This window comes from Rhamphochromis longiceps, linkage group LG3, assembly GCF_057381845.1.
Source record: "Rhamphochromis longiceps isolate RC_006_pf linkage group LG3, R_longiceps_female_GT1.1, whole genome shotgun sequence".
In the NCBI taxonomy this organism is placed as follows: domain Eukaryota; kingdom Metazoa; phylum Chordata; class Actinopteri; order Cichliformes; family Cichlidae; genus Rhamphochromis; species Rhamphochromis longiceps.
Window position 1 is genome coordinate 67,594,113 of NC_140559.1, and position 120,984 is coordinate 67,715,096.

A 120,984-nucleotide genomic window follows, 5' to 3' on the forward strand; every position below is an offset into this window, starting at 1 on the left:
GACATGAAAACCTAAACCTACAGCAGCAGTGCTGCTCGTCACCAACAGCTCCACGTTTCGGCGTCTGTGGCACCAAAGGACTCCACCGTCTCCTCCTCAGTTCACCTCATCATCATAATCTGTGTAATGATTTACTTTTGTTTGTGTTTGACGAGGTCGGTGGTCTCGTCACGTGTCACAAACCGTGTTGACACCCTTTAGGATTAGCCGTCGTCATCAACTGACTGAGCGTGAGCAGTGATGCCTTTAGAGCCGTATTTCACTATGACAGGCGAAAGAAGCAGTTTCTACCAATCATTAGACCGGGGGTGTCACATTAAATGAGCTGTGGGCCACTGCTGGCCCGGTCTACTCATGTGACGGTCACTTTAGTGTTCATGTAGTACAAAACAAAAACTAACAAGAAAACACCCACAAATATTTCCAAAAATGTTTTGTTTTGTTTCCAAATATTGTATAAGAAGACAAAGCTGCAAAAGTGAACGCAATCTTTTTCCTCCCTGTTAACTAACTGAAGCCTTTGAACCACCAAATAAACATATTGGCCGTCTCTGGTCAGACGTGGCAGCACTGCTGCTGCCATTGTGTTCATATTTAACCAAATCAAACCACAGACATAAGTGTTGACATTAGTTTGTGACTCTGTCACTGAACTAACACAGCCGATCCCTCAGCATATCTCTGTCACCTTCATATTAAACCACTTTTTAAAGAACTTATTTGAACATTGCGCTCAACAACAAACAAATCCTCAAACAAAAAAGTCACTTCAGAGTAGAGCTGGGCGATATGAGATTTTTTCATATCACGATATGTTTTTTTCATTTCAGGCGATAACGATATCTATCACGATATAAGCCAAATAACTATATTTGTAAGATTTAAATGTGCCGTTGCTCACAAGTAAAATGTGAAATAATCAGCAGCTTGTTTTTATTTAAATATTTATTTCCCATAATAAGTTCAACAGGGTAGATGTACTTAAGGAACATGAGACTTTTTCAGATAAATAAAGGCAAATATTGCAAACTACACAAAAGGCAGCCGCTAAAGCGTTTAAGATTCAAAATAGAACAAACGAAACAGACTAACAGACTTAGAAACAAAATATTAATTCTAAAAATAAATCTTAGTTTGTTTTACAGAAGAACAGACAAAACTGACTAACTTTTGTCAATATCAAATAAACTGAGAACTAAAAGGAAATTCTCAATCTCTCCTTGTTGTATAGCTGAGCTTTTCAAACAGTTTTAACAGTTACTTTAGTCTGACAAAAGCCGAATGACGAATTAGCGCTTCCAGTCAGAGACTGAGGCTACGTCCACACGTACACGGGTATTTTTGAAAACGGAGATTTTCCGTTTTCGTTTTAAAAAATAATCCCGTCCACACATAAAGGCAGAAATGAAGGAAAACGCTGCTATGAACATGCCAAAGCAGCAGGTGGCGCTAGATTCCTAACCGTGCAGAAATGTTGGCCAATCAGAAGTCTAGAAGCCTCGGTGGGAAAAAGTAAACAAAGCTGGGGCATAGAAGCAGAACCGAGTCGTATGTGTGGACGGACAGTAACTGTGTGTATATGTAAGCATTTAAACACTGCAGAGAGTAGAATTAACAGTAACAGTATTGTAGAAATTCATTTCACCGAAACAATAACGTGGCGCACAGTGTGACGCATGCACCAGTTTATTGTATTTCCAGACTTGCTTTCGGCACAATTTACAGTGCATGCTACTCTGTTTTTTGTCAGACTTGAAATAGCCGAAATACCTTCACACTACGGAACTTCTATGGCTCTTCTGTTCGACAATCTCTCCGGCATTGCAACCATCATCTGTTTTCTCTTCGGTCACACTCGGTTGATTTTTCTAGTCGGCACACTCATTTCCTCCATTACCCGCTTCCTCCATTACCCGCTGGCTCCATTACCCGCTGGCTGCTTCCCAAACAAACACACGTGCGGCTTGGCACTTGTGCTGTACGTAACAAGTCACGCGACGTGACGCTGCGGCTGTGATTGGTTCGGCTCTGCGCTACTTAATTTGGATTGGCTGACCTTTTTTTTTTTTTTTTTTTTTTTTGAGGACAAGAGCGGCGAGGTCTATCGCGATAGCTTAATTTCTCTATCGAGTAAAAGTTATATCGCGATACATATCGTTATCGTTCTATCGCCCAGCTCTACTTCAGAGACAAATTGCATTCGATTTCTTCAGGTCAATGTGCAAGCAGGGGGTGACGTGGGCCACAAGTGGACCCCGGGCCACGAGTTTGAGAGCCCTGATTTAGACAATCCTAATGATATACTTACTTCCCACTGTGTTTGAAATGATTAAAATCATTAAAATATCAGTATATTTATATTTATTGTAGGACATAAACATCTGGGTTTGGTTTATGACAAAGCGGAACTGGAGATGGGCAGTTGAGTGGAAGCTCTCGAGCGACGTCCCGACCCTGACCTGTGCTCACGGGTTTTGAGCAGCGACCAAAAGAACAACACGGTACTTATACTGAATATGTTTTACTTTATACATTCATTGAACTCTTCATGACCACCCAGGAGATTATTTACTAAACGTTAATATTCACAACTCTGATAACTTTCAAATGACTGACCGTGTCTCCTGTTTGTATGATTCAATATTCAAAACTATAATTAGTGGGAGAGGTTTCAATCATAACACATCCTAATAAAGAAAAGAAACAGAGGTACAAGGTGTAAATTTGATTTGGTTGAGATTAAATGTGTTTTTCAGCCCTGAATTGAGCTGTTGAACGGCCAAGGTTACGAGAAAAACTGGAAACAATGATTTGAGAATCAGAATACTTTATTCATCCCAGAGGAAAATGTAATCTGATTAAAAAACACCAGATGTCGTGCATGCTTGTACGTTGGACAGTATTAATAATAATATGATGGTGAAATGCTTCACGCCTTCATTAAATCTAAAACTATTATACAAACAATGAGCTGATTGTGAGGGAACTTGTGTGCTGGTCCAAAGCTGGACTCTTTCAGCTCATTTTTGATGCTTCTGGTGTTTCAAACCACATTTCAAGTGTCCGTTATTTGAGCTTAACTGTGCACAGATATAGAGTAGTACAGACACCCCACAGACAGACTCGTGGTAATGAGTATTTATTCAAAGACCACAGAGGAGAGAATGCATATGTTGATCATTTACAGATGAAAGGTGATGAGAACATAAAGGAGGAGGAGCTCCTCCCCCCACAAACACAGTAAACACACATCCAATCAAGTGCATCATGTCTCACTTAAATGAGTTTCACTGCAACTCACCTCATTTTAAAATATAAGTGCTGTGTCAAAACGTTATTAGAGCCATGGTTAGACCTGCTCTAATGCAAACGAATGAAATCATTTGTAGAAAGTGAGTCAGGAATGGAGCCGCTGACCACAGACGCTGCAGCGTGTAAAGGGGAAACGCAGAATATCGTCATGGTTTCACAAGTTGTTTTTGAGAATGAAGTCATATTCTCTGCTTTAGGTGTAGAATATGTCAGAATAAACATACACTCGCTGACCACTTCATTTGGTACACCTGTTTGACTGCTCATTTACAGCCAATCATAAGACTTTTTCCTCCACGACCGTGTCTACGTTTACAGAGAACGGTCTGAAAAAGGAGAAAACACAGGACACGTTAGCAGCAGCAGCAGCAGACTAGACCAGGGGCTGCTCAGCAAGTACAGCAGGCTACAGTTCACTCGGACTCACCAAAACCGGACGACAGAAGTTTGCCAAAACACCCTGATGAGTCATTTCTACTACAATATTCAGATGATAGTGTCCGAATTTCAACACATGGACCCGCCGTGGCCTGCAGCAGTGGTCCAGGCTCTGTGTGCCGGTGTTAAAGTGTAGGTGTTCTCTTCCCTAAGTACCAACTGAGCATCGTTTACACACCACAGCCTTCCTGGGTACTGCTGCTGACCTGGTTTAATCGTCTTCTGATGGTGCAGGTTATCACACCGTGCCACAAAGCTCAAATCACCTCAGACTGCTTTCTTGAGTTCACTCCACAGCGTCCACTGTGGGGCAGCAGTCGAATCTGCAAACCGTGCAAATCTCTGAAGACTGTTTGCAGCGGCTGGATGATGTAAGAGTGCAACCCAGCACTAGCAGAGTGTACCTAATAAACTGATCATATATGCTCTTTGCTCACAATTGTAAAATTCTATGACATTCTATTGTGACTATTTCTTAAAACATGACTTTTCCCCCTTAAAATCCAACTTTTTGTGAAAGCACAACTTCTTAAAAATACAATAAAAAAGTAACATTTTTAGACTTCTGTTTTCAGTGGCCCAGGTTCTCATATTTCTCCCACCTGTACAACCAATCCTGACTCTTCCATCAGTACATCGACAGCCTACAAGGTGAGAACGATTATGTGAAAGGGCTGTCGATGAAAACAAAATCCCTGAGGTACAATTTCCAGGTGAAGAACTGGTTATGGCAGACTTTTCTTTTCCAAATAATTAATCTTCAGTTTTCTTCGTTGCATAAACTTTGTACAGTGAACGAAAAATATGAAGCGGTACCAGAGCTGAAGCGAGGGATTCAAAGTGAAGGCAGAAGTTCAACGAGCTTCGCTCCAAGTGTTGAAAAATGACGCTGTTTGGAATAAGGTAGAAAAACTGGATATAATTACAAACAGAGACTGTAGAAACCAGGCTGCATCAAAGTGCTCATATAAAGAAATAATCATTCATATTTACATATTTTTGTACAGCTTTTAGCTAACAAAACGATTCAGGCTGATGTTGATGCCAAATGCTGAGGATAAGTGAGAAGAGGGCCTCCTCTGTAAACAAGAGATTAAATAGACTGGAGTGATGTGAACCCAGTGACTGCACGCTGCCATTCATTGTCTTCAGCAATAACACCAAACATAGTTTAATTCTATTGGATGCACACAAGGACATTTGGGGTTTAGTACATTTTAGGGGACAAAGTGCTGAGTTGTCTTAAATTTTACTCAGTTTTCTTGTTCGCCTCACTGAGCACTCTGTTTCTTACTTCCTGAGAGAAGACTCAGGCCCCCACAATGCCACATTTCCAGGAGTTCACTGTGCCATAAGTGCTAAAGTCCAGATACTCGTTGGGTATCAAAGGAACAAACATTTTGACTTGCAGCAGGGAAACCAATGGCTCATTTCCACTCACTCAGTCAGCAACTTGCTCACCCCTTTTGTCTGTTAGCGAGCACTTCCGAGCATCATGAAACTTTGTGGCGAGATCAAGCGTAGGATCGATAAGTTATTATATTTTATTGCATAACTGAATGCCTTTCTTTAGAAATGCAAAATAGGGCATCGGTACTAGAAGTCCTCTCCGAGCTTGCCTGACCTTTTCCTCCTCTGACAAACCAAACATGTCTCCTGTGAACGAGTATCCGTGTTTAAATCTTCCACATTTACATTGATTCAGACCAGAAAGTTACTTCTGTTTTTCCTGAACCAGCCCGCATGAGACGCACAACATGAACTGCTAATTCTGTCTGCGTGCTAGCTAGCCCAGGAAGAGGGTGGCCCTGGTGACCTCAAAGTGGAATTTGAGGAGTTTGTTGCCATTTTGGGATGTTTACACTGGAAATCTTTGTTGTGTTTACACTAAGATCAAAGCATTCAGCGTTCAGTAAAGCTTTCCTTTTTGGAGGACAGGAATCAGAACATCAAACGTAACAGTGCCGCTACGTTAGCTGGTAGGAAACTGCTACCTGCCAGTTAGCAAGCTAAATAATTAGGCAAAAGGTTATCAAAGACATAACTGTCCCATTACTTTCAGTTCTTTTGTGGGGCACTTTATTCTCCAGAGGAGCAGTTGCAGCTGAAAGCTGCAGGTGCAACACGGCTAATATCTTGCCTTGGTCAAACTTCACAAAATATTAAGTCCATGCATTGATATGATTCTGACATAAACATAACTAGTAGGCTTGGCTGTTAAATGTCGCCATCATAAATGCTGCTCTGTATGCGCCTGTACCTGGGGACCCCATCTACTTTGAACAAAACAGGCTTATTAGCACATTAGCAGCTAGTTTGGTACGCCCAAAAAGGCTAAGGAGCAGAATAAATTCACATGCAGCTAGCTGCTAGCAGCTAGCTAGAAGCAAAGCAGAAATGTTTTGTTGTTGGCTGCCAAAGAGAACACTGCATCAATTCTTGGGATGTGAAAAGCGAATGTCCCCCCAACAAAAAGAAGATCCATCTATGTTCAATGTTAGCCACATTAGCAGTGAATGTGACTGGACCGATAGCATGAGCCCCATCTCATTTTTCTATAAATTACTTTTTAAAAGTATCTTAGCGTTACTCTACAGTTTGTGTCCGCAGATTCAGAGATATTATCCGATTGCGCCAGAGGACCACCCACTTGGGTTCATGTTGATTTATATTTAAAGTACCAACAGATACAAAGCTAGGAAATAAATACATAAGCAAAACATACATTTTGTACATCTAAAGCAATAATTTCCCCAAATCTTGTGAGGTCCTCAGGTAAAACAGGCGATGTGCAAAAAAGCTTTAGTTTCAAATGAGAGGCTGCACTTTGATTTTGTTTTAGGCTGCGCGATATTTGTATTGTTGTCAATTCCCATGTGGCACCCGTTATTGTCCTTTAGCCACAGCAGTACTCCCAGATGCCGACTTAAAGGGAAATTGCAGTCTTTTACAAATTACAAATACCTGAATTTCCCTTCAAGAGAACAAGGAGGGCTGTTTCTGAAGTCATGTAAGGAGCAACAGACAGAAGCCCTTCTTAAGTGTCCAAGTGTGCTGAAGTGGGGGCCAGCTCAGTATGTCCGTGGTCCCGGGGTGAAAAGCAGTCATCAGAATGGATGAAATGCAGGGCAGTCTGGTTGTAGCTCTGCAGGGCCTGCTGCTTTTCCACTGCGCTGAAATACAGCGAGTGAGGGTGGACCTGCTGAACATGCCTTTTAATAGTGCTGACCTTCAGTGTGGCCAGAGTGGCTCCACACACCATGCAGATCAGCCCGTGCCTCCTACAGTCGTAATCCATCAAGTAATCCGTCCGCCAGCGCACCTGGTAGTTCCTCCTCTGGTCCTTGCCGGGGTAATGACCATGACGGGGTGTGTTTGCAGCGCTGCTATCCTTTGATTTGCCCTTGGCTTCGCCCACAGCTTCCTCCTTTATCACCAGTTTGCTGGGTATTTTGACATCAGGGGAGGCGTCTTCATTTGTCTCTCCTGCGGTACTGAGGACATCAACTTCACTGGGGTTGATTTCTGTGGGAAAAAAATAAGGGGGAGGGGATGCCAGATTCTTGCCTAGTTCCACCACAAAATCAAGTCACACGCTAGTGTCTTTGCTTGTTGCACCTGATAGCACTTTTCCAGCCTTTCTAACCACCCACAGTGCTGACTCAAGTGGCGTCTTCACGGTAAGTTGCAAACAAGCTATGTTAATACACGCTATGCGATTAGCACTCCCACCTGGATTGACCGAGCCAGGACCCCATAAATTCTCCCTGTGCCTGCATGTGAATCAGATTAATTTGTACACTTTAAACTGAATGAATGTATGGTTAAACTGTGACTTGTAGTCTAAAGTGCTTTGAGTGGTCAGTAAGGTTAGAAATAGTTAATAAGCAAGCAAACTATCATCTTCATTTTTCAATAAAACCCAAACAGAACAATGTTCCTGACAAAGCTTCCGTTGTTTAACAGATTTATCTGCTACATTAGCTAACTTACTCGCTACACTACCATTCTTGTGGAATCTTTTACTGACTGTATCAGCTGTGAAATGTCAGTTTCGGCTGGACTCTATAGAGAATTGCAAATGCTGAGATTTACGTATTTTTCGGATTATAAAGCGCACCAGATTATAAGGCACACTAAGCGAAACAAAACAGTTAGATAAGTCAAACTTTACTCAACTCATTCTTCTTGCTTTCATATCATTGATTCATTAATGCTGAATTCTCTGGCAGCTGCTCTATTCCCATGTTGTTGCAGTATATTAATGACTAACCTCGTATTGTGGATGGATTATCTCAGTTGTTCTCCTGCTGAAGTTTGGTGCGTTTACAGCATCCTGCCATGCGATTGCATTTGTCCCTAACCTCACGTTAACTTTTATCGAGTGGAAAAGTGTTAGCGTTCATCCTCCAGCTTCACTGTGTTTGTCTTATGGTAGCATAGCTGTGTCGCTGGTGATCACGTAGCACATCATTATATACCAGCTAGCCCAACTTCAGTAACCCTGCAAACATCACTGCTGTTTAGTTTTCTGTCTTCATTTATGTTGGAGGTGATAGCAGAGCTGTACGTTTTAATTCTTTCAGAAATCTCTCAGTCAGAACTGAGAGATTTCTGAATTTATTAAATGAACTCCGTTACATTTAATAAATTGTGTTTTCATGGATGCCTGGATGTTAAACTTAATTGATACACCTGGTAAAGCAGCAACGCTGATCATTTTATTAAAGATGAAAAAATTTAGACAGTTTTTAACTCTCAGTGATGCTGCAGTGTTCGTTTGACTTTGGGACCTGAAGTGGACGGAGTTTAGGACCCAGATTACTCCAAGAGGCTCCTGACTAGCAAAGTCGCACTAAAACATTTTTGACAGATTTTTGAGCACCGTGTACCACATAAAATCGGTTCGAGGTCAGTAAGCACACCCAGAATTCATACGTAAGGCGCACTGTCGATATTTGAGAAAATTAAAGGAGTGCGCTTAAAGTGCGCCTTATAGTGCGGAAAATACGGTATATGTACAAATGTCTGTTTTCTCAGGCTAAGTGAGGATGCTAAAAAGACCAGCCAAACACAAACAACTCTTAACACAGCAGTCAGGTGCTTTAGAGCCTCTGTGAGTGGGAATGTGTTGTGTTCCACTGACTGTGGATGTCAGCAGCAGCTGACAAAGCTGACTTATAAAACATGAAAAGTACAAAACCACCAAACTTTCTAAAAAGGCCTAATATTGTTGAAAACTACTACTAACAAGTTTACAGCTTTACAGAGATGTGTATCAGTGCTGAAAGCTTCTCACCATCTTGGATCTGCATGCCTTCACTGGGGTAATCTTTGGTCCAGGCTGCAGCCATGGCTTCCCTTTCCTGTCGGCTCAGGGTTGTGGTCTCCGGGTGACATTCCTGGATGTGGCGGCGGAAGCTGCTAACCTTGGTTTCATGCAGGACCTGAGAACACACCATACAGAACATGCCGTGGCCTTGAGGCCCGTAGGCCACCAGATAGTCCAGACGCAGCCGCCACGGGTCGCCCCCGTGTAGCCTCCTCTTCTTAGGCTGCCGGAAGGGCTGCAGACCCTGCTGGGGAACTCCGACACCGCCGTCCTCACCAATAAGACAAGTGTCCTGAGTGAAAGTGCCGTCGCCCTCCGTGTACACGTCAGTGTTGATCTGGATGGTTTCCACGTCCTCAGAGAAGAGTCCCACAGCGCCATCTTTGGTGTTGGTCTCTGATTTGTTTGAGTGCTCCGCTTCTTCTGCTACAGGGCACAGAAACATACAACATTTCTAATATTAATCCGTTTGTTTCAGTCCCACTGTGGCTACATCAGTGTTCAAATGATAGCTGTGAGTCATTCAGACATTCAGAACAACCCAATTTTCCAGTTTTTTTAATAGCAAATTGTGCAGTTTAATGTCTCATTGCACTGAAATCAAAGCATAGCACAAATAAGTAATTGGAGTTAAAAAAGAAATCATTGAATCATCTTACAGACCAAAATGTTTTCTAAACCTTTGACTCATCAAAGTTCCCTCCTTTTGCCGGTAAAACAGCTGAACACAGTCGTGGCTTCTGTCTACAACAGAAATCAAATCTTCTCCCATATCTGTAGCAGAAGTTCCCATAAATGTGGACCATGTAGGCTGCTTTGCTTTCACTCTTCTGTCCAGTTCATCCCAAACCAGCTCGATGGGGTTTAAGTCTGGAGGCTGTGCTGTGTTTTCAAGCTCACCATCTTGTTCTTTGTTCCTTTTTTTTTTTTTTTTTACTAGCCTACGTCTATTGCAGCATAACTAAGGGAGGATTCAGGGTCACCTGGTCCAGCCCTAACTATATGCTTTAGCAAAAAGGAAAGTTTGAAGCCTAATCTTGAAAGTAGAGATAGTGTCTGTCTCCTGAATCCAAACTGGAAGCTGGTTCCACAGAAGAGGGGCCTGAAAACTGAAGGCTCTGCCTCCCATTCTACTTTTAAATACTCGAGGAACAACAAGTAGGCCTGCAGAGCGAGAGCGAAGTGCTCTAATAGGGTGATATGGTACTACAAGGTCATTAAGATAAGATGGGGCCTGATTATTTAACACCTTGTATGTGAGGAGCAGGATTTTGAATTCAATTCTGGATTTAACAGGAAGCCAATGAAGGGAAGCCAAAACAGGAGAAATCTGCTCTCTCTTTCTAGTCCCTGTCAGGACTCTTGCTGCAGCATTTTGGATTAGCTGAAGGCTTTTCAGCGAGTTTTTTGGACTTCCTGATAATAATGAATTACAGTCGTCCAGCCTGGAAGTAATAAATGCATGAACTAGTTTTTCAGCGTCACTCTGAGACAGGATATTTCTAATTTTAGAGATGTTGCGCAAATGGAAGAAAGCAGTCTTACATATTTGTTTAATATGTGCGTTGAAGGACATGTCCTGGTCAAAAATGACTCCAAGGTTCCTCACAGTGTAACTGGAGGCCAAGGTAATGCCATCCAGAGTAAGAATCTGGTTAGATACCATATTTCTAAGATTTTCAGGGCCGAGTACAATAACCTCAGTTTGATCTGAATTAAGAAGCAGAAAGTTAGCGGCCATCCAGGTCTTTATGTCTTTAAGACATTCCTGCAGTTTAACTAATTGGTGTGTGTTATCTGGCTTCATGGACAGATAGAGCTGGGTGTCATCTGCATAGCAGTGAAAATGTATGCTATGTCTTCTAATGATGCTGCCTAAGGGAAGCATGTATAATGTAAACAGAATTGGTCCTAGCACTGAACCCTGTGGAACTCCATAATTAACCTCAGTGTGTGAAGAGGACTCTCCATTTACATGCACAGATAGATATATTTAGATAGATATGATACAAACCACTGGAGTGCAGTACCTGTAATACCTACAGCATGTTCTAATCGCTCTAATAGGATATTATGGTCAACAGTATCGAACGCTGCACTGAGGTCTAGCAGGACAAGCACAGAGATGAGTCCACTGTCAGAGGCCATAAGAAGATCATTTGTAACCTTCACTAAAGCTGTTTCTGTGCTGTGATGAGCTCTGAAACCTGACTGAAACTCTTCAAATAAACCATTCCTCTGCAGATGATCTGTTAGCTGTTTGACAACTACTCTTTCTTTTTTTTTTTTCTTGTTCTTTGTTCCTAAGGTAGTTCTGGCATGTTTGACAGTTGATGCCACACACTGTGGAGCTTTCACCCACTCGACAGTGTACAAAGCTCCTGCGTGACGAACCGAAGATTTCAAGCTTTGATTATTTAGTCCATAATACCTCTTTGTCTTATTCTGACGTCTGGCGTTCTACCTGCAGCTCGAAGTCTTCTCTTCACAGTTCAAGCTGAGACTTGCTCACTATAACCACTGTTATGCTTGAAAGCAGCTTCTGCACTGCTGCAGAGCAGCTTTAAACTGTTAGCCCATGTTGTCCCTGAAAAAGGCCTTTTTGTACCAGTCTGAAATGTACATTATTTTACTGGTTTTGGTAACGTTACCTTTTTTAACCTCTGGCAGTTCAACACTTTGTACCATTTCAAGCTGTTCACTGGACCTGAATGACTTGAATTGCAATAACTGGAAAAATTAGTGTAGGTCACATCCCCACAGCTTCATTCAGAGAGGAAGGACAGAGAGCCACACAGTGTCACGGTCTGTGAGAAATCAAGTGACATACCGTGCCATCATCTTTAGAGAGGTCACGTCCGATGTGTCGTTGTTGTGCATGAGATAGATATAAGGCCAGAAAAGGTGGAGAGCTGGGTCTCTGACTCTGGCCTCCATCAGCACCATCGCTGCACTTTTATCATTAGTTTTGATGGGAGTTATTCCTGTTTCAGTTTAAATTGTTTAGTTTCTTGATAGTAGTGTGACATGTGACAGGTTAAAGTGTCCATACTGATGCTGCTGTGAGAAGTAACTGATGAAGTCACTGCTGCTCTTCCTCCTGCACATTTAAATGCATCTCTCTCACTGTAGAGAAACATCCATTCACTCTCACACATCCAGCTGCTCTGTGAGAACGACTGAAGCAACAAACAGACTCCGGTTCCTGTTAACCTCTCATCAAAACTCTGACAGCAGCTGTTGTTAATCTGACCTGGCACAGCCTCCATCACAGTAAAGAGTTCAGCAGGTAACAGGTGTGTCAGGTTAAGTTACATAAATGTCTACATAAAAGTGTAGATGGTGCCAGACTAAATCATGTCTAACATGTTGGCCTTTTGTCTTTGTCACTGTCTCATCGAACTTCTGTTCAATGATCACCGCAGACTACTGACAGGGGTCAAAGGTGAATTTGGAAGGAAGATCTGGTTTGAGAATATTCATCAAACAATCGTTTCTGTTGCTGATCCCAGTTGTGTTCAGGCTGACTCGGACATTCGTGGTCTCTGTGGATGTCACCAAAGCTATCATGACTGATTTTGAGCTCCTAGATCAGGGGTGTCCAACTCCAGGCCTCGAGTGTCCTGCAGCTTTTAGATCTCACCCTGGGTCAAACACACCTGAATCACATGATTGGTTCATTATCAGGCCTCTGGAGAACTTCAAGACATGTTGAGGAGGTCATTTAGCCATTTAAATCATCTGTGTTTAATCAAGGACACACATAAAACCTGCAGGACACCGGCCCCCGAGGCCAGGAGTTGGACACCCCTGTCTTAGACAGTATAGGACCTTATGAAAGGTGGAACCTGGTGTTTGAATCCAACCACCATGATAATCTCTGGTAACCTTTTACTGACCATGACGATCCCAGCCTGCTCTGCACCAGCGCAACCATCTGACTCAAACAAGTTAGGCTTGAATCTGAAAATTACATATAAAATTTCAAATTTCCAGTTTGTGTCCATCTCTCTCCACCAACACTAAAGAATGAGTCATCTTACCCTCCCGACCTGTCTTTCTAATGTCAGTGCTGTGGAGTCTGAAGATGAACTGAGCTGGGGTATTGCTGATTCACACGCTCTGAGAGCCAAACACATTACAGGGTTTATCCACTGCTAAATACAGTGAACACTGTACACTTAGCTAACAGACACACTGGATCCAAACTGCAGCTTTATGGATGTGAACCATGAACACATCACAGCACAGAGACGGAAAAGAGAAGATGATGAACGTGTAAAAGGACCACAGGGTGACATTACGATCTTATGTTAATCTGTGGCTACAGTACCTCCTACTGGTTTCACTTGCACAAACCATTTCCTTAATACCAACACTGCGTTTTGCTGGTGGGCGTGTGAGGTGTCGCACTTCTTACCGTGAGTCTGAGTCCAGGCCTGAAGGATGCAGTGTTTCTCCTCAGAGCTGTACACCAGTGAGTTAGGGTGGGTGTCCAGCAGGTGGCTCTTTATGTGGTCCAGGTGAAGCGAGGGCAGCACCGCTCCACACACCATGCACAGCAGCCGACCGGCATGAGACTCGTACTCCATCAAGAACTCCTGACGGAACCAGGCATGCAGCGAGTCGTTCAGATAGCGTTCCAAGATCTGCGCTGACGGCTCGGGCAGGTACTGCTCCTCTTCTTTAGGCTGCGGGGCTTCACCCTCCACAGAGCAGGGAGTCAGGCTGATGGGCTGCTGCGTTTGCTCCTGGGCTGTCACAGGGTCTGCAGTTTCTGCTTATAGTAGAGACAAAACAGCATGACGACAAATCAACTTTTTAGCTTTATGGCTCTGTACTAGCTTTGCTTCCAGCAGACAGGTAACGTCAGGTGTTTACATCTTCATTCCAATTTATGTGATTACACCATGGTTATTATAGATGTCTTCAAATTGCCTTTTTGTTTGTTTGTTTTTTAAACTCTTTTTCTGAATCTGGGAGAGTTTTACATTTGGGAAACTTCCCTATCATCACAATGTTAAATCCATTGTTTTTACATAAAGTAATATCTGCCACAATCTGCACTTTTCTGCCACCTACTGTGAGCACACGGGGCGGCTGCAGCTCAGGAGGTGGAGGAGGTCATCTGCTAATCAGAAGGTCGGTCGTTCCATCCCTGGTCTCCATGCCAAATATGCTTTGGCACTAACCCAGAGTTGTGTGTGAATGTGTGTGAGTGTGAGATAAAAGGCACTAATGTAGAAAAAGTGCTTGAGCGAGTGGGTGAAAACTGCATGCTGTATGAAGTGCTTGATCCCAGCTTTCACTTTGTCCACCATGCACGTCACAGGCTCAGTGCTTCAGCTTCTCCTGTTTGCTTTTCCAAGCATTATGGGATAGCAGCTCCATTTTCACTGGTGTGTGTGAGTGATTATTCATGTTATTTTTGTCAGGCAAGAAAGAGTGCTACCTCTCTGTAATATTAAATAAGCAACATGGACTACCTTCAAACAGTCCAATCCAATCAAACATTACATCATCGGTTCCTCCTCACAGTATGAGTTCATACTGAGTGTGAGAAAATCGTCTACTTAAACCAACCCACCTCCAGTCTGGTGACCTGAGTGCCTAGTGTCCTCTTCGCCCTGGAGTGAGGGTGCCGAAGCAGGGCTGTATAACTTCTGCCCTCCCCCCAAACTCAGGTGGCTCTCCCACCCCGAGCGGATCACCTCTTTGTCAGCAGCGCTCCACAGCAGGGAGTCTGGGTGCTTCTGTCTGATGTGCCTCTTGATAGTGCTGAGCTTCAGAGTGGCCAATGAACTACCGCACACCATGCAGATCATGCCGTGCCTCTGGGGGTCAAAGTCCATCAGGTACTCGCTGCGCCAGTACTCGTGGTAGTACCGGCGGTGGTCACGGCCTGGAATCCGGCTCAGGCCTGGACGCGAGGCTCTCTGCACCCTGGGTTTGGCTCCAGAGGGCCCCGGGGCCAGGGAGAGGAGGAGGGGGTGATCTGGGCTCTCTGTGATGCTCCAGTAGCTGGTGCTTGGTGACCTGACAGGCGTGACCACACCGCTCTCTGATTCCACCTCTCCATGGCCATTGGCAAGACCGTCTTCTTCAGACAAGAACAAGACAGAGTACAGATCAGAGCAGCAGGTTTCAAACTGAAGCAGTGTCTTCATGTTGCTAAAGCAGAGATCTCAGACTTAAGCTGTGGGCCACTGCTGCCACTGTCATCTCATGTGAGGCCACAAAACAAGCACAAAACAAGAAAACACCCACAAATATTTCAAAAAATGTCGTGTTTTGTTTGTTTTTTGAAATTTAAAATATTGTATAACAAGACAAAACTTGACATAAACGCAATTTTGTTCGTATTTAACAAAATCAAAGTGACACATCAGCCAATCCGACATGCTCTCTGCTCATGTGGCCTTCATATTAAATCAGTTTTTGCTTTTTAAAGAACGTATTTGAACATTGCACTTAGCAACAAACAAATCCTCCCTAACAAAAAAGTCACTTCGAGGGCCAAATTGCCTTCGATTTCTTCACGTCCATGTAGAAGTAGGGGTGATGTGGGCCGCAAGTGGCTAACGCATGAAAAATACAGTTCAGTTTACAGATGAGCATCATCTGTAAAAGCAGAAGTGTTTGGCAGGCTGCTGATTCAGGTGTGTGTTAACACAATGCTACAATCTTTGCAGGATGTCCCAGTAAATTCAGCTCAGGTTCAGATCATGCAGCCCTTCGGGCCTCAGTTAGCAGGAGAGAGGCTCTTCTTGCGTAAAGAACATGGTGCCATTGGGTTTGTAAAGCTGCATCTGAACAAACCAAGACTTCTGAAATAATGTTGATTAGTCAGATAAGCTCAAAGTGGAGATGTTTCCCCATAATGTGAAGAACAAACCAAACACAGCAGCGCAGCAAAAAGACTTCACACCAGCTGTCAGTGCGGGGGGGGCTGATCACTTGTGCTTGTTCTGCAGCTACCTGAGCATCTTACAGTGTGTACAGCTCCTGTGTACCAAAGCATCGTGAGGCCACCTATCTGATACCCATGGCATCAATTTGAAGCTCCCACACCACTTTGTTCTTGAGTTACTGCACGCACAAACTTGGGTGTCTACATGGCCCGCCTGCCCGTCAGAGTGAATACCCCATCAAATTGTTGAAGCTGCTGCTAAATTTAATTTCAATTTTCATTTATATTCAAAATTAAATTGAGGAGCACACTTCTCTATTCCTCAAGTCAACTAATATAGCACCAACTCACAACACCAGCCGTCTCAGTCCTCAGGCATCATCCTCTCATTCTCCAAGATTGTGTTAAATCATCTGGTCAAAAATCTTCTTTTAGACTTCTTCACCTCCCACCATTCAATCCTTGGCTCTACGTTCACTGGCTTCCTCCTCTTCATTTTTTCCCTTGCATTGCCTTTTAGTGTCTCACTGGATTTTTGCCGATTGTTAAGCACTTTGATCAACCCTGTTGTTTTAAAATGTGCTATATAAATAAATAAACCTTAAAGTCACCCTATAGACTAGCATATGATGCTGCCTAGTTACGTTCTCCCATAGCACGACTTTGCAGTCTCTCTTTCAGACTGCACACTCAATAATAATCACACGTCCAACAAATAATCAGTAGTCTGACTCCATGCGTTGCACTGGCTCACTCAAAAACAAATCCCTGTAGCTGACAGAGACCAATAAAAACTATATACACCTGAACATCAGCAGGCTTGGAGCAAAACACTCTAGTTCCCAGTTATATGAAGTTATGAAGGTAAAGGCTGTCCACACAGGTCTATTTCTATCTCACTGAGGATGGGTAACATTTAAATAGTGTGTTTAAATGATCCAATTTTTACAAAAACCCAAACGAGTACATGAGAGAAAGCAGCAGAGATATCATGTTAGGCCTAACATTGGTAGGCATGTCTTTCAGGCTAGCCTTTCAGTTCCTCACAGCTTGAGCTTTAAACTTCCAGAGAAAGTCACGCTGCTGTCATTTGGTAATCAAGCACAACTTGCTTACGGAGATTCCTGCGGTCAGCTCGCACCTCACGTGAAAGGATAACCCTGCCTTTTTATCTGATCAGCGTTTATTCCGCTCGATGACAGGTCTGAGACGGCCTGTACCTCCGCTGTCCACTAGGTGTCAGCAGTGTGCGCTTCGCCTGGCTGCCTGCGTGCAGTTGAGCCTTTGTTTATAGGAGCCACAGAGACGGAGGGGCCATGCTGCTCCATGGCTTTGTCCCTGACACGGATTAACTGGCTGCCTGATAATGGCTGTATATCTGACAGCCACGCAGACCCACTTAGCGTTGGAACAAAAACAAGAAAATTAACACTAGATGTGTTTTTTTGCTCTTTACCTACTAACTCGCTCTCCTCCTGCGTGGTTTCCTCCCGCCCGCTTGTCATTAATGAGAGCAGCTCCGGCTGATAGGCACAGCGGAGCTTCACGGGCTGCCCCTGCCCCGCTCCTTTCTCTTCCATCACTGGATCGCTGCTCTCGCTTTAGTCGTGGTTGGCGGTGCTTCGTTCAGTGGGTCGTGTCGCCGTCGTGGGGCATGTCACCCTGACAACAACAACACGTTCTCGCCGCTCCGCAGCGTTCGACACGCATCTGCCAGGCGCTCTATAACGAGCCCACCGCCGAGGAGCCCGTGCTCTCCGCGGTCCCCCCACGCGCCCCGCACGGGAGCCAAGTTAACTTTTCATGCAAGCACACAATCATAAATCCACCGGCGAAAAGGGCCGCTGCTCCGCGGTGCTCGGTGGAGGCGCCTCGGCTCAGGCCTCTACTCATGAATTTTTAGGCTCTTGCTTGTCTTCAGGGTGGGGAGCCGGACTAGGGGCCCCTGGGGCTCCTTAAGGGGCTCCTGGGTAAATTTAAAGAGACAGTAGCAGCTACGACGATGCACACCCACCCCGGGGGGCAGAGGGAGCAGCAGGCGCTAATACCGGTAAGCTGCTGCTGCTGCTGCTGCTGTCCCACAGCCGCGACATGAAGGCAGAGCGCCGGTTAACCACGAGGCGGTGAGTCGGGGCCCCTCAGCAGCTCCTGCTTTGTACCGGGGCAGCACGCGCTGTTTTCATGTGTCACACACATCTGTGCAGATGTTCAGCGGCGCAGAGACCGAAACGCACATGTGTTCATGACTTCCTTCTCGATTAGTAAACTTGTCTGAGTTGACATAGTCGGACTGAAACCTCTGATACACTAACTTTGATGGCCTCAGTCGTAAACAGTCTTAAACTCATGTTAATGCTATTAAAATGAAGAATGTTTCAGCTACTGAACTCACACCTTTGGATCGCAAAGATTTACACACGTTTAATTCATGTATCCAGTCCCTAGCTATAGTCTTGCTGTGACGTCAATGTAGTTTTTTCAAACCGGATCCACGTTAAAGGAACCGGGCCGTGGCCCCCAGCGCCCTAACGTTGTTTGTCCGTCAGCCCCTCCCTCATGCTCATTTGGTCGTTGTGTAGAAAAGTGGATCCCTGCTTGAAGCGTGTGCACATGAATTCGGGTCATGTGTAGAAAAAGACAATAAATCAATGGACCTTTGTGCAGCTATTCCAGTAGGGAACAGCTGTGCGGGGCCTCCGTGTCCCGGCACCACTCGGCTCTCTTTGGAAGAGACAGACAGACAGACAGGGGGACTCGTGACAGGTTTGTAAAATCCTTTTAATGCGACCCAGTGAATGGATGTGGCGTAGAAAGGAGGGGGCGTTGCACACTACTGTCTCTATGTACACAGACACACACACACACAGCGAGCATCCCACATCCTGGTACTTTTCAGCGTTGTCAAGGCAGCCTGAGCACGACTGGCGGAAAGTAGCTGCAGTGTCCTGGCAGAATATCTGTGCAAAACCGCCCCCAAAGTGTCCCGGAAAGTTAAGTGCCGCTAAAAGGTAACGGACGTGCATGTTTTCTGTCGCTCGTGCTTCCGGGCGCGCGGCTTTGCGGCTCGAATCTGCGCCTGTCCTCGCGGCTTTCACGCGCAGACAGGCGCCAGTCCGCGAGGACCAGAGCAGGAAAATGTTGTCCATTGTGCCGCTGAGAGACACAACGATCCAGGCACCATTTCCGCTCTAGTGCGACCGCTTTTCCACGGCCGCCCTGCGTGTTTTGCTGTAGGTTGTTCGGCTGAGTGGCCTGGTGGCGTTTGACTGAAACACACTGAGAATAAAGAAAAATGGCAGATAGACTTTGTGATAGAGAGAGACAGCTTTAAAGGGACAGCGACTCGCTGTTTTCTTCCTGCTTTCTGGAGCCGAAGCACTCCCACACACGACGACAATTTCATTTATTTCATAGTTATCTCTCAATCTTACACTGAAACTCGCGTTTCACGCGGGATTCTGCACAGATGTTGTGACAGATGAGGTGGGCGTCGTGCACGTATTTATTGTCTCCTGACTGGTGCACGAAATCCTGCTGGAGTGAGTGCTACAGATCTTAGAGTACGTCAGTGCTCCACTGAGACCACCTTACTCCGTGTACTCCGTGTACTTTCATTTCATCATGAGGCACACACATGTGAGTTAAACAGATAAAATGACTTTGGTTGAACTTATTTGGTGGAAATAAAACGTATAAATTGTTACATTTTTGTAAATAACTATTTGACTCTTCAATCCTCGCTAATATTATCATTACTTTGTGCAATTGAAGGGGATTATTGTGTTTTATATACAGCACTTGTTAATGTTGTTGTGCTTGTTGTTGCATTACTGATCAGTGAGCATGTTGTAATTCCCATGGCTCCAATCACTGCTACGAGCAGAGATCCTGAAGCAGGACCTCAGTGTGCAGCACTGCTGTTTCCGGGAGTTATTTCCAAACCTAACTATGGCCACCACACCTGCCTGCTTATATACTCTTTAAAACGGCAATTGCAAACCTCAGTTTGAAATGTAGAGCAACAGTAGGTGCTACACATTGTGTTTTAAAAAGTGGAAAAATATTGTCTTGATGCATGCTCGATCATCCAGGTAAGGAAATCCCATAAAGGTCTTCATTCTGTTCATCGGAAACGTTTCGTCACTCATCCAAGTGACTTCAACTTGTGTTCGTTTTGCTGTTGCTTAATGTTTATTACAAAGTATTAACTAGTCTTTAGCTTATTTTCATCACATTTTAATGCAAAGACTGTTTTCTGTTCCTCAGGATATCTGCACACCAATGTGATGTCGGAGAGCATAAGAGGTGCTCAGAAACATGATGATGCTGATAATGACAGTTAGGATCCTGGACTGAGGGGCTACCAAGGCCAATCACTGCTGTTGGATGAGAACCGATGGGCTGTCTAGCCTGGCAACAGGATGCCAACTGCAAAAGGTAAAGGTGGCTCAACGTCCCACCGTTACCGGCCGGCCTCGGAGTATGATGATGCCACGCTCGCCCTAAAGCGAGAGTACTGGAGAAACAAGAAGCGAGAGCAGCGGGCCCGTGTGTCAGAGGAGAGGGAAAGGCACAAACACAGCAGCAGCAGCCAGGGAGGGAAGCAGCTAAATGCCCCAGCAGAAGAGGCTTCCACTCTGGCCCAGTCATCAGGTGCTTCGTCACCTCCTCTGCAGAGTAATGATAATTCATACAATTCTGTGTCAAAGCACGGAAATGCTCTGGGGGAGGGGTCACGTGAAACCACTGACAGCCAAAAGGAGAAGTGGCTCCAGACAGTAAAGCTCAACAAGCGTCTGCCTCAGTTGCCAGCGTCGTGTTCTATCTCTGCCAAATCAGCCAGCGGCAACGCAGCCGCAGGTAAACGTCAGACAGCAAGGGACGCAACCGTTTCCTCACCCGTGTCCAGTGGAACTCAGCTGAACACCGTATCCTCAGTGCCTCCAGTCAGAGTGACCAGAATAACCAATGGCAGCTCCAGTAAAACAGCACCTCAGCCACGTGTGTCTATGCAGGGTGCATCAGTCCCCAGAAACCAACATAAGGCACCGGTTGTATTACCCACTCAGCCCAAAGTCTTACCCACAGGTCTCGTTCTGGTGTCCTCTCCATGCGGCCCCACTTCCACTAAAGCAGAGAGCAAAAGAGCCATCTCAACACCTCAGAGTGGAACAAAGCGTGCCTTGGTCACCACACAGAGGGCTAAAGGTGTTGGCAATGCACGAGCTTCTCTGGAGTCCGACGAGGAAAGAGCAGCCAAGCGTCGGGAACAGTGGCGGATCAAAAAGCGAGAGCAGCGAGCAAAGCTTGCAGCTAGGTTAGCTAAAGCCAGAGAGAGGACACAGGGTGCAGAGATGACGTTTCAGAGGCTAACGGCGCCAAAAACCAGACACGTGGGAAGCATAGTTCTTCCATCAGAGTCACTTTTGAGAGGAGCAAGCCAGAAGCAGTGTCATACACGGGTCAAAACATCACTTACATCAGCCAAAAGTGAAAACAATAAACTGCAAAGTGGGACAGCAACTGTAGTTGTAACTGCTCTGCAAACATCTGATGTTCCATCTGTGAAAAAACCAGTAGACTCTCAGGGAAAGGTTCCAAGTTACGGTCATCTTGGCGGTGTTACCCGGGGTATCGCGAGATATAAAACGCCTAGACAAAGGTTCATCGAAGCACAGAGAAACTTAATGAACCACAGAAGTCTACGGTGTAAATCCCCAATGCTGCCCTCAGCTTTTGGTACCAGAAATATGCCCAAAATCAACCCCGACGACACGCCCGAGCAGATAATAGCTAAACGGAGAGAGTACTGGCGGATCAAAAAGCGCGAACAGCGAGCTAAGCTGTCCATGGAGGTAAAGGTTCGGTTGAAAGAGAGAGATTCTTTGATGAGGAGGGTGAAACGTTACCAGAAGATCCTCGAGGAGATGAGGAAGACTAGAGTGCTGGCGCAGTCAACCGGAAGTGCCCTCACTCACAGCCCAGAGACCATCGGAGGATTCATCAAAGAGGACGGGACGCTGACTGCTAACATCCCTCACAGTTCTGCATGTCACAGCATAGCAGAAGACAAAAGCCAAGTAGAGCTTTGTGTAGTTTCTACAAACACTCCTTTGGCACAACAACAGCGTCAGCCTGACGCTAAACTGAGAAGTGTTGCTCCCATCAGGATAAACCCGGCTCCCCCTCCTCTTTGCTCAGCTCAGGTGAAAGTCTCTGCTCCTGGACAGCTAGCCAACAAACTGCCGCGACTGCTCGCAGTTAGACCACAGACTCACCTCAAAAGCACAACCGTTCCTAATTTGCACTCATCAGCTATCCAAACTGTGGGTCAGCTCACACTTACTCATCCACAGAGCCCTCAAAATTCAGCAGGTTCAAACGTTAGCAGTTGTGTTATGAAAATGACCATCTCGAGCAGAGCGCCGTCGCTGTCAGCCCTGTCTCTGGATGCGGGGCTGACGGAGGAGGAGAGGATGGCAAAGAAGAGGGAGTACTGGAGGATAAAGAAGCGTGAGCAGAGAGCAGCTCGAGCTGTCCGACTGAGACAGGGTGTTTTACATGCTAGGGCCGGTGCAGCCTCACAAAGGAGGAAGCCTCAGAAGCAGGGGACGCTGATCACTGTGCCTCAGATTAGAAATCTCACCGACACTACAGCAACTGCACCTCCTCTTTCCAACAACAGCGTGCTTTTTCTGCCTCGTGCAAATGAAATGAAACAGGAGAGTGACTCCATGCCAGCAGCTGACCTCAATTCTCCACCAGAACAAGCCATCTGTCCAGATATCAAACCCCCTATTTCCCCACCTCCAGCACCCCAGCTGGAGTCTGACCCATGTCTGAGCGCAGACAGCCAAACTGCCACTCTGCTAGCTGTGGCCTCCATGAAGAAGCTCCTGGAAGAATCTCTTAGCACAGTGACAGAATGTAAAAGTGAGCAGAACTCTATTAAAATGGAGACGATAGAAGAGGTTTCACAGCAAGACATGAAGCCAAATTTATCTCAGCTGTCCTTTGAAAGGGATGACACGGCTCCTATTGCTGCTGACCTCACTCTGCAGATAAAAAGCTGGGAGCTAGACAGCAAGGTCTCTGCAAAGGCCAGTTTACAAAGCCCTCAACTCAAGAACCCATCGCAGGTGAGTGAGACAGTTCCACCTCTTCCTGCTTCCAGTGAGCTAGGTGTGCATCATACCAGTGAGCACTCATCCCAGACCCCTTTGAACTACATAGTAAACACCTCCATGGAAGCACCACGCAGAACCCAGAGACTTTGCGCTAAAAAAGCCGGCTATAAAACCTGCTGCTCTCCAGAGCCACCAAAGCTGCATCACATCACAGCCGTGACGCTGGATAACCTGCAACCACAGCAGGAACAGCAGGAACAGCATCAGGCACAAGAGCAGAACATCTGCCCCGAATCAAAGCGGAGGTACAACAGCGTGGTGACGGAGCAGAGCGGCTTGACCAGCTTGCAGAGGAAGAGGGAGTACTGGAAGCTGATGAAGAGGCAGCAGAGGGCCAAGTTAAAGGCCAGGCAGAAAGACGGCGAGGGGGAGTGCAGCAGCGGGCTCTTCCCCAGAAGCATTCAGGTAACACGAGCAGCACTCGAGCTCTTTTTCTGCAAGAGGTGAAGTTTCAGTGCTTTGGTGTGTAGCTAATAGCTAATATTGATCATATTTGATAGTATGTTGTGTCCCGCTGGTTGCCCCTGATGTCAGCTGTGCATCATCATCAGATTCATCTTCACATGTGACTGTTTTTGAAAAATGAGTGCTAGCTCTGACCCATGTAGCATTTCTACCTTTTGAAGCCTAGATTTTCGTGTTGTGTTCAGGATCTGAGCGTGGCAGAAATTCAACACTCAAAGTAAAGAAGACTGCATTTGATTTTCTTCCTCCTTTTATCTGCATACAGAGTTCCATTTGATGATTGCAAAGGTGACAAGCTTGACTAAGGCCACTGAAATCTGCCGCGTGCTACCAGATGAACCATTTCCGACTAGTGCAGCCTAACTTTGTATTTAGCTCGTGCAATGGGCAGAAAACCCAAGCATCACTTAAATGAATGAAAGCTATTGAGTATTTAGCAGCATGTGCACATAGTGTCTATGTAAAAGAGGGGCCCTCCATGTAAAGAGTGCATTTTTCACATACCTAAATTTCTCTATGTATATAAAAGTGGTTTCTGCAGTCGACTCAGTTCAGACTTGACTCAGTCCAGCTGAAGCTTGAATCGCTGCAATTCTCAGGCATATGGTATTTGAACAGGAAAAACAAAGTGGAGTTCATCTGAAGGGGGCCCATTAAAGCTAGGAGCAAACTCTGCCTCAGTTTCTGAAAAGCCGTTTGTTCATGTCATATTTTCTTCTTTCAGACCCCGGGGCTCGTTATTATCAACAGTCTTAAAGGGGCGAGTCCTCCAGCAAAACGAGCCCTGCAGCCCAAACCACCTGTCTCTCCTCTGGACTCAGTGACCAGCATCCCCACCGTTCTGGTTGTTAGCCAAACAACATCTAATGCTCAACAGTCAGCGTGCACGCTCCAGGTCAGACTGCCTATCACCAGCAATGAGTACAGCAGCGTCAAACTTGGGCCTTCACATGCTGTATCCAGCTGTGCAGGAGTTTCTGAATCTCTACAGCTTTCACAAGCATCTAGAAGCACTGATGTAGACTCAGCTCCCGCCCTCACCGCTGCGAAGCCACCAGACAAACCACTGTCCAGTACTGACATGCACCTCATTGAACCCCTTGGTCAAAGTCCGTTAAAAATCCCCTCTGCTCACCTTCAGAGTCCCCCACACAAGAAACAATCCTCCATCCAGCTGGCACCAGTGAGCACCATGGTTCCTCCAAAGCCCATCCCAGGGGAAAGTGAGCAGGACTTTCTGAGGAGGAAGCGGGAGTACTGGAGGATAAAAAAGAAGGAGCAGAGAGCCAGGAAGGCAGTTCGGGAGAAGGGAATCACCCAAAGCTTCAACAGCTGGAAGACTAGGCTGCCTCCCCTGGGTCTACAGACAGAGGTGAGAGTTGCACAGTTACATAAACAGCTTGTTTTTTTAGCTTACTGGCATGTAATGATTATTGTATTCATATTACATACTACTGACATTTATATTATACTTAATAGGCTCAAGGTTTAGCTGGCATTTCTGGTTTTCTTCTTATTTATCTGGAAGGACTTTCTTGGTTAGCGTGTGCTAGTTCTCCTCTTACACTGCTTGATTAACTCGAGGGGTTCCACAAGGTTCAATCCTGGGTCCACTGATGTTTCCCTTTTATCATTCTGTCTTTTTTTGGCATTTCTTATCCTTTTTATGCCATCTTTTAAGCCTCACCAGCCAAATAGGCTGCCCACCCTGGTTGGCTGTTTATCCCGGATTAGTGACTGAGGCCATGATTACAGCTCCACTTGAAATACATTTAACATTCAGTCACGTGATTGATTTCTTTTGTTCGTCTTCAAAGACCAGCGTTCGTAATCTCGGTGAAGTATTTGATTCCTCGCTGAACTTTGACTCACATATAAAGTGTACCTCACGTTCCTTTTACTTTCTTTTAAGGAACATTTCTAAAATGCGAGCCTCGTTCTTTGAACTAGAGCAAATTGTTCTTGTGTTAGTGTCGTTGCACATGTTGTGATGCCCTTTTACCAGTTTAGACAAATCATCTTTGTCATGCCTCCAAACAATTACAAAATGCTGCAGTCAGACTCGTAGCAGGCTCTAGCAAGCAAGCTCACAGCCTCGAGAACAAAACGACATAGAACTTTCAAATTGATTTGATAGGTGTGTCTGCTAAAACCCTTCAATGAGTTCAAATCTCATGACCTCAACCTCACCGTCAGACATCAGAGGTCAAGTTTTCTGAAAATCTTCTGAAGTCACATTGGATTTTGAAATTCGTATCATAGTTGTATCTACCAGGAGAGTGAGGGGTACCACTGTCCACCACCAGTATCTTTCTCTTTACGTTGGTTCCCAGTAGATTTTAAAATTCTCACACTTATAATTAATTAATTTAAAAATTGAAGCGGGTCCTTTCAGCAACAACAAGTATGTTCCCCACATAAATAAGGCTTAAAAAAATCGGTCAGACACTAACGCAGGTTTTCTGTCACAACCCTGATACCCTCATTCCCAGGACTGATCTCTCAGTGATACAGAAACAGAGGAGTACTTTAGTACTCCAGTAGAAAAGGAACAGATTACTAAATGGTGCACTCGTGCCCCTGTTCTTTGCCAAAGCCTTTGTTTGTAAGTAAATCAGGTGACCTAAAAGACACAAAAGCACCAGAAAGAAACTACAAAATACACAAAATAATGTCAAAGTGACAAAACTACAGGACCTCTGTTTAAGCATCTCTCCAGTCTGACTTGTGTCTAGGTTCACCTTGTTTCAGGGAGCTCATGAAAGCACGTAAAAACACTGCACGTGGCCTGTGCTTTAGTTTTTCACTCTTTGTCTAATATCTTTAGGAACCTGGTCAGTGGGTGAACTCTTCTGAGGAGTCAGAACATCTAATGAGGTGAGAGATTTCTTTGCTCGCTTTCTTTTGATATCAGCATCATCAGCATTCAGGATAACACACAAAAATCTCCCTTCACAGCTCTTCAGTGGACTCGGCATCCTTCACATACTCGGATTACACAGCCCCAATCGAAGGTAAAGTATGTCACTGTGAACTTGAACGAATGCACATAAAATGGTGAAAGTAGCCAAAAACAAACTCTGCCTTCTCAGATGAGTCAGAGCTGCTGTTCGCTGAAAGTGAGGACGATTCTGTTTCCGATGCTGTCTGGAGGAGCCGCTACCTCATGGACTATGACCCACTCAACCAGCTGCTGGTGTGCATGGTGTGTGGGGAACTGCAATATTCCCACAGCCTAGAGGGAGTGAAGGCCCACATTGACGAGGCCCACCCGCACACCCTAACCTTGGAGCCCGGCGAGAAAGAGCAAATACGGGAGGCCTGGGATGAGCAGGTGTCGCGGCGGGAACGCTTCTTCAGCAGCCAGCTGCAGCAGCACAGCAGACCTGTGGCAGGTACAGTATGAGCTCGGATCACGTAGTTAAGTCACCTGACTTTGCAACACAGCAGAGTTAAAAGTAGCTGCAGAAGAGCATCTGTTAGCCTCATCTGTACGACTGATCCCCAATGAGGTTTATCCTTTAATCGGCTCATATATTCATATAATGTAATGGTAGCAACACTGGCTCAGCAGTTATATACAATGATGGTGCAAACTCGCCTGACTGCACCGATCAGTGTGAAACAATTCAATCAAAGGCTAAGCCATTTCTCTGCAGATAACAACGCTGTCTGACTTCTTTTGCAGAACCACACAAGAACTGAAGAGCTGAAGAGACGGCTGCAGGAGGCAGCTGAAGACCATGGACCAGGAGAAACAAACCCCACCCCCTTTCTCTCGTGTATTTTATTTCTTATCAGTGTGTTTACCTCTGCAGGAAGACACCTTGGAAAAGAAGGCCCTAAAGCAGCTTTACCTCATTTCCTACCAGGGTTGTGTATGTTTATCAAAGGCAGTGAGGACATTTTTATACTGAAGCTGCTTCATCCGAGATTTGCTGTCAGTCCTTCTCCTGTTGTGTTTGTTTTTTGTGCTCCTTTTTTCTCTCACCACCAATCAGCTGCAGCAAACGGTTGCTCCTGCTTCTCCCAGAAGTTTCCTCCTGTTCAAAAGGAGCTCTTCCTCCCCACTCTTGCTGCTCAGAGGGGATCATTGCACTTCTCTATAATATTGTTGCTTCTTACAACACAGCACCTTGAGATGAGTGTTGGAGTGAAACATTACTACATTTGGGAAATCTTCACTCCGGGAAGGCTAAGCTAATGGCATTCTGGACATATCAGTTTATTAGGCCACTGAGCTTTTTGGTCTTAATTTATTGATCCAATCACAGACTTGCACAAATATCTTCTTTGATCACATGACCTCTGTGGGCGCCATAATAAAATATAACCTGTGTTTTCCAGCTGGAGCATACTCATGGCCAGTTTGTACATTCCTCTCTGCTCTGCCTTGGTGGATTTTCTGCAGGGGTGAACATTTCAGCATTCTGGGAAAACACTTTAGGTATTCCAAGGAAAAACGGGATAATAGGTGGTATGGGGGTAAAAGAATGAGTAGCTCAGAAGAAGCTCAGCTCAGTCATGAAACTAGCACCAGTGTCCAGGCTGTGAATTCCACAGTGGGAAGTGTTTTAGCACCAAATCTAAAGAATATTATTGATTGTTTAAAGTTCCTGAAAACTCCTGGAAAGTAAAAGGTGCAACCTGCTGGCTGAGCTGCTGAGAGCACAAACTGGGGCTGAATGCACCGGACTGAGGAACACTTGCTGAATACGTTTGTATTGGAGGACTGGGTCACTGCAGTTGTGCAGAGACACACTACCTGTTCACTGATAGCAGCCGTGGGATACAATCCATGGCTTTTGTCAATGTGACATTTATAGTTAATTATACAATACGTTAATATTTAACCCTGGGATCAGTCAGCTGTAGAAAAACAGCATCAGCACAACATTTTCTACTATTTGGAAGCTGACAGAATCTGCTAGTGTGCAGATTTTCCTGCAGGCTTGTATTCAGGTTAGTCTGCTCTAGAGCCTTGATAGTTTCTCAAGCACTGAATGGGGCATCTGGAACTGAGCTGCAATTTGCTACTGCATCACATCCTTACGTGTTCCTCCGGGGGCAACTTTTTGTACCGAGACAACTTTCTTAGGGACAGTTTGTCACCTCTGCGAAAATCTCCTGCAGCACTGTAAATAGACTAATATATGACATGCCAAATGTGACTTTTTCTGTGCCGTTCCACAATATTTGGAGCAGCCTTGTTATTTATTGAATCTCCTCTTACGCAAGTGATCGTTGATAATGCATTATTCATATCTGTAGAAAGCTCCGTGTTAGAAAAGAATTTCATTTGTGAATGTTATCAATCCAAGGCTTTCCTACTTAAGTAGTAAATGGATGAAGTGCTCTGGAATGCTTTTCAATGATTTTTCTATGGTTTTCATGAAGACTACAACACTGAAATATTCTTGTATTTGAGCACAAAGCTGAGGTGAATACTGTCTGTGCAGCCACAACGCAGTGGAAAGAGCTTGTGGTGATCAGATCACTCATGAAAATCAGACGCGATTGTCTGCCAGTTTAAAAAGGGAATGTTTAAATGCCTTTTCAGTAATAAACTTTTTCTACTGTCATTCGAATCCTTTGTCTTTTTTGTTAAACTCGGTTTTCTCCAGTGCAGTTGTGTCACTTGTGTGGTATTATGATCAGAAATATTAAGAATTTCACATTAATAAGCACAGAAATTCCTGCTTTGCACATTGACCGTATCGTTTTTATTGAATCCACTGAAGCTGCACTTGCACCAGTAGGGCAGCTTACACCCGAAGTGTGCACTGTGGCTCCAGCCTGGGTCTGTGATGGGCAGCTGTGGGTGAATTTTGTGTGTGCAGTGCAAACTCAAAGTTGCCAATGCACTGCAGTAAGGCAATGGAGCTCTAAAACAAAGTAGAAACCGTGTCAGTTGGATGTAGAGCATGATGATGCACCTCATCAGGAGCTTGTTTTACTAAGAGATGCAATAACAGTTTCACAAACACATTTTGCTAATTAACAAAACTACAACCAAAAACTGTTTTAGTGAAACTCTACCAGACACTCCACAGCTGAAAGACCACAGACGATGAGGCCAGTCTGTTTTCTCCACAGTCTGACCTCAACTCCAACTTCACAACAACTGTAAAGCCAAACACTCCTGACAGCGTGAGCTCACTGAAGTCTGCGCGGCGAGCTGTTGTCATTGGAGCAAAAACCAAGTTCACCAAAATCAAGTCGAGCTTCGATGGCAGTGAAAAACAGTTAAACAGAGTCCAACTGTAAATGGAAGTCAACATTTATTGTGTTACTTTAACAACTCGACTTCATCGTTGTTTATTTCCACAGCTACAATGACTTCATTTGAACACATACAGACTTAGTACTTCCGTAGATAGTCTGCTGTATTTTAAAGGTGTGAGACATTTGTGACTGAATAAATACGTTTGTAATTATTTTGTACGGCTTTATTAAATATGCTAAAAAGAATTTACAAAAGCCTCCCGGCTGGTTCGGAGGGAGTCAGGAGGAAACTTTTTTCCTGTTCACTGCTTCACACCCTGACTTCTCCTGGGCTCCTCTTCCACTACAGCCTCGGCGTCTTCCCCAGGGTCTGCTTCTTCTTTATGGGCGTGTGAAGAAAACCAGGTTCCACTGGCCGAGTCGGTGTCGCCCACCCCTTGCAGCTCCCGGGGTCCAGCGCCCAGTCGGAACAGCGTGGGGATCTGACCTAGGATGGGGTTACTCTGTTGGAGGCCAGAGATCCACTGATTGAGGGTAGCCTGGTCCCCCTGACTGGTCATGCACATGGCAAAGACTGGACCGTCATCCACTGGATAGACACACAGACACACATCATCTATGTTACACCCTGGAAGTGAGGGGTTGTGGTCAACAGCAGTGATGCCATATCTTACAGTCTTCCACATCGAAGCTCTCATCGTCCCCCAGGTCGCGGTCCAAATCCAGGTCTAGCTGCAGAGGATACATGAAACACCTCTCTGGGTCATACGGCTCTTCTATCTGAGGGGAGGGAGGAGGATTTGTTTGTAATTTAATTCACAAAGTTTCACATATTCTACATTCATTATACAGAGTCTACAACGAGGGGAACACACAGACGGTCACTGCAGAAAATGCCGGCTGTTTGCAAATGACAGCCAGCTGAAGAAGCTGGGAGAGCTTCACAGGGAGTGGAGTGAGGGTGGTGTCAGTTCCCCCAACACCAGCATGCACAGATGTCTACAGGAAAGCAGCTGCAACGGCTGCATTCCTAACATCTGAGTGTATTAATGAACACACCAAGCTGGACATTTCTGTACTAGAAATCCTGTTTTTAATGGATCTTAGGAAATATTCTATAATCTGAGATTCTGGTTTTGTGACTTTCCTGAGCTATAAGCCACAATCATTAGAATTCAAACACTCTGTTATATGATCATCACACAGCACTTATTATTTGTAATGGTTAACAGTAATGTTTGCCCACCTTCTCTTCAGGTGGGGCAGGGTCGGCTCTGAGGACGTAGTAGTAAACACACGTCTTCCTCATCCACAGAGGGAACGGGCCCTCCACGAACACGGGCCTGCACGGGTTGTGCTTAGCGAGTGCTTCCATCTGGCTGGGGCTCTGGATGCCTGGTGCAAACACAGGAAAGAAAGAAAACAAACAACAAATATGGAAATGATGCCATTATTAGTATTTTTAACAATATATTTCTGACTAAGACACAGAATGTAGTTTCAAGTCATCCATACCTACTATATGTGGAAGTGTGACTTCAGCACCGCTGTCTGTGATGTCTGTGCAGGGCAGCTTGTGAGGAGAGCACACACAGTTTGGTAAATACAAGATTTACATCTGATGACAAAACACAAAGTCAGTCAAACGATTTTTACACACAAGTTTGTCTTAGTTAGACCTGAGAAACTAAATGACTGTAACACAAAAACTTGTACTCGCAATCATGTGGAGTTTTTTCTCCACTTTCTATAAGCTCAGTTTAAAAGCTTAAGAAATGTGGAACACGAGTCTGTGGTTGACAGCTGTGGAAAAGGGGTTTCCAGACTCGGGTCTGAAACATTCAGCGTATTAGCTTTAAAGATTTTAGAGTTACTTTTGTTATTCTTTTAAAGAACAAAGCCAGGCTAGCTGTTCCCCCCTGTTTCCAGTCTTCATGCTAAGCTAGGCTAATCCATGCATATACCTGGTAGACGGTCACTTTTGCGTCCCAGTCGTTTGCCATGCGTGTGAGGCTGAAGCGTGCCAGGTCTACTGGGTCTTCAGGGAGTTGCTTGGGAATAGGAAAGGGGTTTGCGTGCATGAACTTGGGGAACCAGTACATGATACGCTGGTACTTTCTCATAGGGTGGGTCTTTTCTCCAAAGATCTGGACCAGCAGCACTTTGGTCTCAGTGTTGGGCATGATACCTGAAGCACAGACACTGACACTTAGACACAAAAACAGTGTACAGAACACCTCAAGATTCTCAACAACTACCACCCACCATAATTCTCCATCTGCTCCAGGAGCTGCACTCCACACTCCTGCTGACGGGGATAGTGGTTGAACATTCTCTGGATAAAGTTTTGCGGCACGAATACCTCTTTAGGAAAAACATCCAGCAGCTTGTTGTAGACAGTGAGGTCTTTCTCCACCCCGAATTCGGGCATCTTCTTCAGAGCAGCATAGATGAACTCCACATGACCTCGACGCCTTATGTCTCTCTTGGTGTAGACGTCTATCACTTTGTTAAACGTGGCCTTGGTTTTGGTTTCTTTGGCGACCTGCTCAAACAGATCATCGTGGGCGACCAGAGACTTGTCCCTCGTCTTGTCCTCTTCCTGAACGAACCGTGCAGGCTGACTCTTGGTGCGCGCTGGGCTGCTGTGGAAATGCCTCAACACCTAAAAGCAACATGTTTTTGTTATGAACGCATATAAAAGATTCATTCATATGATCTGATTAGTTATTGATTAACACCAAACAAAGAGTCGACTGCCAGCTGCCTTTCGCTGCGATTATATCAGTGCTGTATATGAGCTTAAGTCTGGTCGCTGCTAAAGCTCACCTCGCGCTGTGGGCACTGCGAGCCGCCGAGCAGACTCGAGGAGTGTAACCGGAATAGAGCGCCGTTGTCTCCAGCAGCAGCAGCAGGAGGCAGCCGCCTCCCTGCGTGGCTGAGCAGCCGCAGAGACTTGAGCTGATGCAGGCAGCGGCTGCCCTTCATAGTCGAGCCATCACGGCGAGTGTCAGAGAACAGAAGTGCACACGGACGTGAAGCTCACACGTTCACTCTTCGGTGTACCTCATCCAGCTGTGAATATTTGTACAGAACGATCAAACTTTACATTTCACATTTTTGTGAAGTTTAGTTCGTCAACTGCTCAAACGTTGTAGTAATGATAGTTATTATTATTACCCCAACATGTATAACCATGTTAATACTGACCTTTAATGCCGACAATCGGACAAGAAGGCGCTGTCAATGGACGCTACCATGTTCAAAGGCCAGTACAGCATTCCGGTCCGACACGCGTTTGCTTCCCCCAAACAATAGAAACAGTGACAGAAATGATAGTTCCGTAAAACCGCAAATAAGCGCAGTAAATATTCTCCATTAAAATGCAGGAAAATGATTTCTAAATCAATGCCATTCTTCGCGCTGTAGCTATGATTCTTCAAACTATTAAACAAAAGTTGAGAAAAGAGAAAGCTAACTATTTTTTTATCCTTTGTCGTGCAGTATAATTTAGGGTGACCATATTTTGATTTCCAACAAAGAGGACACTTGTGCCAGCCATGAAGAACTTTAATAATACTGTTCTCTTAACTGTAAACTTTAACATATTTAAACGATGCCTTCTCCGTGCGGTTAATGAATGGTGAAATAAAAAAAGTTGTAGAGGCTTTTACAAGTCAACAAGAGACACTTCTTAAGGCAAGGGTCGCCACTTTGCAGCCATCGTCGAGCTTATGTTGGCTGACAATAATGCAACACTAAAATTCAAATACAGTCACAGTGACATAACGTTGCATTTATAGAATCGCTGGTCAAATGCAATATAAGCAAAACAACAACAACAAACAAACAAAATCAAAACTAAAAGGTCTTACCCTTAAAATAAGATTTAAAAAGATCCCCGGTGACGTTTCTGGCACCATCCTTTCTGTTGCCACTTCCAGTGTTTCCGTGTGTGTGTGTGCGTGTTTTAATGTGTGATGTCTTTACCTTTAAGGTGTTCTATATAAAATAAATAAATTACCTGTCTTGCAGGTATCTTTATGACGTCAGATCACTCTAAAAATGACATTTTTTAACGTCAATTAGACTTTCATACTGGGTCAATAAAGGATATATAAAAGTCACTTTACCAAAAACTAATTGCAGCTTCTACCTTGTGACAGGAATATTGTGCGTGGTCAGGATGACTGGATATCATTCGTGAGGGATGCATTTGATATACGTTTCATTTCTTATAGGCCAACAAGTTATTTATAGCAGTTTGAATGCAGGCAGTCACTTTCTGGCACAGGTTTCAGGGCTTGTAGTGCGCACCGCCACCACGAGATGGAAACAAATGCTCGTCCTGTAGCTGCCAGGCTGCAGAGGTGCAGCCGTAAGAAGCTGCTTTAAGAGTTCCGTGAGATGTTCTGGTTTACGGACACTGAAATCCTCCTTCCTGACGCAGTCTGACTGAGGCGAATATCTGGCAGCACTTTTACCCGTACCTGGTGCCTTCCCGCCAATAGTGTCAAGCTAGCTATAACGAGGGGCTACACTTCCGGAAGCGGTTTTCAGTCTGTGGTGTGATTGTTTTTAGTTTTTCATTTTATATAAAGTAATTTCGAACTATATTTTATATTTAAGCTTGATTTCCTTATAAGTACTCCCCCCTCACACACACACACACTCACCCACGCACCCGCGCGTTTAATAAACTATTGCGCTTTATGTTGCGGAAAATTCCGCGTTTCCGGTATTCTTAGACCTGTCATCGACTCAAGTCTCCAGAGTGTGGGCTGTGATTCTCCTCTGTCAGCATGGAAAACACACCTTAGTGCACGCTGCTCCTCTAAAAACAGGAGCCGCCGTCTAAACCTGGGATTATGGATTCCTCTACCAACAGTCTGGGTGAGTGCAGCAGCGACAGTGGTCCTTTGTGTTTTTACTGACAGCATTAGCCGTGGAAACTTCACTGTCCGTGCTCGGATCAGATAATCGCATCGCTCTCAAACAGCTTCAAAGATGGCAATCTTTGGACAAAACTAGCATACACCGCACCACACACGCTTTACACAGTTTAACAAACGCGTTAAACCCTCGAGCTTTGTTCGGAGGCTTTCAGTCACACCAAAACTTCGTAACTGAACACTTAGATGCAGTTTTTCTTGGCAGCGCTCGTCGCCGCATTCTTTGCTGTCTTTTATTGCAAGCGGATGGTCGGCGGAACATCCGCTCTGACTTTCAAAGGATTTTTGCTGCTTAATTCTGGGCTTTTCAACATTTCTCCATGTTTTGTTCAGTCACACGTTAGCGCAGACAGACAGTAGTCTCAAACGTCGATGGAGAAACAGGACGTTACAGCAGCGCTGTGACTGTGTAGGTGCGTGGGACGGCTGCACGTCGTTTACATTATTTCTGTGGCATTCAAATAGTTGCCTCAAGTCTGGCCCGAGTGATCAGGACACCCTGGAGGCGTGCCTGCAACCACTTTGTGTCGCAAACTGAGTTGTGTGCTGCTGATTCCATGTTGTCACGCGTGGGTAGTTTGAGCATCAACATTGAGACCACCGGCAGAGCGAAGACCGCAGCAGCCTGTGTCCATGCACAACAGTTCATCCATATATTAGACGAAGCACCAGCTGAACATCCTTCTCTCCAAGTCACTGTGGGTTGGGTGAAAAAGCTCCACCCTGTCTGTCCCCACAATACTTACTATTATGCTGAAACTGGAACTTTGATAGCTGCCCAGTACTGCTTTTGATTCACATGTGTATACAAACATCCACACCCAAGCCTATCTTACATACTCTGGCTTCTTGAAAGCTGGTGGGCCGCCAAAGCGCTGGGGAACAGCAAATATATTAATATCACATGGGGAAGCTTGAGCAAGGCAGCTGTGACTCAGTGCTGCAGGAAGCTTCAACACACAGCCATTTCTCTTAATGAAGACCTGCGTTACGTTGGTAATTATGTTTCATAAACGAAGATGGTGACACGTTACCTGCCTCGGAAAGCTGCATGAGGTGTGCTGGAGCTCTGGAGAGTTGCTTGTGCCTCGGTGTCAGCTGGCCGGCTTATGTAATATGAGTTTGTAGGGATCAAATAACTGCTGTGTTTAGCAGTAACATGCAGATACTGATACACAAGATTTCCTCCACTGAATACAGCCCAGTGTGGTGGACTGTATGCCAGCCTTAAAGTTGAAGCACATCTGACATCGGGTTAAAGGACTGGCTGATATCTTTGCAAACTAGTCATAGTAATGTTTTAGGGAAGAGCGAGCAAATGTGCAGTGTGTGCAGATTCCAGTGCCACACAAAGAGGCTTTACTGCTTTTCCAACAGTTTACTTCTGTTAATGGCTATTTGAGACTTAGCAAAACAAGACTTTAAAGATACTGCCCTCAGTTTTAATACTGATACCATTTGTTAGATGTTAAAAATAAAGTAATATAATATATCCATATTGAAAATACAAAGTAAGCCTGCTATCTTACTGCCTTTCTGCTGGTTCATAACACCAGTCTTGTGTTTTGTAATTGTTGTGTCCATGACTTGTATCAGTAATGATAACTGCACAAGTTCAATCTGTGCAGAAATGTGGAAAAGCATGAAAAACTCCTCAGATTTTCAAACTGCGTTTACTGAGTCACTGAATGAACTTAGACACATGCATGCTGTGTGTGTGTGTGAGCACAATGCAACCAGTGAAGTATCACGCTCTCTTAAGTAACTGCATAACTTTAGACGTTACAAGAAACTCCCCAGCTCAGAGTAAGGAATGGAAGACCTTTGTTTCAAAGGACAGATGTGCTGAAGTCTGTAGTTTACGGCTCAGGAGGTAAAGTTTACTAGTTTTCACATTCTCCTGACTAGTCTGAACTTCCATAAAAGGTCACAGCTTATGCTAACAGGGTCAAATAGACCAGATCAGAAGAACTGTATAGAAATTCAGTGAATGTGGGATTTATGTCCGGACGTAACGCAGCGTTACCTTGCTTACATTTGCAGTTATCCTAGTAAAGGTGCGGCGTCGTACCATTAACCCCGACTGACTAACACTTCTTTCTGACCCACACAGACCATGTACAGTCGCACACTTAAAGGAGCTAAAGTGCATAAAGTGCTAAGCTCTTCACTATAGATGAGGACAGTATCAGTGAAACGCTTCGTGCTCTGTTGTGGTAATTGTCAGCCTCCATCTGTGATGAGCTGTATTTCTTTGTCATGGTTTGCTTTGGTGTAAAAGCAGCTGCTGCTAATGCTGGAATAGCAACTTTTCCTACAGGAAGTGACATCACTCAGTGTTTCAAGCGTCTGAAGAGGCATGCCTTCTTCTGTTTGATTTGTATTTGTATAACTTGAGAAGAGAAATTGAATTACTGCTTACGGATTACTGTATAAATGTGTGCATACCCCACTTACACAGCTGGAAGTTAAACAGCTGGAAGATGTGAATGTGGTCACATTGCTGTAGTGCATAAGACAAGAAATACACACCTTCACACTCAAACAAGCATTATAAGAGCCGTCAGAGGACTAACACCAGTTACTGTTACTGTTAAACCCAAATACTGTTTATACTGCAGCACTTAGACACGTGCTTTAATAGAGAGGTTTAGAATTAGAGCCGCAGAATCGAGTCTATTCATACAGCACTTAGCACTTAGTCAGCGGAGCTCATTATCTTTGTCAGCTTGCTGCTGTAAACACCCTGAGAACAGGAGTTATATTTGGTGTATATACGGTAAGGGCTCAATTAGTGGAACCAGAGTGGATTCATCATTTCAGCGTGTTGTGGTTTTGGCTCGAACAGCTGTCTAGGAGTACTGTGAGGATTTGGGACGTGTTGCAGTTGTGCAGAGATCAGCAGGAAGTTGCATCAGCAAATGGCAGCCTTTTCAGTGTTTTTCCCAGAATGTCGTAATAGTGCTTCTTTTCAGAAGAACACACGTGCTGTTCTGCTGGAGCCTGGAGGTAAACACTCTTTCTTCTGTCTCAGGGCTGGAAGTTAAAGCTCACTGCTTTCTAACAGACACTGAAATGTGTCTGTAGCATTGAGTGAATGCTGAATTCTGTCTGGTCAGTTTAAAGATTGAAGTCGGGGGAATCAGAGTGTTTTCACTGGCGCCTTGTTTTGATCGCACCTGTAAATCAGAAGGAAACCAAAGCGGCTCAAACTTCAGTCTGTGCAGTTAAAGCAGTGCTGATAATAAATCAGTCAGTCTCACTCAGTGAGATCATCATGTGGCAGAGATTTATGCTCCATGGCCGTCAGTGGCTTACAGTGTTGTTATCTGTATGTAGAGCGAGCACGGACTTGCACTGTATTTGTGTCTGCTTCAGCGAGGCCTGACGGTTAAGATTGTGGCAACGTGTTGTGAGCTGCATCATCTCCTCTGGCTTATTGACAATTACTTTTTCCATGGTTTTATCCTTTAAGATAGCAAGGCTGGCTTAACTGGTTTTGGGGCCCCTGCACAGTGTAAACCAATGAATCCACCCATGCAACAGTAATCAAACCACCATGAGTTGTCTCCTGTTAAATCATCGTCCTTTGGATCTTTATGCTGTGCTTATACCGTTTAATGGTGGCACAGTGTTACTGAACTGGATGTGCAGGCGTGCATAAAGACTGTATAATGTGTATGTGCTGTTAGTGGGGTGGGCTGGGAGACTTTCCCGATTTTATATGAACTTTGTACTTTTAACTTGGATATTGTTTGTATTAGTTTCTTTTACTAGGAGCTAAATTTGGTACGAGGTGTCTCGTATCTGCTGAGATCCGCGCTCTCGTTTGTGGTTCATGACAAATAAAAAGTAAAAATGAAATGAAATGAAACGGGGGTGTCAGGCTCAGTTTCACTAAGGACCACATGGGGAACTGAGAGTCGTCTACACGTCAGTCCCGCCGACATGCTCCAGGATCATCTAAATGCCGTCTCAACCGCTTGTTTCATGTCCCTGAACCAAACGGAGTGTCGCCGTCTCAGTGACGGGAGGCTCGGAGAAATATTTAGGTGAAATATAAATATTTTTGCCCTCCTTTGTCTTCTGTGCACTCAGTGCTGGAAACTATTCCTTGAAAACGTGTTCTCACACCCCCACCTGTGAACGTATCTGCCTGCAGCATCAACTTCCCCTTGTATGCCACCTTTTTTTCCACCAGCTTGTTGGCTTCCAGCTGCAGTGTAGAAGCGCCTGTCGTTTCGGTGCATTGTGTGCACGAGGCACAGTTTTGTGTGAAGGCTACAATCGGTTAGTTTTAATTCTAGTCCTTTCATAAATTCTCTTACTACAACCGCAGCAGAGTAGAGAGTACTCATTCAGGTGCAGGGCGAACATGCAAATGCCACACAAAGGCACCAGCCTACAGAATCAAACCCACAACCTTGTTTCTGTGACGTGACAGCGCTAACCACTGCATCACGGCGTCATCGGGTGTGTTTTTGAGATGCTCCCTGGAGATAAACACAGGAGTGAGAGTCAAAGTGAAGGACTGTAAAGGAGGTCAGCTCGTCTCATGTGCAGTCCTGGTGAGCCGTTTGCAGCCACATGAGCTGTGCAGTCAGTCACATGTGTGCAGCGTGGTGGTGGTGGGGTGGGGGGAGTGTTTCTCACAGATGGTGCAGCTCTCTGTTTCACTTCTCAGATGGGACCTCGGCACTTGTGCAGGGGCGTACAGGATGTTGAGCAGCGGCAAAGCATCTAAATCAAAGTAGAGAACTACAGACTGAGCGCTGTGTGTCTGTAGGTGGCTGAGGTCATGATGCAGCATCCTTGGGTGACAGGTAGAAAGAGTGGGCGGGCGCTGTGAGAATATGTGTTAGTCAAACGGATGCAGGACGCACGTACTCTTTTTAACTTTAAGCACATGCATGCAGATAAGCAGCTAAGACGTTTATGGGCTTATTAAGGACTAAAGCAACGTCTGGAGAAGAGCAGTAATCTAGATTTATAGTAACATGTTTCATGTAGATAAAAGTAAAACCAGAGCTTTAGTGGCTAATTATAGTTGCTGGGTCCTTAAATGACCCTGAGCCTTTTACGAAAGACGTCATCAGTGGAGCAAATTCTCTCTTTTCTAACAGTGGTGGATACGGCTGAAAGAGGCTCGTGGTGTGTTTCACCAACTATTTTTCTTTTCTTAAATTGATTCCCTTCTTTTTCTCTCAAAACCTGAATCATAGGTTAATTAGAACCTGCCAAGCAGGGTTCACATCCTCCTCTTTTGCTCCTACTGAACGCTGCTGCTGGACTAGAGCTGCTATCACGTCCAGTAACTACTGTGTCACTGGGCTCTGTTCCCAAACGTTCCCATGTTGAGAAACCCTGTGACGTGTATGAAGAGACACGTGAAAAAGGCTTTTGTCCAGCATTGCCGTGTCATTTCCTGTCAGTCGTTCTGTCTGCTGGCACATGTTGAGCAGTAACGAGATGTCAGCAAATATCCTCACCTTGATATAATAATGATATTCAGCCCTGAAATGTGTGGCATGTGGAAAAACGTTTGTTTGTTCACATAACGCACATTCAGATTACTCAGTGGACATCTCCAGCCATAACTCAGAAACTGAGAAGTCCACGCAGAGATAAAAGAAATTCCAAAAGTGGTGACATAACCTGCTTTTGCACTTCCACGCTACGACAGACGGACTGTGAATAGTAACCAGAATTCCAGTATAGCTACACGAATCTAATGTGGATCAAATTCCAGCTTCCCCTGAGCTGCTGCCAAACAGCTATGAGTCATCCCGTCTTGGCTTCCATGGGAAAAATGAAAAGAAGAAAACCAGAGTGGAAGTGGAGTACGATCATTTATGCAGATGTGTAATTATGTTGTGGTGAGACCTCTACAGTAGCAAGGCTTGTATCTGTTTTCTGATGCAGTTGTACGTTGTGAGATTTTCTGTGATGACCAATAGGAGCACTGATTATTCTGTTTTATCCTGTCAGTCCAGCCTCCTGACTGGTTCAGATCACGATTGTCGTGTTTTGTTTTGGGGGCTTTGCTTTGAGTAAAGCAGTGCTGATGTTTGCCTCTCACAAGGACGTGTGGTCTCATGTGCTCTCACCAATAATTTAAATCTGTAGTAATGACATCAAAAATCTGCCTATAACTTCTTACATTTATAACAAAAAAAAGATGGCAGACAGTGAAACGACTGTGGATGGTGAGTCATATATAGAGACTGTATATTAATGGCTGTCACACTCTGTGGCCGTCCAAACATGCACAGAAATAGCACAAAGTTTAAAGAGTTTAGAATGTTTTCACTTTTAGTTTTGTTTAGTTTAGCTTTTCAGAAATTCTTTTAACCTCCACACTTTACTTCCGCAACCAGTAAAACCACTCAATAAAACACCCCATCTATAAAACCAGCCTACTGAGTACAGGATCCCACTGCCAAAAACAGATCCTGGGAAGAAGCCACAGTGGGTGTGGCACCACCAAACTGCAAGTCATGGTCTCACCAGAAATCCAACTAGCAATTTCCCCCCAGATAGGATCGACATGTCTAGCATTATAGGCAGCACTAGTGTCTCATTTGCAATCGCTTTAAGGAAGCACTGGTATAAAAACACCGTGTGTGCTTTCGATTTTTCAGCGGTGAAGAATTTGTTTGTACAGACTGGTTTAAGGTTGGTTTCATGCTTGTCTTTGGACGGTGGGAGCCACACAGAAAGAAAAGAAAGGACCCATCGGGCTCATTGATTTGAACCCAGCACCTTCTTGTTTTGAAATACAACATTTCATCAGACCGGCGGTCACGCAGAGCTGAAATTCATCATTCAGAGTGGCACCGGCGCTCTGCTGTGACCGAGCGCTTGCTTTTAATCTACATCCGCTGAATCTAAAAACTAGACTAGTTAGTTTAATCTAGACCTGCAGATGCTAGCAGGCAGGGCATGCATGGAACGCTATAACCAAGGGGCCGGCATAGTGTACAGAATCCTCTGTGCCGAGTATGGCCTGGAAGTCCTGAGGTCAAAATGGGAGACGCCCCCGAGCGTGGTCGAGACTGAGTAAGAGTGACAGCAAACGAAATGGGTGAAGCGCTTTGAGTGGTCAGAAGAGTAGAAAAGCGTTATATAAGAACCAGTCCACTTACTATTTTACGGTGTCTGGACTCAGTGAAGCCCTTCAAAAAGCAGCTAAAGACCTTTTTATTTCAAAAAGCTTGTATTTAGACCAGGGTTGATTTATTTAGAACTGCATTGTGATTTGTTGTCTGTGAAAAGTGCTGTATAAACACATGTTACTTACTGAAACCTCTGGAGCGATCAGGCTATATTTTTACATCTCAGCTTTCTCATACAGTGAAAAGAGAAAAGCCTCAGTGCTGTGCAGCCTACTGAGAGCGAGCATTTTTCTATGTCAGCTGTGACTCTTCTACTCTTCGTAGCCACGTTCATGGTTTAGAGCTTGACTGCTACCCTCTGCTAAAATCGTTTCACAATACTTTAAAAACATTGTCCAGAAAGAGTTTGCCTCTTATTAGAGAGGGAGGACCTCCTATTTATGACAGGATGCTTCCTGTGATGAGAGATGTTTTATGAGAGGTTTAACTGATGTCTATTTTTTAATTTCACTGGACAAGCTATGCTTGCCATTGCACATTCACGGGCCTTTAAACCCAACCACCGAAACCTTAAAACCACATCTTTACCTTCAGACAGCAGTACCAGAAAAATGTCCTCACAGTGATGTTGTAATCTTCACAAAGATAAGTTGCCAAAAGGAAGGCAGGTAGTTGGATCCCTGACAGCTCCAGTTTGTATGCCAGAGTATCCTCGAGCAGTATCCTGAACCCTGAATTACTCCCGGTGTGTTCATCTGAGAGTGAAAGATGTTAACGGTGGAAAGTATGTAGAAAGCCTGTCACCGGAGTCTCTCACCTAAAAGTAAAGGCAGACTATCGGCTGAGAGCATAAACTGAGAAAAGCATTTCTGAAGAATATGCTAAACTTGAGTGTCACATGGGCTCAATCCCAGCATCGCAGCAACAGGCTCTGCAGGCAAAGAGCTTTTATTTCTTTTGACATTCAGGAACATGTGATACTAAATGTTACATTCTGCTCTGTCTCACAATCATAACGAATTTTTCCAAAGATTCCTGGATTCAGACGTGGGTCCAGATTGGTGCAAAGCCCCACCTCTGATGAGATAAACCTGTTGTAAAGAAAATAACTACATTGTAGCGCTAAGTGTTACCTGATGTTGAAGCCATGGAAGAACAAGCGACAGGCTGAGATTATTTGGTAGTGCAGCTCTTCTCTAACCCTCGTCCTGCTGCTTCCTTTGTAGATGATGTGTCTGCTGACAGCAGTGCTGAATTTCCAGACCGGGCATCCATGATGGAGGTGCGTCTGCAGGCACAGGAGGACGAGATCACACTCCTGAAATCCTCTCTGGCTGACGCCCTGCGCAGGCTCCGCATCCACGATCAGGTCCTACAGTTACTGAAGCAGCAGGTCATAGCAGGTGGGTGATGTTAACTGAAAACTGAAACTAGTGTGGCTCGTCTGTCTCCGTTCATATAAAAGTGATTAGACTTGCAGAGTGCAGCTGCACACGCAGAAGAAACTAATAATCCACTTTGATCTACTCAGTGAACCCGAGTGCTGCACGGCTGCTAAGCCAAGCATGCTGCTCAGATTGTTCCAGCAGCAGCAGAAAGTTGTCCTCCAGCTCAGCCAGCGATGGGATCCGGCACCCTGCTACGAGGTACTACACCTTCCAGCCAAGGGCTTAAACGCTCAGGACGAACGACGAGGGGTCGTTGTGTTGTATTAGACAACACGCTTGTCTATTCAAACTGTCGTTGTGCTCATATGTCTGTGTGAACTGCCTGTATGACTGCTTTGTGTTGTTCTCAACCTTTGAACTCTCCAGCCAACTGTCAGACACCACTGTGACCAATGCAAACAGCCAAAGAGGAAGCTCGGCATCCACGGACATCCAAACCGTTCCAGCAACAGTGGACAAGTCGACCCAGACAGAGTCGACCCCGTCAGGCCAGGACTCGGCCCAGGACAGGGTCCCTCTCCACGGACGAGTCCAGAGCCTGCAATTGGAAGATGCACTCGTGGAAGGTCCTTCTGTATCTGAGGGAAACCGGGCCAAACTCCACCGTGTCCCTGGTATGGAAGAGGAGGATGAGGAGCCAGAAGAAGATGAAGGAGGAGGAAGAGGGGAGCAGGAAAAGGACCTAACATGGGCATCATCAGTTGAAGAGCCCATTCAGCCCACCACCATCAGAGGCCTCCAGAGGGAGGACCTCCTGGATGGCAGCTGCTCTCCGGAGGATCCAGGCTCAGCCTCGGCCTCATTCAAATCTTCAGACCAGAACCTCAGCTGCCGCTCTGGACCGCTGTCTCCCATCCACGAAAGAGAGAAGGCTCTGTGCGTGGTCCTGCCTCATTGCCGCGTTCTTTACAACCTCAATCATCTTTCCTTAATCGTTGATTGATTGCATGACTTTTAAGAACGAATCAACACTAACACTGACTTTCCAGATTCTGGCTCTGCAAACCCCAGTTGTGCTGCAGCCCGCTTTATGAACCAGACATCCTCAGGTTTGCAGGGTGTGTCATGCTGCGTTAGAATATGTCACCACCCGGGTGTCCTGTTCTGCTGTCTCGGTCACTAAAGTCCACACGTGCTTTCTTTTCAGTGTGTTTGAACTGGAGAAACACAAAGCTAAAGTCTAACTCATATATCCATATTAAGCTTCAAAGCACCCAGAGATTTGAATCCACTGGAAAATAGAATGAGAAGTAAACAAAAGGCATGTCTGCAAGCTGCACGGTGTATACTCCTGCTGCGTAGCTGCAGAGCGCCTCAAAATGACTCAGTGTCATGATTCTGTATGTGACACGGCGCCAGTAAGGATCTGTTTTTTTCAACTGGGTTTTGCAGATTTGCCCAAACTGTTTCAACAATGTTTCACTATAATTAAGCTTGTAATCGCTCCTAATATCTTTGTGATTAAAACATATTCTCTTACAGCAAAGCATGTCTTCCATAAAGGACTACCTTACTAATAGGTGGGGACCACAGGGCAGGGCTCTGCTTTTGTTTACTGCTTTGGTTTACTTTGTTTACTTGTGCATGTGCTCTGTGTTTTGCCCTCCCTCCTTGTTATTCCTTTGAAAGGGTTTCCCAGAACATCAGTTTGACTTTTGCCTCTGACAAAAGCTCATGTGGGCCTCCAGGATCAAACTAGCACAAATTAGTATTCACTGCTTTAGACACATTAAGACTTTCAATATGAACTCAGAAGCTATTTTCACCATTGCAATCCCCTGCAAGCTGTCCAAACGGCATTAAACCTTTAGAATACAGAATAAAGAGTAATTATATTTTCAAATTTCAAATTTTAAATGATTTTGTTTCTGGTTACATTTTGAGAAATTTGGTATGTTGCTGAGATTTCAAACTCAGATGACATTACTACAAATAAATTTCATCTAATCGAATAAATTAGTCAAACTGTTTCATCAGGTCAGCTTCTTCCTCTTGTGTGATTGTTTGCATGGCCTTAACATTGTGTGTGTGTGTGTGTGTGTGTGTGTGTGTGTGTGTTTTAATCTCAATATTAAATGTTACTATTGTGCTTACAAAACTATTTAAACGTAACACTGGATACTTTCAGTTTGTATTTTATGATGTGTTTGTGTTGTAGAGCTCAAAGCAAACACAAGCCGACCTGTTTTCAAAGTGTCTGTTTAGGCAACAAATTGTTCCTTGTAGGTTTAAAAAATTTTAAATCCACACACAAATATTGTTTTTGTGAAGCTACAGAGCTTCTACTAGTTCTGACTGATTGTTTCCAGAATGTCCAGAATCAGAGTTCAAATAATTTGCAGATCAGTGGCAAAAAGCACGTTTGTCTCTGAAGTTAGCATAAATTTTCAGTAGCACTGTTTTTACACCTATAAGGAGGTCTTTCACACAATTGGCACAGTGACAGGTGTAGTAGGCGGGGCTTGGCAAAAGTTATTTATCCTTTGATGGAGAATGTAGGTGCAGCGGGGATTTGTGGGTGCTTCGCATGCAGAGGGATAGGTGCATTAAACTGTCTTGAGTCTGTTAAAGCTGACTCGGTGTTTCTGTGACGCTTTAGGGTTCGTAGAAACAGCGAGAAACTAGGGAACCCTGAAAGGCAGAGGAAACGTCTAGACAAGAAGGCAGCATCTTCAGCAAACCTCCTCGCCCGCTCCCCAAGCCTGGAGAAGTGAGCCATCCTGCCATCACTCACAGATGTCACCACACCGCTCGCTTTGTCCCACGGCTGCAGCAGCCTCGCATTAAAGGGACACTTGTTGGAAGTCACCCTGTGAAACACTCATAAATACACATAATGCGATTGTGAAGCAACAGTCTGTGAAATGGCTTCTAATGTCTTGATTTTTCTCTCCGCAGCCGAGCTAAAGAGCTTATCGCCAGTGCAGGTGAGGTCATTGACAGCATCTTCATCAACAGAGGCCTCTGAGCCAAACTCCATACAGGCCCCAGGGTTCAATCAGGAGTCAGCCCACCACCGTTTCACTGAAACGCACTTTGCTGAATTCAAAAACAGCTTCTACGATCATCGTTGCATGTTGTTGTGTTTAATTTAGGTACTTTTCCAACATGATGGTCTGGCCTGGCTCCAGTGTTGGCAGGCCTGAGCTGTGCTGTGCTTCTGTACTTGTGACACAGAAACCCCGTTGGTTCACACATGTAGTCATTTGTGTAAAAATGAGTGGATTTCCCAACCAACCACACTTTTGTTTTGCATAGCTTTTATGAGCATTGGCCTTCAGTCTGGTTCTGGTGGTTTAGGCTTCATTCCCTTCACCAATCAGGCTCAGCCACTAGTTTATATCTATTATAGCCCCTTACATGAATAGCTGCGTTGGGGGAGGGGGGGCTTTTGAAGGATGGACCACTTTTAAACCTGTGTAATTTACTTGGACCACATCACATACTTGTTAATATAAAACTCTGACAGTTCTTGACGTAGTCAAATGCAAGAATGCATTTCATAAATTTGAGACTTTAGATCAGGGTGTCCAACTCCAGGCCTCGAGGGCCGCTGTCCTGCAGGTTTTAGACCTCACCCTGAGTCAACACATCTGAATCACATGATTAGTTCATTACCAGGCCTCTGGAGAACTTCAAGATATGTTGAGGAGGTCATTTACCGTTTAAATCAACTGTGCTGGATCAAGGACACATCTAAAACCTGCAGGACACCGGCCCTCCAGGCCTGGAGTTGGACACTCCTGCTTTAGATGATATGAAAAACGTTGTGCTTTGTTCTGTCTCGAGTAGGGCTTTCTCAAACTCTCAGGATAGTTTCCACAGCACTATATCCGTCAGAGTTTGTTTGTTTTTGGGTTTATCATTTTATAGTTCTCTTACCCTTTATGGCTTTTATATTACAATTTCAATTTTTTTCAATACATGCCAGGTGTCTTCTTGTGCCAGTACAGGATATGATGTCATCGGCTTGTTTGGTTGGTTGGTTGCAGTCAAGGTTACGTTAGCTAACTAGAACCAATAACTCAGGAGTAAACAAGGGGACCTAAACTAAAATTCAAAGCGGGTCACTTTTGTGCCGTCCAACATAAAACATAAAACAATGACTTTTATGTTAAGAAATCAAGATAAAGTAATCCAATCAGTGAGATGACATAAAAAACTGTCTCCAAATAGTGTGGCATCGCTTCCTCAGAGCCTCTGCCTCATTGGTGTTTTTTATTTTTGTTTTTTTTCTATCGCGCACATCGACCCTTTTTTAACGAAAAGGTTTACATTAACAAATTGATGCCATTTCTCACCAACAATGCTCCATCTGGTGGCAGATGGGTGCATAACATCTATGACACGATAATTTACCGGCACTGGGCAACAATTAAAATTTTAACAGTTAGGTTAAATGACTAGAACTTATATTACTCACTACTGACAACAGCGACGGCTAGTTGTGCATACTATACCTTACACATGGATCCTGGAATAACTAGAACTCCACAAGATCAACACATGCTTTCATCTAAAATTTGATGGGAATATGGCGAAAAATACTAGAGGCCAACTTTAAGCCTGAGTCCCCATTAAGGGAAGGAATCGTCAAGGAGATGCTGTGTCCCACTGTTGTTCTGCACAGGTCTGAACCGCCTCAGTGAGGTCATTAACAAGACTGGTTTCAGATACCGACTATGACATTATCCACTTCCTCTACATGAATGCCATGAGTGAGCAAGACATCGGCTCACTGATCCACACCACTTTATTCTACAGCAGTGGAATCTCATGCAAACTGGAGAAGTGTAGCTGGATGGTAAGAAAGTGAGGGAAGGTAGTGAGAACTGAGGCGATTACACTACCAGAAGGAAACGGTGTAAACATCAAGGACAGCCTCAACTACCTGTGAATCCCACGGGCAAGTGGGAACCATGAAGAGGCCGGTAGGAAAGCCGCATCCACCAAATACATACAGAGTAACCCAAGTCCTCAACTGAATTGGAAGAACAAGATTTAGGCAATAAATGCCTACGCCCTGCCTGTCATCGGATACTCTGATTGGATAATAAAGATGAGGAAATTCCTTACCGTGCATGTAGAGTTTCAGTCCAGCATCATGAGACTGTACACTAAGCACAAGGTTGGAGGTTGAGGACTACTGAATGTGAAAACCATTATCCAGGATGAAACTGATGGAAAGATCCGCACATCAGGAACACAACGGATGCTGTGTTTGGTGAATACAACTGGCAGCAGAAATCTGAGAAAGAAAATCAGAAATTACATTGCAGATAGAAAAAGTGTCTGTTACTGAGAAGCCTGCCAGTGGCTGGACAAAGCTGGACTGAAAGACAGCACAGAGGCACTAATCATGGCAGCACAGGAACAAGCTCCGAGCACAGGATCCATAGAGGCTGGGGTCTGTCACAGCAGGTAAGACCCCGGGTGCAGGCTGTGCAAAGATGAGACAATCCAGCACCTAACAGCAGGGTGTAAGATGCGAGCAGGCAGCGCATACTGGAACGCCATAGTATTATACAAGAATACAGGAATGTATTTCATGCCGAGTATGGCCTGGAATTCCCGAGGTCAAAATGGGATCCGAGAATTACTGAGCTAAGATTATGTGGAACTGGACATAGTAGTTTTGGGCAAGCAGAGGAAGACGACTGCAGTGAGATGACTCCAGAATCACCATACCAACAGTAAAGTTTGGAGGCGGGAACATCATGGTGTGGGTCTGTTTTTCAGCATACAACACTGGCACGCTTCATTGAAGGAAGGATCAATGGAAAAATGTACAGAGACATTCTTGATTTAAAAAGAAAACCAAGCTGCTGCCAGCTACCAGGATGATGAAGATGAGACCAGGGTGGTCATTTCAGCAAGACAATGACCGCAACCAAGCCCCACACAGCCAAGGAAACTGGATTTATTTTAGAGAAGATGAAAGCTGTAGATATTTTCAATAAAAACCTTGCTACAGTGTGATGTTACCAAACAAAACTGTGGCTCCACCGTCATGCACTTACACAGGAACTGTTGTATAGCTGCCGGCACTCCAAACTGTTCTAGCGTTTTCTGGTCAGTCAGACAGAAAGTTAGTCGGTCTCAACATTCACATGTCGTTAAGCTCATCCTTAATGTTTTACTTTACTTTGAGTCCCATAGAAACCGGCCAAGAAAACATGATTCGGCGTGGATTCTAAAGTTTGTGGGTGTAACTGATGTTAACGGAAGATTTAACCCTCTGAAATGTCTAAAGCTATAGTAGGCTATAAAGCTGTAGGTCAGCTGTGATTTAATGCACAGGGGATCTATTTGTTCGTCTGGCTAACCTTTATTTTTTCTCATTTACACACAGGATCCCCTGGCTCCAGAAGAGGAACCTACAGCCAAGGTAAACCTGCTCTTATGCAGCTTTATGTCTTCATCGTCTTTCATGGGAAGGTGGACAGGCTGCTTTTCCAGGAGTGTCTCACTCCCATTCTTGCTGCTGCTGCCAGTTGGCAACTGAGAGCTAGATTTTTAAAAATCAAATTATTCTAAAAAAGTAACCCAAGAAGTTTGGAACTGTGACTCACTCTCGCTCACTTGAGGAAGCAGACCGTTGACGACTTTTGGGTGAATTTTCTCTGCAGGGCTGTGTAGACAGAGGAAGCCCACAGATATCTCACACAGGCCCCACTTGGTTGTGCAAACATCACATTTCTTTATGGGCGAGCCCACTACGGGTCCCACGTGAGTTTTCTGTGATTAAGAACAGTTTGGTGATGAATCTGTGACACAAACCCATTGTTTGTTTTTCAGGACAGTCAATCAAAATGTTTATCCGAGGCCGACCCATTACCATGTACATCCCCTCCAACATCCAGAACTACGACGAGCTGAAGATGGAACCTCCCTCTGAGAGACTGGAGCTGGACTGGGTGTATCCTTCCACAATGCCACGTATTTGCGAGGGTTGTTACATTCAGACGCTGCTGGTTTTACCAGGACTAATGCCTCGTATGGTCTATACTGGTCTGGGTGCAATGGTTATAGCTGGCCTGCTCGAACTAAAGCAAGGTTCAGCAACACAGTTTTGTGTGTGATTTGTTTCTTTCTTGTATCTTGTTGTTACCTTAACGCTGTTCTGCTAGCTATGGTTACCGTGGACGGGACGGTCGAGCTAATCTGTATTTCCTCCCGACGGGCGAGGCAGTGTACTTCATTGCCTGTGTGATTGTGCTTTATCACATCAACAACCGCACACAACGGCACTATCGTAAACACACAGACTGCGTCCGCTGGTTAGTGGAATGAAGCTAATGAATAAATCATCCACATGTTGAAATCGAACTTGGCAGTTCAGCTGACTGATTAGCTACATAAAGTATTTGCCCCCTTCCTGATTTCTGTGTTTTGTATATTTGTCACGCTTAAATATCTTAAAATGGGAAAGAAATTTTACTATTAGTCAAAGTAAGTCCAAAATGTAGTTTTTAAATGAGTATTTAACTAATTAAAAACCTATTCAGCAGCTCTAGTCTGAGCTTCTCTCTAATGACTGAATTCTTTGCCCTGTGGTAACGGAGAGGCCCGGAGGAAGCTAAATCCAGCTGTTTGCATCCGTGATCTCATTCTTTCACCTTTAAAAGAAGTAAAATAAACAGTGTTAACAAAAATAGATTTTTAAGACCTGTTTCACTCTGTTAGACAGATGGTTTCTTAATTCAGCAGGTCTGTTGTTATCAGCCTGGGTGCAACTAGTGAAACTGAGCTCAGCTTTTATGAAGTACTCCTGGTCTACGGTGGTCAGTATCTATCGAAAGCGGTGCAAGGAAGGAACTGTTTTGATTAGTGTGAGACTAGACTGATTGCAGATATTTGTGGACAGAGGTCTGTGTGACCTGGTAACAGAAAAACACTTGTGTGTATCGGGAACAAGAGGGAAGCTACTGTCTGCTTTAACCTGCTTCTGAACTCAACTCCATTCCTTGGATTATCACTTGAGTCAAAGTATTTGCACTGCAGATTTTGGAGGGGATAAGCGTGCTGGCGTGCTACTGCATGGCACTGCACCACTGCACCAAAATATGTGATTTTGAGATTTCTTTTAAGAGCCAAGTTAAAATGGGAAACAAGTATGGTAGCATGTGAAGCAGAGACCAGCTGGCAGAAACAGTAGCTGTAGGTCCATGTGACAAAAATGTTTCATTTGTCTTTTGCCACAAAGTCCATGTTCAAATTGTGCATCCATGCATCATATTTGAAGATTGTATCAGCTATTTACCATTACAACTCTACACAGCTGCAAATGTCTGTTTCTTGACAAGGTTAAAATATCAATACTACAGTCTAAATATCAGGAGAGCTTCTCTTCAAAAACAGAGTATAGACAGGCTAAAGTTGTTCACTGGATGCTATTTGTGCCAAAAAGACAGCATTTAACCTTTGAGTCATTCTCATCGTGCTGCAGCCAAATAAACCTCTGTGACCAAACACAGACGGCATTGTTTATTTGACCGTAAGCACATGTTTGTCATTTTGCCATGATGGATGCAACCCACCACCCTCATGTTTCTGTGCAGCAAACTTGCAAAAGCTTTACACAGAAAATGTCTTTCTCTGCAGTCTCACACTCCATCCTGACAAAGTGCGAGTGGCATCTGGCCAGACAGCAGGGGTGGATAAAGATGGCAAGGTGACTATTGCTGCCCTTAAAATAACACAGCTTGCATCCATAGTTTGAGCGTCACAAGTTAAAAGATGATCGAACTTTTAAATGATATCAGGAATTGAGATGTGCGGAAACATTCAGTACAGCTTGGTTAACTTTGCAGCGAGTGGCAACAAACGAGTAAGTGATGTTTCTGTGTCTGCGGCAGCCTCTGCAGCTGTGTGTTTATATTTGGGACTCCACCACGCTGGTCACCCTGCAGCAGATCGGACCGGGGACCTTCCAGAGGGGAGTGGGATCAGTGGCATTTTCATTTGCTGTGAGTTGATTGCATCCTGGAACTTCATGTGTTTCCATTCACTTTAACAAGAGCAAGTAGATTTATTTGCCTTAGATTCAGCATGATTTTGGCCCCGCCCCTCCCTGAGCCTGGGTCTGTCGGAGGTTTCTTCCTGTTAAAAGGGAGTTTTTCCTTCCCACTGTCGCCAAAGTGCTGCTCACAGGGGGTCATATGATTGTTGGGTTTTTCTCTGTATGCATTTTTGTAGGTTCTACTTTACAGTATAAAGCACCTTGAGGCGACTGTTGTTATTTGTTGCTGTGTAAATAAAACTGACGTAAAGACATTATGTAATTCTGCTTTCTTTTTTCTGGTGGTGTGTTTTAGGACGCTGGATCATTTCTGTGTGTCATTGATGACTCTAATGACCACATGCTGTCACTGTGGGATTGCACGAAGGGCACCAAGCATGCAGAGATCAAGGTAACGGGAAGACGGTCAACGTCAGGTCCTAATGAGTTTGTTATTGCTTTAACCACCGAATCTATTCAGTAGACATACTGATGTTAATCTTTGACGGCACTCAGATGTTAGAATAACAGCAGGTTATTTCGTTTGAGTGTCGTACATTAAAGACAAATTGATGAAAAGACTCACTGGCAGTTGTTGCAAACACTTGATTGTAGTTATTAAGTGAAGGGGGCAATTATTTATGTAGGTGTAGACAGATTTTGTTCTCTTACAGTTATCTTTGTGTAATATTTATAAATATGTGTTTGATGGCATGAAAGTGTCTCTTGAAATCATCAGCGCTTCATCCTGTAACGCAGTGACAGGTACTCGGGTACTGTAGGTCCTTTTTCTCTGGAGATTGTGGGGGGCGGGGCGTTGGCAGCCACGTCTCCCCTCTGCTGTTATGGGCTTTAATCCCAAAATGCCTCATCTTCCCCGGGACCAGTTTCAGCACGTCTGTCATGGCAGCAGTGTAAATGTTTCATACGTGGGCTCAGTGCAAATACTGCATAGGATGGTGTTTGAACTTGTTTGTCACCTCAGGAGAAGAATTGAATGGGCTCGTTTAAGAGCTCCCAGGATCTTCTGTGGCACGTAGCAGGCTGCATGCATGGGCTGAAAACACCGTGTCAACATAGGATTCACAAGTGGTCAGAAAGTCGGTTTATGTGGCCCAAAATGCAAAACTCTGTTTATATTCTTTAAAATACTTAATGTGGTAGTTTGCTCTATGCATGAAACACAAGTGAAGGCAGTACCACACAACCGTGTGACAGTTTCACAACAACGTGCAACATTTTGCTGGCGACATTACCAGTGTTTACAGTGCTACAGTATAGCTCTGAGCTGGATCCTGAGTTGATTCAGAACTTCTCACTTATCTGCTTTCATAGACTGGGCAACAAAGCATCTTGGGAAAGTAGAGGACTGCCAGCTTGTTGTTCCACGTCCATCAGTCTGACAGCAGGGCTCCAGTAGCAGCTCATGAGCATTTGTTAATGGGACTTCAAGTGTGTCGCGCTGGTCACCTGCTCACTTTCAAGATTAAGAAAAAAAAGATTCAAGCAAAATAAATCTTTCTTTTCTTTCACAGCTCAAAGTTGTTGTTTATGTATCTGATTCAAGAGCCTTAAATTACTTTGAGTGGAGCTGAAGTACGACTGATGTAACAGCACTAACCCTTCTGATGCTGTTGTGTGTTCAGACTACCAACGAGGCCGTGTTTGCTGTAGAGTTTAACCCTCGGGACAGCACCAACATCATCACCTGTGGAAAATCCCACGTCTACTTTTGGACGCTGAGTGGAGGACAGCTCACGAAAAAGCAAGGCATCTTTGGAGTAAGATTAACTTCAGTCGTGTTCGACCTGACTGACATTTCTGTCTTTTTAAACTCACTTAACGTGCGCTAGTGCAAGGAAGCAGTGGAAAATGGAGTTAGCAGCATCTTTCTGTAGAGGCCAAAAGAGGAAGAAGCTCAGCAAAGAGAACTGAAAATTCAACATCTCAAAAAAATGGATGGAAACATGTAAACGATCAGTTATTAGCACAGTTAATATAAAAGATCAAATAATTGTTTATTATTTTCAGAAATACAAGAAGCCCAAGTTCATCCAGTGCTTTGTGTTCAGCCTGACTGGAGATGTTCTCACCGGAGACTCTGAGGGGAACATCATGACTTGGGGAAAATCTGCTGCAGATATCAAAACTCTCGGGAAAGGAGCCAAAGGTTGGTGCTGTGTGTCAGTTCAAAGCCTAGAGAATAAAATGTCAGTATAAATATCATCTCTGTGGAGACACGTCGCTCTCACATGTGCTGGCAACAAACGAGATTTCAAATAAAATAAATAGAAACTTGGCAGAAAGATGAAGAAGTGATGATCCAGTGGGCGGTTTTACACACCTGAGTGACTCCAGGAGCTGTATTGTCAGGGATAATTGGTTTGGTCTCCCAAGCCAAATTAGTCACAGGTGAAGCTTTTATTTATACTGCACATTTAAAACTACAAAGTTCACCAAAGTGCTGCACATCAAACGTAGGGTCTATATGCTTCAGCGAAAAGGAAAGTTTGAAGCCTAATCTTGAAAGTAGAGATAGTGTCTGTCTGCTGAATCCAAACTGGAAGCTGGTTCCACAGAAGAGGGGCCTGAAAACTGAAAATATCCTCGGACACGTGTGATCTGAAGCGCCGCGCCTCTCATCCCCACACAGTGCTCGGGGTGACAAATAAGAATACTTTGGTCGACTGTGTCAAAGGCTGCTGTAAAATCAAAAAGCATTAAAATAATAGAATCCCCAGAGTCAGTAGATAATAAAATATTATTTAAAACTCCCTAAAGATTCTGTTCTGTGAAATGCTTTGAAACCAGACTGGAACACTTGGTGCTGAAGAAAAACCCCTTATACTAAATCTCTGAAATAAAAAGGGTTTAAAGATTAGGCGATAGTTGGAGTTTTGTTTGAACATGTAAATGTGGTGTTTGGAAATTGTTCCTAGTTTTGGCGAGTAAGGGGTGACAAGTTGAGATGTTGGCTTACATCTGGAATCGTGTGACTGAAATGATTTGTTAGCTAATCAGAAGCTTTAAGAACTCAGAGATTTAAATGATAAAGTATAGTGGTGTGAAAAGTGCCTCCTTCCTGATTTCCTATATTTTTGTATGATTGTGCCACTTAAATGTTTCAGATAATCAAACGAATGTAAATATTAGGCAAAGATAACACAAGTCAACACAAAGTGGAGTTTATAAATGAAGCTGTTTTTATCAGGTAGAAAAAAACCTAATTGACCCTGTGTGAACAGAGATTGCACCCCTCCTTTTATAACTTAATGTTTGGAAAGCAAAGTTCAGTCTCTCTAGCCACACATCAGCCTGATTCCAGCTGTTCACAACCAAGAAATCAGTTAAATAGGACCTGCCAAACAAAATCCAGACATCACGCTGCGATCCACATTCAGGAACAAATGAAAAACAAAGGAATTGAGATCTGTCTGGAAAAAGTTATAAATACTGTCGACCATAATATCCTATTAGAGCGATTAGAACATGCTGTAGGTATTACAGGTACTGTGCTGCAGTGGTTTGTATCATATCTATCTAATAGACTCCAGTTTGTGCATGTAAATGGAGAGTCCTCTTCACACACTGAGGTTAATTATGGAGTTCCACAGGGTTCAGTGCTAGGACCAATTCTGTTTACATTATACATGCTTCCCTTAGGCAGCATCATTAGAAGACATAGCATACATTTTCACTGCTATGCAGATGACACCCAGCTCTATCTGTCCATGAAGCCAGATAACACACACCAATTAGTTAAACTGCAGGATTGTCTTAAAGACACAAAGACCTGGATGGCCGCTAACTTTCTGCTTCTTAATTCAGATCAAACTGAGGTTATTGTACTCGGCCCTGAAAAGCTTAGAAATATGGTATCTAACCAGATTCTTACTCTGGATGGCATTACCTTGGCCTCCAGTAACGCGGTGAGGAACCTTGGAGTCATTTTTGACCAGGACATGTCCTTCAACGCACATATTAAACAAATATGTAAGACTGCTTTCTTCCATTTGTGCAACATCTCTAAAGTTAGAAATATCCTGTCTCAGAGTGATGCTGAAAAACTAGTTCATGCATTTATTACTTCCAGGCTGGACGACTGTAATTCATTATTATCAGGATGTCCAAAAAACTCACTGAAAAGCCTTCAGTTGATCATGAATGGGCTTTTGGGAGTGTGTACAAGTTTTTATAAAACTTCTGGAATGATTTTTGTAATTCCTTCTTTATACACAACAGTTCCACATCTGGGTCCTTGTTAATTTTGTATACTCTATCTGCTCTTCTGCTTTCTCTGCTTTGGGCTAGCTTCATAATGTTTTTCATCAGAACCATAAACTGAGGGTTGTTTAAGGCGCCGTATTAAGTCTCCAGAGTGGAGACGGTTTCAGGGATCGTCTCTTATATGTATTGTACAAAAACAGGAGTGTGATCGGACAGGTCACAGGTTAATCTGTGGCGATACCTCTGAAGCATGACCTTGTGTTGACCAGGTCCCAACAGGGGCACATCCCCCCTCCTTGCTGAGGGAGAGCCTCAATAAATGTCCCCACACTAACATGTTTCTGTCTGACGTCTCAACTCAGAGTTGTAAAAAATGATTATTATGAAGAGAAAAGGAAGAAACCACGTTAATTACTCTCCATAACCATGAGAAGAATATAGCCACTCTTACCCAAATATCAGATTTGTAAAACAATCCCAGATCTTCAGGCGTCACTGTCTCTCCTGAACACCTGAAGCGGATGCCGCTCCGGCGTGACGAGCCCCTCTCTCGGTGTCTGCGTGCCGTGCGCCAAGCGGACAGCAACTGGATCACTTCATGTTCTGGGGTGCTGTAGGTTTGAGCACAGTGACAGGCAGTCACCACATCTCTTGTTGCTTCGCCTTGTATAGGCGAGTGCCGTAGTCAGAAAAAAACCCGCAGGATCGGGGGTTTGAAACTTGATGCGGTTTCTCAAAGTATCTTTGCCTCCCTGTATTCGTTGCGTCTCCTGAGGACCACAGAAGGACAGTCGTGGTCCACGAAACTCTTCATAAAACACCACCTCCCTCTGCCATGCTCTATGAAGAACCTCATTTTTTTCATACGATGGCTCCCAAACATCACGACAATGAAACTTCTGTTACGTTTGTCTAATATTTAAGTGTGTTTGATGATCTGAAACTTTTAAGTGTGACAAACATACAAAAAATGGGAGATCAGGAAGGGGGCAAACACTTTTCACACCAGATTTTACAGGTTAAATGAATTTTTGGTGTCGTGACTTCCCACAGAAACCTACCAGATCATGCGACAGACCAAAGCACACGAAGGCAGCGTGTTCACCCTGTGCACTCTACAGGGCGGAGGCCTGCTCAGTGGAGGAGGGAAGGACCGTAAAATAATCCGCTGGAGCGCTGATTTGGCACCTGAAAGAGAGTGTGAGGTGAACTACAGCTGTGTGTGTGTGTGTGTGTGTGTGTGTGTGTGTGTGTGTGTGTGTGTGTGTGTGTGTGTGTGTCACAGCTGGTGGAGAGACTCATTAAGGCATTTGTTCAGATTCCAGAAAAGTTCGGGGCGGTCCGCACTATCGCAGCCATGGACGAAGAGGAACTGTTAGTTGGTACGACTCGAAATGCCATCCTCAGAGGAACCTTCTCAGACGGCTTTGTGGCCATAGTGCAGGTAAGCTAACGACCTCACAGGCATCAGTGCTGTCAGGTCTGTAGATGCTTGCTGAGAATTTTAGTACCAAAAGATAAAACGTGCATTTTATACTTTTGTCTGATATATGATTTATAGACAGCTTAAACATTTAATATAAGCATCTTCCAAGTCTTTCACAGACTGGATGTATTTGCTACTATCACCTGATGCACAGTTAAGCAATCGGAATAGTTAGGAAAATGACGTCATTAGAGGTTTGTCCTGCAGAGCAGCCTGTCTGCAGCACTGTAACACAGCAGCAGACATACGACACATAGATTGGTCAGGTGTTGGGTCACATGTAATCTCACTTTAGTATCGTTTTATTCTGAAAAGCGACCTTGGTTACTAGTTGGTTAGTTTTAACCAAGGAGCTGCGGTGTCTAATATCAAACTGATATTGTTTGATGTCTTTTTACTTCAGCTTTGCTTGGATGGAAGCACAGATAACTCTTCTTCTTCTTTGTTTGTATTCTCAGCAGTGCTGATGAGCATCAGTTACTGACTGCCTGGGCTGAATTGTTGTGAAAAGCTGGTTAACTGAAAACTGCTGCAGCTCTGTAATGGTGTCACAGACACCACTTCACTGCAGCAAATGCAGTTTTATGACAGTCCCTGAGCTGAAGTGGCTGTTGGCCCAGGCCTTTGCTGCTGCTTTCCATGTGAAGGGTGAAGTGGAGAGACGAGCGCCTTCTGGGTTATTGAATTGGCTTATTTTGGGGCATTGGCCACAATTGCCCATAACGCTAGCAGCTGGTGCTCTTCTACCTCTCTGGCTCTTGATGTCAGGCTCCTGGGACATCGTGGTTCATCTACTTCTCCCTGCATTTAACCAGCCCTCACCTCTCCCCATAGCCAGGGCATGTATGACAGCTGATCAATGTTGAAGCTAACCCAACATCTGTTACTGCTTCTGCTTCACCTCACACGTGTCGAGCATTCAGATGACGGAAGTTTCACAATTTTAAACACACTGAAAAAATTAAAGACATGTCTGTGTCCTTTCAGAAGATATATGTGTATATATGTGAAACCATGTTCAAGCATTAATGTGTGTGCACGTTCAGCTATTGTCGTGTATATGAGAAGCTGTGCATCAGATATCAGGTCTGTACCTAGAAACTGCTCTCAGAGGTCAGACATTTAAATGTTTTAGGGCATTTATATTTATGTATTTTTAATATAGTGCGCCAAATCACAACAACAGTTACCTCAAGGCACTTTATATTGTAAGGTAGGGCAAAGACCCGTCAATAATGCTGAGAAACAGTTTTACTGTGTTAGTAGTATTGTACCTAGTAGGCCTCTAATCCATTATTCGAGTCCTCTTCTGGCCTCTAATAATGGATTAAAATTCATTATTAGATAAATAATGGAATTTTAAAATTACTCTCAAATATGCTGTTAAACTGCAACACCACTTGTTGCTTTCATTTGTATTCCTTTGTGTCTGTGTGTGTTTCACAGGGCCATGTAGATGAGATGTGGGGGCTGGCCACTCACCCCTCCCAGAACATCTTCCTCACCTGTGGCCATGACAGGCAGGTGTGTTTGTGGAACACCGAGGAACACAAGCTGGACTGGTGCATCACCCTCGAGGTGAGATTCCTGAGTTCCAACCTTCATTCTTTGAGTGCTTTGTTCATTTCTATTCGAGATCTTTTACAGGGAAGTTTACTCCATAATTCTGAATTCTTTCCTGTGTCTCTGGCAGGAGTACGGCCTGTGTGCTGGTTTTTGCCCCAATGGATCGGTGGTGTCAGTCGGCCTCAGTACAGGACGGTAAGTCAAAGCAGCAGCAGTTGTATATCTGAGCTAAACGCTGAAAAATCAAATAAACTCAGCAAACATTTCAGTGTACTCTTACACCCACAAGCTTTAGATATTGAAACTTTTTGGAGAATTTTCACCACAATGGATTTAAAATCAAAACAGTGAAGATGTGATTGAAATGCAGACTTCCAGCTTTAATTTAGGGGGTTTAACAGAAGTATTACTGCCGTTTGTTGCTCTTCATTAAATAAAAAGCCTGTTTTGTTGGGTTACATCAGGTGATTGACTGTTGAAGAAACAAGTTTCTTTGTCTTTAACTCTAAGGGTACGTCTGTCACCATCTTACATGCTGTGATTGCAGCCATTCCCCAACTCTCTGTGAATGGTACTCACGGCCACTGATCAACGGTCATGACAATTGACCTCCCAGCCCATTGTTCCTTCAGTGGTGCTGGTTTCAGTCATTGTGCAAATGTCCTGTTTATAAGATTGGAAACCTGCAGTCAGCTGAGACTGAAGAAGTCACCTGGATGATGATGAAACGTTTCTCCCACTGAAAACATCCAGATGAACAGAATCAACCGTTTGGGATTTACTCGCCTGGATGATTTTTTATTCTGTCACAACTTTATTTTGGATTCATCTGTCCAAACAGTTTTGTTCCAGAGCTGCGTCGACTCTTTTAGATGTTGTCTGGGAAAATCTACTCTGGTCTTGGTGTTCTTAGGTTCAACCAGTGGGTTGCACCTTGTTGTAAACTCTGTATTTCAGATCATAAAAGCATCTCTTGATTGTAGATTTTGACAGTAATACACCTGCATTCTTCAGTGTTATAAAGGGGTTTTCTTTGATCAACTTGTGTGTGGGGCGATCGTGGCTCAAGAGTTGGGTGTTCGTCTTGTAATCGGAAGGTTGCCGGTTTGAGCCCCGGCTCGGACAGTCTCGGTCGTTGTGTCCTTGGGCGAGACACTTCACCTGGCCGATGGTGCGATATGGCAGCCTCGTTTCTGTCAGTCTGCCTCAGGGCAGCTGTGGCTACTGTAGCTTGCCTCCACTAGTGTGTGAATGTGTGTGTGAATGGGTGGATGACTGGGTGTGTAAAGCACTTGGGGGTCCCTGGGGGGACTAGTAAAAGCGCTATACAAATACAGGCCATTTACCATTTGTGTTTTGGGGCCTGACACTGAGAGTGCCTCTATCACAGTTTAAGTCTTGGATCCAACTCCACATCTTTATCCATTTAATTTGAAATAATGGGAACAAGCTCACCTGGCAGTTTGCAATTCAGTCACATCTTGATTGTTTCATGTAATATCCAATGATTGGTCTACAGAGGCAAAATGACCAAAAAACAAAAGTAAGGAGAGAAGCTTGGTGTCTTTGTGTTTGGTACAGGGCAGAAGTCGTTGGTAGCCTCTATTAACATAAAGAGTTCCACCACCTGTATTGATTATGACTGTGAAAGCAAGGCGTATACTGGCGAATGATGACCATAAAGCATGCTAAAAGTTTCGTGAAGCTGCACAGTTGTTGATTGTCACTACCAAAGCAGCTGGTATAAAGCTGGGTGATTGCTGTTTTGCATACTGTTGATCATGACACATGGCAGTGAGGGGAGGCTGCACATGGCTGAACCCAGTTGCTGAAAACAAATCAGCATCAGATCATTTTAGTTGACTGGATCTGTCTTTGTTATCAAGAAAAACATTTAAAAAAAGAGATGGAATACATTTTTCCGATTCTGGATACCAAACTGGACTTGAAAGCATTTGTTTATCACCAATACTGCAGTCGATCTAAAACACATCTTCGACAGAGAAAATCAGTTTGAAACAACATTTCATAAACCATAAACTTGATTTCCTCGTTATGCTTCATGACAATCCAACGACTCCCCTCAAAGCACCGTCAAAGAAGCCCGGTCTTCATCGACTCTACAGCCGGACAGCTGGACTGTGACCCATCAACACTCTGTGGCTCTTTAATGTTGTGGTGCCCAGTGTGTGGAGTGATTGTACAGCAATGTTGAAAATGGTTAGTAAGTTATTGAGGATATGGATTAATAGGTAATCATTTTGCTGAGCGTGCAGTTTACTGAAAACAACGCTTAAAGTGAGACAGGTTGTTTTACAGCTGATCAAAGGTTTAGGACCACGTGCCTTTAAAAGGCCAAATCTGTGCAGAAGTGTGGATTCATTCTCATTTTCTGTCACACTGTCAGGATGTTCTGATGGCAAAGGCAAAAAGACGTTCGTGTTTTGAACGTAGTCGGGTTGTTGAACTGCATAAGCAGAGCGCCATCACTGCTGAGGCCGGACACAGATAGGTGGAATTTCTTAAATGATCCTGAGGGTAATGGAAGAAAAAAGTCAAATGGAAGACCCCAAGAAACGTCACCAGCACTGAGCCAGAGGATCCAGTTGGCTGTTCACCAAAACACTGGACGATCCTCGACCCAAATTAAGGGCGTTACTGGTGCCGACTGCAGCCCGTAACCATCAGACGCCACAGCGACTGTTTGGACTTTGCAGGAGAGCACCAAGCATGGGACATTGAAAGGTGGAAGAATTCTCTGATGAGAACAAAAATGTAACCTTGATGGTCCTGATGGTTTCCAACGTTACCAGCATGACAAGCAGATCCCGACTGAGATGCTATCTACGCGCCACAGTGGAGGGGGCGCCATAATGGTCTAAGGTGCTTTTTCCTTCAGTGGAACAACGGAGCTTCAGGAGGTGCAGGGGCGTCAAACAGCTCCTGGCTCTGTCCAGATGTTGCAGAGAGCGTCCTCATTACTGAGTGGGGTGGTAACGGGTGGTAACAACTGGGTGTTTGAACAGGACAGCGCTACAGTACACAACGCCATGAAGGACAAGGGACCTCTTCCAGGAGAATAACATCACTCTTTTGGACCGTCCTGCATGTGCTCTGATCTAAGTCCAGTTGAGAACCTTTGGGGATGGATAGTAAGGGAAGTTTCCAAAAATGAACGACAGTCCCAGACAGTAGATCGCTTCGTGCGGCCGTCTTCACCACTCAGAGAAACGTTCCTGAGTTCACGTTTGGAACTCTGATTTGTGTTTTGGGGGCTTTACAGGTATTTTTGTAGGTGTGGTCTTAAACTAAACTGTAAAACAGCCTGTTTCAGTTTAATGTTGTTTTTAATAAACTACATGCTCACCAAAGTGTGTTGTCTCACTCCCATTTCTTCTTGTTGCATGTTGAAGCTCGACATGGGAACTTGTTAAGATCCAACTGTGCAAAATATGTTTGTTTTTTTTAACCATTTTTCAAGTGATCTTAAACCTTTGATCGGGACTGCATCAGTATGGCTACACTTCTTTATTAATCATACGACAAACCCGCAGAAATATAAAGGCACAAACAACACATAACGAAACTTTTGCTACAAACTAAAAGAAAGAATTGATCTGTGGCTTCCTGTACAGCAAAAGAAGAAGAAAAGATGGAGAATTTAGCCATGAGCATTCCAGTCTGTTCTTTTCTCTGACTCTCCACCTGTCTCCTCCTCCACCCCCTGTAACACCGACAGGTGGATGGTCCTTGACCTGCTGACCAGGGAGGTCGTTTCTGAATCCACTGATGGGAATGAGCAGCTGTCTGTCATGAGATATTCACCAGGTCAGTCAGTAACTCCTCCTCCTATATTAACTGTAGATGTGACAGATTAGGGTGGTGCTCACATCCAACCATGTGGACCTTCTTCACACAAAAAACATGCAGCAAACTTTGAGTTAAAGCTTAAAACTGTTGTTCACAGGGTGGGATGTAGCAAAGTTTCACAGTGGGGATCCTCTTTGACTCTGTGAGTCTGTTTTTCAGATGGCAGCTTCCTAGCTGTAGGATCACATGACAACTTCATCTACATCTACAGTGTGACAGAGAGTGGCAGGCGTTACACCCGCTTTGGAAAATGTAACGTGAGTTAAACTTTAAATTATTTTATTTCACTTGGGTTTTTTCTTCTTGGTTAACAGCGCAGCACATCTCCATCCAATATGAGCCTGCTCTGGTGCTGTAGTTTCCTTCTTGTCAATAAATTTTGTGTACAGAGTTTCATTGTCGTCCACATATTATTACACATCACACTGGTCCGTAGAATGACCGTTACCTTTGTTAACTCTCAAGCATTAATCTTGCTGCTGAGGGTTGGTGCAGTGATGTACTTCTCCAGTCAGAACAGCTAACTTCCTGTTAGCTAACCTACCCCTGAATGTGATCCTGTTCAGGTTCTTTTATTGATGACACTACAAACCTGTCCATGTCTCTAATGGTTTTTCCCCACTCGGCCATACACCCACCGAGAAACAGAGTCTGGTTATCAGCGATTCATTTATAAGACATGTGAAACTAAAGGCACCGGCCCCTGTAGTGAAACTGCTGGCTGAAAGGGCAAATCCCATAAAATTATAGTTCATGTTGGCAGTAAAGGTCCCCGGTTACATCAGTCAGAGGTCACTAACACTAATATTAAATGGGTGTGTAACTTTGCCAAAGCAATGTCGGACGCTGTAGTTTTCTCTGGTCCCCTCCCCAATCGGACCAGGAGTGACGTGTTTAGCCCCATGCTTAAATTAGTGGCTGTCCAAAAAACGACGTGGGCTTTATAGATAATTGGGAAGCTTTCCAGGAAAACCTGGTCTTGTTAGGAGAGACGACGTCCACTTTGGATGGAGCAGCTCTCATTTCTAGAAATCTGGACAAATTTATTAAACCCCCCAAAATGTGACTATGCAGAGATGGGACCAGGAAGCAGAGTCGCAGTCTTACACGCCTCTTGTAATTGTTTGTATCATATCTATCTAATAGACTCCAGTTTGTGCATGTAAATGGAGAGTCCTCTTCACACACTGAGGTTAATTATGGAGTTCCACAGGGTTCAGTGCTAGGACCAATTCTGTTTACATTATACATGCTTCCCTTAGGCAGCATCATTAGAAGACATAGCATACATTTTCACTGCTATGCAGATGACACCCAGCTCTATCTGTCCATGAAGCCAGATAACACACACCAATGATTAAACTGCAGGAATGTCTTAGAGGCCATGCAGGTCTTTGTCTTTAACTTTCTGCTTGTAAATTCAGATCAAACTGAGGTTATTGTACTCGGCCCTGAAAATCTTAGCAGTATGCTATCTGACATCTGTTAAGAATAGTTCATGTATTTGTTACTTTTAGGCTGGACTATTGTAATTTGTTATTATTATACTCATGCTAGCTATTAGAAAGAATGCCGTTTAAATGCACTTGAACATTAACTTCACTTTTAATGACCTGGAAATCTTTCATATGCAATGTGTGGTATGGAGCTTGCAAACACGGAGATTAATTATTATGGAGTTTTCTGATGGTGAAGGAAATGCACAATAAAAGCTTGCTTTCTTTAGCTAATGTGAGTGACACTCTGTCTGCTTATCTGTTGGATCAGGGCCACTCCAGCTTCATCACTCACCTGGACTGGTCCAAAGATGGGAAGTACATCATGTCAAATTCAGGCGACTATGAGATCCTTTACTGTAAGTGAACATCCAGCACTGTGCTTTCAGTGCTGTTATAGGAATGCCATGCAGTACATTCTTCAGCTTAGTGACTCTGTGTTTTAACAGGGGACATAGCAGCAGGATGTAAGCTGCTTAGGAACCGCTTTGAGAGCAAAGACAGAGAATGGGCCTCTTATACCTGTGTGCTAGGCTTCCATGTGATGGGTGAGAAACTCCAAAATGCTGTTATCCTCCTTTAGTATTGCATTAACTTCATGGGGTTCTTTTATGCAATCAGACTGATGAGTGTGGTACTGTGGTGTTCAGGTGTGTGGCTGGAAGGCTCTGACGGCACAGACATCAACGCGCTGTGTCGCTCTCACAACGAGAAGATGGTGGCTGTGGCTGATGATTTCTGTAAGGTTCATCTGTTCCAGTACCCCTGTCCTAAACTCAAGGTAACTATTTTCTTATTTAAATAAGAATCAAATGGTAAAAGTCAGCCAGCTTTAAGAGTCACTAGAGTTGTGGGACATTCAGATTCAGCATTAACAGTAGGAATCTTGTAGAAAGGTGTTTATCCTACTCTGGAAAGACAATGAGGGGGGAGGAGTAAGTGGGATATGATGGGCCTTCCTCTGCTCTGATCCGAAGTGGACCTGCTTCTTTTCTCTTCAGGCACCGAGCCACAAGTACGAGGGCCACGGCAGCCACGTCACCAACGTCTGCTTCACTCACAGTGACTCTCACCTGCTCTCCATTGGCGGGAAGGACACTTGCATCCTTCAGTGGAAGGTGATTGGAGGGGGGGTGGGTAACAGCCGTGAAAGACTGGCCTCGGCCTCATCCACCTCTACCAGCTCTCCAGAACCTGCAACCAGCTAAGGAGACGGCTGCTTGTAAGAGTGAGGGAAAGCGGGCTGTTTTCTTACAGCCGCAGAGGCATCGAAGTGAGTTATGGGCTCGTTCTGTCCTCTGGACTGACACTGCTGCTAGTTTCAGGCAGAACATCCTCTTCGGGAGGAGCATCCATGTTAATGTTATGCTTTAAATCCTTGTGAAACTGGACAGTGTGTGTGATGTTTCCCATAAGACAGAATCCTTGTCATTCTGTTGTGTATGTGGTGAGAACCGTTCTTGTTTGCTGGTGCAGAACAGTGCTGCACTGCCCGTGCACGTGATTTTATACATGTTTTAAACAAGGTTTGGTTAACATCTCAACTTTTTATATGCTTAGACTGTGACAGGCCTGTCCCATTAAAATCAACTCAGCATCTCGTATTCATTCATTTGTCTAACAGTAGATCAGTACACTTGAAAATGATTACTTTAGTGCAGTTTTTTATGTATTTAAATGTACGTCGGCAATACTGTGATGTCGTATCAGCTCAGCTCCAAATAAATGAGAGAAGACTCCGAGGTGTGTTGTGTGTGAAGTGTCACTAGTGGGCAGTGCCACTCCAGAACCTGTGAGTGCTTTCCTAAATAACAGGTCTCAGGTGAGAACACCTAGGACTGAAGTCTCAGCAAATGTGTTTTCACTGAAGACGGCAGTAAAGTCTGCGGTGCCCTCCTGTTGGGAGGCAGTTAAAGGTACATGGTTTAAGGTGGAAAATATAAAATTAATTGAATAAAATGAATTGAATCATTAACTGCCTTTAGGTGTGATACTTCAGTAAACTGATATGCTCTCCAACACTGCCATCTATTGCACTACCAGCAGCCCGTACAAGAAAAACACATACATTAGTGCTTTTTCACTCTATTTTTAAACTGTTTTTTATACTTGTATCTCATTTTTAACAGCTTCCGTCCGTTCAGAATTTGACCTATTTGGGGCATATTTGCTGCCATCATTACACTGACTCGTCTGTATATTCTCTGAATTTGCGATATTAAAGCCTGTGTTTGTGTGTACATCTTGTAAATAAGCGTTTGTTTCCGGTAAGCATCTTGAGACACTTTGTAAGCTACAAGCAGTAAAGTAAGTTTAGCATGTCGTACTTTTCATAAACAGGCCGTCCGTGTCACTAAACCAGCGCCGGTGAACAAGTTGACTGTGAGACGTCGGTGATTGTCGACAAAATCCGAAGTTGACGATTTGTACACGAGGGAGGGAGGGGGGGGCTGTGTGTGTGTGTGTCTGTGTGTGTGTGTGTCTGTGTGTGCGCGCGCGCTGAACTGAGCGGAGGTGAAGAAGAGGAGGATGAAGCTGGGAGCGGAGGATGGGAGGAAGAGTGGAGTAAGAGACAGGCTAGCTGTATGTGAATAAGTGAGTGAAGAAGAGGAGAGGAAGGTCGCCAGAGAGAGAAAATAAAAACTTCTATTTTTGGAGATAATTGCAGGAGCGTCGCCAACGGAAACTTTCAACTTTTTACCCGCCACTGCTCTCTTGTTGTACCCAGAGCCGGCTTTGTTTCGCGGCGGGGGTGTTGACGATAAATGAAGGAATAAAATAGACTCCCATCGACCTGTTTCTACCCAAGCGGGGAATACCCTGGGACTGCTTCTGATAAAGGTTACGAGAGAATGGCGGCCAACATGTACCGAGTGGGAGGTAAGGAATGGTTTACATTTTTAAGACACTCCTTCAACGTGATTGTTCGCTTCTACTGGGAGCTGGCTAACTAGCCGCTAGCTGTCTCTGCTGTTAGCAGCTAGCTAACGCTAGCGTACGCTGCACGACTCCGGGCTTTCATCAAGACAGTCAGATCTGCCGAAACAATGTAGTATGACTTAGCTTACAGACAGACGTAAATAACTTCACATTGATTTGGTTTCCACACAGCTGTAGCCAAGTATAGCTGCTTCTGTGTTCGGACTGTAATAATACCATACATTGATCAGTGTATATTTGTTTTAAAGTTCAACTTTTAGAACAGATCTGTGTTATATCCCAGTTAGTTCACGCCATCATAGTACCGTACCACAGGGCGGCCGTCGCACAGCATGAACCGGTTCTGAAAGTTTGTATTTATACAAATCCATCCAGCCAGCTGGATCCAGGAGATCCAAACATATGTGTTGGTTATGGATAAGCGAAATAACAGTAAATTGTCCAATTCTCTGACGTGTAGTCTATAGATTTGATAACGTCCTCAAAATGAACACAATGCTAGTTAGCATTAGCTGCTGGCGGTTGAGAAGTAAGCATCTAGCTAAATTTGGTGACGTCTGTGATGGCTTGCTAACACCGCTCTGCTAGCTGTGTCAGGCTGGTAGGTTAATTTCATTATCGCCTCCGCCATATCACTAGATGTGCTAATTCTGGCTGCTAAGTCCTGTTAGCTTGGCGTAGTAGCGGTGCTATCCGAGCTCAGTTAAAATTGTGTTAAGAATTTAGTTTACAGACTGTGAACAGTTATATTGGAACACCTGCAAGTGAACGACTGAATTTGTACCAAGTTGAGTGGTAATAACTCGTTAAGTTCTCGTTTGTTAAAAATGTTTCATCAGTGCTACATGGCTGCAAAGGAAACTGGTATGTCGGTGGTATTAATCAGGTAATTAGTCATTAATATCATCTTTCGCAGCCCCCCGCGACACCAGTGGCAGGCAGGCATTTATAAGATGCAGTTCATTGGAGGTTGCTTTGCAGGCGTCAGAAAAGAAACTAAACTATGGTTCATACAAAGCAAGCTGCTGTTCTCTACTGTTAGTTTTCCAGTCGGATCATCAGGACAGTTGATTCTGGGCTTCAGTATTGATTGTGCAACCTTTTCAGTGCTAAGCCTCGGAGACGGTGCTAGCTACGGGTTCCCTGAAAATCTTGAGTGGGGGGGAAGGCTAATCGCAGTCTCACGAGTGTGTGGGGTATTTAGGTCATAGCGATTAAACTATGCTCTGCAAAACATGCTGCATATTTCTGCGCTTAATGTTTGAACAGTTAAAGTGTTTTTTGTTCCCCCCCCCCCCCCCATTAACTTCTTATCACTAACCCGCACTCCGTGCTCTGTGTGTATGACTGACCTCAGCAGTGCAGTTTCATGGATCCACGTATGTTGCTGCTAAAACACTTGACGTTTCGGCTTTAGGATCCCTGCTATTGTAGCTACTATTTGTGCAGAGGTGTGCAGGGTTTCATTTTTGTTGAGAGCAACATAGCGCTATGTGGAAGGACAGTCAATTTAGAAACATCAGCTAGGAAATTGTAGTCATTTTGTAAGGTGGGTTCCTAGAGAAACCTATTGTTTGGAGCTAATTATTGGAATTTATAGAAGAGATAAAGCATCAGAAGACAAAGCTTGGCACTAGTCATGCATTAGCTAAAGAGAATTATTGATAAAGGGTTATATGGAAAATTGTCAGAAAATTCAGTGGTAAATATTGTGAACAAAGATTAAGTTTAAGTTCAAGATTAAGATTAAGTTAAGTATCTTACACATTGAGAAATGTGCTTCCATCACTTTGTGGTTGGACTGTAGAGGGGTTGGAAGAGCTGCTGGACCTGTCCCAGCCACCTTGCTAGATCAAGTTTGTGCAGGGAAATAAAGGCCATAGTGTGATGCCACATAGTGCTGCATCAATGAGCCATAAACCCAGGAACAGGATTTTTCATTAGCAAAGACTATTAAATGCATCATTATGTGTATTTTAAATCAATTATAGGGTAAAAATAAACACCTGTACAGTTGTATTTAAAAACTACAAAGTTCCGTTTTTCATGTCACTGAGGCTTTATAATATTTTGCATCTGGTGAATTGATCGAGCCAGCTGGGGCCTTTGTGTGTGGGTTCTCTTCAGGCACGAGTTACCCACTCGGTGATTCTAAACTGGCCGTAGCTGTGAATGGTTGTCTGTCTCTGTATTACGCTGGTTTTATGGTCCCACGTGTATCTGTTCACATACACAATCTGGATTGGAATTACTGAATGTTGACAAGTGGAATAGAGAAGGGAGCAAAGTTTACAGGAAACGGGAGAATGGAGTAATAAAAGCACTAACGGTGGTTGCAGTGACACTTTTCATTGTTTTTGTTTCACTTCAGCTTTTTGTATGTCAGAACTTTGCTTTCCTCAGCATGTGGCTGAAGGACATGGATTCATGAACAGTGAATAAGGTCGTTGCGTCTCCAGTCATTCAGACTGGAGAAGTGAGGTGGGATGATAGCAAAGAGAGGGAAGGTAGTCAGACCTGAGGGAATCAAACTATAAGAAGGCAACATTGCAGACATAGAGGACAGCTACAAGTACCTGGAGATCCCACTGGCAAATTGGAACCATGAAGAGGTCGCTAGGAAAGCTGTAACCACCAAATACCTGCAGAGGGTCAGGAAAGTCCTGAGGAGTCAGCTAAACGGTAAAAACAAGATCTGTGCTATCAACTCCTACACCCTGCCTGTGATCAGGTACCCTGCTGGGATAATAAGCTGGCGAAAGGAGGAGATAGAAGCCACTGACGTCAAGATGAGGAATCTCCTGACCATGCATGGAGGGTTTCACCCCAAGTCCAGCACTCTGAGACTGCCAAGCGAAAGGAAGGAGGTCGGGGACTAATGAGTGTCAGTACCACAGTCCAGGATGAGACAAGAAAACAGTGGTCCCAGTGGTAATTGTAGCACTCAGTGCAGTGACCCCGCAGCTAGGCGAGTGGCTCCAGCAGATCCCAGGAACAACATCTGAGATCTCTGTCCAGAAGAGTGCAGTCCTAGGAACAGCGTAGACACTGCGCAGGACCCTCAAACTCCCAGGGCTCTGTAAGAGGACCCGAGCTTGAAGGAGAGATGATGTGCAGTGAGGTTCAGGGCTGGTGAGGCACTGCCTTCATCAGAATCAGATTTAGAAATATATGAACCCAACAGAATAGATTATTCATCATTTGACAGCAAGGGCTGGCTCAATTCGTGGCACCGGCAGCTCGTATGGGCAACTTCCTGCTTCCACTCCAGTTGTCTGAGGCAGTTACCACTGTCCTGCCACGCAACTGCTGCTCTTATGGCCATTTGATGTTATTTTTATTTTATGAAACGGTTGTCAGTGTTGCTTCAGACTTGTTGGCAGTAGCATTTCGTAACATGAATTTCTTTTTTTTTTTTAACATTCATTTAGTTTTCTTCCACCACCACCAGCTGCTGCTGCTGCCTTGAATTGAGCCAGTCCTCTCTCCAATTTCATCGGCAGCAGTTAATGGGTTATGTTTCATATCTCATATCAGCATTCTTTACACATACTAACTGTACCCCATGTGACAAACATTAAAAAAACAAAGTTATTGTGGTCATATTTTTATAAATGGAGTCCCTGCGCTGATCCTTCCTGACAAAAATGTTCGTTCCTTTTGTAGAAGTCCTCCTCGTCTTGTTTCAACTTTAAAAGTCCACCTCAGTGGAGATCACTGCCAGGGAGGAACAGTCCTGCCCCAACTGTACGTCTTATTTCTTTTCAGTGCTGAGAATGACCAGCTGAAGCAACTGTGTTGCCTCAGGAACAGCTGAATGAGATCCTTGTGGGCTAAAAAGTTGAGAAGCCGTCTAGGAGATTTACATTCATTTCTCATTGTTTGTGAGCTATACAGTCCGATGAGATCCGCCTCAAGTCTCACAAAGTCCAACAGCTTGGCGCATTTTGACAGGCTCTGTAGGTTCACCTTATCAAGATATGATATTTCACCCAATTTTGCGCAATCGACCAAACCAAGGAAATGATCAAACCTGGCCTTCATTTGATCACTGTTGTCCAAAATTAAACGGAGCGCTTGTCTCTGTTCATCTCTGATCACCTGTCTGACTCTGTTTCCACTTCCTGTCAGGCCAAGTGCACCACATTTCTACTCAAATCAGTCATAGAAACTATCAGACGCCAGCCTCCTGCGCTCGAGAGCAGCAGCGGTGTCGTGCACGTGCGTGAGAGCACCTCGTTTTGCATCACTCTGAAAAACGCGTCAGTTCCATTGAAAACGCACTCACATCCCAGGAGGAGAAACTGATCGTATCCTGCTGCCATCATCAGCGTGTCATTATTCCAGCGGTCAGGATTTTCCATAATAAAATGCAATGATGCGTGCAGGTCAGTTTTGGTGCAGATTTATGGTCTGGGTAAACGGCACTTGATCATCTACCATCCGCTACTGAAACGTCCCTCTGCTGGTTTAATAAAGTGCATGTGACACGGGCACGCACTCTGCAACAGCACCAGGTTCAGCTTGTGTGCGTACCTGTGGGTAAACATGGCCTCGGGCAGCTTCTCTTTAATTTTAGCCTGCATATATTGAAAGTGTTTGAAGCATCTGATTGGCGACAGAGAGACATTGATTCGCTCTCATTGCGTTACAGGGAACAGGTTGTGAGGGATTGGGAAATCCAAGGTGAGGCTCAGCTTGCTCCTGCCTCACCGTGTGTCTCTTCCCCGTATTTGAACGTAAATGCTAAAATTCAGCAATTTTTATTAAAAAAAAGAAGAAGTCCAAATTGTTTATCTTAAATGGAAAGTAGTTCATTGGTATTAGAACGGTGGCTTCTACAGAGGGAGGTTGTCAGGGAATTATTAGGCATACCAGGAAACCAGGAAAGGGTAGCAAATATGGAAGTATCTTACTAAGGTTATTATAAAGTGTGTTCAAGTGTTACAATAGAAAACAAACCAAATGGAAAATTAAATAATTTGGTCAGCTTTAAATGAATAATGTAGACATTAATACAAATAGTACATTCTCAAAAGCTGTACGGCACACGCACACAGGGCAGTGAGGTTCATATATGGAGCTGATGTGGCAGTGAAGTGTTAAACACCTGTTCTGTGTCGGCACACTCTGTAGCTGGGAAAGAGCTTGCTCAGAGAAAATCCTTGTAGCCAGGGGGTGGGCTGCAGTTTGCAGCATATGCTCTTCTGCTGCTCTGTCAGACTGGAAACAGACAAACTATCCACACAGTTTCTTCAGCAGAAGTTTTCATCAACATTTTCTGTTGTCATTTGGTCTTTGAGCTCGTTCACACTGGTATAGCTGCAGTAGCCCAAACATTAGCGCCACTGCTGCTGTGCAGCAAACATCAGCCTCTTTATGTAAATTTTAAAGTGTTTTGTGTATGCCTCTTTCAGCATTTACTTTAATGCTTAATGAAGCACATCACTAAAAGTTGCATTATCTCTTTTTTCTTGCTAAAAAGGTCGTTTTGCACGAAGCTTATTTTCTGCAGTAATCAGTAGAAATTTTGCTGAGGCAACAGGGTAATGCTGACTTCACAGTTGGCTTAAACTCATTCTGGGGCCTTTTCAAGTATCCTGCACTGTGACATACTTTAAACTCTTTGGTATGTAACGCAGAAACAAATGCATTTTATGATATGTACATCAGTTACAATTTTGTTTCCATCAAGTTCATATTTCTGAATCATTTTTTGGTAAGAGCAGGCCGGTGCTGGTTCCTACATCACCAGTCCTCCTGAAGCACACAGTGTTCAGCCTAAATAAGATCATTATCTTCCCCAGAGATTAGTCAAAGGGCTTCCTCCTCCTTATTCACCCTCAAGCACCTGACAGTCAGCACCACTCCAGCTGCAAATGTCCACAGCATACGCTCATGGCTGCCTCAACACACATCACTTTAATTTAGATCCTCTGCCCACGCGTTTACATATTACCCGAACACAGAACCAGCTCTCCTTTGACTGCAGTGCGTTTGAGGTAAAATGGTACATTGAGCTGAGACTGAAATGAACTTTAAATTTGAGCATATCTTACCTGGGTGATCACTGCCTCAGTGTAAGAGCATCGTCTCCCCTCAAACTGGGCAGTAGGAAGTGATGGACGGCTTTAGTATGAAAAAATAACCCCTGCTGACATTTTGTCTCTAGATCTAGAATCCGTCATGTTGAGCACATGAGCGCTTATCCCCTTTTGCTGTCTGACCCAGTGTTATGTAATTTGGTGGTATTTTTTTTTTCTCGCTGTGAACAAGGAGATGATGTCTCTCTTTTCGAGCTTCCCACCATTGAGCTAAGTAGAGCAAGAAATCCTCTCCCTGTCGCAGTCCTTTCTTCCCCATCTCTGCTTTTGACGTTTCATCAGAAACCCACTGATATCGTCCCGGGGGTCTCTGTCCCTGCTTGTGGGAGGACCAGATGGAGTTTGATGAAAAGCAACACTGCTGTTAATAATCACATCAAAAGATACAGTGAAACACTGTGCCTGTCGTTAGTGGTATGATGAATGCTAAATGATTAAAAATCTGTTATTTGTAAAGCTCGTGTTGCTCAGGTTGTGCTGCTATTCTGAGCCCATAGTCAATATTGCTTAATATGTAGTCAGTTTATTCCCCTGTTTTTGTAAATTGGTGCATAAACTCAACCTTGCAACAGTGTTATGTTAAACAAAATGTCACCGCTCAACGTCTGTAAATTCTGTTTTCTTAGCCTTCTCAACTCCAGTGCAAAGTCCTAGAAACGTTGGCCGCTGTAGGACTAACAACTCTCACCATCGTTCATCTGTAGTGAGTGTAGACTCTCAGTCTGCTGTTTACCTAAGCTGTCAATATTTGTCCACGTCCATTTACTCTGGTCAAGGCCGTAAAACAACTCTTGAAACTGTCTCTGAAGTGGATCTAACACTGTGGGACTCATACATTTAGTGAATAAACTCGTGCAATGACCCCAGGGTCAGACCGCCAGTGTTCAGAGAAACCCTGCAAAAATCAAAGAGCTCCATCTGGGACTCTTCTGACCTCAGTAAATTAATATGACAATTTATGACAGAGATGGCATAAATACATTTCTCTGCCCATTATTGTTGTAAGTTCTTTCCGTGATGGCAGAGTCATGACAGAGAGAATATTTAGCATTGTTCTCAGCAGCTGGGAACATCATCTCACTGGGCTTCTTCTTAGCGCTAGGGTGAGGAGTTCAGTCATTCAGTCGGGGCTAGGAGTTCAGTTGCTGCTTCTCCACATCGAAAGGAGTGAGCTGTGGTTCACACACTTTTCAGTAACAGTTTATTAGTTTTTCAGATGCTGTTTATGATATTTTATTAGTATGTTAAGATCTTTTGTAGTAACATGTTTTCATATCATATATAACATGTTTTTTTTAAATGTTTTTCTGTTTGGTTGTTCGGAGGATAATGTGTAATGTTCATAATGCACGATGCGAAGTGATGCACATTTAAGCGGTGTGATTCATTACTGAAGAATGTGATTATTAAACAGTTCTCAAATTTAACTTGATTTCTGAGTGTTTCTGAGTGCTATAATAGTTGGTTCGTCTTCTTTTTCCCACTTGTTTAGTCAATTAGGGAATCAGTTGGTAGCAACATCCCTAACGTAAGACATTTTAATCAAAAAGTCATTTTAAATCCCTGAGGTATGGCAGTATTTAAAATGTGGATGTTTTGTTGACAGGACAGCCTGGTTGCCAAGTACCCTACTAACTACCATACCATAATGTTAATTACATGATGTTAACGTAAGCATTCACCTACCTTTCACCAAACACTGTAGCCTGTGGAGCATAGGCTACAGTCACAACAGCAGCAAAGACGGCTGTCTCATGAAAATGTAGCGTGTATTTCAGGATTACTGTCTTTATTTAAGTCAGTGCAGACCTACTGCAGCAGCCCTTCTTTAGCATTTAAGGATAGAGTAGCACACGTATGCTGCCACTGTCAGTTCCAGAACATTTGCGTGCTCAGTACATCCACTGCCTATAGTCACTGTGGTAAAAAAAAGAAGCCAGGATCGTTATCTCGCATTCTGAGAATTTTGACATTAAACTGTATTGTATTGTATCAGTTACGGTGACATCCTACTTTCAGTTACTCCTCAGTCGACTTGTGGAACAAGTTGTGTAATACGTTATCTGTAGTGCAGTCGTGCCACTTCACTGGCACAGGCTTCACTTGGTGTTTTAAGTGTTGATGCTGGTTTTATTTTCTGCTGCAGAAGTTAATGTAGTTGTTATCAGCCTGGTCGTATAGTGAAGACTCGTCTGTGACTCTGCTGGTTTGAACTGCAAGGACTGAAGAGCTGCTGACAGAGCTGCTTTCTCCTGACTTTGTTCGGTTTCCTTCTTGTCTGAATTGGTGTCAGTGATTTAAGCAATGTTAATAGGATATATGGTTTGAATGTTGGTTACACTGCAGACTGCTGGCTAGTCCTGGCTGACCACTTGACCTTTTTAGATGGGGTTTCCAGATGCCTCTTAAACATAGACATGACCAACATCAGAGCCAGAGTCTGACCTAGTATTATAAAACCAGCAGCTACAATCCTGCTTTATAAAACTGTATTTCAGTTGATCTGTTCCTGCCAGAGCCTCATTGATTTCAGTGCTGTAGCCACCCAGCTGAAGTCTAAAATGAAGCGCTCACTGTAAGAAGGGTTACTTGTGGTTTGCATAATAGACTATGAAGAGCTTATGACTGAACTAGAAACACAGAGGCTTGACACTGTCACACATTTCTGTGTGCAGCATGCTTGTGAAATATTTGAGCTGTGTTAGACCAAAGTAGTTTTGGTCCCTCCAATGAAACTTAAGATTTTGAGGAGTATTAATATTATTTGCTTCTAATTGGAAACAACATTATACTATCAGGACGTAAAATTGCTTCTCAATTACAAAATGTTGTTGGGTAAAATGTCAGTTTGTAGCTTGTTTCTCAAAAAGCTGTGAGCATTTGCTGCTCAGTATAATGGCCCCCTGCTCAACCAAGCGAGTTTTATTGGCACTCCTAAAATTCACTCAAGCTAATAATCAAGATTAGCACTGAGAGCATTTATAATGGAAAAAGGTCATTATTTTATCTTTAATGGCAGAACAATACTGGAACCCAACAATTTTGCATTGAATAAAGAAAGTGGTGATTGTTCATGAGATGGTTCACAAACAAAGCTGCACATATTTCCTGGAGCTTGAGCCACACGTGTTTTTGCCGCTGCTTCGCCCTTTAGGAAACTACCTCCATGTCCTGTGTGTACTCTTCAGTGGGGCAAGTCATAACCAACATGTATTCTTAGAAGTTCTTTATTCTATTTCACAAGCTACATATGTTTACATGAAGTGTTATATGTACTTAAAGGCCTGCGTACGTCTACCGATGACACCATTCATTACCACTAAATCTATTTCAATACATCCACACAACTGTTAGTTGCATGAACTCACAAGTTTATTCAGTTGTGACTTACTGGCAGGAGTTGCCCTGCTGTGTTAGGGGTGGGCAGCTAGAAATCATAGGTGGACAGTTTGGGTGAAGTGAAGTCGAAGGTTTTGGAATTACACTAGAGTTGCCCTTTGGCCCACAGTGATATCTGTGTTTTTATGTGATATAAAAGTGACATTTGCAGTATTAATATAGCAATGCCAGCCAGCTGGTGCTGGTGTGCAAGACGGACAGACAGGTGACAGTCTCAGGTGTACACACTGCTACAAAACAGCACAAGAGAAGGAGGATTTAGTGTTTGTGTTATTACGAGTGCTAAACAAGAAGAGTTCCAGATGGTGCAGTGGACACATGTTTGACTCGTTTGCTTAAAGCATCTTTCTTTCAGCTTGACGAGTGAACCGTCAGCTCGGCTCGACACCACCGAACAGAGGCAGCAATACAACATAGCTAACATTAACAGTGCAGTGGATCCTGCTTGTGCCGTGATGTTCAGGACTGCAAAGCAGGCTACCTTCACAGCTTGTTGTGTTTGTGGATATATTCCTGACTTTAATTATTCATAATATTGTCACATTATCTGTAAGATTAAAGTCAACTGTTGAACGGCGTATATTTTAAAGTAAAGGCTTTGCCATCAAGTAGAACCTGAAGCACATGAAGTACAAACATCACTAATGTCAGATAACTTTGCCGACATGTGGCCAACAGTAATGTTTTAATGTTCTTCAATATTAAAACATTTGTATTGCTGCATAAACATGTGACATAAAAATCAGTCAGTACTTTTAAAAGTTTACGCTGCTGTAAAGTATATTGTTATAGTTCTTTACTTGATGAGTACAGGGACGTGGGCTGACATGTAATCCATTGTAAGCTGATTCTCTACTCTTTGTTTCAGATTATGTGTACTTTGAGAACTCCTCCAGCAACCCTTACCTGATCCGGAGAATAGAAGAGCTCAATAAGGTAGGTTGGCTTTTTGTTTTTTTCAGTTTTATATTTCTCTCAAACAGCTGTGTGTACTGTAACCTGTTTACCTTCTGTAATGCACCAAAACTATAGAATATTCTTCCTATTCAAAGTGGTTACCAGGATGTTCTGGTGACTAATTTCATTTAAATGAGGGGGAAAAATGAGACTAGTTGATTGCATTGTTAGTGTTGTGCTGAGCACCAGGAGGACTGCATCAGCCCGAGTGCTGATTGTTGAACACAGTGACTGACGGGTTAAGCCCCCAGTAACCCACCACAATGGTCGCTTTGCTCAGTGCCATAACCTCGTCTTGTACTTACCGGTAGTTTTATTTATAGCCGCCATTAAGGCACAGGAAGCTGCTGGAGTATTGTTATTGAAGACTAAAATGCAGACAGAAAGGCCCACAAACAAACAGCAGCTGTAAAGGCCTGGCAGCGCATTAAAAAGGAGGAGAACCCAGCATGTGGTGATGTCCATGAGATCAAGACTTCAGGCTGTCGGTGCCGGCAAACGGTTTTCAACCAAGTGTTTAAATGAACATTTTATTTTCACTTATTTAATGTGTCCAGTTAGTTTTGAGCCACTGAAATGAAGGGACTAAAAAGGTTTTTAGTGTTTTTGTTCAACCCATCGAATTACAGCTGACAGTCTGCACTTCAACTGTCGTTTCATTCAAAATTCATTGTGGTGATGTACAGAAGCAAAATTAAGCAAAGTTGTCTCTGTCCATATATTTATGGACCTAACTGTGGGAGTAGAAAAAGTTAACTGGAAACCAAGACTTTAGTGTTTGTTTGTGTTTTTTTTTCCCCCACAAACTTACTGCAGTATCATTACAATGGTGGTAAAAACTGACACGATGGTTCACTCAGTTTCATCCCAACTGAGCAGTGCACGGCTGGTTGACAGGCTACAAACGTGTGACATGTGATGTCACGTGAAAATCTGCTCGCAACACTGGCAGGTTTGCCCACGCACAGGCTGCAAAGTGGAGGGCAGCACTGTGATTGATTAATCCATGGAGAATATCTCGAGTTGATTAATGTTGCTAGATGTCTGTTACGGCCCGGTCTTGGGGTACTGGAACGCAACATAAGGTTTGTAAGCAAAATGACCCCGGCCTGGTCCCCAAAACCACACCAAGCATCAGATTTTGAGCCATCATACATTACCATCTGTAAAGCATCTGATTGGCAACGGACACATTTTTCAGCATGACAATCCCAAGGATGCCAGGATGCATCCTAATTAGATGCCCGAACACCTCAACTGGCACCTTTTGATGTGGAGGAGTAGCGACTCTACTCTGGCTCCTATTAAATGACTGAAATTTTTACATTTTGTCTTAAAAACATAAAACCCGATTGGAAACCTTCATTTTTGTACTGTGAAGACCACAATCATATTTAACGAATCCATTTCATAACTTAAAATGCAAACATAAACTGTGACTTTCAACAACTTGTGTACAAATTTTGAAAGCAAAGTTTTATACACAACTTTTTATCACTACTTACATAAAACAATGCAAACTATTTAAAAATCAGCAGTAACAACAAGATGCAACACGGTGTATTTGTGCCTCTCCCAAAAATGCTTCCTGTCTCACACAAGCCAGAGGAGCGAATCACGCAGGAGCTGTATACCTTCTCCTGTTTTCTACCTAGAGACGGCTTCACATTTGCAGTCTGCCTTTGGCTTTTTGGCCAGTATCTGACATTCAGTAGTCACCTCATTGCTTTGACGCACAAAACCACAAAAAAACTTGAGTACACAGTAATCAGTAATCTGTAGACTTATTATGTTCTTGCATCAGAAGGATCTGTGAAAGCCAATGTAGCTCCAGTACTGGCTTTGCAAAGATGTTCCAAAAAGTAAAAACCTGAGCTGTGTGAAAGATGTTTGAGAACGGAGCACCACCATGCTGCACAGCAGTTAGCAATGAGATGTTCCATAGGTGTCCTTTCCTTATATGTAGCACCAATAACGAAATCCAGCATACCCACCAGAGGAAAAGCGCACACAGCTACATGACACAACAGAGGCCACACACACACTTTGGTTTGTAAGTCCAAAGAAAACAAGCCAGTGATTTGTCTACTGGTGATGAACTGTATGCTTGTTTCCAACTCATCTCCTGACTTTCAGAACCAGCTTTTGTTGTTGTTGTTGTTGTTGTTTTCCTTTTTTCGAGTATTTACTTTGAGTACAGTGTAATCACGACAGACTTGTCATGATTTATAGATAATAACTTAGAATCTGGTCGTTATCAAGGCTAAATAAGCCACCAGTGGCTTTAATCAAAGGAGGAGGAAGGTACAAAGTTTCAGTTTTTAGATGATTTTGATGAGTAGGAGGGAATTACTCTAGTGCATCATTCTGGTTCTAATTTGTAATTACTGATTCTTCACTTGCAGACAGCCAATGGAAATGTGGAGGCAAAAGTGGTGTGTCTGTTCAGGAGGCGAGACATCTCGGGCAACCTCAACACTCTAGCTGACAGCAACGCAAGTGAGTAGCAACCAGTGAGCCAGAGCTCCTCCCAGTGCTCATCTTCTCCAGTCTGAGAGCAGCTATGATGTGGCTCCACTCTTTTAATAAACTTCACACTGCAACCCCAAAGCACTACTTCAGCTCTGACATTGAAAAATGAAAGGGGGCAAGTTTTCATGAATGAAAAATGGTGTTTCAGAATTTTTACTCTAATTAATTATTTATTTATTAAATGTTTACACAGTTTAAAATGAACCAGTAAAGGCTTTGATTCCCAACCCCCTGAACCACGGTCGGCCATGGTTGCCGGAAGGTTGCCGGTTCAATTCCCAGCTCTGTCTGTCTTGGTCGGTGTGTCCTTGGGCAAGACACTTCACCTACCGCCTACTGGTGATGGCCAGAGGGGCCGATGGTGCGATATGGCAGCCTCGCTTCTGTCAGTCTGCCCCAGGACAGCTGTGGCTACAACCGTAGCTGCCTCCACCAGCGTGTGAATGTGAGAGTGAATGAATAGTGGAACTGTAAAGTGCTTTGAGGGTCTCAAAAAGTTCTATATAAATGTAAATGTGTACATATATATACATGTAAATATAAATAATAATTATTACTATTATAAAATAAATGTATGAAATGCACTTACATTTGTACTGAAATTAGCCCAAAAACTGCTGGCAGCTACACGCTGGACTTAACTAACTGGTGGGACTCACACAAACACACTGTGCACGTTCTCTTGAGTCAGTTTGGCCCAAGCAGCTCCCACAGTGTTCAGTGGGATTGAGGGTCAGAACTGCAGGCTGCCAATTCCATCCACTCTATTCCCAAATTCTGAATGTGGTCTCTGATAAACTCCTTTCGTTGATGGCAAGTTATCATCTTGGAGTTCAGTCCCAGACTGTGGTGTAATGGGATTACCACAGTCTTGATATCTTGATTGCCTCCAATGATAACAAGCCTTGTTTTTTTTCCAGTGAGGGAGATACCGCTCCACACCATCACATGCTTCTAACTCCACAAGCTAGGAGCTTGCAGACACTGCAGACACTGTAACTGATTCAGTTACTGCAATCATTCACTATAACACCTGATAAGCTATTAGTGGCTGACATTGAGAAATCCTACCAGTGGCTGGACTGAAAGACAGCACAGAGGCGCTAGTCATGGCAGCACAGGAACAAGCTCTGAGCACAAGATCCATAGAGGCTGGGGTCTGTCACACCAGGCAAGACCCCGGGTGCAGGCTGTGCAAAGACGGTCTGAAACAATCCAGCACATAACAGCACGGTCTAAGATGCGAGCAGGCAGGGCATACATGGAGCGCCATAACCAGCTGGTTCCACCCTATGAGCCCAGTGTCTGTTCTGTGTGTTATTAGAGGGTTGAAGCAGTGAGTTGTTGGTAATGGCATGCACACTGCTGGAGACTGATCACTCAGTCATTAGCCCCTCCCCAACACCAGCTCTACCTCCTTACTCCTCAGGCTGCAGTTCTGCAGACAAAGACACGCCCACACGGATGCGTTGATAGTTCTCCCCCTCTCTGTCCATCAGCGCACACACACACACACACACACACACACACACATGCTGTTTGGTTGTTTTTGTTTGTTTGGTTTTTCTTTTTAATGGTCATATGTTGGCACTTGTAACATTTGTCCATAATGTGTGCCATCAGTGTGTCTGCTGGCAGCATTCATGTGTCCTCTTTAAAGGTATGGCTGCTCTTTAAAGGAGGCTGAGCAGTCTGTTTCCCATACGTGGTGGATTTAGGAGATGTAGCACACGAGCTGAACATCCCCAGCTGATCATTATTAAATAGCCATGCCGGTCTACATCTATCTATAATATTTAATATTTGCATTTATGTATTATTGTGCTAGATGCCAAAACTACATGTATATATGTGTGTGTGTGTAGGGTTTTTAGCGTTTGTTTTTTTTTTTTGTTTTTTTTTTATCGCTAACTCTGTTTCTCTGGGTCTTTTCCCATGTGTTATAAATAAATCTTGATACCGGTTTTATTTTGTTGTATTTATCCGTGACAACTTAAAGGCCAGTCCGTGAAAATACTGTCGGACATAAACCGATCCGTGGCGCAAAAAAGGTTGAAACCGCTGAGCTAAAACGGCTCCCGAAACATGCTCTTTTGATTTGAATTATGTAGTACTAAAAGCTCATGTTTGGCATCTGAAATGTGATGAATTTAATTTCTAGTGTGCCAGAAAACAGTTGAAGGTGACTGACTAAACGACGGCCTGCTGTGGTAACGGTTCTAAGGACACATTCATGACGTTCAGAGAATGCGGTTTAAATCCAGACTGATTTTTGCATGAATTAAGAGAGAGCTTTTTATAGGATAATTTGCAGATTCTATAGATTCCAAGTCACTGCTAACGTTAAACTTTGTTCATTAGTAAGTAGTACATGATAAGAACCACGATGTTTTCACCTAATTGCATTAGTCTTCGTCAGCAAAGCATGTAAGTGTCACACACACACACAAAGATTTGACCACAACATATTATGTTACTGTAATATAATAAAGACTTCCCAACAAGTCTTGCACTGAACATAATTACAGAGAAAATGAGTCATTGTTGAGCTTTTTAATAGCTGTTAGCTTCCACTGTGCTATGTTAGCTCTCTAGTTAGCCACCAGTACACTGCAGCCATGATGTGTGAGGTAGTAAAGAAGCAATGAGCTGATGCTGGATGGATCAGGTCATTGCTCATGTATAATTGGCAGAAGGGGGGAAAATATTTGCAAGAGAAGACGATAATAATAAAATTAAGAATGAATTCTGGAGCACTCAGAGCTTCACACTGTAACAACAGCCTGACTTCTTCAGTGATAATGAATGAGTGTGTCTGGCAGGTTTGCTGTGAGAAGGGAATTTTTCCCAGTGTGCCACAAAAAAGTGAATGCTTTTAGTTGGAAAAAAATTAGAACATGAATTGACTGTGGTGTATCACACTTGTGGATCAAATCGTGTGTATTTGTAATGCTTCAATGCAAATAGCTACATGGATCAGTAAAGTAATGCAAGAGCACAATAGACCCATTACACACAAGTTTGGCCAAGTCAAATCCAGACTGTCCCCAGCCCTCGAACTCTCAGCCTGGGCCATGATAAGCTGCACAGTCTTTAAATAGAATATAATAGCCTTTTATTGTCGCTGTACGTATGCAACCATATTGTGGGTGCTCCACACCAGCTGTGGATCGTGTAAAATTATAAAGCGCTGTATTCTTACTTGCTTTGACTGCCTCGTGCAAAAGGATAAAGTGGCTACTGCAGGATTCTAACAAACACGTTGTTGTTTTGTCATTGAACATAAAACAGTGCGTCTAATAGGGAAAATGTTTTCAGGCCAGTCTTTGTTTGGTTTTTTTTTTTTTTTTTTTTTTTACTCATGTCATAAAATAGCTTAATTTCCAAATGTATCCAGTTTTGCTCGGCAGGTGAAACTAACTAGCATTTGGAGTTCAAATACGTCTCGTTACAGGGTAGTTACAGTGTTCCTAATGTCACTGCTTAACTGACTTATCAAGATTGTTGGTGCACTGAAGTATGACGGAGGCACACAGTGATCCATCGTTGACCTTTGTGGGTATAAGTAGTCCTGTTCTACTCTGTTTAGGTCTGGGTTGGTCGCTTCTAGGCCTCTTAGTGCTGAAGAAGTGCACGTTCTGTACTGCTGCTCGTTAGGACCAAACCTTGTGTATTGGACTCGCTTGTTTCATTGCTGCTCCCTCCTCTTCCTCCTTCTTTATACTCAAGTTCTTTATGCAGAACAAAAGGCCCTTGATCTGTCCACAGGGCCACAGCAACCAGTGAGTTAATTGTGATGCATCTGGAGTCTTTGTCAGATCGGGGACAGTGCGTTTCTAACAAAGTATGTGTTTTTCTCTAGAAATGTGCCCGTCGCTCCTTCTGTGTGTGCTGTGTCTTCTTTTGTGTGTGTGTGTGGAGTTGGGGATACATGTTGTGGAGGGGGATGGGCGCTTTCGGTTTGGCACACAGGGTTTCCTACTTTGTCTGGCAGGGACTAGCCGGACCGGTGAAGGGGGGGGGTTGAGAGGTTAACAGAAAAGGGGTGTGGCTTAAGGTACCATCCCTCTCTTTCTCTCCTGTGCCCTCACTGGCAGGGTTTCCTGTGGTTCAGTGCAGGGGCGGGGTCCACAGAGATGGGAGTGAAGTAGTCCCTCCCCTCCTTCTTACAGCAAATCACTTGACCGCCTGAAATTCAGAATGCGCAATCTAGTGGCGAAACACACTCACACGTGTGGCTTCGTTTTTTCACATCTCTCTGTGTCTGAAAAGTGTCTCATGGCTCTGCTAGTGTCAGATAATCAGCAAGTCCACTAATAATATTTACAACAATACTAACCAGTGTCAACCTGCACTGCTCTGTGCTGACTGCTGCTTTAGTTTTAATCACTGGAAAATCTACTTTTTTAATTCTTGATTTTTTTGTCATTAAAAAGTTAGTGTGCAATTTTTTTTCTTTGAATATCTAAAGCAGCATCTCGCAGTCTTTGTTATTCAGTTACTGTGGTTGGACTGTTGCTCTGCACTTCATTCAGACTTGGCTTCGCTCACACTACAGGCCTCGATACCTCGGGAGTGTTTGTATGAATGAGTGAATGAGGCATGTAGTAAAAACACAAGAACCAGTCCAGTGGTTGCATGTGCAGTTTCTCTCCCTCTGTGCAGCAGTTCAATGTACACAGACTGAAATAAATAGCTGCTGTTATCTGTTTGCTTTTATGTCACTGCAACCATCTTTGGACTGCTTTGCCTATTTTCTAACAGCTGTGGGCCTGCTAACTGCTCTTAATGGTACTGCAGTTACTCACATGTTAATAGTAGTAACATTTTTCTGCCATTTGGACCATTAAAGTTAACTTGAGGACTCACTTTTCAAAACTATTAGATTTTTTCCTACAAGGCTTAGTTTCATTTCTTTCTTCTTCTTCCACTTAAATGGGTGCAGGAATAAATCCTTGGCTATTACCCACCTTCACTGATTTCAAAACACTAAAAGTGTTTCTTTTCTTTTTTTAAACGCTAACTTTTTCTGAACACAACAATACAGCTTTTGGAGTTTGGAGATGTTATTTGCCAGGTTTTAATGAACTTTAAGGTTTGAACATGAGTACAAATCTCACAGAAACTCATCTGAGTTATCAACTCTAAGCTATATAATCGACTTATTTTCAGCATGAATACATGACACACGTACACTTGAAGCCACATGGGGATAGATGAGAAAATGGCAGCTTTGTGGAGGAGCTCTGAGAGGAGTGAATCTGCAAGTGTGACTGTGGTCAGATTCCCAGGTTAGTGCTTCGCTTTCCCTGCGTCCTTATCAATCCTCCTACACAGCTTTCCTTGACTTCATGATGTTTTCCATCAAGGTCAGGACGAGTGAGTAGCAAAGGAGATGGGAGGTCATTTTTGGATATACCAAAGGTGTCTTCAGTCACAGGATTGTGTAGCAAAGCATCTCCAGTGTTTGCTGCAGTAAAACCAGTCTGCTGGAGGGTTTACTTGATTTGTCTTGTGATCTCAGTCACTGCATGAAGTTTCACCCATTTTTCTCTGCCTGCTGTGTCCACATTCAAACGTTACAAGTTATGTTATAGCTGTAAACTCAGAGGTTCGCGTCTTCAGTTCCTAACAGTGACTCTTGCTAATTCTGAGTTCTTTCTGTGTCTAGGAGAGTTTGAGGAGGAGTCAAAGCAGCCACAACTGTCTGAACAGCAGAAACACCAGCTCAAACACAGAGAACTCTTCCTGTCTCGACAGTTTGAATCTCTACCTGCCACTCACATACGGTAAGTGACTACCAGCAGAGCCTTATCACACACCTGCAGTTTAGTTACAGCTCTGACAACAGCCATGTGCATTTGGGACTGATCTGCTGAGAAATGGTCCTGGCTGTAACCATTCTCACCCATTGAAGGGGTGATCAAATCTGTCCCTGCACAGCACCATACATCACCGCTCCTGCCATCACTTATTCTTTCCTCTGTAGTCAATGAAGTCCTAAACTTGACGACTGAATTTGCTTCTAAACATTTGCCCATCAGTTCTAGTTTGTATTGTTACCTAGTTTGCTAAAGATTACAGTGATCGTAGAGAAAGACAGTTTGAGCGTGGTTATTGGTGTCAAGGACTCCAGAGCAATGCTGTACTCTCTTACATCAAAACAGACAGTTGAGCTATCCGCTTACTGTGACCCCTGAGGTGTTTCAGCCATGTGCTACTGAGAGGAGGCCCTGGACTGGGCCCAGGACACCAGGATCACACCTCTTGGCTGGTTTGGGAACACCTCTGTGTCTCTGCTTAGACTTCTGCCCTGAAACCTTGATCCAGACAGGCGATGAATGGATGCGTGTTATTCATATGTTGCACCTTGTTAAAGTCAAAAATGATTTCAAGCAGCAAAAAAAATGAGCACAAAAAAGGCTTGACACTACTTTTTTTTTTTAATCCCCTTTTTTGGGGACTGAATGCGGCAGGGATGTCATCAAACCAGATTTTTCCTTCTTGTTTTACTTACTGAGAAGATGCATTTGTGTCTTTGACATCCTCTCTGTGCTCTCCTCAGGGGAAAATGTAACGTGACCCTTCTCAACGAAACAGATGTCTTAGCCGGGTACCTGGAGAAAGAGGTAAACATGCCATCTGTTTATTTGTCACATTACTTTGATACTTAATTGTTCGCTTCGATATTTCATATTGCAAAGAGAGTGGCACTGTGAAGTGGCTCTAACCTTTGCTCTGTTCTGTCCAGGACTGTTTCTTCTACTCACTCGTATTCGACCCTGTCCAGAAGACCCTGCTAGCAGATCAAGGCGAGATTCGGGTGGGCTCCAAATACCAGGCAGAGATCCCTGATAAGCTAGCTGAGGGTGAGCAGCAAGCGTGTTCAAGTTGTTTTAATACATTTACATTATTTATTTTGAGGAGGCGTTGGTGTATTAGTAGTTCAAGCCATTTGTCCCCGTCTCAGGTGAATCAGACACCCGGGTCCAAGAGAAGCTGGAGACCAAGGTGTGGGATCCCAACAACCAGCTCAAAGATCCTCAGATCGACCAGTTCCTGGTGGTAGCGAGGTAACGCTCGCCTGCCATCTGCCACCCGACTACATCGTCGTTGCTACAGCTTGTTTCCATGGCAACTTCTAAATTCGCCAGTTTTTAGATCATGTTTAGCACCGTCTTGTGTCAGTACAGAACGTGGCATCTTCAGGTTGGTTGGCTGGTTGTGGCCAATAGACTTTATCATTATTATTAGACTGAATTAGTTTATATTAGCTCGCCAGTGACAGAACCGACCGCCAAACTCAGGGAAACGAGGGGACTTCACTTTGTGCTGTCGCTGGATGTAACAGTGAGTTTTATGTTAAGAAACAGAGCAGATACTGTCCACTTTCACTGTCTGAGTGATTCTTTGTTGTTTGGCTAGCTGCACGTTGTAAATGAGAACAGTGTGGAGGCGAGGCTGTGAGTCAGGTGACAGGTGGAGTCAGAAAGAGATTTTTCCTCGTGTGGCTGGATGTACCGAGTGGTGCGATCAGCTGATACGATCAGCTGATACGATCAGCTGATACAATCAGCTGATACGATCAGCGGTATTTTATATAATAAAATAATCTCTTTTATATTAGGATGCTAGGATTTCCAATCGTGCTTGGGTAAGAAACAGTTATGTTTCCTTACATTTCACCGAGTTAGTGGTTCTGTTATTAGTTAGCTAACATAGTCCAAGTCTGTGAGCAACAAATAACCAACCTGGTGATGTCACGCTCTAAACTGTACTAAAACATTAAACTTTAAGCACTGATTTCTTAAATCCAGCTGCACAGACAGAGTTACGCTCAGTGCTGTAAATTAGCCTTTATACATGCAGTATTTCATGCCCACTTTGACATCACATTAGTTTTTATCAAACAGTGTAAATATGATGCGTGTTGTCACGGTACATAGTGTCATGCTACAGTGGAGTATGTAAAGCTTGCCTTTAAAGGCAAATCTAACTGAAGCTACCAGTCAGGTCACACAGGGCCTCAAATGGTTAACACTGAATGTTTCCTGGTTTTTACTGAGCAGTCAGTGGTGTGTTTGTTTCAGGGCTGTGGGTACGTTTGCTCGGGCCCTGGACTGCAGCAGCTCCATCCGCCAGCCCAGCCTCCACATGAGTGCAGCTGCAGCATCCAGAGACATCACACTGGTGAGACATGAACACTAACCAAAGCCTTTAAAGGTTGCTATCATACTCCACCTGCACTAACACAGGAAATAATGAGCAATGACGGGGCAGTGCTATGGGTGAATTTTTAGTTCATAGCAGGGCTGTGCGATATGACCAAAATCTCATATATAAGACATCTGTCGTCCTGACAACGATATAAATCACAAAAATGTAACATTTTCTGTAAATTCTGTGAATCTCAGGCAGCTCAACTTGCGTGAAGTGTTTCCACCTGGGCGTCACGTAGCTGGAGTCGAGTGTTTTAACCGATGCATGAAACGAGACATTTTAGACATAAGTTGTAACGGACACCATCTTTCAAAGTTTGAGTCTAAGGTTTGTTTTTTAGCACCTGACGTCTCTTGTTTTGCTTCTGCTCAATAAACTCTTTCATGTGATTCAGTTTATTTTGAAAAGTCTCAACAGGACCTTGAGCTTGATTGTGAAGTGTTACGTGGAAAAACTGACAAGCGGACAGCGGATATCGCTTTTAAAAATCCATTTTCTTGATTTGAGACGTTTAAATATGACACTCTGTGTACGTGTTGTTTCCACGATTATCTGTTGAGACTCGTGTAACGAGCTTTTTAGTCTGCATTGGGTCATACTTTGGGTGATAATGGTTTTATGACGCCCAGCCCTACTTTGTGTGTCACAAAGGGGATTTGTGCACAATAGGGCTGCCACGATTTGTCGACTAGTCACGATTACGTCGACTATCAAAATCGTCGACGACTGATTTAATAGTCGACGCGTCGTTTGAAGCTTTGTAAGATCACAAAAGACGCAGGAATAAGTGGCAGGATTTAAGAGTGTAATAACGGACTGAAACAGAAGATGGCAGCATTGCATGTACAAGGATGTCAGCTACCGTTAAACCCTGAAGAAGAAGAAGAAGAAGAAGAAGCAGCTGTGTCCCAGAATTCATAGCGCGGCCCAGCTCAGTTTCCAACAATGGCGGCAGTTAGTTAGTTTTAATGTTACTCTTATTATTCTTTCTGGGTCACAAAATAAACGTTTAACATATTTTCAGGCGAGAATGTAGCTGTGTAAACCTCAAATATCTGCTCAGTTTATCAGGACACCACATATTTTCAAAAGCGCTCCGACGTTTTCGGAGACATCTGTTACCCACTAGCTCGTTAGCGAGCCGGGGGCTAGGCTCACTAGCGCCGTGAGAACACCGGACTCCCCGCAAATCGTTTTCAAACCCACCGCCGTCTTTCGCTACTCAGGTTAAATATATATGAGTCACTTAGATAACTTAAAATGTTATTGTTTGACTTTTTTTTTTTAGTATTTTATTTGTTCCTGAGTAAATCAGTTTGTCTGAGATTAAAGTTATAGTTTTTACACAGCTGAATAAACGTCAAGCAGACAACTGATTATCAGAAGTGTGAGATGCTCCAGAATATACTCCAGTGTCCTGTTATATTTTAGATAGCAAGGAGTTTATTAAACTTCACCGAAACAATCTGCAAATTTCATTAAAATTTAATAAACTATCATCTTGTCTTTATTTTTAGTTAGCACAGACCTTAAACACTTAAAGCTGTAAGCTAATGATAGTTATATAAGAGCAGATGCTGCTGGTGCAATAAGCTGTAGTTTTACGTCCAATGGATGATGATCTGATTAGTCGACTAATCGCAAAAATAATCGGTGACTAGTCGACTATCAAAATAATCGTTTGTGGCAGCCCTAGTGCACAACAGCTGACTTGCAGGGTTCTGTATTGTTTGTGTGCGATGGAAAACTTTGGTCAGTCGTCTTACTCCCTGTCTCTGCCTTTAGTTCCATGCTATGGACACACTGCAGAAGAACAACTATGACCTGGCCAAAGCCATGTCCACCTTGGTTCCTCAGGGAGGTCCGGTGCTCTGCCGCGATGAGATGGAGGAGTGGAGCGCCTCTGAGGCCATGCTGTTTGAGGAGGCGCTGGAGAAATACGGCAAAGACTTCAATGACATCCGCCAGGACTTTGTAAGCTCTCCTCAGTGTTTTTCTCTCACATTATTCACGTGGGCATTTGAACAGTAGTGATACAGATATTCAGTGCTGAAGAGGAAGTTTAAGCTGCACTCTGAGTCCTGGGATCAGCAGATGTTTCCCTTCTCTCCCTCAGCTGCCCTGGAAATCCCTAGCTAGTGTGGTCCAGTTCTACTACATGTGGAAGACTACTGACCGTTACATCCAGCAGGTTTGTCGACAGCATGTTGTGTTTAACGGCATCAGCAAACACTTTCAGACGTTTTGTTTTCAACAAAAATCTCCCGCTCTCTCCACGTCTTCTCTCAGAAACGACTGAAAGCAGCAGAAGCAGACAGCAAGCTGAAGCAGGTGTACATCCCTACCTAGTGAGTATTGATGACAGCTATCAAGTTTACTAGTTTACAAGTTTACCATTACTATTGGGGACCACCTAATGTGCTTTGGGTTGTTATCGCAACGCAGCCAGAGGTCACATGACACCATTTGTATACAACACCAGCGTCACAACAAAGGAGGACGTCGAGGTGATTGTTGTCAGACTCTGTGACCGCAGCGTTCTGTTTTTGTGTCGCCGGGTTTCAACCATGGCGTTGATTTATTTTTGTGAAAAAGATGCTCTCAGGAGTCATTGATGCCACTCAGCAGCCAATGGCATGCAGTCTGTTGGCGTTACACCTTCAGACCGCCTTGGATCGCTTTGAACCCCGGCTGAGTCTGCAAGCTTCACAAGGGGAGGACTGGGACTGTTGTCAGAGTATCAAGAGCTACCACAGACATGCTCAGCAAAGTGGCTGCAGCTAGGCGTGGGAATAGAGAGCTCATGTAGAGAACAGTGGTCCGTCAGTCTGCTGGCCACGGATCACGCTAATCGGTTCATTTATGCTACAATCAGTTGGGCAGATGTTTAAGGAGCCCCAGCAAAGTGTTGATTGAATAAAGGAATGAAAACACTGTTCAAACAGTAAAGACTTTATCATTGTCCTTTCTGGTAGATGTTGGGAAATATGATGCTGGATTTGTGATTGTCATTAGCTATTTAAGCCACAGTCATTAAAGTCTTACCATAGATTTAATTAGATTAAAATGTCACTTTTGGATTAATGAATAAAGATATTATAGTAGCACAGCTTAAAATAAATACAAGTTACAAATGTAACAAAAGCCAAACAACTAAAAACTGTGTTTAACGCAGAAGCATTCTAACAAATAAGCCATGAGGTATTATGATGTGAGGCAGTAAACCAGCACCTTTCTGTATGTAGGAGAACTGAACCACATGATGGAACATGCTTCACTAATTGTTGAATAACTCTGTCCTCCTTCACCAGTACCAAACCCAACCCCAACCAGATCATGGTGCCCAGCAGCAAGCCTGGGATGAACGGAGCGGCAGGCTTTCAGAAGGGACTCAGCTGTGAGAGCTGCCACAGTAAGTGTGCACACAGGCTGGGTTTAGATAAAGTCTGAACCACACTCGTTTGCAGTGGGAGTGTTGACTGTCCACACGGACACATTAAAATAGATGTAAATACAGTCTTTCTTTCTTATGCCACCAACTTGTTCTGATTACCGGCGATCACAGAAGACCCATGTATTACTGGCAGGTGTTCATCGAGGCACCTGGACCTGACAGATACAGGTGCTAACTCACTAAATCGTTTGTCTCCAACCCAGCGGCTCAGTCTCCTCAGTGGTACGCCTGGGGTCCCCCAAATATGCAGTGCAGACTGTGCGCCTCCTGTTGGATTTACTGGAAGAAGTACGGAGGTCTGAAGACTCCCACACAGCTTGAGGGTGCTGCTAGAGCTGGCTCTGTAAGTCTCCCCATCGGCTCTTTCTTTAGAAATGTGTTTGAATTAGGGCTGCCACGATTAGTCGACTAGTCACGATTACGTCGACTATCAAAATCGTCGACGACTGATTTAATAGTCGACGCGTCGTTTGAAGCTTTGTAAGATCCCAAAAGCAGGAATAAGTAGCAGGATTTAAGAGTGTAATAACGGACTGAAACAGAAGATGGCAGCACTGCATGTACAAGGATGCCAGCTGCCGTTAAACCCCGAAGAAGAAGAAACTGTGTCCCAGAATTCATAGCGCGGCCCAGCGCAGTTGTCAACAATGGCGGCAGCTAGTTAGTTTTAATATTACTCTTATTATTCTTTCTGGGTCACAAAATAAACGTTTAACATATTTTCAGGCGAGAGTGTAGCTGTGTAAACCTCAAATATCTGCTCAGTTTATCAAGACACCACATATTTCAAAAGCGCTCCGACGTTTTCGGAGGCGTCTGTTACCCACTAGCTCGATAGCTAGCCGGGGGCCATGAGAGCACCGGACTCCCGGCAGATCGTTTTCAAACCCACCGCCCTACTCAGGTTAAACATATACAAGTCACTTAGATAACTTAAAAATGTTATTGTTTGGCTTTTTTCAGTATTTTATTTGTTCCTGAGTAAATCGGCTGAGTTTATTAAACTCCACCGAAACAATCTGCACATTTAATTAGAATTCAATTAACTATCATCTTGTCTTTATTTTTAGTTAGCACAGACCTTAAACACTTAAAGCTGTAAGCTAATGATAGTTATATAAGAGCAGATGCTGCTGGTGCAATAAGCTGTACTTTTACGTCCAATGGATGATGATCTGATTAGTCGACTAATCGCAAAAATAATCGGTGACTAGTCGACTATCAAAATAATCGTTTGTGGCAGCCCTAGTTTGAATGAAAAGCAGTAAAGAAATCCACATGAGCTAATCAGCAGACTTGGAATGTTTCGGGCTGTCTTGCACCTCCTTAAGACTAAATCTGTTCTTTCTGTCCGTCCAGGAGTCAGGCCCTCGTGGTCACATGACACGCCAGGAGGTACAGGGAATGTCACCGTTCACCCGCAACGAGGGTCGAGCCAAGCTGCTGGCCAAGAACCGCCAGACATTCATCCTGCAGACCACCAAGCTCACCCGCATTGCTCGGCGGGTGTGCGAAGACATTCTGCAGCCTCGACGTGCTGCTCGACGCCCCTACGCCTCCATCAACGCCAACGCTGTCAAGGCTGAGTGTATGTGCACACTCACCCCCTCTTTCTTCTAAGCTCATTTGAACCTACTAACAAAGCAGCAAGTTTGACAGCTTTGTCCTTCAGTGATGTTTTCAAACCTCCTTAAATGAGTTCAACAGAGTTTATTTTTTTATTTCCTCAGGTATGATCAGGCTGCCCAAAGCCACAAAAACTCCAGTGAAGAGCAAGCTGGTGCCTCGACAGTCACTGGCCACCATAGTGAAGGATTTGGGTAAGAACGCAGAATGTGACCAGCGCACTGAATATGAAGCTGTTCCAAGTTAATGCTTCCTTTAGATTATACCACATGTAATTATTAAAGTCCTCTACTGCCTGTGATGCCACATGTAGGTTAGTGTGCCTTCAGCCAATCAGCTGAGTTCAGTTTGTGTGATTTGGACTACTTTAATTTTTATAGCACAAAAGGACGAGAGCACAGTAGTAAAGTAGAAACTAGGGCTGGGCCATATTATACCGTTCACGGTAATACCGGTATAATGTTAGGCAACGATAGGAAAATGAAATATCGCGATAGAATGGGAGTAAAACGCGCATGCGCAGTGCCTTTGTTTTCATACGCACATGGCCGATTGTTGAGTGAAACAGATGAACCAGAATTGGTTTGTAAAAATGGTGCAACTTCCGTGATGTGGAACTGGTTTGGTGTTTGTCCGTCAGATACACAACAAAGCACATTTTTTTGCAGAACATGCAAGCGGCCGTCGTTATTGTCGTATTTGTCGGACTAAGATGCTCTTAAATCTGGGAGTAATCTGGGTCCTAAACTCCGTATACTTCAGGTCAAACAACACTGCAGCATCACTGAGCGTTAAAAACTGTCTAAATTCTTTCATCTTTAATAAAACGATCAGCATTGCTGCTTTACCAGGTGTAACTATAAAGTTTAACTTCCAGGCATCCATGAAAACAAAAGTTATTACATTTAACGGAGTTAGAAGTTAGCAGGAAGCTAGCGGAAGTTAGCTCGCTAGTTTCGCTAGTTACCTAAGCATGATATAGCATGTTCTGACTGAGAGATTTCTGAAAAAAATCAAACGTACAGCTCTGCTATCACTTCCAACATAAATGAAGACAGGAAACTAAACAGCAGTGACGTTTGTAGGGTTACTGAAGTTGGGCTAGCTGGTATATAATGATGTGCTACGTGATCGCTAGCGGCACAGCTATGTTAGCATAACATAAACAGTGAAGCTGGAGGACGAACACTAACACTTTTCCACTTATAAAAGTTAACGTGAAGGTTCTTCATGGTTAGAGACAAATGCAATCGCATGGCAGGATGCTGTAAACGGACCAAACTTCAGTCAGGAGAACAACTGAGATAATCCATCCACAATACGAGGTTAGTCATTAATATACTGCAACAACATGGGAATAGAGCAGCTGCCAGAGAATTCAACATTAATGAATCAATGGTACAGAAGTGGAGGAAGCAAGAAGAATGAGTTTAATAAAGTTTGATTTATCTGACTGCTTTGTTTCGCTTAATGTGCCTTATAATCCCGTGCACCTTATGGTCCGAAAAATACGTACTGCACACTGCAGTTTAATGTCGCAAAGCACCTCTTTTTAACTTCAGTGGATATTATACATGGTTATGCTCAGGATATGTCAGCCCATTTCTACTGGAAATGCCTTTTGGTTAAACTTTCAGCAAGGAGTTTGCATTTGCACTGTTACATTTTTATAAAGCTTTAATGTACATAAAAACCAGCTTCTTGTTTAAGTGAAAATAAATGGAAGGTTGTCTTTTTGCGCTAGTAGTGTTGTGGAGTTGTATTTTGTCTCGCATCAATTATATCGTCGGTTATATCGTTATCGCAAATTTTCAAATATATATCGTGATAAATATTTTTGGCCATATCGCCCTGCTCTAGTAGAAACAGCTCTATTATGCTGCTAACACCTTCAGCTCTTTGCAAGCACCTGCACCGACACCATGCTAACACTAGGCTAGCCAACAACCCAGAGTAACGCTAAAGCTGAGTGAATGCAGACCCCAGATCAGCAGTCAGACCCTGAACTTCAGCAGGTACCAAACTGATGAGCCGTCTGGCTGCAGCAGTAGAATCACCGTGACGATCGCTTTAAAGTGTCTTCATTTGTGCGTTGTCGGCGTTGTCCATACCTTACTGCTAAGACAAGCATCACGTGTGTCTTCTTAAGGATATGGATTTGTGTTGCTGTGTGGGACTGTAGCCTGAGGTTTATATTGTTAAATGGTGATTATGAGACGATGTGTTTCAGGATATTTATTGACAGAGTAAGTCACTAAATCTTATCAGCCTTTTTTCTCTCGTCAAGCCTTGAGTGTCTTAGAAACACTGTTTGTTGGCCTTGTTTTTGAAAGATGCTAAAGAGATAAACTTGCCCTGCTGCTTTTGTCTTCTCTGAATTGTCTTCGCAGCCATCTCTGCTCCTCTGAAACTGAAGGCAACCAGAGGACCCCCGACACCCATCAACAGGAACCAGGCCAACCAGCCTCGAGTGGGCCAGAGCCTGCTGGGGAAGAGAAGCTTTGAAAGCGTCAGTGTTCTTCTCACATAGCTTATATTTAAGAAAATATGCTCCTTTTGTAACTGCTACAACACACTCATCTGCTGCCTGTTTTCATTCTTTTCCTCAGAGTGTGCATGTAATTTCACTCCTCACAGAACTAATGGCTGCTAATTTCTTGCATGTTATGTTGGGGCCTGCTGGGCAGCTTGTAGTATAGTAGTGCATCATTAAATCCAAAAAGTGGTGGAAAGCCAGCATGTTTTACTCTCGTGTTTCCTTTTTGCACTGCAGTCTGATCAATTGTTGTTTTCTTCATTGGTTCACAGGCTGCAGGAGTGCCATACCCAGCCAATGGGAGGCCATATACTTCAGGTATGAGAACCACCTCTCAGTCTGTCATCAAGCGGCAGAAAGTGAGCCAGGGAGAAGCTCCCAACCCTGTGGTGTTTGTTGCCACAAAGGACACCAGGTACATGGCAGCACAGCACTTCCTGATTTACCACAGTAGATCATCAATGCCCCAACTTAACTAAAGCCAGCAGTCTTTAGCACACAGACATGCACAGTCAGCAGGATCACACACAGACGGGTGTCATCAGAGTGACTTGGGTACACACACACCTTGCTACACACAGTGTTAGCAACCTTTTTGCTAATTGAAGCATTATTGTGTCAGAGTGGATGTGTGTTCTTATCACTGGTCTCTGTGAACCAGGGCTCTGAGGAAACATCTCACCCAGTCTGAGATGCGCCGGGCAGCAAGGAAACCTCACCTCCTGGTCCGGATCAAACTGCCGCCGCCGCCACGCTCCCTAGCCATGCCCCTCGTCCCCTCCAACACCAGCGAGCCCATCGTCCTGGAGGACTGAAAATGAGGGCTGAGGGTGGTCTTTTAACAGGACATGGGGGTGGGGTGGGCAGTGGGAGGGGCTGTGTTTAAGCCATCACTTATAGGCAGCACAGTACAGCATACAGTAGTCTTTTTATTTTATTTTTCCTCCCCCATTTTCAGTGTCATGTTCCTTTTAGTCCTCTTTTACTTCCCATAAGTTAATGTGTTTCTCTCTCTGTCTCTCTCACACACACACACACACACACACACACACACACACACACACACACACACACACACACACACACACACACACACCTATTCAGTAAGCACACATTAAACCCTCAGGGCTCCAGTATACATGCTGAATTGGTCGCCAATGGTAACCCTGCCTCGGCTCCGTACCATTTATACCAGAACTTAGAGTGCAGTGTTGTCCTGAGTGGTAGGCGTCGCCACTATCGGAGGAGAACTCAAAACCAGAAGCAGATCCTTTTTTAAAGTTTCCAGTCTGTTCTGTGCACTCGGAGGCTCTGAGCTGCTGTGCTCTGGTCATTAAAATAGTGTTAAAATCCAACACACAGCAGCAATGGCACAAATGCTGAGAGGCACGACTGGCTGAAGTGACAGCAGAGCAGCATCTCGTACCAGCAGATGTCACATCAGTTTGTTGTAGAGCAGCAGCCAGCGTGATGGAGCCCTCACACTCACACTTGCCCTGCTTTTAAATGTGTCATTTAAATTCATATATTTTTCTTCCTGAAGCAATGGTGATAAAGCAGACATTGTTTGACTTTCCCGTCTCTTATCTTTGTGTAAATATATGCATCACTGAAGGGGCGACACCCTTACAGGACTGTAGGACAGCTTGAGCAGGCCCAGAGTTTGCCTCGGTTTCAGGATTCCTCTCGAGCCTCCTTTCCTCCATCCTAGCAGAGCAGAATCATCGGGTGGGCTGTGGTGATGGAGGGAAATGTGGTGTTAGTCTGCTGCGTGTTGTAACTCTTTCCATGGCTGCAGTCTGTCATTCAGGCCTGGAAACGTTCAACACACTTGACTTTACGTTCAGTTCTCTCATTATAGGAACAAACATCAGAGATGCAGGTGTGCACACCTGTCCACCCACTGGAACGGTGTGTAAATGTCACAGGGTCTGACCTAGACTTTACAAAGACGCAGAATCGGAGCCTCATACAAACCTGTTTCCTTCTTCTGGAGCTCCATCCATTATTGAACCCTCTGTATCAAAATAAGAGTTTGAGCTGATTGAAAGCACTAACTGAAAACACTGAAGACTTTGTCTGCAGTTGTTTTTGGTTTAGTTTGTTCCCCTCACTCAGTGCGTCTGTACAGAGGAAATGGTAAATCACTACTCTGGGCAGCAGCCAATCAGGTTTCTTTGAAATAGGTTTTTATTCCAACAGCCACTCTGTGCTTTGCTTACTGTAAATTGTTAGTACATACAGTAGGAGAGGTGCAGCCGACAACAGAGGCTGCTTACTCACAACTCAGTTATCATGAATTTGGCTTTGAGATCATGTGTGGGATTTCTGCAGAAGTCTAAAATGAAGCCATAATGTGCAGGAGAACAGGCAGCGAGACAGTCTGAAGGAACAGGACAGTGTTCCTGATGTTAGTGGTCAGTTCATAAATGTGGGTCGAATCAAGCAGAAAATGTATGCAAAAACACGGGGCTCTAGGAGTGGAGTCAAATGGGAAACACACCTTGACCTTTGACCCTTTTGTCTTCATGCAGCCTTCATCCTGTTCTGTACATGTGCTGATGTTTTGGTTCTGACGGGATGTGAGGACTGTGCGGAGGACTCTTCTGCTGTTTGTGGTTTTTCTTTTCCTCCCTCTCTTTGTACCTTTATCGGAGGGAGAGTGCTGAAACCGAGCTGTTGGATCCTTACGATTCCTCTGCGTCCGCGGCAGTGATGACTTTTTTAAGCAGATTTGGTCCCGATGTGAGCTTTGTAATATTTCCTCTCAAAAAAGAAATTGAATTGTCAAGTTTGTAGCAAATGCTAATGTGTGTAAAGAAAACTGCAGAAGTGGAATATTGAAAACTTTTAGTTTTGGTTTGTTTGTTTTTAATTTTGTACATCTGAGGTGTGTAACTCTGTTAATGAGGAGACTGCGCTAACAGGCTACTGTACGTGTGAAGCATCTCTTCTTCATCGGGTGGGTGGACTGCTTCTTTTAACCAGGACTGACCTTCAAAAGGGACAGGGTGTGGATTTTTTTAATGATGGAGAGACAAACATGCCACAAGTGAAACTTTTTCTCAAGTGTTTTTTATTCCGATGTCTCTGTATCCTTTAATGTATCTTGATAAGAAAAAAAATAAAGATTTTTTTTTTCTTCGTGGTCAGACATCTTTCACATCTGCTGCCTCACATCAAACAGCTGGAGCTTTTCACACTGTCGGCCTGATTATGGTTTCATCCTCTTGGTACACAGCAAAGGCCTCCTCTTGGAAATGTTTCAAGCATTTCTCCATTTTTATACATCGACATGTAAAGAGCATCGAGTCCTGTCCCACACGCCACATTGGGAGCTTACAGACACAGCGGCCGACCACATTCTGACCTACACTGTTGTCACGTTTCTTTTTATCCAGTTTAGTCTGACAGGACCCCGCTGTGTGTTCTTGCTTCTGCTTCTCTGTGACGTCCTGGAGGTCATGACTGACTGCAAACTGGTCCAAGCAAAAATGTGACAAACATACGAAAAATAGGAAATCAGGGCAAACACATTTTCACACCACTGTAAATAAAAACCTCAAAGGTGCCATTTGAATATAAAGTGTCAGTTTTAGCAATGACTTCAGTCATTTCTTCATCAGGACCATAGATTTCTGATCATTGCACATTTTTGTAATTTCCCTTCTGTATATCACCACAGACGGGTTTAAATGAAACAGCTTGTGACTGAAGTGCAGACTTTCAGCTTTAATCGCTGATGGGGTTCTGAGCTCGCTCAGTAGGTTTTCTCGAAACCTTGTGAATGTGATCAGTTGAGAACGAGGGTTTCCACAGTGACCCCTTGATCGGCAGCACTGGCTCAAAAGTAATTCGCTCACTGACAAGCAGCTTCATGGCCAGGTGAGGCATGTTCCTTTGCTCTTTAATAATAAATGCAACAGATTAAAGAGATGTTAATGCGATAGCCAGCGCCAACCTCTCCGAGAAAGGCCGACAGCTTTGGTAGTTAAAGTCTTTTTGCTCTTACAGAGAACGAAGCCACGGGCCAGCTTAGCAACATCCCAAACACCCTGAAAGAAAACTGAAGTGGTGATCACAGAATTTTTTTCTTTGGTTAAGGAAAAAGCAGATTGCCTGGAACCTGATGGTAGAAACGACGCGACTCAGGTGTTCTCACTGCCTCGGGGGCTGGGAAGGTTGCAGTCTCTTCTGTTCTGCTATGATTTCTGCACCATTGTTACAAACAAGCCTGAAGTTAAACAGGCCAATGCAGAGTAGAAGACAGTACATGTGAGCTGAAGCAAAGATTCAGCACTGATAGTAGAGATGGGTTATTTCTGCTAAACAATGCAATACTGCAAAACACATTCATTTAACCTATAAATAATTATAATACATTTTTTGAGGGTGCTTTTCAAGAACCCAAGGTCACCTTACAAAGAACAAAATTAATAAAATGAGCAATAGTCATAAAATAAGTTAAAATTGCAGAACAGAACTTGACAACAGATAAAATCAGCTTTCTTATGGCTGGAGGAAGAGTTCCAGAGCCCAGGAGCAGAGGCACTGAAGGCTCTGTTCCCCACAGGGAGAAGACGTCAGGAACAGTAAGATGAATAGCAGATGAGGATCTGAGAGGGTGGGAAACTGGTGATATGAAGCAGTATGTCATGATTTATGAGATGAATCATCATCAATTTGCATATTATGGACATTTTAATGACCACTAAATCACTCTGATCATTTACTTTCCACACGTTCCAGCTTTTCCCAAAAAACTGGTGGCTTTTGGGAGAGCACTTAGGGCCAAATTAAGAAAAAGAATTGTGTCAATTTTGAGATTAAAGTCGAAATTTCGACATTAAACTACAAATAGTATATCTGAATGGACGTGTGGAAATATTTTTGATGCCTGCACCCCAGAACGCCACAGTAAAGACGATGTTGCTTGCAACAACTTGCTAGAAGCAGCCTGCTGCAGACACTGAAGGATCTGAGCCTTCATCGAGAGTAAAGCTGGCTCAGGCCCTTTTTGTTGGCAGACCACTCCAGCTTGTGATCCAGATGAACTCCCAGATACTTCTGGACGTGACTATTTCGACATCAATCCCACCAATGCAGACAGGGATCTGTTTCTGCCAAAGTCCACCACCAGCTCCTTTGTTTTGGCCACAGTCAGCTGCAGGTGGTTCACCTCACACCACCTCAGTGATCAATCAGTCCTCTGTACTCCTTTTCTCTTCCCATCTCCATACTTCCAGTAATGGGCGTGTCATCAGAGGATTCCTGGAGGAGACAGGTTTCTGTGACGTACTAGAAGCCTGCACAACTTTGACTGTTTTCAAGTATTGGATTTCAGCAGCATCACAGGGAAATAATGAGAGCCTTGGTTGGAGGGCACGGAGCAGGAAAACCTGCAGCAGACACCAGAACCATCACATAAACCAGAGTTTTAGATTTTCTGCAGTGTTTTCACTCAGATCAGCTCAGCCGCATGAAATATTTCACTAGTTTCACCAGAAACATGAGAGAATTTGTCAGTGCCCAAGGAAATGTCCAAAGGTGCTTAGACTCTGAGTGGAAAGACTTTGTACACTGACCTTCAGATGGCTTTAATGTTCAGACCTGTAGCAGAGATCAGGCTCTGGTCTTTAGGAGCAGGGCTGTGTTCCAATAACCTGTAGAAAGGTTCCTAACTGAGAGACGTGACCCAGAAGGACTTGTGTGGCGTCTATAATAAGAGTGTTCCAATACTCCAAATATTAAGGAAAGGCGCTTTAATGCTTCCTTTATTGCTCCTTTAGCAAAGATACAGAGGACCATCATTAATCCACAGTAATGGACCATAGCTGAAAACAGCAACATAACAAAGTGGAGCAGAAAGCTTAACTGTAACTGCATTTTCATTTCCTGCAATAACCTGCTGATGTAATTAAAGTTTTTAGCATCAAATGCACAGCCGAAGTCTGAACATCACACTGGTGGAATAAAAACTACTTCCTGTTTCGTTGTTGCTGCATGAACGCAAAATGTTGTATGATGTAAATCAGGGGTGTCACCCCTACTTAATCCACGGTTACCAACCGGCCCACAGCAAAGCGCTCCCTGCAGACGTCATTGTGACGTAGAGCCGAGCGCACCTGAGCAGCGTTTGTGCTGAGAGGCGGGACGCTGAGCGGAGGTTTAAATGACAGCCGCGCAGCGCGTGCTCCGGTGCTCGTGACCCAGGGACAGCAGGCGCGTGGAGGCTCGTGGCCTTGTTGACGGTGCAGGTTTCATTGGTTTCTGTTCGTCAGACGCAGTTTCTCACCCCCCACAGCCTTACACGCAGCTCTGCATTTGCAGCCATGTTTAAGGTAACCGCAGCACCTTTTAGCGCCTCCACATGTAGCTGCTCCTTGTCCTACACACACACACACACACACACACACACATTGAAGCATGTGTGTAGTTATCAGGATCGGGGGTCTACGGTTATTCCTGAAGGCCTGTGAACCAGCAGAGCTTTTATATCAGAGTGCGCTTTTTATCCCATGGTGAGAATAGTTGGTTCTGTGAAACTAGTTTGATTTTTCAAACAAGTGGTTGCAGTGCGTGCTGGTCCATGACCCTGGTTGCTTTTCTTGTACTGGGGTCCTGCTGGTAGGACTAACTTAGCCACAGATCTGAGTTTGTTTTTTTTAATATATAAAAGTAACAACAATTGTGCCTCCTTAGCTGAATCCTGCTGATAGACTTAAACTGTAAGTTACATGAATTCAGACAATTCCACACTGCCACAAAGTTACTGTGAGCTTATTTAGCTCAGTGTGCTTTTGCAGCAATCGCGGTAACCAGCCTGGCTGAGGACGGTGAGGATCAGTCTATGCAGGTCAGACTTTAGGAAGTACCCCTCGTCTCTTTGACACATGGGGTCCAGCGTGTGCAGCCAGTTTTAAAGCATGACTCTGCTTAGATTGCAAAACAAATGTGAGTTACGCTCAGTTGGCTGTCCTAAAGAAAAGTTCTCTGGTTTGTATCTGCTACGTTTGAGTTTACTGTCCATCTGGTTGTAATTATGTGAGTGGAAGTGTGTTTTTCTTTTTTAAAGTGGAATAGCAAAGTTGAAGAGCTGACTGGCTCCCTATCAAAGCTAGTTATTCAGTTCCTCTGGTCTGTGTCCTGCGGTCACTTTTGAAAGACTTCATGTATGCTGACCATGTCCTGATGAGATTTGTCATTTGTACTTAAACTGCTGTCATTTCAGTGGAGAACCCGGTACATTGTGTATAGTCTATATTTATATCTATACAATCTGTTTTTAGACATTAAATGCCATCATTTTAAGCAGACGTTGAAATTGCTTTCCAATATCAAGCACCTTGAGGTGACTCTTGTGATTTGGTGCTATACATTGAAAAATATCAGAAAGACCAGGCAGAACTCGATAAATGTTTAAAACGCTGACTTCTTTCTTTACAGACCAGTAGCAAAGACTTGTTTCTGCCTTCACCTGAGCTACTGGACAGCATGCAGTCTGTGGAGGAATCTGACGGTGACTGTGGTGGAAGCGCCGTATCGTTGGCCGAAGCCCTGCTTCCTGTGACGGAGTCCTCACCACCTCCAATCCCCTGGGTCTGCTCAACCCGCTACAAGACGGAGCTCTGCACCACTTACTCAGATGATGGTTTCTGCAAGTATGCCGAGCGCTGCCAGTTTGCCCACGGCCTCCACGAACTCCACGTTCCCTCACACCATCCAAAGTACAAGACCGAGTTGTGTCGCAGCTACCACACAGATGGCTACTGCTACTATGGCAACCGTTGCCTGTTTGTCCACAGTCCCACAGAGCAACGCCCCACCCTCCGTCGTCGCAGGAACGTCCCGTGCCGCACCTTCCGTGCCTTTGGGATTTGTCCCTTTGGAACCCGCTGTAACTTCCTGCATGTGGAGGGTAAAGATGAAGACGGCCGTCACGATTTGGCCAGTGTTGGTGAAAAGACCGCATTTGTGCAAAAGCCCAAGGGGTGGAAACCTCGGGGAGCTCTGTGCCACACCTTCAGCACCTTTGGCTTCTGCCTGTACGGAACCCGCTGTCACTTCCAGCACGGCCTCCCTAACAGGATAAAAACCTCCAGTCAACACAATGGGTTGCTGTCCACATGCGCGTCACGTTTGCCTTCTGCATCAGACTCTTCAGCCTCGTCATCTCCTCCACCCACCACCCCAGAAGCACCAGCGCACAATGCTTTCACCTTCTCCAGTCAGCACTTAAATGATCTGCTCCTGCCACTGGCCCTCCACCTGCAGAAGCTGGAGAGCACGAAGGCCCAGGATATCTGGGCCAACAGGAGGCTCTAAACTGCTGCTGAACACTTTCTTTTTTCTTTTTTTAATATGTAATTCCCCCCACTTTACCCCAAGGGTTTTTTTTGTATATATGTTCCAGTTGACTTGAGCTTGTTTCAGAAGGCCCAAGCAGGCCTTGGCAAACATGACTATTCAGTCATGGATCAGTCTGGAGTAGCTCTGGAAAGAGAATCTTACAGGTGCAGCTATATGTGTAATATTTTTAATTGTACATGGCTATATGTCTGCCCAAAGCACTGTAAATAAACCATGTTGCTTTTTTTTACTAACTGCTGTGTTTGTGTGTTTGGCTGGGCTGGATTAAAGTTGTGGGGTGACTGACAGAAGTCCAGTAGCTGCCTTTTCAAGCACAAGCGAGGCTGGCATTTGTCAGTCTTAATCAGCTGCTGCTGAAACAAGAGGCTCCTGAAACTGTCTTAAAACTCTGAAGCTTCCTTCCAATAAAGAATGGGATGGCTGGCTGGGACCATGCTCATGGGACCAAAGACAAGAGTCTTGGGCTCAAACTGAAAGTTGGCCTATGATCAGCTCTGGCTGGTGTACGTCCGGGTTAGTTAATGTGGAGGCGATGGTGAAATGTTTATACTAGACCTCCGTATAGGACGTCTAAAAAGTATTTTAAAGAGACACGACCTTCAACCAACCAATCCCGTCTACTGATACTCGGCAGCCAATCACTGGCCTTAACCTCCTGCTACAGAGCGTCAACAGGTAGACCTGGGAGGGTAAAGGTAGCTCGAGGCTGTAAGCATAGAGCTAAATCTTTTTAGGCTTTAGTTAAATTGCACCTCTGAGGTGTTTCGTCAGGACGATATTGTGAGAAAATAAACTGGACCTCGCTGCCTTATTTTGAAGGGTACAGCGGATGTCTTGGTCATGATTGCTAGCTTGATGTTATGGAGCTGCTAGTGTATCGGACAGCTACCCTGGTGTGAACTTTATTTCAGGCGCTAAAGACCTCCAGTCCCCCTTTGTTCCAGTTTAGAAGGTAAAGTCTAACGTTGCATGATACTGGGAAGGCCTGGTGTTGTATTTTCTGTCCTTCTGATGCTAGCTTTTAGCATCATGTATTTTAGCTAACTGTAGCTGTATTTAGCCGTATTTGATGCGACAGTTTTATAAAGACACAACGGTCATTTCATTCGTTACTGTATTGTAATAGGTTTGTTATCGTGGTTTCTTTCAAAGTGCGGTGGTTTCTTCCAGCTAACTGAATAAAACCAGAGTTGACTTTGTTAGCATGCTGAATGAGTGCGGTGGTTCGGAGAAACCACGGGCCACAGCTGAAAAAGGTCCCCAATACGTGACGGTCCACAGTGAAGACGTTTATAGACACACGTATGTTTTAGCTAACCCTGTAGTGTGTACCCGAGGACGCATGAAGTTCCGTTAAGCTTTACCGCCAAACGCGATGTTTTGCTGTGAGATGCAGAGAAGGCATGAGCGTAACGTGATCTTTCTTGCTAGTTTGAGTGATTTCGGTGAACATGGCGGACCGGGAGGAGCGCCGGTTCGCCGAGGTTTCCCGGGAGTCTGTCAGACTGATGGCGGAGGGCGCAGGTGTGGAGCTCGGTGATGATGTGGCGGCTCTGCTGGCCGAGGACGTGTGTTACCGACTCAGGGAGGCCACGCAGGTCAGTGATGCCTGGATGCATAGATAATGTTCTGACTTTGGGAGAAGTTTGTGTTAGGTGTACGTGGTAATGTTTTGCTGTCCCCAACAGAGCAGCTCTCAGTTTATGAGACACGCCAAGAGGAGGAAGCTGACGGTGGAGGACTTCAACAGAGCTCTGCGCTGGAGCAACGTGGAGGTAGCGTGTAATTTCCATATCCGATCTCCCTCAGGTCTGATGTGAGGGAACTCCTTCATGTTTCTGTCTCTGTTCTTTACCAGGCCATCTGCGGCTATGGAGCCCAGGATGCGCTGCCTTTCCGTTCAGTGAAAGAAGGCGAGCTCTTCTTTGTTGAGGATCGGGACGTCAATCTGGTCGAGCTGGCGCTGGCTACCAACATCCCCAAAGGCTGTGCTGAGACCATGGTGCGAGGTACGCTACGCTGCTACGTTCCACACGCAGGCTCATCCTGTAGTGTTCTCTATGCTCTGTCATATCCATATTCACGTGATGAGTTTACTAATGATGTTTCATGTTTGCCTGCAGTCAATGTGTCATACCTGGATGGTAAAGGTAACCTGGAGCCTCAGGGTACAGGTGAGACGCACACAGCAGGCATAACCTAACCCACAGTTGTTGTACTTGGACCTGTAGATAGAATAAAGTAGCTAATACTCTAAAAACTGAGCTCCACCTTTCACTGAGAGCATCATTGTTATCCTGTTAGAAAATCTCAGTGTTTGTCTGTGTTAAACTGTCCCAGTTCCTACAGCAGTACAGTCTCTGTCAGATGACTTACTGAAGTACTACCAGCAGATCACAAGGGCCATCTTAGGAGAGGACCCGCATCTCATGAAGGTGAGCTGCTACAGACAGAGCAGACTTTTTGTTGTGAACAGGCTAAACGACGCTCGTGTGTGTTTCAGGTGGCTCTGCTGGACCTCCAGTCTAACTCCAAGATTGCAGCCCTGCTTCCGTACTTTGTTTATGTCATCAGTGGAGTAAGTTTTAGGGTTACACAAATCAGCATTTATGATTCTCATCACCAGTTTTGTTAGGAATGCTTGGTGTGTTTAGTAAGAGAAAATATCGTAGCATGACACATGAATCAGACCTATCTCATAACTGGAAGCGCTTTTAACTCTACACGGTAACCTACGTGTCCTCGGCTTGAACGGCGTCGAAGGTTCTGATTATGTCGTCAGTTAGGATGTAGATTTCCTGAACCTGTTGACCGGTGTTTCAGCTGATCATGGATTCGGTTTGTCGTCCAGGTAAAGTCGGTAAGCCACGACCTGGAGCAGCTTAACAGACTAATGCACATGGTGAAGAGCCTGGTCCAGAATCCCTACCTGTACCTGGGCTCGTATGTACGCAGCCTGGTCTCCAGTGTCATGTACTGCATCCTAGAGCCACTGGCAGCCTCCATCAACCCACTCAACGACCACTGGACTCTCAGGGACTACGCTGCCCTGCTCCTCAGCCACATCTTTTGGTGAGCAGATTTTCTGTGGATGCTTAGGCAAGCTTGGACTAAAATTGTTAGCCAGTCAGGATTTAACATCAGTGTTGAGAATACAAAACTACTGTAGTGTTAGCCTGTTTTACAGTAAATATGCAGCATCATTTCACAAAGAACCTGTGTTGCTACAATGTTACCAGTCTGACTAATGTTAGCAGGCTGTTGCTAAGGGCAACATTAACATTCACTCGGCGTTTGCGTTAAAAATGGAAATCCAACAGTCGCTCTTCTTTCTGGTGTTTCTTCTGCAGGACTCATGGTGATCTGGTAAGTGGTCTCTACCACCAGATCGTGCTGTCGCTCCAGAAGGTTCTGTCTGACCCAGTGAGACCACTGTGCTCCCACTATGGAGCTGTTGTGGGCCTTCATGCTTTGGGATGGAAGGTATGGCCACAGCTTCTACATTAGTAAATATTTGACAGTTATAGATTAGATTGGGCCCATATTCAGTCGATATTTTCAAACAAATCATTCCCTAAATGAAAAGTCTCACATCTTGATTATTTAGCTGTGAAATATTTGCAAACCTGCATGTCATTACTGTTTTTATTGCTGTTGAGTGCTCCACTGCTACCCTCCTGTGTCCTGAATGCTCCTCTCTCTGTGTTCACCGGTTTCTGCTGGCAGGCTGTCGAGCGCGTCCTCTTTCCACACCTTCCTGCGTACTGGGCCAACCTCCAGGCTGTGTTAGATGATTACTCTGTGTCCAACGCCCAGGTGAAAGCTGACGGACACAAGGTCTACGGAGCCATCCTGGTCAGTACTGCTGCTGCTTTGGGTGATTTCAGACACTGATAGACTGTCATTAGTCAACTTAATGAAGTATTTAAGTGTAGAAAATTACTTTAAAAACAGAATGAGGTTAATCTTGATTGGTTGGTCTGAAGGTCCACTGGAGTCAACTTCCACATCTGCTCCAGCTGTTCCTCTTTGTGCTCGTTCTGATGTTGCTGTGAGCTGCAGTTGCCACATGTGCCACATCTCCAGCACCCTTTTGAATCTCTGTTATGGAGAATTAAGGCAAAAGTGGGGCCAACCTGGTACTAGCAAGGTGTACCTAATAAAACGGCTTGTGACAATATACAAACTTAGTTCTGGGAGCCATAAAATAACGAATTATTGTCAAATATAAATTGAGTGGTTAGCAATGTTGCCTCACAGCAGGAAGCTTCCTGGTTTAAACCTCAGCTTGGCTCGTTGTGCGTGCAGTTTCCTCTGTAGCTGAGTCTTCTCTGCAGCTTCCTCCCACAGTCCACACACATGCAGGTCAGGTTAACTGGCCCTGGATCAGGGATTGTTCTATATGCTTCAAGAACTTCAAAGCAGTGTGTGGTTAATGCTGATTTAATGAAGATGTTGAGCCCCAAATTTGTGCTGAGGATAACTAACAGATGAGCTCAATCTTGACATTATGCCTAATGATGCTTGTGATTAAAAACGAATTAAATCATAATTTGAGTTCATCTTGTCCCACCTACGTCGCCACTTCCTCTCTTTGTCCTGCAGGTGGCAGTGGAGCGCCTGCTAAAGATGAAGGCGCTGTCTCTGTCGCAGTCAGCAGAGGGACACTCCGGTGCTCATCCGGGTTCTGTGGTGGGAGCTGCGAGCTACAGGGTGAACTCTCCGGGACTCAGCCCACCTCCAGAGCCTCTGTCAGAAGCTGCCCTTGGAATTGCCAGCCACCTCCAGGTGGGTGGGGCCGGCTGTCACTGGGAGGAATGGACCCCCGTCCCTCTCCCCGCCATGTACTGTGAGCTTTACTCCTTCTTCGGCGACAGCCTGGCTGTCCGCTTTAGCACAGGACCAGGATTTGGCACCCACTCGCCCTGCACTCCATCCCAGCTTAGTAACTCCAGGAAGGAACCTCCCGGCCCCGCCTCCAACCTCGACACCACCCGGAAGATGCCACAGCTCACCGCCAACCTCAACATCAGCCCCAGGCAGGACGGGAGTCCGCGCACCGATCCACCTCCGCCGAGTCTTTCAGGCACAGGGTCAGTTAGGTAAAGCAACCAGAGGAGCACCTATCTATCTTTGTGTGTCTGTGTGTGTGTTTGTGCTGATTTATTTTTGTGTGTCTACCCAGGGCTGTGCCTCGTGCCTCGTCTATGCAGCGCTCCAAATCCTCCTCATCATGTTCACGCCAACGTTCAGCTGGTCTGTCTCGTGAAGTGTTCCCCAAAGCTCGCTTCACCTCACCTCAGACCACACCTCCTGCATTTTCCTTTCTTATTGGTGGGCGGCAAATGGGCCAGCGTTGTCAAGGCCGCCGCCCTTTCCAGACAATGTTTGCAACAACTCCGCCTGTTTCTGCTGTTCCACCACGTACCTATGCACACAAACTGCCCGTCATCGGCAGGGTGGGCAAACCTGTACGTCGCTGGACATGTTCACATTACTCCCTTCACCTGCCTCTATAGTGTGTGTGTGTGTGTGTGTGTGTGTCACAGACTGTATGAGCTAACATTAGTCTGACTGCTGCAGACTCTTCCAGGCACACGTTGCTCTGATTAAGCTGCTGGAGTTTTTAGGGGATGTTGCCAGTAAAGAGGCAACACAGGGCTAAGCTGCCACTCACATGTATGAACATACAGATGAGGCCCAAAGAGATTCTAAACATGCTAATTAAACAGCTAGTCAATATCTGACTGTCAGCATCTGGGAATAAGAGCATGAAATGTAACACGTGACAGCTTGTTGGGCCTCTGCTGCCTTGCACGTCTCCACAGTTACTGCCGGGCCTGTTTAGCCTCAGCTCACTCATGCTGGTGGGAAATCTTTACTGCAGTCGCCAAATGATCATTCTGCCAATATTTCATTACTGCTTCATTTTTTAATTAATCTGTTATTCTTGTAACAAATCTATTTGTTTACTCAAAGTCAGTTTTGGTCCCTGTAAAAAGCAACAGCTGGATGTGCTGCATGCATGTCAGGACCAGCACGTTTGGATCACAGCGCCGACGTGTCTGCTGAACTTTCATCGGAGAATGGACAAAATCCTGCGATGTGTGTGGAGCAGAGAGGGAGCTGTGATCTTCCCTAAATAAATCTTTCAAGTTGACACGTTTTTCCATCATTTAGTTTTTTCCACTGTTTGATGTTTTCCTGAAACTCTTGTTTAGCTTGTGCTAGTGTCGATTAAACTCATAATATCAGTGAATACCTGCTGAGGGCAATGTTGGAGCAAGATGGGATATGTTGTTAATGACTGTTTTTCATAGACTGAATAAATATTTACTTGTTGCTGATGTTAGGAGACAGGTCAGAGGTCACATCTGTGCTGCCTCCCACAGTAGATCACTACTGGTGTATTAGCTATGATGCTACATGCTACCCTCTGAACAGATACTACTTTTTCTTTTTGCTTTTCTATGAAGAAACAGCATCAAGTAGAATGAAGGAGAGCAGGTGTGTCTGATATGTTGTTTTCCCCGTGGGCGCCCGCTCGGGGTAGGAGGAGTTAAAAATCTGTAATATCTGTACTTTGTACTCACATTTTCAAACAGACTCGTTTGGCCGACTTTGGCACAACATCAGAACGATATAGAAGGCATTTTGTTATTTAATCATTCATTAAGTGCAATCTGTTTGAATTTAACTTTAAATGTTTGTTTATTATTATTTAGGTTATATTTTATTTTGCTTTGTACTTTTGGAGAAGCCGAAGTACCCGGAGAGAAGCCGTGCAGACGCAGGAAGAACATGCAAGGCTTAAGCTACGAAGCAACAGTGCTGACCATTGTGTCATTATTCCAACCAAGGATAACCAAGCACCGTTTTTATAGCTGTGATGCACCAGAACTGATGTAACTCTACTGTTTATATAGAAAGTATATAAATGACCCCCCTGCTGAATTTGTGAGTCTGCTCACTCATGAATGAACAGCCTCTGAGTGACAGAATATGAACCACACATCCAGAAAAACACATTACAAGAAAGTATTGAGTTTCATGTCCTAGTGTTAAATGTGGTTTTGATCTTCAAATAAACATAAATGAATACAAACTTCTCCTTAGTTGGTCAGCAGGCCTGCACACGTCTCAGGAGAGCTTCTGGCCCACTCCTCTTCACAGAGACTCTGTCCTGTAGGTTCCTGGCTGCCACTTGACTGACCTTCATGTGCTTGGTGGTCATGCTGGACTCAGGATTCTTTATTTGTCACGTGCATGGTTATACAGATATAACATGCAGTGAAATGTGACCTGATACGCTCCACTGTGCAAAAAAAAGAGAGACGCATCTTCAGTGTTGTGGCTGAGGCAAGGAGGTTGGAGTTCACATCAATCCTCCATCTAATCAACGGTACGCAGTGCAAGAGTTACACGCTTTACACATTCAGAGGGAAATGTCAATCATACACATTTAATCTCTGTAATATTCTGGATATTTATAATTGAGCTATTAGCATATATTTGAGTTTCTGTTATATTTTAACTTTGTAATATATTTGACTATTTCTTTTATTTCAGTCTGTTGCTGTTCTTGTTGTCTTGGAGCAACTGCAACCACATCATTTCCTTAGGGAATAATAAAGTTTCTGATCCTCATCCAAGGTTTCACGATAAATAGCGCCACCCACTGGTCTCTCGGTGAACTTATCTTGTATCCTTGAAAACAGCACCAATGCTTCCCCCCTGAATGCTTGACTGTTGGGATGCTGTTCTTTGGGTCACGTGCAGCATTTCTGTTGAGTCGATGCCAAAGCGCTAAACTTTGCTTTCATCTGACCGCATCACTTTCTCGCTTCTCTGGATTATTTAGATGTTTCCTGGCAAACTGAAGCAGCGCCTGCATGTACAGGACATAGTGTGTTAGCAGTGGTGGTGACTATGGTTCTGACTGCCTTTAACAGAATCACTAACAAACCCCTGCTGTGTAGTTTTGGGCTGATCCAGCACCATCATCATCTTCACCCTGCAGTCAGTATCAGCTGTGTCAGCTGACCTTCCTTAGCATTGCCCCCGAGCTCCCTGCTCCACTCCCCTACACCCCGCCACACATACAAATCAACCTTTATACAATGTGTTTTTTATTTTCCAGATTTTTGGTTAAAATTAATTTTCTTACCATTAAAATGAAACTACCACAATAACTAAATACTATTTATTTCTTTTTTAGAGCTCCTGTTTGAGGAAAATTGCAAATTCAGCAGGGATCAAATAGTTATTACAGTGAACTTGTTCGTGTCACTTGTTCCACATGTTACATCCTTGTTCCAAAATGGAATAAATTAATTTTTCACCTCAAAATTCCACAAACAATATCCCACAGTGACAAAGTGAAGACAGTTTAAAGCTCTTGTAGAGTGATTAAAAATAAAAACCTTTTTTGTGGACTGTAAGGGCCCCTAGACTGAGGCTCTCTTTATTGCAACAGTTTACCTCTGATGGGGGTCTTTCCCTACCAAATGTTTTAATGTACTACTGGTCTTCACATATTCATAAGCTGGCCTACTGGCTAAATTCACCCAACCTGATTTGGTGTAAACTTGAGATTCAATCAATTTCTCCATACTTTTCTCCTGCCTCCCTTATCTCTTCATCATTAAAACATCTTCTGTTGCTTCAAATCCTGCGGTGCTCTCTACACTTTAGATCTGGTTTCAGTTCAGGTCGCATTTTAAATTCATATCGCCGTCTACCAGGTTACCATTGTTAAGGAATCCTCTATTTTCCCCTGGCACTACTAACGCTGCCTATTTGATTTGGCACGAAAGAGGCACAAAGACCATGAGAGCCCTTTACAAAGATGATGTCCTTCTGAGTTTCTCAGAGCTCAAAATGTGACCTACCTCCTTCTCACTGGTTTCTCTATTTGCAAATTAGACACTGTGTCTCATCACTGTTTCCAAATTTCCCAGTTCTCCCTGCTGATCCTCCATGGGTTGACCTTCTGCTTGTTAGGCCCAATCAAAAATCAGCTATATCAAATATACATCAAACGCTTATGGTGACCGAATCTGACTTCAGGTAAAATCAGAACCGCCTGGGAGCGTGAATTAGGTGTTGAACTGTTTGAATCATGCTGGGATAAGGTGAATGTCATCATGCGCTCAAGTACACCATGTGCTACAGCTTGTACTTTAAAGTAATAGACAGAGTCCGTTTATCTAAACTTTTTCCTTTAGTTATAAATGTGACCTCTCCTTGCAATCTAAGCCATGTGTTGTTCTTCTGTCCAAGTCTGAACAAATTTTGAAGTGAATTATTTTCTGTACTTTCAGGGTTTTTTGGAATTCAGATCCTTGAAGATCCTCTAATTGCCATATTTGGAGTTCCAAATATGACTCCGCTGCAAACAGATCTTGGCTTTTTGTTCCCTTCTTGCTAGACGCTGTATTTTACTCCTTTGGAAATCTCCCACGCCTCCATCTGCATCGCAATGGCTTAATACTGTCCGGACATTTCTGAGGGTGGAGAAGATCTCACTCAAAGTGAAAGGTAGTTCTGTAAAAATTATCTGCAAGTGGAATATCTCAAATCTTTTCCTTAGAACAATGCAATTTACCCACCGACTGGACTGAAAAGAATTTGAAATTTACTTTTTTTAAAGGTAGGCATAGGATTTAAGCACCCCCCCTTTTTTTTCTTTTTTTAATTTATTTTATTTATATAGTGTTTAATTTTTAATTTATTACTATTATTATTTGAGTTTTACTTTATTTTTTTTACTCACTTTTTCTTCTTTTTTTCTTTCTTTTCTCAGTTTTCTGTTCTTGTGTTGGTATGATGTTTTTTTTTTGTATTTTAATTTGTCTTTTGTTTAACAAGAAAAAGTTAAAATGATTGGGGAAGAAATGTTTGAGAAAATATGTCATGTAAGATGCATACAATACAATGTATGTAAGTTTGCATAATCTCTTGATGAACAAATAAAAAAAATAAAATAAAAAACAAAAATATAACGTGCATATGTATTTACAGAGTTAGCTGAATACTTTGTTGAAGCAGTATTATTTAATAAAACTACAGATTTGTAACTCCATAATTAGAAAACTCCCATTTCCATGAACAAACTGGAGTCCATTGAAATCACTGCAGCACAATTGTTGAACTTGTCTGTTAACTGGGCGGTTGGTGGTTTTATCTCTGATGTGCGGTCTGCATGCCAAAATATCCTCGGGCAAGATGCAAAACCCCGAGTTTGTCACGGTGCCTCGGCCCTCTCAGGTTGATTTGCTGCTTTCTCTCTCTCCTCTTGTCGCTCCATCTCTCCTCTCTTTAGTGTGTGTGGGAGTAGTCTGCTTTTGGTACAGAAGTGGGACTTTTCTGAGTTTCCCACCTTCTGACAGTGCTCAAATACAGTAGAAAAATGTTATAGAAGAACTAGTCCACTTACATTAACACCTATTACAGTCGACAGTATCGAACACTGAGGTCTAGCAGGACAAGCACAGAGATGAGTCCACTGTCAGAGGCCATAAGAAGACCATTTGTAACCTTCACTAAAGCTGTTTCTGTGCTGTGATGAGCTCTGAAACCTGACTGAAACTCTTCAAATAAACCATTCCTCTGCAGATGATCTGTTAGCTGTTTAACTCTTTCAAGGATGGCTTTTTAAGTAATGGTTTGATTACTATGACCCTATTATCAACCTTGTCATATTTAAGATTGAAGCATTAATTAATTGTAGTACTACAAGGAAAGAAGAGAAATACACTTATTTGGGAAATTCCTTTCTAACAACATGATGAGTAACGATAAAGAAGCTACTTTTAGCTTCTCACTTAGTCATACATGTTTGATTTGACTGTTGTTTACATCAGAGGCTCTTCCCGACACAACCCCAAAGGGATTTGGCTCCTCTTCAGAGCAAGGCAGTGATCTTTCACTTCTTAGGCAAATGTGTAAACCGCGTCTTGTACTACTACTAATGGCTATAGCGTCAATGGTTGTCTGTCTCTCTGTGATAGCCCCGTCATAGACTGGTGACAATGGACGGCTGTCAGAGGTCGACCCATAGCAGCTAGGATAGGCTCCCCCGTGATAGTGAAGGGGACAAGTGGAAGATGATGGACGGATAGATGGGTGGAAGGTGAAGCCTGTAATTTCCTGCACCCAGCAGTAATGAAATGCACCATACACACATTGTGGTGAGGTGACACACATTATATCACCTCACCACTTTGATTATGATGTAATTCATAATCAATTAATATCTGAAAGTTAGTGAGTATGGGCCATGAGATGGGAATTCGCAAAAGTCAACAGGCCATGAGGAATCAAGTAATAATCCTGGCTAATTTCTATCAACATGATTGGGGAGCACATTTGAAGCACTATGTGACAACCACCTCATAAGAGACAGCCTACAGAGTGTAGATGCTTAGGACTCTTCATTATTTGGTTTTGGAACTGAAAAAGCTTGGATGGTGAAATGTCTTCAAAAACTTAAAAATGCTTTCTTTTCAAGCTCTTAAGAAGAGGGAGGATCATTGAATCAGCATAACCTGTCTGCAGTGGGGGAAAATGCAAGCAGGTGGACTATATCTTATGGATATAAGATGCCATTTTAAGTAGAAGGGGGAGAATATAGCCTCTCCCTCTCAGGGGCCAGGCTGTCAGCCGCACCTCCCCAGGAAAGGGATGAAGCAGTGACCTGCTCCCCCGGGACAGAAGATCCCTCAAACAGGGGGTGCGGGATCACTGAGGGCATGAGGGGCCACCAGGACCAGCCTTGCCTCCTCGGTCTGGACCTGGTGGACGACCGAGGGGAGGAGGGAGAAAGGAGGGAAGGCAATACCTGGGGCATCCCACCCTAGGGGAGGGTCGTGTCCTTTAAGGAGAAAAACAGGAGGCAGTGTGTTGACTCCATGGAGGCAAAGAGGTTGACCTCTGCCCACCTGAAGCCGTGGCAGATTTGTTCGACCACATAGACCGCCGCAACCATGCTGTCCGTCCTGATAATCTGACCGAGGAGACGAATCACGTGGAACCCCTGCAGTCGAGGCAGAAAGTGCCAAAGCGCCAGGAAGACGGTGTGCAGTACATTGATATAGTGGGACGGTCTAGCAGCCGTTGACCCCACAGTCCTCGTGGACTGCACCCTTCCCCCCTTCACTCCAGAGTTTTGTCATATCCTATATGACCTGGCACGGGGTTCAAATGAGCCACCTGGATAATCATCTCAGCTTCTTTCTTTTTTTTTGCAGCTTCTGGCATCAACAGCTGGGTGTGGTCTTCCCGTATGTGGGTGTCAAGCTGAGCGCAACACAAACATTGCATGTCCCTGCCAGTTGTGAACACACCCGCACACACAGCCCCATTAACCTACTGAACCCGGGCCAATCAGCTCCCAGACTCAGGGATGCGCCGGAGCTAACGCAGCCTTCAGTGTAAATGCTTTATCCACGTATTTCATTTCCACCGTCCCCATAATCACACCTGTACCCCTTTGGCAGACTTTTAAACCCTGACCCTTTGCTGATAGTGTGTGTCACTATCAGCCCCCGGTTCTAATATGGTTGTAAGCCACAGAGGGGGTTTCCTACAATACCAACTGTCTGCCAGCTATAACCCAGTTTTGAGATCCATCCTCAGACGCCTTAACGCCCTCTCACATCCTGGGTCATTTGATCTCAGTAAGTCACATGATAGGCTGGGGCAAGTTCTTACAACGGTTTACCTCAGCTGATGGTGACCCACACCTGTTTTCACACTTTGGCTCATGTGATTAGGCAGATGATCAATAGTGGGTCAACTCTTTAGGGACACTCCCAGTAGGGCTTAAAAATCTGGGACTGTCCACCAGTTGCTCTGAGAACTGAAGAAGGTTCTCAGGTGAAACGTCTTCAAGAAAAGTCCAGACACTTTTCTTTCCAAGCTGCTTAGATTACCATGACCTGGATGACTGAGAATCTTCACAGACATGATTGGATGAGGGTTACCAGCCTTGCCCTGCCCCCTCAACCCGCTGCCCCATCCCTCCTCTGCACTCGTGCCACAAACCACACTCTGACACATGGGTTTTGTGTTTTATTCTAAAATAGACATTTCCTTCTAAATTATTTTCATACATGATAATTTGTAGTGTTACCACATCTTTATGACAAGTATGTTATCATAAATGACTGTAATGAGGAACAACATGGTGATCCAGTGGATTTTCTTCTTTGGAACATTTGGGAAACAGAATGTTGATAACCCCACTGGTAGTTTCTATAACCAGTAAGGGGAATGCTGGCGTTGTCCCCGTTTGTTCAGGAGGAGGTTAACATATTGGTAACTTCAACATAAACAGAGGACACAAACCCCAGTGTTTGGTTGTGTATACATTTTGTTGGTGAAAGAACATATAACTGTTTAGTTTGAAGACTTGTTTACATTTTGGATGAATGTGCCTTTAATGAAGCAGCTGAAAGGTGCAGGCTGGTTTTCTTGGAGTTGGAACAGAGGGCTGTTGTGTCCTCCTGCTATGGACGTATTTGTAGACTTGAAATTGAGCTGGTGCCAAGCTGGTCTGCTCTCACCTCCCCTCAGGAACACACGCTCATACCCAGCTGTGCATCCATGACTCTACATTAATTTGCTGGAGACTGTCATCTTAAACAGCACTGCAGCTTACCGTTTCCATACCTAACACATCCTGAACCTCAACACATCTCTTTACCCTAACATTGAAACACAATAGGTGTTTTTTGCTGCCCACATAAAGAAGAGGCCACTCACTCAGTCACTGGAAAACTAAATATAAAATCTGGATCTGTCAGCATGAGACAGTGTAGAATAAATATGTTAACATGATACACTTAGAGTTGTTTTTGTTACTAGACAAAAAGACTCATGGAAACATTTGAAGGTGAAACTGAGTTCAGCTGACTCGCTGCTGAGAGCCTCCTTTGTCATTTCCCTGCAGTCATGAGATCAGTGTTGAGCTGTGCTGCGGCTGTGAGACGCACAGATGACTGATGGTCAAGCACAGGATTAAATACCACAGCCAACTGTTGTTCCCGATTTAGGATCCTCAGAGACAGCATGTCAAGTACAGACAATCCTGCAGCTCCCATTCACTTTAGAGTCTTAATAGTTTTTAAAATCTTTAATATTTTTTGGTTTCCTGCTTCCAACTTGAATGCTTGGATTCCTTCCTCTGCTTGTCCCACATTTCCAGGATGTACTCAGTAGAGAATGTAGGAGCTAAAGAGCAGGATTTTCAGTTTTATCTTTCTGTAACATATTGTGCTGTCTAGAGTCTATGTAACTGAGACTGAAATGTAAACTGCTGCATCATGGCAGCGAGGACAGTTCGATGTTTTGTAACGGTAATATTTCAGTGCGTGCTTCTGACAGACAGCTCACAGGTGTCTGGCTTAGCCAGGCTACAGTTACAAAGGTCACAGGCAGGAGTGCAGCAGGGATCTGATTGCTTTGACCTCTACTACAAGTTTCCAAGTATATGTTATGATCATTTTGAGCTTGAATTCTTGGATGTTTTTTAGTGAGCTCTTATTGAACAGTAGAATTTCAAAACAATACAAATAATACTGAAATGGTTTATGGAAACCATCACAATCACCAGGCTGTGGTGAATGATTCTGTATGTGGTTGTACCAGAGCACTGACAGTTTCTGTAGGTTCACCAAAGCATTGGAAAAATAGCAGCTACAGTTAGGTTCACAATGACACACTTCCTTTATTTTAACTTTAAACAATCAAGATGTGTTCGAAGAGAATGTTTAGCTCTGATGACAAAGATTTAAATTGTTACATCATTGTTACATTAAGTGTTCAGGAATTACAGCAATGTTCCTCTGAAGCAGGCCACATCAGGGGATCAAAGGTAAATGGGCAAACTATTCATGTAATACTTGCATGAAAATTCCTCGCTGTCAAAGACTGTAAATATCATGGACATCAGCAAATGCTGTAATTCCTCCCCTCTGATGTTTTGCCAGATGTTTGCTTCAGCCTTCATCAGTTGGTGCTTGCTCTTGGGTCTCCCTGCGTTCAGTTATGTTTTCAGAAAATGAAAAACATGCTCTGAGATCAGGTGAGGGACATTTCCATTAAAAAAAAAAAGAGAAAAAATTAATTTTCTTTCTTTCTTTGGATGGTGAAGGCAACAGTGGTACTAGTGGCAATCAGAACAGTTGGTGCAGTGACCTTCAAGCTGGGCACAGGGCTCCAGGAGATCCCAGGAGCAACACCTCTGTCCAGAAGAGCTCAGTCCTAGGAACAGCAAAGATACTGCGCAGGACCCTCAAGCTCCTCGTCTCTGGTAGGGGACTCGAGCTTGAGGAGAAAGACCGCCCGCAGTGCCCTCTACTTTAATTTTACTAATCTTGCCAACCCTAAAAATATAACATTCTTTAAAAAATGAATCAATCTATTTCTTATAGAATTTTGCATTTTTAAAAAATTATTATTATCGTTATTATTATTTTTTAACATTGATCGGTACCTTACACGAAATACAAAAACAACCCTCTTTACATTTTTACATGCTGTAGTGCCATATTTTGGGAGCATTTCAATTTGCTATGCAATAAAATACAAACATTATATCCCACATTTTAATAATATGTATGTATTAAGTCCATAGTAACTACATACATTGCTAAAATGTGCAAAAAAAGACAAAGAAATTGAAAATCGTTTTTGTTTTTTGTTTTTTTACTCATTTTTCTAGTTACAGAAATGTCAAAGATACATTCCTCAAAACTGTAAATGCAAATATAAATTCACTGTAAACAGCAATGACAGACTTATTATTCTCCT

At 44.0% G+C, this 120,984-nt stretch overlaps 7 protein-coding genes across 14 annotated transcripts; 5 read left to right on the forward strand and 2 right to left on the reverse strand.

Annotated features, from left to right (window-relative positions):
- Window positions 1-5,923: 5,923 nt before the first annotated feature.
- zfta (zinc finger translocation associated) lies at window positions 5,924-17,943 on the reverse strand. Of its 3 annotated transcripts, none has more exons than XM_085400764.1 (5): window positions 17,449-17,943; window positions 14,670-15,179; window positions 13,503-13,862; window positions 9,050-9,508; window positions 5,924-7,275 (listed from the first exon to the last, which is right to left on the reverse strand). In XM_085400764.1, the coding sequence occupies exons 1-5, from the start codon at window positions 17,570-17,572 to the stop codon at window positions 6,788-6,790; spliced, it is 1,941 nt and encodes a 646-aa protein (XP_085256890.1). In that variant the 5' UTR covers window positions 17,573-17,943; the 3' UTR covers window positions 5,924-6,787. The 3 variants fall into 3 exon arrangements, with proteins under 3 accessions (XP_085256890.1, XP_085256888.1, XP_085256889.1); XM_085400762.1 differs by having other exon boundaries at window positions 14,670-15,182; window positions 17,449-17,938; XM_085400763.1 differs by having other exon boundaries at window positions 13,503-13,859; window positions 14,670-15,182; window positions 17,449-17,937.
- Window positions 17,944-18,568: 625 nt separating this feature from the next.
- Window positions 18,569-29,219, forward strand: LOC146676498 (uncharacterized). 4 transcript variants are annotated; one of them, XM_085400759.1, is made up of 8 exons: window positions 18,782-19,000; window positions 20,259-23,584; window positions 24,369-24,539; window positions 24,786-25,016; window positions 26,472-26,521; window positions 26,603-26,658; window positions 26,737-27,039; window positions 27,333-29,219. In XM_085400759.1, exons 2-8 carry the CDS (start codon window positions 20,414-20,416, stop codon window positions 27,347-27,349), a joined length of 3,999 nt encoding a protein of 1,332 aa, XP_085256885.1. In that variant the 5' UTR covers window positions 18,782-19,000; window positions 20,259-20,413; the 3' UTR covers window positions 27,350-29,219. The 4 variants fall into 4 exon arrangements, with proteins under 4 accessions (XP_085256883.1, XP_085256885.1, XP_085256882.1 ...); XM_085400757.1 differs by lacking the exon at window positions 18,782-19,000 and adding an exon at window positions 18,569-18,755 and having other exon boundaries at window positions 24,369-25,016; XM_085400756.1 differs by having other exon boundaries at window positions 24,369-25,016.
- A 687-nt stretch (window positions 29,220-29,906) lies between these two features.
- On the reverse strand, window positions 29,907-33,189 carry ecsit (ECSIT signaling integrator). The gene is made up of 8 exons (XM_085400765.1): window positions 33,080-33,189; window positions 32,699-32,944; window positions 32,135-32,534; window positions 31,834-32,057; window positions 31,385-31,442; window positions 31,116-31,264; window positions 30,544-30,649; window positions 29,907-30,458 (listed from the first exon to the last, which is right to left on the reverse strand). The coding sequence occupies exons 2-8, from the start codon at window positions 32,855-32,857 to the stop codon at window positions 30,172-30,174; spliced, it is 1,383 nt and encodes a 460-aa protein (XP_085256891.1). The 5' UTR covers window positions 32,858-32,944; window positions 33,080-33,189; the 3' UTR covers window positions 29,907-30,171.
- Window positions 33,190-34,604: 1,415 nt separating this feature from the next.
- eml3 (EMAP like 3) lies at window positions 34,605-66,985 on the forward strand. Of its 2 annotated transcripts, XM_085400760.1 has the most exons (24): window positions 34,605-34,762; window positions 43,163-43,339; window positions 43,468-43,582; window positions 43,751-44,260; window positions 45,984-46,094; window positions 46,283-46,311; window positions 49,737-49,772; window positions 50,183-50,303; window positions 50,515-50,664; window positions 51,989-52,058; window positions 52,243-52,353; window positions 52,702-52,797; window positions 54,032-54,166; window positions 54,417-54,555; window positions 57,666-57,817; window positions 57,931-58,056; window positions 59,545-59,676; window positions 59,792-59,859; window positions 63,404-63,492; window positions 63,694-63,791; window positions 65,302-65,389; window positions 65,480-65,578; window positions 65,681-65,811; window positions 66,032-66,985. In XM_085400760.1, exons 1-24 carry the CDS (start codon window positions 34,738-34,740, stop codon window positions 66,236-66,238), a joined length of 3,015 nt encoding a protein of 1,004 aa, XP_085256886.1. In that variant the 5' UTR covers window positions 34,605-34,737; the 3' UTR covers window positions 66,239-66,985. The 2 variants fall into 2 exon arrangements, with proteins under 2 accessions (XP_085256886.1, XP_085256887.1); XM_085400761.1 differs by lacking the exon at window positions 43,751-44,260.
- Window positions 66,986-67,535: 550 nt separating this feature from the next.
- mta2 (metastasis associated 1 family, member 2) lies at window positions 67,536-97,893 on the forward strand. The gene is made up of 18 exons (XM_085400767.1): window positions 67,536-67,910; window positions 78,342-78,409; window positions 80,836-80,929; window positions 86,634-86,751; window positions 87,528-87,591; window positions 87,714-87,831; window positions 87,933-88,035; window positions 89,053-89,152; window positions 90,968-91,156; window positions 91,299-91,373; window positions 91,472-91,530; window positions 92,494-92,594; window positions 92,840-92,979; window positions 93,996-94,224; window positions 94,367-94,456; window positions 96,653-96,771; window positions 97,071-97,213; window positions 97,460-97,893. Exons 1-18 carry the CDS (start codon window positions 67,883-67,885, stop codon window positions 97,611-97,613), a joined length of 1,992 nt encoding a protein of 663 aa, XP_085256893.1. The 5' UTR covers window positions 67,536-67,882; the 3' UTR covers window positions 97,614-97,893.
- Window positions 97,894-103,261: 5,368 nt separating this feature from the next.
- Window positions 103,262-105,438, forward strand: cth1 (cysteine three histidine 1). The gene has a single exon (XM_085400770.1). The coding sequence runs from the start codon at window positions 104,293-104,295 to the stop codon at window positions 105,121-105,123; it is 831 nt and encodes a 276-aa protein (XP_085256896.1). The 5' UTR covers window positions 103,262-104,292; the 3' UTR covers window positions 105,124-105,438.
- A 386-nt stretch (window positions 105,439-105,824) lies between these two features.
- Window positions 105,825-112,273, forward strand: taf6l (TAF6-like RNA polymerase II, p300/CBP-associated factor (PCAF)-associated factor). 2 transcript variants are annotated; one of them, XM_085400769.1, is made up of 12 exons: window positions 105,825-106,120; window positions 106,600-106,766; window positions 106,857-106,943; window positions 107,027-107,177; window positions 107,292-107,342; window positions 107,509-107,603; window positions 107,672-107,746; window positions 108,020-108,240; window positions 108,519-108,651; window positions 108,895-109,023; window positions 109,774-110,261; window positions 110,354-112,273. In XM_085400769.1, exons 2-12 carry the CDS (start codon window positions 106,620-106,622, stop codon window positions 110,685-110,687), a joined length of 1,911 nt encoding a protein of 636 aa, XP_085256895.1. In that variant the 5' UTR covers window positions 105,825-106,120; window positions 106,600-106,619; the 3' UTR covers window positions 110,688-112,273. The 2 variants fall into 2 exon arrangements, with proteins under 2 accessions (XP_085256895.1, XP_085256894.1); XM_085400768.1 differs by having other exon boundaries at window positions 105,826-106,120; window positions 109,774-110,270.
- The last annotated feature ends 8,711 nt before the right edge of the window (window positions 112,274-120,984 follow it).

What these genes read in the sequence shown, in the direction of transcription:
- zfta (XM_085400762.1), bottom strand. Translation starts at nt 17,572, where the DNA reads ATGGAAGAGAAAGGAGCGGGGCAGGGGCAGCCCGTGAAGCTCCGCTGT. An exon ending in GGAGGAGAGCGAGTTAGTAG is followed by an intron (nt 15,183 to 17,448) that starts GTAAAGAGCAAA and finishes TCTTGTCTGAAG; the next exon opens with AAGACGGTCTTGCCAATGGC. An exon ending in GGCCTGGACTCAGACTCACG is followed by an intron (nt 9,509 to 13,502) that starts GTAAGAAGTGCG and finishes TGTGCCCTGTAG; the next exon opens with CAGAAGAAGCGGAGCACTCA.
- LOC146676498 (XM_085400757.1), top strand. Translation starts at nt 20,414, where the DNA reads ATGCCAACTGCAAAAGGTAAAGGTGGCTCAACGTCCCACCGTTACCGG. An exon ending in TCTTCCCCAGAAGCATTCAG is followed by an intron (nt 23,585 to 24,368) that starts GTAACACGAGCA and finishes TTCTTCTTTCAG; the next exon opens with ACCCCGGGGCTCGTTATTAT. An exon ending in GAGTCAGAACATCTAATGAG is followed by an intron (nt 26,522 to 26,602) that starts GTGAGAGATTTC and finishes CTCCCTTCACAG; the next exon opens with CTCTTCAGTGGACTCGGCAT.
- ecsit (XM_085400765.1), bottom strand. Translation starts at nt 32,857, where the DNA reads ATGAAGGGCAGCCGCTGCCTGCATCAGCTCAAGTCTCTGCGGCTGCTC. An exon ending in CGCAGTGCCCACAGCGCGAG is followed by an intron (nt 32,535 to 32,698) that starts GTGAGCTTTAGC and finishes TGTTGCTTTTAG; the next exon opens with GTGTTGAGGCATTTCCACAG. An exon ending in CAAAAGTGACCGTCTACCAG is followed by an intron (nt 31,443 to 31,833) that starts GTATATGCATGG and finishes TCTCCTCACAAG; the next exon opens with CTGCCCTGCACAGACATCAC.
- eml3 (XM_085400760.1), top strand. Translation starts at nt 34,738, where the DNA reads ATGGATTCCTCTACCAACAGTCTGG. An exon ending in GAAGCAGCAGGTCATAGCAG is followed by an intron (nt 43,340 to 43,467) that starts GTGGGTGATGTT and finishes TGATCTACTCAG; the next exon opens with TGAACCCGAGTGCTGCACGG. An exon ending in CGACTATGAGATCCTTTACT is followed by an intron (nt 65,390 to 65,479) that starts GTAAGTGAACAT and finishes GTGTTTTAACAG; the next exon opens with GGGACATAGCAGCAGGATGT.
- mta2 (XM_085400767.1), top strand. Translation starts at nt 67,883, where the DNA reads ATGGCGGCCAACATGTACCGAGTGGGAG. An exon ending in GAATAGAAGAGCTCAATAAG is followed by an intron (nt 78,410 to 80,835) that starts GTAGGTTGGCTT and finishes CTTCACTTGCAG; the next exon opens with ACAGCCAATGGAAATGTGGA. An exon ending in CAGGTGTACATCCCTACCTA is followed by an intron (nt 91,531 to 92,493) that starts GTGAGTATTGAT and finishes CTCCTTCACCAG; the next exon opens with TACCAAACCCAACCCCAACC.
- cth1 (XM_085400770.1), top strand. Translation starts at nt 104,293, where the DNA reads ATGCAGTCTGTGGAGGAATCTGACGGTGACTGTGGTGGAAGCGCCGTA.
- taf6l (XM_085400768.1), top strand. Translation starts at nt 106,620, where the DNA reads ATGGCGGACCGGGAGGAGCGCCGGTTCGCCGAGGTTTCCCGGGAGTCT. An exon ending in TGCGCTGGAGCAACGTGGAG is followed by an intron (nt 106,944 to 107,026) that starts GTAGCGTGTAAT and finishes GTTCTTTACCAG; the next exon opens with GCCATCTGCGGCTATGGAGC. An exon ending in CCTGGAGCCTCAGGGTACAG is followed by an intron (nt 107,343 to 107,508) that starts GTGAGACGCACA and finishes AAACTGTCCCAG; the next exon opens with TTCCTACAGCAGTACAGTCT.